The following is a 144,179-nucleotide window of genomic DNA, read 5'->3' as shown; positions in this document are numbered from 1 at the left end:
ATGAGGATGTTTTATTGAGTATTTTTTTATAGAACATACTATAAAATGAAAACAATATTTCATGTTATTATCAAATAATATGGCATCCACAGTAAAATTACATTTAAAACACATTTGACTTTTTTATAAGTTTTATTACAACATTTTTGAAAAAAGATAAGGTATAGTAAAAAAATAATAATTAATATATATAAAAACTTTCCTTACCAATAAATAGGTTGTAAATATTCAGTTTAGCACATTAAAGAGATTATGTAAAGAAGTTACACAAAATAAGTATTCCTATTTAAAGTGGACGACGGTATTAAATAATTAAAATATTATGGTCTTTTCATCAATTGACCTATAGTTATGGTCCCTCTTACTAAATATCCAGGAAAAATTTAATATGATTAGCCAAAATTCACTTTTTATTCCTTAAGACCTACAGATCAATTTAGAAAATAAGTCTGGTAGCAGTGAGCAAAGCTTCTAGCTTTACAAAGAGTACCAGTAACTCAAGCAAGATGGTGAAGTATTGATGTGTTTTGTCCCGCAACTGTCATGTGACTATCATAAATTTACCCATTCTTTCTGTAAGCAACTAATTATCACTTATTATTTTTACTATATCCAATCTTTTCAAGAAAAGTTAAAGTAAAACTTGTAAAAAAGTCAAATGTGTTTTAATTCTACTTTTACTTTGGATGTCATATTCTTTGATAATAACAGGACATTTTCTTTGATAACATGACATATTCTTTGATGATAACATGACATAGTCTTTGATGATAACATAACATAGTCTTTGATGATAACATGATATATTCTTTGATAATGACATGACAAATTCTTTGATGATAACATGCCACATTCTTTGATAACAGCATGACATATTCTTTGATAATTACATGACATATTCTTTGATAAGAACATGACATATTCTTAACACTTTGTACAAGTATCTATGATAAAATACTCAACAAAAACATCACCATCAGAAATTGAAAACATCATAACAATTTCCAGCACATAACTGATAAAATATTATGGTGTATAATGACACATCATAAATTTAATTTATTTTTGGTATATTTTCCTATCAGAATGGAATTAATCAATAGATGTGATTTATTTTCAATTTCCTAATTGAAAGACTCTTTTTTTTCTAAAAATTTAAGCCCTTGCTCGAGGGTATTTGGTAAATTAATCTCAGTGACCAGTCAAAAGAAAGAAGCATGGTGATCTGTGTCATTACTGTCATTTTCAAAGTATACAAAGTAATAGTTTGTCATTTCCTTATGAAGTTAATTTGTCCAGTAATAAGATTAATAGCTGTATGTGTACCCCAAAAAAAATGTAGCCCAACAATGATAACAAAATATCCAAGTAAAATGAGTCTATACATAATGATGTGTTACACTTGACCTTTAGCAAAACTTAAACATAATTCTCTATCCCTCTTGTCTCCCCAGCCACCATTAGGTTTGGGGTCACGTAATTTGAACTTTGATTGTCCTCCCACTGACAGAACATTAGGAAATAAATGCTGTTTATTTGAATGTAACTGAGTTTCTATCTGTTTCTTTTTATTGTCTGGCTGACAATTCTTCCCTTTGTGATGCACACCACTGTAAAAAAAAAGTTAAATAAAACAAAAATAAAACAAAACAATAATAAACCTTGTCAGCGATACTCATTATTTAAAGAATCTGTTATAGATTGAAGATATTTGAATTTCTGTTTAATTTGTTCACAACTTGTTTATACTGGGTGATTAAGTGTCTGTCTTGATGGTGATAGTAAGTTGACCTTTAGATGTCCTTTTGTGATAACCACAACATACCCATACAATAAAATAACCACAAATAATTGTTTTATTTCTATCCAATATGTTCCTTTTAGATCAAATCATATAATCACATAAAATATTTAGCATGATATGGATTTCTTGATTCACTAAAGGATATATGGTGGTCAGTATGGGGTCATTTCTTTTACCCTTTAGTTGTCATACTGAGCTTATTCCATCTTTTCTCTTCATTTGATATTTATTGTTGACTAGAGCTTTTCAAACATGTTTAAACAATAACAATCCGATAAATATATATTGACATAAATTGTTCAGTTATCAAAATAATTTAAAACAAAATAATAACATTTGATCAATAATAAGCCAGTTATAATTACCATTCCCCGATATGAAAGACTCTGGTTGCCTTCATCTTCATAACTTTGACTTTATCTGGGATACACTTCATACTTAAATGTTGTAATGTCCAATCCCAGTTGTAATCGTCAAAGTTACAAAACTCCTGAAAAATAATCAACAATTCAACACCATATATATATATATAAATCTTTTAAACAGAAGTAAAATCAACACTCTGAGTTGTCTGTGATTGTGTAACAGTTAAAGTTACAATCAATCACAATGTCTAAGCTAATAAATTAAAGGGGCATAAGCGACTTAGCTATATTTTTCCATGTAATTTTGAATATTTCATTATACTAAACTATAAATGAAATATTAAAAAATGTTATCATTAGGAATTTCTGCAGTGGACATATTTAGGTAATGACTAAACCATTCATTCAAGGTTTGAGCATTATCCTACAAATTATTTGACGAAGATTCAAATTGTTACTACACCAACTTCATGTCAAACTTAAACCATCAAATTGAGGTCACGATTTCATGTTGAAATATAAACTGGATTGTTTATATTGTAATGTCTTTTAGGGTGACGTTGCCATTCTGATAATATATTTTTAATAAACAAACTTAAAACTGAAACTCAACCAAGAAATCTATTCATGCAACCTCAAAATTTTATTTATGAACACTTAATATAGATATTACAAAATACGGAATTTTTGGACTGCCAATGATTTGAAAGTAAATGCAAGAAAAAAGGGAATTATCAAACATACAAAATTCAGAAAATTGCACGCTGGATAGTTTAAAACCAATCTGTACATTCATTTTACTGTTCAAATCACATTAGTCTGAAGAATTTCAGCTGTTCCTTAGTGTTAAGCACAAAATGAGTCAGTCTTGAAAAGAGGAAAATCCTTTAACTGATGGAATAGTTTAGGAGATGGCTTGAAACCCTTACTATTCCCAAATATTCATGACTGAATCATGATCAAATCATCTCCATCAATATTGTGTCACCTCTAGTGAAGGTCTAACATTAGAAGTGCTCTACATAAAACTGCCTTATACCTACATTGTAACCTGAATAAACTGACAAACATAAAAGACTTTTCCACAAATGGAAACTGTATTTGCCCTGTTGACAGACCGAGGATACACCCTGTATATCCTGCTGACAAATCCAAGTAGGGTATAAATATATCATCTTCTCCTAAAATCTTTTTTATATGTTGAATGACTTACTGAAGTACATTTTTTAATATCCTTCCACAGATCTCTATTAAATGCCATCCCCATATTATGTCTTGATGATATCCAATGCCCCAGTTCAACCTACAAAAGGAATGATATCAATTACATTTCTTTGTAGTCCATTATTTCAAGTTTCATTCTTCTGATTGGAGACAATGTTTTGCTAATTTGGCAGTGTACAATGAATTTTCTTTACATATGGTCCTGTAAAAACAATGTAACTTAAGTAGGGGCAAAATAATACTCTTTACTATTAAAAACGTTCTCTTCATTTTCTGGTCTAAATATCAGATTAAAATCATATATTACTGGACTATTGTCTAGGTAGAATTTCTAACATATCTAACCAGTTAGTATTTGTCATTCTCATTAAATTTTGTGTTTCATCATTTCTTTTGTTCTGTTTGCCAAATATTGTATATGCAGGGTGCCTGAGTTAGTAAATTAAGTTATCATTATTGTGTAATATCTCACAGATTTTTTAAATGAGAAAGCTGGCTTAAACCGTCATGTGTATTGCTCAACTATAAATATATAAATTAGTAAAGCAAAAACTCAAAAATACACACAAGCTGGCAACTGGCTAGTCTTTTTAATGAAAAACAATGAAAAAAATTCATTGAATTACAATATTTAGGCAGTTATTATGAACTCAATATTTCTTGACTTCCTCTAGACGTCTTTTGTGGTCATTTGTGTATGGTGGCGATCTAATTGATGTCTATACCCCAAACATCTTTATTCATATGTATTTGTTTTTAAAATTTTCACGTATGCAATTATAATCCCTTTTTTCCTTTCCTACTTGTATTGAAAGTTTGGGTCTTCTGTTGAGATCTGGGATATTGTGTGTGTGTGTGTTCACCATTTAAATATGTTCATGTAAATCTTACCTTTCCAGAATTTATTGAATAACTTTGTGTTTTGTCGTAGTTTCCTGCAGTAAGCATTCTACAGTCTTTACAATCTCTGAAACAGTAAACAACAATACATAAGCTACAGAGCATAATTAGATATTTGGAGTTGGTCAAAAATTATTAACATATGACGTTTCTTTAAATTTCATTTTTTCTTCAACCCTCAATTGTAAGTAATTCTTTTGAGTGTGTTATGTGATGTTGTTTACATTCATTTAGAAAGCACTATAGTAAAAACTGTCTATCAAAATATAACTTGCCACAAAAAAAGCACCTTAAAAGTTGCCTGTAACCAACTACAGTAAGAGATTCCTAATTATGCAAATCATATATTGTATTAACATACATTGTAGCATATATATATACAAAACACTGGACAGAAAGCAAACAACAAACATTTAATGTTTTACTAAACAAACAACAATATGGCAGAGTAACAATACCATTTTTAGTTCAAAATATACATGTTTACATTGTTAAATTAAAGGCAGGATAAAACAACATGAATAAGGGGACTATCAGAAATGATTAGAACTATATGGAAACATTAGATGTACTGTGTCAGACATTTCTTAATCATTTCAAAGTTATATAATCAGTCTTTTTTCATTGGTAAATGTCATGGCAACCAAAAAGTTTATACATGTATAAACCCATTTCATTATGTTATGGATATGATATTGCCTACAGAGGCTAAATAATTTTGTTAATAAGTGTTAATGAAATATTTTGTGTTGATTTCATTTCATTACTATACATGACAGGACAGTCACTTAATACATAAAGATAAGGAAACACAAATCAGAGAGCACCTTCTCATGTTTATCTAATTGTATTTTTTTTTGTAATAGTTGCATGACCCTCTCACTATCATCAACTATTAACTGATTAAAAGTTTAACCCTAAAATTATTCTACAAGCAAATAAATAGTACCTTACTATGATAAGCACATACCCCAACACTTTATACTGTGGACTCATTTATTTTTGCATTTTCTTGGAAATTTGATTTCGTCCTTTAGCCAAAGTCTCCATCGTGTTTATTGAACATTTGTAATTCATTGAACATTTAAATTCCTGGTTCCGCTTACCAACGAATTTCACAAAATTTGGTATCCAACAAATAATAATGAATCCACAGTAAGCTAGAAGATGTGTAGGAAAGACACAGATCCAAGTGTGAAATATAACTCAAGTCAACCATGAAATGGTAACCCATCTGCTGAGGAACATGACTTTAAGAATTATATAATGGCCAGTGTTTTGTGAAACAGTATTTCGCTAAATATAAGAGATGTAAAGCATGGAAATATCACTAATCTTGCTACAATATTTAATTGATAACCTTTAACAAGGAGTTTTTTCTCAATAAAAAAATTGTAAGGAGTTCTACAGAACCCTGTGTCTCGCCTGCTATTGCTGCTGTCAGAGTTAAAGTGTAATGCTGACTTAAAAAGTGAGTCCATTTATCAGCAATATACAGAATTTAAAACTTTTTCTTTAGATGCTATTTCTTGGTCTTGAAGATTAGCTTCTGTCCATGTCTCATAACAATCCATGAAAGTTTACAAATGTATCATGTCAAAAAAATTCAATCTATCAGAAAAATACCAAAAAAGGAAAAAAAAAGTTTGCTTCAGACATTATCTCTAAATCTTATAAAAGCTGCCAAAGTTTCATAATATTCATAAAATTCTATGCAGGTTTGACAAAGTAATTGATGTGTAACAAACTTTAACACCAGACTGTATCTACTTGTTAACTGTAAAAAAAAACACAGTAACTAAGTCCATTTATCAGTAAAATATGGAAAAATAAAAATAAAAAAATATTTTCAAAATTTTGCTCTGGATACTGGTTTTTGGTCATTATCAAGCTTCTGTCCAAATTTTATAAAATTCCATAAAGGTTTGACAAAGTTATTGTTGACTTAAAAAACTTTAACCACAGACTGAACATAAATGTTGTCATAGCCTTGACGACAATAGTTTATCTGGATAGTATCTTAATTTAGAAGCTCTATAAACATCACCAGAAACTTCAGGATGTGATATCACATTTCTTATAAGATTTCTATAGGTTCAGCTAAACTTACACAAAATCTTTGTATCTTTGAAAGAATTTAGTAAAGGTTTTCAGTAATTCGAGGTATAAAGGAAAACCCTGACTAAATAATTCATCAGTCATATATAGATAATCTTAATGGAAATCTAAAAGTCACGAGAATAGCAAACCACACTGTAAGAAGGGGGCAACAAAAAAAAGATCAAGAAAAGGACAATAATTCCGGTTAATATTAGCTTTGTTCGAAGTCAGTTCCTTGAGGTAAATTTTCCCATTACAATGTATAACTAGACATTTCATTAATACTTCTATTACTGTAATTTCTTAATTTTTTTTGAAATGTAATTTGCAAATATTTACAAGATCATTCTTTTTTCAACTCAAATAAGCTTAAACATTACACAAGGTTTAAATCTCAAAGTGTTAAAAATAGTGATGTTAATATTTTTCCAGGATAATATCATTATTACTTTTATTGCGAAGGAAATAAAACCTTTCCCAAGATTCTGTTGGTTTTAACCTGACCATTTCATATTTTGCAAATTGAACTGTCCCATTGAAAAAATACAATAGCTTTTGTTCTTTGTGGAATTCATTGAATGGGAACTTTAAATTTCTCCTTGAAAAACCAATCATCCATTGATTAATTTGACTACAAAAAAAAAATTAACGGAGAATGTGTCCCCATGGACACAGATGATTCCCCCGCTTGCATACAACATTATAAAGGGACATAACTCAAGAACGATAAAAGTGACGCTACCCAATTTGTACTTGATCTGAGTTTTAAGGTAATAAGTATTGTGTATAGGTTTCATAATGTTTGGTTGGGGCAAACTTAAGTTACAGTACGGAAACTAAACATTTTGCAATTTTTCGATTTATAAAGGGGCATACAACTCGATAATGATTAAAGTGACGCTACCAAAATCCAACTGGATCTTAGTTTTGTGGTAAAGAGCATTGTGTATAAGTTTCATAACATTTGGTTGAGGCAACTTAAGTTAAAGAACGGAAACTAAAAATTTTGCATTTTTTATCATTTATAATGGGGCATAACTCGAGAATGGTTAAAGTGACCCCACCAAAATTCAAACTTGATCTTTATTTTGTGGTAATAAGCATTGTGTATATGTTTCATAAAATTTGGTTGAGGCAAACTTAAGTTAGAGAACATGAACTAAAAATTTATGAAGGGGAATAACTCTAGAACGGTTAGAGTGGCGATATCCAAATTCAATCTTGATCTGTTTTTTGTGGTAATAAGCATTGCGTATAAGTTTCATAACATTTGGTTGAGGTAAACTTAAGTTAGAGAACGGAAACCAAAAATTTTGACATTTTTCCATTTATAAAGGGGAATAACTCTAGAACGGTTAGAGTGATGCTACCAAAATTCAAACTTGATCTGTATTTGGCGGTAAAAAGCATTGTATTTAAGTTTCATAACATTTGGTTGAGGCAAACTTAAGTTAGAGAACAGAAACTAAAAATTTTGCATTTTTTATCATTTATAAAGGGGCATAACTCGAGAATGGTTAGAGTAACCACACCAAAATTCAAACTTGATCTGTGTTTTGTGGTAATAAGCATTGTGAATAAGTTTTATAACATTTCGTTGAGGCAAACTTAAGTTAGAGAACAGAAACTAAAAATTTTGTAATTTTTCCATTTATAAAGGGGCATAATTCTAGAACGGTTAAAGTGACCCTACCAAAATTCAAACTTGATCTGTGTTTTGTGGTAATAAGCATTGTGAATAAGTTTTATAACATTTTCGTTGAGGCAAACTTAAGTTAGAGAACAGAAACTAAACATTTTGTAATTTTTCCATTTATAAAGGGGCATAACTCTAGAACAGTTAAAGTGATGCCACCAAAATTCAAACTTGATCTGTGTTTTGTGGTAATTAGCATTGTGTATAAGTTTCATTACATTTGGTTGAGGCAAACTCAAGTTAGAGAACAGAAGCCAATTTTGGGACGTACGGACGTACGAACGTACAGACAGACAAGGGTAAAACTTAATGACCCCTCAGCTATGGTGGGGGCATAATAAACTCCCAGAGATGAAAACAAATGTACCAATACTGTATTTATTCAATGGGACAGTTCCCTTTGCAACTGATTCTGGGGAAAAGTTTAATTTCCTTCGCAATAAAATAATAAATAATAATATATAGGCTAAAACATTAAATCTGTGTTTTTACCTCAACTTGATAACAACAGTGATGTTAGTTAGAAAAACAAGTGGACAGAAGTCTTATTGTTAGAAATTAAGTGCATAAGAGAAAATCTTACTGAGATTTAATTCTGACCATACTGATATGCCATTAGAGAAATCAGCGTTTTACATGTACATTTATATAACATATCTCTCTTACTGATTCATGAATATTTATTATAAAGGACAGACTGCAACTCTTTTCACCAAAAAAAAATCTAAGGATTAAAATTGACAGTAAGTTATAGGAAATGTTGACGACTTCAGAATATACTTGAGTTTAAGATTTATTGTGAAAATAGCTGCTGAATCTTAATAGGTAAGAAATAAGAAAATAAGGGTTTTGTCAGAATAACACAAATATTAAGCAATAGTATACAAGTCAGAAGATAGTCAAGGAGTTTTAAAGTTATTTTTATAAGACAGCTATAGAAGTGAAAACAATATTGCTGAGAAAATTATTTTTTTTAAATATGAATTTGTACAATCAAATACTCACTTATCTCTGTAACATTAATGGAAAACAATAATTCATTATTTTTATGGAACGTTTGTAGTGTCTAAGAAATGACAATATCACATGTACCACTGTAACCTGTTCAAATATTTCAGTTTAAAAGCAATTATTCTATATGGGTTGGTGACCCACTTATATATAACAGTACTAAGGAGTGTGTTTTAGCATTACACTATATGTTAGTTAACTAAAGATATATCATTCTGTATTTTTTTTTCAAAGTCTTCATCAAAAGAACAAAATATATCAAAAAGCTATTTTGTTTATTTTTTTTTTTTTTTAAGAATTGCAATCTTGTATCATTTATTTCAGGGCTGCCAAGTCTCACGCATTTAGCGTGAGACTCACGCATTTTCATGCTTATTTGGCGGCATTTTCCTTTGATCTATTGTTTTTTCTCTTTGATCTTTACGATTTTGGCCAAATCTCACGCATTTGCATTATTAAAAGTTGGAAGAACTGATATTTGTTATTTTATTGAAGGTGTAGGGATGTGGATTTTATCTTTATCATGAAACTGTTCAGAAAAGAATAGAAAATAGCAAGTTAATGTGACTGTTCCAAGTCAACATGGTGTACAGGCTTGTCAGTAGTTTTCTCACTTTAATCACCAGCCCTGTAGTCAGCACTTCAATGTTGACATGAATTATCATTGATATGGTCATAATTATAAATTTACTGTTTACAAAACTTTTTTAGAAACATTAAGGATTTTTCTATCCCAGGAATAGATTACCTTAGCTTATTTGGCAAAACCTTTCAGAATTTTTGTTCCTCAATGCTCTTCAACTTTGTACTTTATTTTGCTTTTTTTTTAAATTTTTGATTCAAGTGTTACTGATGAGTCTTTTGTAGATGAAACGCGAGTCTGGCCTACAAAATTTTAATCCTGGTATCTAAGATGAATTTATTTAAATTCATAGATTATCTATGGTTTTTAAAACGAGATGGAGTTTATTGGCAACAATCTGATTTAAAAGGCAATAATCTTAAAATGAGATGTAGATGAGAAACGTTTAGAAGTTGAAAGACCCAATAGATAATCTGTTTATTGCTATTTTCCTATGCAAAGTCAATGATGTTGACTTATGAGTAGCTTGAAATGGCAATAAATTTTTGTGTATCAATTTATAGAATTCAAATCTTTAGTTGCTTTTTAAAGTCAGCATCTTTAGAAGTTTTGCTTAATGCTTACTATTTAGAGTGACCTACTGCTTTGGTATAGGCCATTTTGGTGATTTCTTGGTTTTGTTGGATTAAGTTTCCATGTGCTGTAGGATGACTTTCTCACTAATATATACCCTATATCTCTTTTTTCCCATTCAGATTCTACAATATAATCCAGATTTTATTCTTACTTTTTCTTTAAATGATTCATCATCTGTAATATAGTTATAACGTCTGGCGCTACATAATAATCTTCCTCCAACAATAACACCAGACCTGTGTAATTCTTCATCACGGTCAGCTGGTCAAACACGTGGAATAACTGCAAAAATAATTATATCATTGTAAACACATACATATTATCAAGCCTCTATAGATTTCTATTGAGCTATGTTCATATGGAACAACTGAGCATACAAAGTATTATTATGTCTGAAATTAAACTTCTAAGTCATTTGGTATCTGGCGGAGAGTTATCTCATTGGCAATCATACCACATCATCTTATTTTTATACAGATTACTCATTTCAAGTGGTTTGTCAATTACAGGCAGGTAGAAATCTGAATATGTTCTGAATCTATTAATCATCATTCATATTAATATTTCATGTTTTCTGGTACTTTAGTTTGTTTATTTATAAAAAGTATGCCCGTCTTTTTGCATCCTCTCTAAGGCCTATTCTTAACCCTTGCTGTATCCTATCTATAACCAAACCTTAACTCAGTTTGCCATAATCACACTGTTGATATATTAACTACCCTTAACATGCAAAGTGAAATCTAAGTGAAGAATATTGGTATAAGGTCAGGTTAGCATCGAATATCTTGACTTACACATAGAAATTGACAGAGTTGTTTTAGAACTAATTCTTTCCATCTATCTTAAGGCTAAGAATGAGGAATACCTTTGAAAATTTTGAATAGATTCTTTAGGTCTAACAGGACCGACAGAAATTTTACAAGCCCTTGCTGACGTGCCTGTCACCAAGACTCAGACTGTTGAAGATTGCAAGGTAACTTCTAGATATCTATTGACTATTTTATGACATTGAGTTTCTGTCTTACTGACATATATTCCCCATCTCTCTTTATAAATACAAAGTGTTTTTATTATTTCTGTTTCATTGTTAAGATCACAAACTCACACAATCAATAAAATTTTGAGCAATTTAATATAACTGATTGATTTTTTAAAACCTTACATGAAAAGCTGTTATATTACATCTTTTACTGCTTGACTTACGGTACAAGAAGTTTGCATTGATTTAAAAATAACATCTTGAACTATTAAACTGTATAAATGTATCTGTTTTTTTTTTTATCTATTGATATTCTATCAGTATTTGTATGTATAACTGAGATATATCAACTAAAAAATGTCATTAAGTTCATCTCATTTTAAATGAATTTTATAATATCAAATTTGACAGTTGTTAAAAAAAGTGTCCGTCTAGAAAGGCATATGGCCTCTTTCTGGTCTCCCCTCTGCCCCTTATTAGTTTTCTGAAGGAAAATAAATACTTTTAAATGCCAAATAAATCACTTCAATTACTGGAGAAAGCTTTTTATAACCCTCAAATATCATTAATCTAGTGAAAATTAATGTTTTCAACTAATTCAATTTCTGGTATATAGACATGATCAAGTTGAATCTTTTCAGACAAGAAAATGCACTTATTTCCTAGCTAGAACACTGAAACAGATAACTTTGATTATGATATAATATAATTCATAGTCAATATTTGATCAAAATAAAAAGGTATTTTTTTAATCTGATGCTAACAGACATAACAAACATTACAATACCCAAACAAATTAAGATAATTCTGTAGACTTAAACAAGCACACATTTTACTAAGACATAACACCTCTCTTGCAAAAACACTCCAACACTATTCAACCAACTGAACTTCACAACCAATTTCTTCATTAGAATCTCCTTAGATTGCTATTATTCATCTAAATGTTACAAAAAGTCAACAATGTTACAAGTTGAAGAATTCACAGAAAATTCAGGACAGTCCTATTCATATTTAATGATAATTGCTGTGTTTTGAGGTAAAATACGTTACCAAAATCCAAAATTAATATTGACTATAACCATGATAGACAAACCATCTAGAACATATGATGGTTTTTTTTGGCAGTAAAATTGAGAATGGAAATGGGGAATGTGTCAAAGAGACAACAACCCGACCATAGAACAGACAACAGCAGAAGGTCACCAACAGGTCTTCAATGCAGCGAGAAATTCCAGCACCCGGAGGCGTCCTTCAGCTGGCCCCTAAACAAATATATATACTAGTTCAGTGATAATGAACGCCATACTAAACTCCAAATTGTACACAAGAAACTAAAATTAAAAATAATACAAGACTAACAAAGGCTAGAGGCTCCTGACTTGGGACAGGCGCAAAAATGCGGCGGGGTTAAACATGTTTATGAGATCTCAACCCTCCCCCTATACCTCTAGCCAATGTAGAAAAGTAAACGCATAACAATACGCACATTAAAATTCAGTTCAAGAGAAGTCCGAGTCTGATGTCAGAAGATGTAACCAAAGAAAATAAACAAAATGACAATAATACATCAATAACAACAGACTACTAGCAGTTAACTGACATGCCAGCTCCAGACTTCAATTAAACTGATTGAAAGATTATGTCTTCCTCATAAGAATATCAGGCACAATCCTTCCCGTTAGGGGTTTAGTATCATACCATCATAACATATATGAGAAGAACATAACCCGTGTCATGCCAACAACTGGTTTTTAAATAAATGTGTTTAGTGCCGATGCAAAGACCCTATAAGTGAATCAATATTAACGCCAAAATATGCAATCTTTAATGACCTGACAACAGTATCGTAACTATATCCCTTCTTAATAAGTCTATTTAAAGGTTTTGTTATCTTCAGAGGTGAATACTGACATTTTTGTGCTTTATAAAGAATATTTCCATAAAAAATTGGATGTGAAATACCTGAACGTATAAGAAGTCTGCATGTTGAGCTATATTTACGAATGATGTCCTTATACCGATGATAAAATTTAGTAAATGTTTTGACTAGTTTGTGATATCGAATACCCTGGTGTAATAATTTTTCAGTAATACATAAATTTCTCTCGTTAAAATCTAAAACATTGTTACATACATGAGCGAATCGTACAAGTTGAGATATATAAACACCGTAAGATGGTGACAAGGGAACGTCACCATCTAAAAATGGATAATTAACGATAGGAAATGAAAAATCATCTCTTTTATCATATATTTTAGTATTAAGCTTTCCATTAATGATATAGATATCAAGATCGAGGAAAGGGCAGTGGTCATTGTTAGTATTAGCTTTATTTAAAGTAAGTTCAACAGGATAAATTTCTTTAGTATACATACTGAAGTCGTCATTATTGAGAGCCAAAATATCATCCAAATATCTAAAAGTATTATTAAATTTGTGTATGAACTAAGAACTAACTTTCTAGAACCAATGATGTTTTGCTTGGCAGTGTATGAACTATGAACTAATCATGTTTTGCTTGGCAGTGTATGAACTATGTACTTACTTTCAGGAAACCAATGATGTTTTGCTTAGCAGTGTATGAACTATGAACTTACTTTCCAGAACCAATAATGTTTTGCTTGGCAGTGTATGAACTATGAACTTACTTTCCAGACCCAATAATGTTTTGCTTGGCAGTGTATGAACTATGAACTTACTTTCCAGAACCAATGATGTTTTGCTTGGTAGTGTATGAACTATGAATTACTTTACAGAACCAATGATGTTTTGCTTGGCAGTGTATGAACTATGAACTTACTTTCCAGAACCAATGGTGTTTTGTTTGGCAGTATTTGGCTTCTCTGTAATGACCATACTTGTCTGGATGGTTTGCATTGTTACATTTTATTTTTAAAGCTCTAAAATAAAATAGCAAATATCATTACCGTAATAAGCTATAAACTTAAACATTTATATATATATCAATTAACAAACAAGGATAATTCTAACAAACGAACATTGTTCACTCCAAATAATAATCATGGTCTATATAAAAGGCTTCATGTAAACGACAGCATTAACAAGAACTGTTTTAGTACTGTTTTACTTATCATAGTCACAATCCTTTCCACTTTGCCTTCTCTATGACATCACTGAATACAATTTTAAACTGAGCAATAGAACTGGTGCCTCTAGTACTATACTAGTGGAGTAAGAACTGCATTATAAGTAACCCTATCAAGCACCAAAATTCACCCTTAGTTTGTCATGTTTGTGTGAGGTCATGTCTTTCAATCGTTTCTGTTATGAGTTTTGTGGACATTTGGTTTTTTTATTATGCCATGGCGTTATTTGTTTCTTTGACTGGTAGTTTTACTTCCACCCTTGGTATCTTGAACTTCTTTATGGTACAAAATGTTTTTAAAACTGCAGTTGCTCAGGACATTAATAAAACATAATGTATCAAGGGTATTAAGATCTAAAAACGTTTGTTATGCCAAACGCTAATGTTCCACAAATTACATTTTAAATTATATACAAACACTTAATATCTACTTATTAGACATTTGTATAGAACTTTCAGTGTAAATTATATGTAACACACCTACCCAGATGTTAATGTATTAGTTGCTTTGCTTTTCTTAGGTCAATGACTACTAATATTAAAATAAAGCTTCATGTGCACCAAGTAATAAGTTTTCTAAGTGATATCTTACTGATCTTTTTTGACATTACGGGGACAATCATTGGGGTGTTCACCAGGGAACTCTTTGGGATGAAGTTGAGCTGAGACAGGGAAAAAAATCTGCATTACCTGAAAAAAAAAAACTAATTGTTTCATTCCAGTTCACAAACTTAAATGTTACACAAACTGTTGACATAATCATTGTATCATACAAGATAAATATTATACATTGTGGACATTTGTCTGCAACACTATAAGTATTAACTAGTATTAGCCTTAGAAAAACATCTTGACACTTGTACTGAATAAAATATAAACCAGGACCCCTACATACATATATATATATAGCTTCTGGATACAGACATGTATTAATAAGGATATTTTAAACTAAATCCATATATTTACATCTGATAATAATCAACTATATTCCACATCAAGTATTATCCATTAAAATGACAGGATTTCAGTACAAAATCTATGATTTTTATCCGGAAATCTCTGTAAAAGTATAAGATTTCCTGTTGTATTAATTTTCCCTGTTAATTATCATGTCACCTACACAGGCATATAAAAAATCATTTAATGATGGCATTCTCAAACTGCAGTAGTATTACACTTCACATAAACTACATTATAAAATCACTAAATATTAAATCACAATATTAAATCAAACTGTGAAATAATAAAAACCAGCAAATCTGCTGTTTCTGCAGTCATGACAGTAATACAAAAAAAGTCATGAAAATGAAAAAAAAATTCTGATCATGATCTTTTTCATTTTAATATACTGGGTATTTAAGCTAAATTGACCACTGCATACAATTTTTTTCAATATTAAATTAGTGAGAATATAAAGTTAATGACTAAATCTATTATGTATTTCATTTTCTATTGAATACATGTACATGTATGCATAACATACTAGCTACTGGACATAATCCAACCAACAATTAATCACTGTATATCTTTATTTAATTACTAATCTTACTATAGGTTGCACTTTGTAAATAGTAATACAGCTGTTTCACAAGCCACACCTCTTTTGGGGAGATATATAATATTCATAGATATTTTGTTTTGTTTACATATTGTTTCCCAGATATGATCTCTATGTTTCATCTCATAGAGACATAACTTTGGAATGTTACCAGTATAAAAACACATGGTAGTGGCAAAAATTGAATTCTGAGGAAAACCCAAAGTGAAGGTAGGGGTAGTACAGAATTTTAGTATAGGTTTAAACTCTTAGAAGTTCGGGACATATAAATGTTGAAAATTACTGCACAGCCCTATGTTTTATATGAAAATAGTAGTGCATATCAACTTTCCATTCTAGGATATAATTTTTTACGAAACTTCATAGTAAAAGTGACACAGTTTTAGCCGCAAAGGGAGTTCCTATGGGAAATTGCATTGTCTATATTTACACAAGTACAACCTATATTGGGTGAAAAAAGAGAACATATAGAATTTCAACAAATCTGGTTTATCTCAGAGATTTTAATGAAATTAACTCAAATATAAAGTTTTATAAATATTTCATGAAGATTCAGAAGATCCTAGGCCTTAATTATGATGACTCAGCATAAATTCACAGTTTACAGTACATGTAGTATACATAGTTTACTTAAAGCCCTGAATGCAAAATAAATTCATAATATATGCATATTTGTAATTTAAATTGTTTAGAAGTGCTTTATATTTACTCTTCGCAGTCATTGAAACTCATAGATCCTCGATGAATTATTGAATATTGTTGTTGGGATGTTTTTGTCCTGTCTATAACCCAAAAGTAAGCTGTAACACCTGAATGTGCTTTTTTGTGACAGCGGCATAAAAAATACAAGCTAGAAATACAAAAATACCTCAATAAAAATAAATAACTGATAAAAGCTCTATCTTTTCCTTGTTTAAGACTTTAAGAATTAATTCCACAAAATATTAAAAAAAGATTCAATTGAACAAACAATCTTATATATTATTTCTACCTTTTGATAGACTATAAAGAAGATTAAATACATGGTTTATAACTTCCCTATCAGAGCCTTTTTACAGTGAACTAGACTATTTTTCAAGATTTTTTGGGGTATGAAAGGGTATTATACACAAATGCATACTACACACACACAGGAATACGGTAGTATTTTGGATTTCTTATTATTCTAAAACAAAATCCAATAACTTGAAGGAATCATAAGAGAAAGTACCTGAAACAAAAAGGAAAATTTGGACATCTGGGTGCAGTTCAGAACAAAACAATTTGTAATTTACAATGCTCAAGTATCAAAATAACCCAGACTTCTACTAAAAACAATTAAATATTCCATTTACCTACTTTAATCTTACACTGCTGTCAATTATTTCAAATAATTTTGAATTATTAACGAACACTGTAATGACTATCATTTCAATCTAATAATAATACTTGTATCATACATTTTCATTTCCTAATTATTTATTAATTATCAATAATTTTCAAATCCATTTACAATCATTTTATAAACACATGTGCATTGCAATTTGCTTCAGGACATAAACATCATAACCAATGATGCCATTGTACAATGTTGTAACATGCTTATAACTCTCAAGACATGCAAGATCTGATCCCCATAAATCAAATAAAACTTTTCTGGAACACATACAGTTATAAACTGCTTCGCCAAATGCAGCTGGATACGACTGCAGAGGTCCAACCCTGAACAGTTGGGGCAAAAATGGACACAATATTCAAGCTTGATACAGGTCTGAATTTGGATTGTAATTATTGCGAACCCAATGAAAGTTTTCCACAGTGCCATCTCTATCTTGACCAGGTATTTAAACTTTTGCAAGTTCACCTGTCCTATTGAATGAATACAATAGCTATTTTTCTCTGTGTAGTTTATTCACTGGGACCTTTAAATTTCTTCTAAGAGAAATCTATCATTCATTGATTAAATTACCTGTGTAAAAAAAAATTCTTATATATAGACAAAAATACTTTTTTTATACTCATTAATTGCGTGTGCTGATGTATTTATTCAATATTTATAATATATTTTCATTCAGTTTAATATTAAAATTGATTCAATCATAAAAAGTTGATTTCTAACAAAAGTTTTATCAATGTTCCTATTGAAATTTGATTTTTTTTTGTTTAGTTATAGAATACATTTAAGAAGATCTTAATTTGAAACATCATTATTTTCAAGTTCTTATTCATGTCAAACAAATTTTTTTTTAAAAGGAACAATGTTGAAAGTTTTGTCAGAAATCAAATTTTTATGATTGAATCAATGTTTATATTAAACTGAATGAAAATATATTAATAATATTGAATAACTACATCATCACACGCAGTTAATGAGTATAAAAACAGTATTTTTGTCTATATATAAGAAATTTTTTTTACTCAGGTAATTTAATCAATGAATGATAGATTTCTCTTAGAAGAAATTTAAAGGTCCCAGAGAATAAACTACACAGAGAACAATAGCTATTGTATCTATTCAATAGGACAGGTGAACTTGCAAAAGTTTAAATACCTGGTCAAGATAGAGATGGCACTGTGGAAAACTTTCATTGGGTTCGCAATAAATATTTGACACATTATACATGTAGGTGTAAGACACAGAATAAATGTAGTCAAAGAACTTGAAATTGGTCATATGATTTGAATTTATATTCAATTGAAGATTTCTTGCTGTTGTGCAATACACTGTGCTGTTGCGCAATAATTGGTAAATCTGTTTTCAGACTATATACAAAGAATTAGCAAAATAAATTGTGACCCCCAATTTTTCTTTGGAAAATTGACAATTTCTTAAATCTTGAGGGAAAAAAAATGATATTTGAAGAAAATTTCTTTTTAATTTCTTAAATCTTAAGGAAAAAAATTGCCCTACCCCAAAAAAATTTTTTTTAACCCCCCTCCACCCCCCTTTCAAAAAAAAGTAACTTTTGAAGAAATTTTCTTTTTGTAAAATGTGGTAATATTTAAGAGAAATCCATATGGTTAACCACAAGTAATTGTCTTAAAACTAGAAAAATGCTTGTTTTAGACCCTTTTTGACCCCTAATTCCTGAACGGTTTGGGCAATTACCCCCAAAATGAATCCTAACCTTCTACTTATGGTATTGAACCTTGTGGTACAATTTCAGAGCAATCAAAATACTTATACACAAGTTATTGTCCTGAAACTAGAAAAATGCTGACGATGACATGATAGCAATATATGACCCCAAATTTTTTTTGTGGTCGTATAAAAACATTGGACCAAGTTTCCTTATAATGTACATCTTAACCTTATTGATGAGTCCAAACAGATTTTCCTGTGAGTCCAGGACTGGCCTCAGTGAGAACCCCGTAAAAATACAAGTTGTGTGCAGCACATTCACTTGTCTTTTGTTGAAGACTGTAAGTTTATCTCAACTTGCTCAAGATGTCTTTTGGTTGTTGTTTTTTGTGTTGGGGCTTAGCTGTCTTATTTGGAAATACCCTTTATCTCCTTTTACTTATAAAACCTCTACTGGTATTTTGAAGCAAAGCAGAACGTAATTATATCTAAGGATGTACTTTGGACAAATTTAAGTCAATTGGAACAAATCCATATAAAATACAACTTGTATCTTTTTTTTACACTATTATATACATGAACATGTACTCAGTATATACATGATATATATAATAGTGTAATAAGAAAATATAAGTCATATTTCCTATAATTATACCTGTAATTTAACATGTTTAATATATCAAACATATTCGATTACAATACCAGTAAATAATTTCTAAACAATATGAATTGGATTAAAAATTAGTCACTTGCTATTGATTACATTTATCTTACAGATTGATAATGTTGGTGAGTCAATTATTTGTAGAAAACACTGTAGAAGACAATATGACTACACCATCAGGAAACAATTGTATTCAAAACAGGGTAATCAATAGTGATTCTTCAAGATGAGTAACCCCAAAGGTTACTTGGGTTTGAAATATGGTCACTTTGGTCTTCTTCAGATGACAATTTATTAAACCTTTGCTAATGTGGGGATCTGTTTGGTTGTGCTGAATTTATATTTTTGCAGCCAGGCCCAGTCAGAATGGGCTGTTAAATCTGATGCCATAGCCTCAGTTAAACAATTTGTCTATCACCTGAGTCTGAGTTAACCAGTTTTCCTCTAATCAGTCTGAGAAAGACAATTTATCTTGTATTGTAACAAAAATGTCTATAACACCACATTATAACCTGAATAAGAGTTAAATATGAGGTACACCAATTTTATAAAGTTGAATAGTTGTGGTCATTGATCATTTATTTCATGTCATGCCTGTATGTCATGTATATTTACAAACTATTTTACTTTGATATAGCTTTAAAAGTACATGAAATACTTATTACACATAAATGCATCATGTTTTAGTTTAAAGTAGGTTCAATTTAACCAAATATTTTTACTACATCTTAAAAATAAAAAGGAAAAATAGTTTAAATTGTCTCTGAGAATTTAAATATTACTTAAGGTTTACAGTTGATTACATCGAATAAGAACATTAATAAGAGCATTGTGTAACAAAAGCCTAAAGCTATAAACACTTGTAATTATATATGTGTAAATCATCTGTAAGAACTAAAAGATTTCAAGTCATAAAAAACATATTAACATATATATGCTTTAAAAATTCAGTTATTTTTTAACTGAAATTGAAATCAAATTAACTTCTCCGTGTACAAACATTACAAATAATCTAACAGGTCTTAAAAAATTGAAAACAACACGTTTAATAATTTCATGCGTCCGAAGCGCTTTTCTGGATTTACCTTCATCAGGAATGCTCAATGCCAAACATTTGAAATCCGAGGGATGTATAAGTACCGAAACAGTTGAAGAGCTATATGACAAAAATACCTAAAACAAATAGCCAAATTCATCTAAGGTCAACTTTGGCTGAGGGAGTTGAAACCTTAGTTTCTTTATAATTTCAAAATTTATAAACGGACAATTTTAGAAAAGTTTGTTATAAATCATGTCAGTACCGAAGTACTGACTACTGAGATGATGAAACCCTCGGGGACTGATAGTCCACCAGCAGAGGTATCGACCCAGTGATGTAAAAAATTGATAACAACACGTTTAATAATTTCATGCCTCCGAAGCACTTTTCTGGATTTACCTTCATCAGGAATGCTCAATGCCAAACATTTGTAATCCGAGGGATGTATAAGTACCGAAACAGTTGAAGAGCTATATGACAAAAATACCTTAAACTTAAAGTGTCCTTCTGTGAAAAATTAGAAATGAGATCTTAATAAATATAGAGTAACCAAATATATATTCCTCAATACCTGACATTTTCAATAAGCAAATTGTTATAAATTATGATATTAACTTTTTAATTTCATTGACAGTCATGACAGTATATTTTTCACTTTCGTCAGAAGTTTCTCAATCTGAAAACTTCCAACAAAAGACAAACTAAGTTAGCAGAAGGTTAATATGGCATAGTTCTGTTAATTCCCAATCAATAATTTCACACATCTTTGGGAAGTTCTGTTTAAAATGGTGTGAAAACTTCTACTTTATATTGCACGATCCCAGGATAATAAAGATTTATTGCTGTCGACATTTAATGCAGCAACAATGAAGTTAGTTGCCTTTAAAATTAGATTTCTTTGGCATTAATCCTCTTTACAGCTATCCCCTTTTAAAGCTTAAGAGAAAAAGTTATCTCTAACTGTCACAATACATCTAACACCAATGTGGTGGCATCAATATCTTTTAATTGGATTTTGTCATCTCAGTCAAGTGAGTGACACTACCCTGCTGTAAGATGTATGGATTTGTTTCTTTACAAAAATTTAATTCTGTCGTTTGCTGTGTGATCCAGGTTAAGTACAAATGTTCAGATGTATATCCTACATGTGTACTACTCTTGCTTTTCTATCTTTGTTTTATTTGTGTTTATTCTTTAATGCCACTTGAAGACCCAAAACTGGATTTAATAATAATTTGTATTTGTATGTGTTTGTAGGACAGTGTTTCATTCAGATTTCAAAATGTGTGAGGTGCTTCAGCAGTAAAAAGGACAGATAGCTGTGTTTAACGATGTTTGCTACTTTTTAATTTGTGTCACTCTAGTTCTATCCATTTAGTGCCCATAAGAATTTTACCTGATAACCCCTACTTTTCTTTCCATAATTTTATCACATTATAGTTTAAAAAGCCATTTATTGAAAATCTTGTAAAATCCTTGTTATTTTTTCATAGTTTTTGAAAGAAAAAAGGTGCCAATGTTAAGTGTATGAAAAGTCTATCCCACTAAATTTTCAATTGATTATATCTCAAAAACAAGGACATGGACCTGTCATTATTTTCTACTTTTTAAGTTCCGCTATTTATATACTATCAATTTAATTTATAACAGTCTTTTAAAAAGCTTGTTATTTTGAAACTGAGGAGTAAACATCCTGTAGTCAAATGAAAGGTGTACTATTGCCTAGTTATCATTTTCAGTAGTAAATACTTTTCTTTGGCAATCCAGCAATGACAATTTTATTTAAGGAGTCCTGTTAAAAATTTTTTTTAAAAAGGTGTCATATCATTCAATTCAATAAAATATTCATCTCCAGTACTTAAAAGGCATTTTTTTTTAATTGTAAGAGAACAATTGTTTTTAAAGGAAATTAACTGGGGAATAACTCCACAATATTCTTTTAATAAAATGCTTCGCTGGGCGCAGCTTGATACGACCGCAGAGGTCGAACCCTGAACAGTTGGGGCAAGTATGGACACAACATTCAAGCTTGATACAGCTCTGAATTTGGATTGTGATTAAATATTTGACACAGCATAGGTTCTGACACAGAAAGAATGTGGTCTAAGAACTTCAATTTTTTTAATTTACCTATTATGGTCCAATGTCCAAAATCAAAATACATGGTTAGATTCAGCATATCAAAGAACCCCATATATTCAATTTTTGTTGAAATCAAACAAAGTTTAATTTTGGACCCCAACTTGAACAAACTTGAAAACTGGGCCCATAATCAAAAATCTAAACACATGTTTAGATTCAGCATATCAAAGTACCCCAAGAATTCAATTTTTGTTAAAATCAAACTAAGTTTAATTTTGGACCCTTTGGACCTTAATGTAGACCAATTTAAAAAACGGGACCCAAAATTAAAAATCTAAAAACACGGTTAGATTTGGCATATCAAAGAACCCCAATAATTTAATTTTTGATGAAATCAAACAAAGTTTAATTTTGGACCCTTTTGACCTCAATATGAACCAATTTGATAGCGGGCCCACAAAATAAAAAATCTAAATACATGGTAAGATTCAGCATATCAAAGAACCCCATATATTCAATTTTTGTTGAAATCAAACAAAGTTTAATTTTGGACCCCAATTTGGACCAACTTGAAAACTGGGCCAAAAATCTAAAATCTAAATACATGTTTAGATTCAGCATATCAAAGAACCCATATATTCAATTTTTGTTGAAATCAAACCAAGTTTAATTTTGGACCCCAAATTGGACCAACTTGAAAACTGGTCCCATAATAAAAAATCTAAACACATGTTTGGATTCAGCATATCAAAGAACCCCAAAAATTCAATTTTTGTTAAAATCAAACTAAGTTTAATTTTGGACCCTTTGGACCTTAATGTAGACCAATTTAAAAAACGGGACCCAAAATTAAAAATCTAAAAACACGGTTAGATTTGGCATAATAAAGAACCCCAATAATTAAATTTTTGATGAAATCAAACAAAGTTTAATTTTGGACCCTTTTGACCTCAATATGAACCAATTTGATAGCGGGCCCAAAAATAAAAAATCTAAATACATGGTAAGATTCAGCATATCAAAGAACCCCATATATTCAATTTTTGTTGAAATCAAACAAAGTTTAATTTTGGACCCCAATTTGGACCAACTTGAAAACTGGGCAAAAAATCTAAAATCTAAATACATGTTTAGATTCAGCATATCAAAGAACCCCATATATTAAATTTTTGTTGAAATCAAACAAAGTTTAATTTTGGACCCCAACTTGGACCAACTTGAAAACTGGGCCCATAATCAAAAATCTAAACACATGTTTAGATTCAGCATATCAAAGAACCCCAAGAATTCAATTTTTGTTAAAATCAAACTAAGTTTAATTTTGGACCCTTTGGACCTTAATGTAGACCAATTTAAAAACGGGAGCCAAAATTAAAAATCTAAATACACGGTTAGATTTGGCATATCAAAGAACCCCAATAATTCAATTTTTGATGAAATCAAACAAAGTTTAATTTTGGACCCTTTTGACCTCAATATGAACCAATTTGATAGCGGGTCCACAAATAAAAAATCTAAATACATGGTTAGATTCAGCATATCAAAGAACCCCAAGAATTCAATTTTTGATGAAATCAAACAAAGTTTAATTTTGGACCCTTTTGACCTCAATGTGGACAAAGTTGATAACGGGGCCCAAAAATCAAAAATCTAAATACATGGTTAGATTCAGCATATCAAAGAACCCCATATATTCAATTTTTGTTGAAATCAAACAAAGTTTAGTTTTGGACCCCGATTTGGACCAACTTGAAAACTGGGCCCATAATCAAAAATCTAAATACATGTTTAGATTCAGCATATCAAAGTACCCTAAAAATTCAATTTTTGTTAAAATCAAACTAAGTTTAATTTTGGACCCTTTTGACCTTAATGTAGACCAATTTGAAAACGGAACCAAAAATTAAGAATCTAAATACACGGTTAGATTCGGCATATCAAAGAACCCCAATAATTCAATTTTTGATGAAATCAAACAAAGTTAAATTTTGGACCCTTTGGACCTCAATGTGGACCAATTTAAAAACGGGGCCCAAAATCCAAAAACTTAATACACGGTTAGATTCAGCATATTAAAGAACCCCAAGAATTCAAGAATAAAACCCCATTGAAATTGATCAAGAAATAAGCAATTTATACGAAGTATCTTCTTTTGCACAATACTGTGCAATTGAATATTTCTTGCTATTGTGCAATACTGTACAATTGACAATTTCTTGCTATTGCGCAATATTGTGCTATTGGATATTTCTTGCTATTGCGCAATACTGTGCAATTGAAGATTTCTTGCTATTGCGCAATACTGTGCAATTGAAGATTTCTTGCAATTGTGCAATACTGTGCAATTGAAAATTTCTTGCTATTGCACAATACTTATTATATAATAATTTACACATCCTGTTTGGTGTGTATCTCCTACCATATCATTATTATTTGCTTTTAAATATAAATCAGAAATAACCAACTTAAAATGGAAAATTTTAAAAGAAAAAAAAAAGGAAAAAAAGAAAAAAAAAGAAAAAAAAAAAATTCCCCCCCCAAATTTTTTGAACCCCCTTATGATTCATCAACCCCAAACTCAATCCCAGCCTTCCCTTTGTGGTATGGTACCTTGCAGTACAATTTCAGAGAGATCCATACACTTGAACACAAGTTATTGTCTGGAAACTAGAAAAATGCTTATTTTTGGCCCCTTTTTGGCCCCCAATTCCTAAACGTTTCGGGCAATTACCCCCAAACTCAATTCCAGCTTTCCCTTTGTGATATGGAACCTTGTAGTACAATTTCAGAAATATCCAAACACTTACACACAAGTTATTGTCATGAAACTAGAAATATGCTTGTTTTTTGCCCCTTTTTTGGCCCCTAATTCCTAAAATTTTGAGGCAATTACCCCCAAAATCAATTACAGCCTTCCCTTTGTGATATGGAACCTTGTGGTACAATGTCAGAGAGATCCAGACACTTACACACAAGTTATTGTCTGGAAGTTACAAAAATGCTTATTTTTGGCCCCTTTTTGGCCCCCAATTCCTTAACTGTTGGTACCATAACCCCCAAAATCAATCCCCACCTTCCTTTCGTGGTATTGAACCTTATGGTAAAATTTCATGGAGATCCATTCACTTAAACTAAAGTTAGAGTGCGAAAACCAATGTGTCTTCGGACGACGCCGGACGACGACGACGACGACGACGACGACAACGACGACGACGACGACGACGCCAACGTCATACCAATATACGACCAAAAAATTTTCAATTTTTGCGGTCGTATAAAAACATAATTTTTCGCCACCTTTTTCTAATTTACATTTTTGTGATGCATTATTAATTGTGAAGAACTGTATATATATTCTTACATGATTTATAAAACACAAGGTTCAATAGACAAATCGCCTGGCCAAAATGCCATTATTCATCCATTCATTCTATATATGAGGTCAAGAATCAAGTAAATATTTCACTTCTATTATGCAATCATCATTGAATTATCTATCCCATACAATCAACCTATGATGGCAACACAGGGTAACCAATACTTACAGGACAAAAGTCAATGGTTTCTACGATGGAATTCAGCTGCTCGGAAAAAACATCATGACTGAATATAAGTAACGTCTTCTCAATTCCTTTGACTTTCCTTAAAGAGTCTAGTAAAATTTTTAAATAGTTTGCTCTATCATGTACTTGTACAACTATTACAACACTTTCTGGTCCTAAGCTCAGGCCATATTTTTGAAGATTGTGAACGTATTGTTCAGCATTTCGACGGTCAATTTCTAATTTTATTTGAGTTAAGTTGTGCTCAGGTATATTGTGTCGTGAAACAAACGTTTGATTGTACTGATTTGGTAGTATTAATACTTCTACTTTTGAACTGTTCTCAGGACCATCTGAATCCTGCAGCTGAGATCGGTCTGTTTGGACATGAGCTTTTAAATTGTTACTATGACGCAACTTATACAATAAAGTTCGATCATACGCATCGGAATTGTGAGGTTCAAAGTTCATCAACACATGAAGATTTAGAAACACAAACAATATTAAAACTATCATAAACAGAGATCTTATAAGTCGCACAGGACGAAATCTCATGTCTAAAGGTGATGTTAATGTTGGCATTACGTCAAGATTTGATATGTGTATATGCAAAATATCACAGCGACCTCTATACTGATGTCTTTATCTCCAAACTGATATCTCCACACATATATCTCCAAACAGATATCTCCACACAGATATCTCTATATCACAGATTTATTTAATATTTCAACATCCCCTGATGCTAAGGAAAATTATCACAGTTAATTTTCTGGGACTGTCTTTGATACATCACGTCATCGTAATGTCTTAAAAGTTAACGATTAAAACTATCATCTTATCTGCAAGTGATATTTATCCCACATGATACTAAAGCTGCTGCCATCTCTTTTTTAACTTTCATTGCCAACAATTATCTATAATAGAACAAAATCAATTATTTACACTTAAATATACATATATATATATACATGGTATATATATCAATTCAACACTTTATAAAATGGTTTATATATCATTCACTAAGAATATGATATACCATGGCCAGAAAGTATTAATGTCTATAAACCATTAGGAATATCAATTGTTCATTAATAATTTATCTCACATATATACACATGAAAGTATAAGTATTTATTAGGTACAAAACTGTAACATACATGTACTGTATAAAACATATGTTTTTAATATTCTGTAATTAACAAACTGTAAAAGACAACATTGCAACAGCCAACTTGAACTGAATAATAGATATATGTAATTAAAGATTTATATATTTAGTTAAAAGATTTAACCTTATGTTTTTACTATATGCTGAATTCAAATGAAGATTTCTATGTCTTAAGATATTGCCCTTGGACATGGTGTATTAGGGTCTTAAGGTGCATTATCTTTGTCAGAAAAAAAATTATTACAAACATGCACCGAGTCAAGACCACTTGTATTTAACTTAGGCCTAAAAAGTAAAATTACATTTAATTTACATAAGTGGCTTTGTGGATTTGCAAAATTAGCCAAGTCTTTCTAAACAATAAAATTGTTTATATACATGTACTGTATACTGTGTACATCATGTATAGTGGACAAACAGATAGCTAGAAATGTCAGGATTTATTGCAACCCAATGAATGAGTGATAGATTTCTCTTAGAAGAAATTTAAAGGTCCTAGAGAATAATATACACAGAGAACAATAGCTATTGTATTTATTCAATAGGACAGGTGAACTTACAAAAGTTTAAATACCTTGACCAGATAGAGATGGCACTGTGGAAAACTTTCATTGGGTTTGCAATAAATGATCATGAGGCACAATTGGTTTGCATGTGGAATCACATATTTGGACTTGCAGGATTTTTAGCAGATGAAGATTTAAGCAAATAAAACCATAGAATTTTCATGAGGATCTTTTAATTTGCAGATGATGATTTAAGCACATAATTTTCAGTTGCTCATTCAAATTTAACCTATAGTTTGCAGTTAGGAATTTGATTGTCTTACTACACAGAAATGTATATTATTATGATTTCATCAAAGATTATGAGGAAATTGTGTGAATTATTGTATTATTATGACTGTGTAAACAAACACAGGATTTTTTTGTTTGATTCTAACTTACTCATATAGGGGAAATAATTCAGATTATTTAATTCTTTAAAGGAATGTATAGGAAATTTACCTATATTGTTTTGTAGCAAGAAAACAAGTACAATGACCCCAATTTTTCATGAAATTTTCTGAAAGAACATCATTATATATATATACATGTAAGAACAGCATCTTCTCATATCTAAATTTTCAAATACTATCATTAACTTTTCTTTCTATTAACACAAAAGTGGCTTTTCCAAATATAATTCTTCCACAATCTTCCAATTTTGCAGAACCTGTTGCTTAAAAAAGCTCTTTGACCCATACTTTTTAATATATTTTTTAAAATAGAATATGACATTAGCAATTATTGAAAAATTTTATCGATTTTAATTTAAACCCCTCACCTACATCACAGCTAAATTAATTTCTGAATATTTTTGAATCATGCAATAGTTGTTGCCTGAAAGTTTGTTAATAGCAGATATAATCAAAATAATCAGAAAAACTGGGTAGAAGCAGGTTCTACTCACAAGGGTGCTTAACAACCTCGACTACCAATGATGGTTCACAAGATAGGAAAAAGTGGTTGTTGTTGGTTTTTTCAGTGACAGCCATAGTCTATGAAAATTTTATACAATAGTATACATTTATTTCCCATGCCTGAGGGAGATATGAAGATTTGTTCACCCAAGAATATTCATATTTCATGAGGGCTCTGCCTGAGGGAAATATGATTTTTCGAGGGTGAGCAAATCTTCATATCTCCCGAAGCAAAGGGAAATGAATGTTTTATTTCACTGCCTATGTTTTGTTTACTATCAATACATTAATTATTATTTTGCATATTTTTTTTTTCTTATCCGCTTGTTTTTATAAGTTAAACTTAACATGACATACACATTGATAAACAGTACGGATCAAAAGTTCATTATTAGTCTTTTTGTTTTATCATCTGAAATAAATTTGAACATGATAATGATTTTTGCTATCACTATCTTAAGGATGTATTCTTCTGACGTTTCAGTCTCGTTGAAATCTCGTTCTGGAATTATTTCCAAAACATGTGATACAAGCGGAAAATATCAATAAAATTTTAAAATGTTATAATTAAACTTAACTCTGTGAAAACATTGTGTATTTACAATGAGTAGTTTTTGAGTAATCAATTTTTCAAATTTTACAACCAATCAAGTCAGTCTTTTTAGCCAAAATTTTGAGAAAATGAGTGAGGGGTACAAAAAATGATTTTACCAGAATCATGTACATTCCATATCATTGTTTTCTTTTCAAATTTCTTAGATATGTATTTTTTCAATCATTTATAACAAAAAAGTTGAAATAATATGCATTTTGTTCTTAAAATTGAGAAAAATCACAAATTTACAAAATTGACAGCATGGTAAATTTGACACAAAAAAGCATCAAAATATGATAAAACTTTCTTATATTAACACTTACCTATAGTTTTTTCAGTTAAATTTATTCAGATTGGTCCACTTCATCTTTATTGAAAGTATGAAAAAAAGTTAAATTGTGGAACTGTGAATTTTTTCACGATAACAGCCCAAAAATAGGTAAAAATTGATGAAAAATGGAAAAATCATCAAAAATTGGGTACTTTCAAACGGCCGTAGCAAAAAAAGAAGTGCACCACCATAAGATTTTTTCTTCACCAATTATTTTTTTACAGTCATATAGACCCAAAAATCAGGTTAAGAAAAAAAGTTTAAATCTAGAAATTTTTGGCTCCTCAGAGGTGTACATCTTTAAGAAGAATAAGAAGTCCAAAATGTTATGTAGTACATTAACCGGTGTAACGTCGCACGACGTTATCCCGACATTTCAGAGGGGAATATGATTGTCAGAAGGGAATATGAAGATTTGTTCAATGACACGTGGGATAGTCTCATCCAATCAAATATTGATTAAACTATCAATATGTATAAACAGTGGAATAACATCAGTTGATTTGAATAAGTAAAAAATATCAATTCTTGGTAGGGAAATGCAGACCTCCCTGAAAGTTTGTTTACATTTTGTACTCTTACTTGATTACAAATGCAGGACTATATTACATAGCATTAGGATGGTTATCAAGTCATCTTACAGTCATTATTATACATCTACTAAACGCTTTATCAGGTATTTGATATGACTGCATAATATATGAAACTTTTAATAACTTTAACACAAAGTATGACCTCCCATGTTAGGTTTGTGGTATGTGGTTTCATTTTGAAACATTCATTAAAACAAAACCACCACAAATAATTACTGTCACAATTTTTTAAGCACAAGATCAAAATGTATAAATCTGTTATTAAACATGATGGTCATGCATGTACTTGTATTCTCAGTTGCATCTCAAATTCAGGTATATTTTTGTTCATTTTCTGTAAGATCTGAATTAATTCATAACACCAAGTGGTCTAATTTTGATTTTTCAATTTGTAGAACCTACTCAAATATATTTTTGTAAAGTTTGCCCCCTTGACCTGGCACTTGGCTCCATTATTGTTAGATAAATTTTAAAAACAATATGACATACCCATATTACAACACTTTATACTTTCTCTATTTCCATTATATATATATATATATATCTTAATCCTGACAATTTGAGCAGTAACCTCCAGCACTGAAAAATCACCTGTTCTAACAGAGACTAACACCCACTACTGTAAACAATGTCATTTATTCCTTAAAGAACAATTGTCATTATGTATTTTATTAGGTGTCAATCAGAATAAGCTAGTAATTCACAGGTAACGGGACATTACAATGTAATCTTTTGTCATTTTACTACAGATTTATAATGTAGGTCTATTAAATTCTCATAACTTTCACCTGATCAATTCTTCTTGTCTATTTATATCTGAAAGTAACATACAGATGTATGTACATTAATTATTATTTCAAATTAATTCTTTCAGTCCATCATTTCACCAGATGTAACATTTGTTACTAAATAGTTACCAAACTAATTATTTGGAAGTCATTTATAACTTTATCTTTAATATGTTTGTCAAAATTTACAATTAAAACAATTTCTGTTAGGTTGCTTTCTCATTGGCATAAATACTGTAAATACAGAAATTATTGAGAGGTTTTTATTAATGTTAATCATGCGCCTGGCTTGGTATCGCAATAAGAAATCACATTCTGATATCTCGTAACATTTATCTTTTTGCAGATTTTCCTTGAATTGCAATAATTAATCTCACTTTTTTGTCAATTCTTCAAAAATTGCAATAATAGACATGTTTAGATCTAGACTGCATATGTATTCTAATCATGAAATTTAATTAAGTATAATAAAATGCTCCGCTGAGCGCAGCTTGATACGACCACAGTGGTCGAACCCTGAACAGTTGGGGCAAGTATGGACACAACATTCAAGCGTGATACAGCTCTGAATTTGGATTGTGATTAAATATTTGACACAGCATAGGTTTCTGACACAGAATGAATGTGGTCTAAGAACTTAAAAAATTTTAATTTACCTATTCAAACCATATCATTATTATTTGCTTTTATATATAAATCAGAAATAACCAATTTAAAATGGAAAAATTTAAAGAAAAAAAAAAGGAAAAAAAGGGAAAAAAAATCACCCCCCCAAATTTTTGAACCCCCTTATGATTCATCCCCCAAACTCAATAACAGCCTTCCCTTTGTGGTATGGTACCTTGCAGTACAATTTCAGAGAGATCCATACACTTGAACACAGGTTATTGTCTGGAAACTAGAAAAATGCTTGTTTTTTGGCCCCTTTTTGGCCCCAAATTCCTAAACGTTTATAGGCAATTACCCCCATACTCAAACCCAGCTTTCCCTTTGTGATATGGAACCTTGTAGTACAATTTCATAAAGATCCATACACTTACACACAAGTTATTGTCATGAAACTAGAAAAAATGCTTGTTTTTTGCCCCTTTTTTAGCCCCTAATTCCTAAAATTTTGAGGCAATTACCCCCAAAATCAATCCCAGCCTTCCTTAGAGGTATGGTACCTTGCAGTACAGTTTCAGAGAGATCCATACACTTGAACACAAGTTATTGTCTGGAAAGTAGAAAATGCTTATTTTTGGCCCCTTTTTGCTAAACGTTTTGAGCAATTTCCCCCCAAACTCAATTCCAGCTTTCCCTTTGTGATATGGAACCTTGTAGTACAATTTCAGAAAGATCCATACACTTACACACAAGTTATTGTCACGAAACTAGAAAAATGCTTGTTTTTTGCCCCTTTTTTAGCCCCCTAATTCCTAAAATTTTGAGGCAATTACCCCCAAAATCAATCCCAGCATTCCCTTTGTGATATGGAACCTTGTGGTACAATGTCAGAGAGATCCATACACTAACACACAAGTTATGTCTGGAAGTTACAAAAATGCTTATTTTTGGCCCCTTTTAGGCCCCTAATTCCTTAACTGTTGGTACCATATCCCCCAAAATCAATCCCAACCTTCCTTTTGTGGTATTGAACCTTATGGTAAAATTTCATAGAGATCCATTCACTTAACCTAAAGTTAGAATGCGAAAACCAATGTGTCTTCGGACGACGATGATGACGCCAACGTCATACCAATATACGACCACAAAATTTTTTTGCGGTCGTATAAAAATAAGGAGATGTGGTATGATTGCCAGTGAGACAACTATAATCCACCAAAGTTCAAGTGAAGTGAATGTAAGCAATTATAGGCAACCATACAGCCTTTAACAATGAAAAAAAAAACATACTGTACAGTCAGCTATGAAAGGCCCTGACATGAAAAATATGTCATTAATGGGGTATATGCACAGATGACCAAAGAAAAGAATGGCAATTTCACTACAAACGAAAAAATTAAAAGAAGCTTATACATTGCTTTTTACCAGTTAGCACAAAACACTGTGAATAATAAAAATAAGGCAAAACAAGAGGCTGTCAGAGACAGCAAACTAGATTTCCATGCTGAGGTCGAACCCTGAACAGTTGAGCAAGTATGGACACAACATTTAAGCTTAATACAGCTCTGAATTTGGATTGTGAATATTTGATACAGCATAGGTTTGTGACACAAAATAAATGTGGTCAAAAAATAGAAAAATTTGAAATTGGACATTTTCCTATTATGGTCCAATATCCAAAATCTATGTACATTGCTAGAACCAGCATATCAAAGAATCCAGAGAATTCAATTTTTGATGAAATACTTCTTCGTTAAACCATTTCTGTTCAAAGGGAAATAACTCACTTTATTTCCATGAACCAATAATGTAAATCTAAAATTAAATATGATTTAACTATAGTTCTCTAAAATTAGATATGATGTAATTAGATATGATGTTATATTTATTTTCAAATCATAATCTAATATAATTAATAGTTTTCAAATAAATCTGTCACTACAATTATAATTGGGTGATTGACAATAACCAGATGGTATTTTCTTGATAAAAGGTGAAAATCATTTAAAAACATTTAGCATGCTTAGTGTAATCAAACTTTATATATATAGTTAATAGTTCCCAATGATTTTTTCTTTCATTTGTAACAAACTAATATAGATCTGCAACTTACCTATTAAATTCTACAACTTTATCTACACAATGTAATGTAATGAAATATATCCTTTGATAAAAATAGATTATTATCTAATGAATTTGCAAATCTGGAACCCCAAACAGGATCAAGTAAAAATTTAAATTAACACACACAACAAATATAGCATTTAGAAAATTAGTTAATATAGAATAACAAACAGACCTACCACAAAATTCTTCAACTAATTTACCAAAGAAAAGAAAAAAAAATCCAAAATGTCATTTATCATTAATACAATGTCTTTTAAAAAATTTTAAAAAATGAGTTGTTTCCCTTCGTACAGGGCTATAACTGACTGAAGAGAAATGCTAAAATCATGAAAATTGAACTTGACCTTCATTTAGTCACAGGAAACAACATGTCTAAATTTGAAAAAAAAATTTCAAAGCGTTTTCATTGTAAATGAATGCACACTGTTTGGCAGCCAATCGCCGGCACATCGCCAAATCAATGACCAATTATTACTTCGAAAATCTGGTTAAAAATATGTGAAATAAAAATTGCAAACTCCAGCATGAAAACATTCCTTTAACACCCGCTTAAATAATTAAAGGTCTTAGAGTCTCATTTATCATGATTATGAATTACTCATATTTCACTGTTTCAGCATCAAACACAATATGTGCTGTGTGCAAAACGTATATATATGGAAAACGATTGATTTGTAGATGTTTTTATATCGTGTTAATTTTAAGTCTTTTGAAATCGCATAAAAATATTACAAGTTTTTACTTTTTTGTCTTTATGAATTAAAATTATTTCCCATAAAATATTTACTCTGTAATATTGATTTTTATAACCATATTTTACTATTCAAAGAAATCTCAACTATAAATAAAGGCACACATTTAAAGCTTATTTTCCTTATGCTTGTAGTTTAAAGGTTTAAAATTGAGAATGGAAATGGGGAATATGTCAAAGAGACAACAACCCGGCCAAAGCAGACAACAGCTGAAGGCCACCAATGACTCTTCAACGCAGCGAGAAAATCCCGCACCCCGAGGTGGTCCTCAGCTGGCCACTAAATGAAAATGTGTACAAGTTCAGTGAAAATGGACGTCATACTAAACTCCAAAACATATAAATGAACTAAAATTAAAAAACATACAAGACTAACAAAGGCCAGAGTCTCCTGACTTGGGACAGGTGCAAAAATAAGTTATATAGCTAACTGTGTAACCCTCTTAAAATAAAGTGTTGTTGTTGTTGTTGTTTAAAAGAAGTCTGAGTCCGATGTCAGAATAGGTAACAAAAGACACTAAGCAAAATGACAATGATACATAAATTAACAAAGGACTACTAGCAGTTAACTGACATGCCAGCTCCAGACCTCAATTAAACTGATTGAAAGATTATGTCTTCATCATTTGAAAATCAAGTACAATCCCTCCCGTTAGGGGTTTAGTATCATACCATCATAAAATATATGAGAAGAACATAACCCGTATCATGCCAACAACTGGTTTTAGAATAAATGTGTTTAGTTGGCTTGAAAATGGAATTGATTGCAGATAAGCTAAATTATCTATCGCAAAGGATCATAAGATACAGTCACAGAAATAATTATTTGATAAGTACGTCTAAACAAGTGACAATTCTACAACAGATCCATCCATTGGATCACAAGTGAAGGTGATACACGGCTGAAAACACATATTATATTCATTATTACTCTAAATACGCTGGACACAGGTAGGCGGTGTTGTCTCGATATCCCAATTAGCATGAGTTCGAATTCCTGGCGAGGGAAGACAGTGTTGTGCTGATATTTAGAGTCATTATGAATATAATAATGGTTTTATCAGTGTATCACCTTCACTGGTGATCCAATGGTTGGATCTGTTGTAGAGTTGTCACTTGTTTAGACGTACTTATATATATATATAATTTGTCTCAAATTTAGCCCAACAATTTTAGATCTTCAAATTTGCGTTAGCAAATTTTTGTTCTTCCCTCAGCGGGATTTGTACCCTTGCTTCTGTGACATCATGGCATTACCACCTGCACCATGTCCAGCCCCCCTGACCACTCAACCACCTAGGTTACATAAAAATATAGCTTTTGGTGGTCGATGTTATGCCTTTCCTCATTGGCTTTATCTAGGGTTGTAACACGGTACATGATGTTTAGTGTGGCAACAGTACTTAAATATAAGATGGTTATATACGAAGGTGATATTATAAAATTGTATTGACAAATATTTCGGCTTAACAAATAGCCTTCCTCAGTGTTAAAATTTATAACATCATCTTCGTATATCACCATCTTATATTAGTACCATTGTGCAAATCTTTAGACTTTTATATATATATATATATATATGTGCATTTTTTGTTGCACTGTTCTGCCATCAGATTTGAAGACAGAACATTACCAATGGTTATAAATTCTATCAATGGAATGAAGGTCAAATACTCTGAATATGAATATGAAGATAACATAAACATTTTCAATATTGACCAAATCATAATAAATCAAAATCATCATTATTGAGACAGCTGTTTTCAAGTCTTTCATGTTATAAAACTACAAAGATATTAAATTAACCATTAATATTAAAAAAAAAATAATGAGTTCTTAGTCTCAATTTGGAATAGAAAAAGGATAATTTTCAAAATTTCAAGAAGATTTATTCATGATCAGTAAAAGGAGATGAAAGAATATATGTTTATCATTATAAGACAAAGCCAAATGACACAACAAATAAAAAGACGAGTAATAGAAAAAGCCAAATGACACAACGAATCAAAAGATGAGTAATAGAAAAAGCCAAATGACACAACGAATCAAAAGATGAGTAATAGAAAAAGCCAAATGACACAACGAATCAAAAGACGAGTAATAGAAAAAGCCAAATGACACAACGAATCAAAAGACGAGTAATAGAAAAAGCCAAATGACACAACGAATCAAAAGTTGAGTAATAGAATAAGCCAAATGACACAACGAATCAAAAGATGAGTAATAGAAAAAGCCAAATGACACAACAAATAAAAAGACGAGTAATCATGGTAATAGACAAAGCCAAATGACACAACAAATAAAAAGATGAGTAAAAGACAAGCCAAATGACACATAAAAATCAAAAGATGAGTAAAAGACAAAGCCAAATGACACAACGAATCAAAAGATGAGTAATAGACAAAGCCAAATGACACAACAAATAAAAAGACAAGTAATAGAAAAAGCCAAATGACACAAAAAAATCTAAAAGACAGCTACAAAATGATGCCCTTCAGCTTTCTGTTTTAATTTTAATATTTGTTGAAGTCTTATTTAATAACTTTCACAATTGTGAAAAATGAAAAACTTTAATAGAAATAGCTTGATATAAATGACCACTGGTTGTCATGGACTAGGTCAAATAATATATATATATACAATACCTAATGTACAATGATAGTCTGTACAACCCTTATAAATTAGAATCAAGTTTAGAATGTTTATGACAATTGTATGAGTAAAAATTAAAAAAATATTTATCTTACGTTGGCACACCATTATATTATCATTTAAATCCTTTACTTACCTAAGATCAATGAACACAAAATTCAATGTCTGAATTGCTATCCCAATGTAGCTTATTAACTATTCTAGTTCAATGAAATTCATGTTTATAATTAGATAGATATGACAAGTTTGGAGTTAATAATCTTCAAGTTAATTTTCATTTAGTTTTATCTACAAAACATGAACCAAGGTTATTATAACATGGACATACAGATTACATGATCTGCGTTGCCTAAGTTATGAAATTAATATACCATTTTGTAAACCCCACTAGACTTGATACCATTTGTCCTACATATGAACTAGAGACTCCTACTCCAACCACCTTTCAAACTCACCCCTTAATTGCTTGGTGACAAAGGAGCAGGAGCAAAAACTCCTTAATTTTTAATTTGGTCTAAATATGTGTGCAATTAAAACAGTACCATAAAAGTTCTTACATTTGTCTTAACTATAGCAAGATATGTAAGGTGTATAAAAAAAAATTGCACACTGAACCATAGCAAAAAAACATGACTAAAATTTTTTTTGTAAAATTTCTCAATTTATCTTGTTTTACATACACTTTTAAGTACATTTTGGATTGGAAAAGGGCATGAGTACAAATACCAAAAAACAACCTGATTAAAATGCAGTTCCTGTACGTGTCCACACTTCACTTACAAGCAAAACTTGGACACAGGATCTGTTTTTAATCAGATTAAACCCAAAAACAACTTTGATTGGGTTGTTGTCTCTTTGACACATTCCCCATTTCCATTCTCAATTTTATTATATTTGGTGAGATAATGTAAAAAGCTATATATATCTATATATACAGTTAATTCAAAGCTTTTCTTAAATTATTGTATTGGTTCTTGAAGACTGGGTGCAACTCTTAAGAAAATACAAAGTAGTTACATTTTTTATCTGAAAACCTCCTTTTTGTCAAAACTTATTTAATTTAATTCTAAACTGTACCCATTTAATCTTAAAACGTCTGATGTTAACATTTGACACTGGAAATGCCTTTATGACATCATGATGTTTAGCTGCAAAAGACAAGAAGTAGGTAGCTCTGCTACCCATCACTAGGTAAACTCAATTTGTGACAGTTAAATCTATGTAATACATTGTACTTCTTGTCCAATCTTAAAATACTATTAGTTATCTTGGTGAAATCAGGGGTGTACAGAATTTTACACCGTTGTTGAAAATTCATACACCCTGATGCGCAGCCGAATGGGTGTATGAATTTTTAACAACGATGTAAAATTCCGTACACCCCTGATTACACCAAGATAACGAATTTATTTCTTATGAACAGTTCCTTTACTCATTTTTAAACAGGGATGTAAAATTGAAAAATGCTAAAGAAAAATTTCCAGTGTAACATTTTTTCAACTTTGATGTTGCTGCATATTGTCAAATACTTTTTTTCTTTATTTTTGGGAAATTAATTCAGAAAAAAATTTTGTTCTTTTGAATTTTCGGGAAAACAAAATATTTTTTAATTTTTTTTTTTTTAAATAAAATTTTTGTCCTCAAATTTATTTATTTTTTTTTTTTTTGAAATTTTATTTATTTTTATTATTTTTTGACATTTTTTTTTTCTCTTTATTTTGGCAAATTTTTTATTTTCTTATTTTTGGCAAAATTTTATTTATCCCGGGGTGAACAAGGGTTGGGTGTTATTTACACCGGGGTAATTAACCAATAAGATTGCAGTATTTTTGCTGCATAAGAAATAAATTACAGTTATCTCCTAAATTAAATGCGTAGCTATTAGCTTATTTGTACATGTATAGTTTCAGAGCAGAAAATTAGTGTGATTTTCCAAAACGTTTCAATGGCACTAATGCCACCTGATCAACATTACAAAAAATGTAAGTGATAAAAAAATCAACAGCATCCTCTATGTCTGGTATAAGATGTCAGACTTTTATTAGGGGTCACAATCTATTGACTCAAGGCAATTTAATCTTCCTACCTGCTGGGTTAATTAACAAGTTGTCATGCAGGTGTGAAATTCACTACCACAGGTTGACAGTTATGCTTTATATTTGTAGTATATATACCTGCAAAGTTACTTTACAGCACAGTGTGACTTAAGAGTAAATTTGCATAAAGTAGATCATTAACACACAAACTGACAAACATATGCATCTTTATTTTACAGGTGACATTTGGATAAGAAAAATCAGTAAAATAGAAATTTAATGAAAACAATAAAAGTTAAATAATTATATTATATGTATTTAGGATGAAAGGCCTGAGGGTAATGCTAATAAGAAAAACATCATAAATTAAAAGTAAAAGTACAAGTGCATAAAATTAAAACACAGGACAAGAGTAGAAGGGGAATTTAACTGCATGGTTTAAATTTGATTTTGTTTAAAGTATTTATATTTATGTACGGCAGGCGTATGAATTTGCGAGTATAGAAGGCGGGCTAATTGTAATAACAATAGAGTAAGTAGTTCCATCAGTAATTAAAGTCGCGCGTGCACGAGAAAAGTTATCGACAAGGGCGGAGACCATCTAACGAGTAAAACATATTTGTGTATAGGAAGATTAATCTTCAGTATAACAGTTCGTGCATTATATATGTAGTATTCATATTTTGATTATGCGCTTATTTTTTGGAGATTGTATGTTATTTGAATGAACTGATGCCATTTGTGGTGCATACTATTGAAGACATTTGTCTTCTTGTGTTTTATGTGTATAATAAATTTTGAAGATGGTCACCGCACCTGACAGTCTCTATAATGGTCTTAGTCTTTATTAATACAGAAATAATTTCAATGCAAATATTTGAGACATACTTGTTTACTTTTTTCATGGTTGGTATTGGGGTGTCATGAGAAAATTGGAAGTCAAGAGTACATAAATGATTTATTTTTCAGTTGAAGAGAGTGAATTAAGAAAATAATTTTGTTTACCAATTTGAAATACATGTACAATGTACTTCACTTTTTACATGGATTTTTATACTCATTTCTATATCAGCATGATCAGAGGCCTGAGGCTTCTTAAATAAGGAAAATAAACATGCTGGGCCTTTAATAGCTGACAATATGTATATATTTTGAGTTTTTCTCATTGTTGAAGGCTGCACGGATGCCAAGGCTATAATTGTTCATATCCACTTCATTTGAACTTTGGTGGATAGTTGTCTCCTTGGCAATCATACATGTACATTTTGTAACCATGGTAACACATCTCCTTAATTTTTTATGTAAATACAAGAAAATGAAAAAAATGCCCTGATTTTATTTTGTGTACGTTTTACATACATATATATGCATTTGTCCATGCAGAATCTTCATAATTCCTTTTTTTCCCACTTAATCAATTAAGTCGTCAAGATCAGGTACACTCTGTCAGTGTCAAACAGAAATGCGCAACTTACATTCTATACCCCAAATACAGCTGACTTACTACTTTAAACAAAAGACTATATCACTGAAAATTTGGGTACAGGGAATTATATTTCCACTGGTATTGTTCTTGACAGTGATGTTCTTTTTTTTCAACAACTTGCCTCATACTGAAAATCATCATCAAGTTATATATAAATGTGTAAAACCAAGTAAAAACATTGTTACATGCCGTACATCACAATGATTATTGTAATGATTTGATGGCTCTGGTCCTGCCCGGAATAAAATGTACATGATTTATATAAGATAAAGAAATATATATATATGTACATCATGAACATGTAGCTCTATAACTATATGAACATTTAATATTTCATTTCAATATAAAAATTAGTTTTTTGTTACAAATCATAGTAAATTGTTTTCTGTTTATAAATTTTATGTCATGTTACCCATCAAGGGCCTTTAATTGGAACAACAAATATTTAAAAGTTGCAGGGCCAAATAAAAAGGTCAACTGTACTCATTGAAGAAAACAAATCTGTGTCAGCCTTATCTTAAAACCAGGTGTGATCTCAGCCCATCTCAGGTGCTCTGAAAGGGTATGTAGCACCTGCTCCACAGGTGGCACTCATTGTATAGCTCGTGTAAGTGCAAACCCGGTGATAATTCTAATTCAATATATCAAAACCTAGGAAAAGTGATTGTGGTTATGACAATTGGATCATATCAGTCATCATCCTTGAAACAGATATTCCATAGCGGTCAACTGGTGATGAGGGGTTCGTGGTCTAGTGGTTTAGACCGATGGCTACAGTGCTGAAGGTCCTGGGTTTGATTCTGACTCAGGGCGTGGAAATTTCAGTACATCAGAAGGGTGATTTTCACTCTCCCACACACTTCTCTGGCACCCAGACCAGAGATCAAACTAGAATGGGTACTTTCGGGGCCTCGGTTGGTCAAAGTTGGCCCCTACTTTAACCTGGAAATCAATCTGCTGATATCTCCTTGGATTGTCTGTTCCTGCTGAGTGTCCCGGTGGTTCTCTTCAAGTACTAAGGCTTCCTCCACCATAATAACAGACTTCCCGGTGTCCTAGCACTCCCTTTGTGTTGGGGTGGGGATCGTCCTTGTAAATATTGATGTAAATACGTTATTGACACATCTCCATTAATCCCAATAGGGACAGTGTTCCAGCTTGAATCTCAGGGCAGAAGGGTGCTAGTTGTCTGAAAGGGCACTTTAGCGTTATAACCCAGATTTCAAGGGCAATGTTGGACAGTGTATTAAATTACCTTGAATATTGCAAGGCTCAGCTGGAGAACATTAGTTGTATTTAAACCATATTCAGAAATTAATGTTTTCTTGATGTTGGTTCCAGTAAGAATTTTTTTCCATCAAATTATTATACCATGAAGCAAAGCATATCATTTTGATGTTAATCTAAACAAACTTGTACATTTGGTATGGAAAATAATCATCAGAAATTTCAATGTTTTATAACTTATACCAAAATAAACAAGTAGTTTTGAAAGATGGAGTTATACATGCAAAATTGAATGTTGAATGTAATTAAATTACCTACTTTTAAATTACTTGTTCAAACATATAGTATATATGTTATTGAGAGTTATTTATTATCATTTGAATTGTTACAAAAAATTATTTTTAAGTGCACACCAAAGTGCTCCTCAGTAAGGAGTTTTATAAATATAACAGGTGAGACAGGAGATAATCATATTTTATATTGATGCAATTATATATTGCAGAAGGTATAAACAGTTACTTTTTTCTCCATCATTGTTAAAAATAACTTTGTTGAGTGCTCCTATGTCAGGAGGATTATAAAATACAAGAAGTATTAAAAACAGGAAGTGAATCTTGTTATGTTCAAAGTACAAATTTCTTTGATTCCTCTTTAAATTTCATACTCATGGTTATGAAACAAAACATTTTTTACCAATAAAGTAAAAACTATGTATGCCTTTAAAATTGTTTAAGATTTTATTTTTTGTGTTATGCCTACTGAGATAAATTTTTTCAGGTGTACATGCTGTACATAAACATTACAAATGGACAACATGTGGACATTTCATTCTGTATTAAATATCTAGTATTTGTTCAATTATCTTAAATCCACTAATTAGCAGTAAACAATCATTAACAAAGGTGATAAAACTGCCAAAGCACTAGGTATTTAACTTAATCCCATTGTCAGTTAATTAGTGTTACACAATCAGGTAACAATTTTACCGGAAACGCCGGTAGGCATGAAATTTTTTTGAAAAGGCAGAGGGGTGCATTCTTTTACTTTGGAGGGCAGAAGGGCGGGGGTTAGGGCACCAAGGGCGGGCCGCCCTTCTATTTAGGGCAGGCGGGAACACTGAGGGAGTATACACTGATTCCATTTTACCCTCACAGCTCTTGAGGGGTGCTCAGAATAACGGAGGTACATGTATCTACAAAATGTACCAGTAAATCCATATGATGGCGTACGTCTGTTTAATTTTTGAAGAGATGATTTCAACTTCACCACTTGGAATTATTGTTTTTATCTATTTCATGTAAGCAGTAACCTTTTAGCATGGTCAGAAATGCACAAAGAAAAGACCAAAAGTTGCCAGAAGACATGAAACAAGTCTAACATCAATGAAAAATTATAGCCTTCCAGACAACAGGTCGTGACAGGAGCTCGATTTGTTGGGTCAGATGAGGATTTGCTATTAATGACGGTGGTTTTCCCATATAAAATACCAGTTGTGTAGGATAGCCACCGCCACTTACAGTAAAACATTATCTGACTCACTAAACGAGCCCCTGACTCCTGAGTTCTAGTTTATTCCGATCTGATAGATCATGGTTAGTCGGAAACAGAAGCATGCCAAAGGCATCTGAATGGTGCAAAGATGAAACTGATGATTTTTTAAACCGACAACATATCAAGTGAGTGTATCATACTTACAGCCCCCGTCTACGTTCTTTACAAAGCCACAACATTTTTTGTCAATTTTAGCATGAAACCGGATGTCAATATCACGTGACTGCTAGTTTGGGTGACACTAAAGACCTGAACGGAATAATAACAAATAATAAATCTGTTAAGCTCACCTGACCAAAAGGGTCAAGTAAGCTTTTCTCATCACTTGGCGTCGTCGTTAACTTTTACAAAAATCTTCTCCTCTGAAACCACTGGGCCAAATTAAACCAAACTTGGCCTAAGGGAGCTACCATTTGATTTTTATAGGAGGGGGGGGGTGCCTAGGATGACAATTTATGTAAAAAAAAAAGTCAGGATAAACTAAAAAAAAAAGGCAGGACCGAATAGAGTGAAAAATAAAAAGGCAGGACCGAATAGAGGGAAAAATAAAAAGGCAGGACAAAATTTTTCATCCTAGCCCCCCCCCCCCCCCCCCCCCCCCATAAAAATCAAATGGTAGCTCCCTAAATCATCCTTATAAACGTATTTACACTTTTGGTATTTAACTATATTTTGCCTCCGAATGACCTTAGATCTACTCCGAATCACCTTTTGACGTCAGACAACAATCACTTTTTAATGTTTTGAATTATGATGTCAAAGTTTACGGGAACCTGTGTGACTTTACGTAATGGCGGACAAATGTGCATACAAGTGTAAATACGTCTATAGTATCCAGTTTAAAAAATGTATCTGATGACCCCGCCCACCAACCAAGATGGCCGCCATGGCTAAAAATAGAACATAGGGTTAAAAATGCAGTTTTTGGCTTTTATCTCTGAAACTAAAGCATTAAGAGCAAATCTGACATGGGGTAAAAATGGTCATCAGGTCAAGATCTATGTGCTCTGAAATTTTCAGACGAATCAGACAACCTGTTGTTGGGTTGCTGCCCCTAAATTTGTAATTTTAAGGAAATTTTGCAGTTTTTGGTTATTATCTTGAATATTAAAATAGATAGAGATAAACTGTAAAACAGCAAAAATGTTCAGAAAAATAAGATCTACAAATAAGTCAACGTGACTAATATTGTCTTTTGACCCCTTAAGGAGTAATTGCCCTTTTAAGTAAATTTTTCACAATTTTTTTGTAATTTTTTGTAATCTTTTAGGGAGCTACCATTTGATTATTATGGGGGGGGGGGGGGGGGGGTGGCTAGGATGAAAAATTGTGTTCTGCATTTTTTTTAGTTGTAATCTCGGTCCTGCCTTTTTATTTTTCACTTTATTCGGTCCTGCCTTTTTTTATTAGTTTATCCTGACTTTTTATACATAATTTGTCATCCTGCTTTTTTTTTGCCAAGTTGCTTATCCTGCCTTTTTTTTTTAACTCAAAACTTCTGTCCAGCCTTTTTTCAAATTTCATCCCCCCCTTCCCCCCCCCCCCCCCCCTAAAATCAAATGATAGCTCCATTACAAAATTCTTCTCCTGAAATTACTGGGCCAAGTTAAACCATACTTGGCCTAAATCATCCTTAGGGTAGCTAGTTTTAAAAATGTATCCGATGACCGCGCCCACCTACCAAGATGGCCGCCATGCCTAAAAATTGAACATAGAAGTAAAATGCATTTTTTTGGTTTATATCTCTGAAACTAAAGCATTAAGAGCAAATCTAACGTGGTTAAAATGTTCATCAGGTCAAAATGACCAAAATTGTCAATTGACCCCTTAAGGAGTTATTGCCCTTTAAAGTCAATTTTTCACTATTTTTCGTAAATTTACAAAAATCTTCTCCTCTTAATCTACTTGGCCAAATGGAATTAAACTAAGCCACAATTATTATTAGAGTATTTTGATTGAAAAATGTATCCGATGACCCTGCCATACCGTGAACCAACACGGTCCCCATTGGTAAAAATAGAACATAGGGGTTTACTATAGAAGTTTATGGGGAAATGAAAAAATGTATCCGATGACCCTGCCATACAACCAACATGGTCCCTATTGGTAAAAATAGAACATAGGGGTTTACTATAGAAGTTTATGGGGAAAATGTAAAAAAAAAAACAATTTCAAATGGTCACAACTTGAAAACTAATTTTAAATAATGATAAGGGGTCTTCAGTCACAATTGTAAGACTACAATGGGATGACTTGATCTTTTTTCCAGATTTCATTATCTATTCAAATGTCAAAAACAGGAAATAAAACTGCTCAGAAATAAATATATACCAGAATTTTATACTGCAAATCCAACGGAGTACAAATTAAAACAGCTTCTAACATTTTGTCATGTAGAACTTTACAAAAACTTAGCAATATTTTTAAAAATACTTACACGATACTTATGATTTATATTTGTCTTTTTTGAGTTGAATGTCATGGTAACTTGTAAATTGACATTTTGCTGTATTTTACCATGCATGCATGCATTATTATGTTTAGTGTAAATGTATTGAGTATAAAAATGTGTATACGTGTATATATGATGTCCTCTTGTACACCTATGTGTCTGAGGTTTAATAATAAAGTATTGTCTATTGTCTATTGGAAAAATAGAAAATATTCTATTCAATTTTTCCGGCTCTAGGTAAGTGAAAGCTAAGTTTAAAACAATTTTGTTTACACATATTCAATTAAAAAAAACTGACTATGATTTCAAAAGCAAATTTAATTCAAACATTTTTGATTTGATTGATTTTGTTATATTGTATAATGTGTTATCAAATTTATGATGCAAAGAGATTTTTAACTTTTATTTTTTTATAACATACAGTTAGAAAATCTAAGATTTTATTCTTATGCAAATATGTAGCATTAAACTGTGATTTTAGACATTAATTTCAACTACATATGTTATGATATGATTTCATTACAACAGATGGATGCTCAATATTTTTATTTCCATTTCTTGTTATAAATTCTTATTTTCTTTTTGACTGATATATGTTTTTAAACGATTATATGTATCTCAAACATTGTTATCTGTTTTCTTATTTAACTACCGGTATATCAGTAATTATTTGATTCTTTTATGTTGACAGTGCACATTCTCGTAGTACTTTTCCGTGAAAGTAAATATCTTTCTTTACAAAGAACCGGCAAAATACAAATTAACTATATTGTCGATGCTTGTAAAATAGCCATTTCTATAGAAATATGCTATTTTGCCGGCTAAGGTATTTTAATCAGAACCGGCAAAATAGAATATTTCTATAGAAATGGCTATTTTACAAGCATCGACAATATAGTTAATTTGTATTTTGCCGGTTCTTTGTAAAGAAAGATATTTACTTTCACGGAAAAGTACTACGAGAATGTGCACTGTCAACATAAAAGAATCAAATAATTACTGATATACCGGTAGTTAAATAAGAAAACAGATAACAATATTTGAGATACATATAATCGTTTAAAAACATATATCAGTCAAAAAGAAAATAAGTTATATATTGATCCTTGCCGGCAAAATAGCCACTGCCTTTTTGTACACACTTTTTAAAGCCAGTCAAAATTTCAAAAAGTTAACATGGATGGATTTTTTTATTTGTGCTACTGAATGCAATACATCGGTTACCTATAACTATCTGATACACCCCTTCACTCGCAATTAAAGATTGATAGACTATATCTAGTTAGTATAATAGTCCAAGGTACAGAAGACCGTTATTTAAACTATATGAAACCGAGGAGTAAAATGTCAATGGTGAGAAACCGAACAAAAATAAAACTATTGAAAAAATCGGAAAAATGTACTCACTCTCCAAGTAAGAATGTAAACAAATTATAGTAGTCTCAGTACGAACTGACCAACTTTTGATTTTATCTGTCAAATTATTTCTATGTATTATGTAAGAATTATAATTGTATTTTGTTAAATGGTTATTCTATAATCCCGTTTCTATTATGAAATTGTAAACAGGCAAAATTAATATCTTAATTTAAGTATGCCAGTTTTCTGAAAATGCGAGTTAGATAGTCTAACTGACAACATCCGCTATACTTGTAAAATAACATGTATTATATTACATTCTGATATTGTGTCTTATTCTACCAGTGGAGTTAGAGCAACTGTTCTGAGGCAATGTCTAAGTGATCGTCTATCGTTGACATCTCCTTTCTCTGCCACCGGTCAGGGTGTATCTCGTCTGTTCTGAGGCAATGTCTAAGTGATCGTCTATCGTTGACATCGATTTTCTCTGCCACCGGTCGGGGTGCATCTCGTAATTATCATCGTCATTCCAGTAATCTGATAATGAGACTAAAATAAACTGTGCCATTCATGCCGGAGACCTTCTTTCATTATTTTATCAAATATACACCCTAAAATCAAAATTATTTTCTGTATAAGGTTTGGGGTTTGTTAAATGTTTCTCTCGCTCTATTTTCAACCATGGAATTGAATTCTTCATGTTCTAGTATATAGTATAAGGCAGGGGCGATCAAAGTCTAGAATATTTGAAAGAGGGGCGTAGAAAAAAATTATCGCAGAGTGGAGCGAGGCGAAAATTTTTTTGGACCTTTTTTTTGCTAAGAAACATAAAATAACTGTGATATGCACTAATGTAACGGTTCCTGACTTGGAGCATGTATATTTTATAGTTAAAGTGTCAGGGTTTGACATTTTTTATGACTAATTCTCTCTATTACAATTGTCTGTTGTATATGGTTGGATGGATCTTAACAGCAGTAGACCAATAACGAGAAATTCCAAATTCTAGGGTATAAGGCGTTACTTAACATTTCAATAGTCCCCGGCCAGGATTTTATGAACGGGAGACGTAATTACGGTTGCCCTGGTAGAGGGTCCATGGGGAAGCACAGAAGCTCCTAGATTTCAACAATTTAGCATCAAATTATGAAGTAGCCAGACTGATAAATATCTCTCTATTTTAAATTAAGTTCTGGTTTCGTTGAACGACACACATGATACAAGACAAACAAACACTGAAGTATAAAGTTCTTTCGTTCTAAATATTGTAGGCTTTAATACGGAATACATGATTGAATATTAAAAATTGACGTCATTGTACTACAGTACTAAATTAAAGCAATCATATCACTCTAGTTCCGATAGGTGGTATATGGTGCATAAATAAATATGGTGCTTGAACTTCATGGCAAAATATAGGTCAATGTCACTTAGTTACTCACTAATAGATAGTGAAACAATATGATACTACCAAAGGCTATCCAGATGGGAAGTAAAAAAATGCTATACCAAATATACATGTTACTACAAATGTAGTATAAATGTACCTTAACGCAAAACATAAAATGAACACAGAAATACTGACGGACTCTCATTTTCAATGAATGGTTAGACTAGAGTGGATTCATTAGAACCATTTTACGCGGATTTCTCATAGCGTAATCGTCAATTATTTTTATCATAATCGAGTGTGATGTCTCTGTGAACATAAAGAAGAAGCAGAGACGAACATCCTTCATGGTAAATTTTACGGATCACCCATCGGATGGAGGAATCAGTATAAAAAGAAATCAGGGTATGTGTTTAATTAATGAATATGATAAATTGCCATATTCAATACAATATTAGAAGATTACGATAGTTTTTTGTTTGTTTTTTTTTAAAAGGGGGGGGGGGGGTTCGCCCATTACGCCGGCCCTCACCTGGACCCGCCCCTGGTAAGGTTATCTTCCTTTTAAGACGGATGTGTCGCTTTACATATTCCTGTCGAATTTTGCCCTACCCGTTTGAAAGGTATAAGTTCCAGAAAATAGTCTTATTTGTATTCTCAGTCTTTAGCTTTTAAAATATTTTTTGAAAAGTCTCCTCCATATTTGATGCGGATTCCCAATCGGCCTTGTCTTGATATTTATAAATGATTTTCATTGTACACATGTTTTATATTTGTCCTTATATCCATGCAAATTTCTTTCCAATATTTTCGTAGCATTTTTACAGTAGTTTTTCATTTTCCAAAGCTTGAGAGAGTGATAATTATTCCAGAGCTTTTGGAAGTCCATATTTAGTTACTAGTCCAATGTTTAGCCGTTCAAAATTCGGAAAATATGGTAGATATAGAAACTAGGCCGGTACACCAACTTATAAAAGTTTAAGGAAATATGACCCTATAGAAAGTCAGTTGAGAATGACATCGACGATCCAACGAAAGAGTCAAATACTTTAACGCTGGGGAAAGGGTAGCATATGTATGGAACTACTAATTTGGGTCCGGCACGAAGAACATTTGAAAGTAATAAGTATTTCACAAAAAAAAATCTTACCCATATAGCTGAAACATATATAAACTTTTAAAACATGTAAAATATTTGGGTAGTTTGGTCTCATTCTTATTAGATTGATACATTTTCTCCGACAAAACTCCAGATGTAATGGCAGTGTTTTAAAGTTGCAAACCGAGTTTACAAAGCCGCCTCAATTCAAGGATGGGATCAATGGCCGAGTCAACGAGATCGAATAGGTCTTGAATGTTTTAAATGGTTGTGTGCAGGTCTTCAGGAGTACACAACCCACAGCCATCATATAACATCGTATAAATAAAACATGTCGCAACATAAGAGAGGATATCCTCTGAAATACTTGTACGGTTTCAAAGCCTAGGGACTCGGTTGGTGAATACATTCATGTTTTAATCATTATAATTTGTATTTTTTTTTTCGTATTCCCTGTCCATTTGTGCTGAACTATTACGTTGGCACAAAGAGTTGTATGTTTACTATCAATGTGCAGTATACTATCCATGTCCGTATACCGCGGAAAACAGCTATTATTTTTTCAATATACGGACTTGTTGTCAACGTTAACAATTCAATAAAAATGGACAGGAACCCATTATTTTACCGATTGTATCATATTCCCGAGTGTATCCTATTCCCGATCGTAACCTATGTCCGATTGTGTCCTATTCCCGATTGTATCCTATTCCCGATTTATCCTATTCCCGATTGTGTCCTATTCTCGATTGTATCCTATTCCCGATTGTATATCCTATCAATTCCCAATTGTGTCCTATTCCCGATTGTGTCATGAATTTGCATGGCGCGTGATGCATAGCAGGAGGAACTTACCCTGTCGACACATCCGGTCTCTCTCCTTTTGGTGTTCATGCGACTCCCTCATTTTGTCTCTTCTGCGACTTCTGCCTCAGAAAGCGAGACATAGGGATGTAGAGATCCGGCGGTGTCGGCGGCAGCGTTAACTAATTATTCAAAGATTAATATTTCAGAAGGTAGAAGACTTGGATGCCTCATATATGCTTTGTATATATAGATGCCTTATGTTCATGATACATTTTTTCGTCTGTCATATTGTCCATTGTCCTTGCCCTCATTTTCATGGTTCAGTGACTACTTGAGAAAAAAGTGTGTATCTCTTATTACGAATAATAGGATAACTATATTTGGTATGTGCGTACCTTGCAAGGTCCTCATGCCTGTCAGACAGTTTCACTTGACCTCGACCTCATTAAATTCGTGGATCAGTCAACAAGGTTAAATTTTCGTGGTCAAGTCCATATCTCAGATACTAGAAGCAATAGGCTTACTATATTTGGTGTATGGAATGATTGTATGGTGTACATGTCAAACTGGCAGCTGTCATCTGACCTTGACCTCATTTTCATTGTTCATTGCTCAATGTTAAGGTTTTTGGTTTTGGTCTGTTTTTCAAGTAATACTGAGACTACTATAACACATAGTTATAGTAGTCTCAGAGTAATATAAGCAATAGGTCGACTATATTTGGTGTATGGAATGATGTAAGGTGTACATGTCTGTCTAGATGGTATCATCAGACCTTGACCACATTTTCATGGTTCATTTGTCAATATTACGTTTTTGTGTTTTGGTCTGTTTTTCAAATACTTAGAGCAATAGGTCAACTATATTTTGTGTTTGGAATAATTGTAATGTGTACATGTCTGTCTGGCAGGTTTCATCTGACCATGACCTCATTTTCATGGCTCATTGGTCAATGTTACATTTTTTGTGTTTTAGTCTGTTTTTCAATTACCATAAGCATTAGGTCAACTATATTTGGTGTATGGAACAATTGTAAGGTATACATGTTTGTCTGACAGTTTTCATCTGACATTGATCTTTTAAAATATTAGTTTATTGGTACTTGTAGTAAATCCTTGGTGTGAGTGTCTCTTCTTTTAAAATCTATTTACGAGACTTGAACATTGCGGTAATTTACTATCGCCATAATTTAGGATTTTTTTTATTTCAAACCGAAATTCTTAAGAAAATTCCATTTTTTTTTTATATAAAGCCAATCTTGGAATATTCCGATGAACTATTATGGATTATTTCTACGGTCATTTTAATTCATGAAATAGAAAGTGTCTAATTAAAAGGAGTACGGATTGTGACTGGAGGGACACGATTAATATGATCAATTAATACACTATATAAGTATACTTCAATCTATATCTACTGTAACAAGAACACCATTATACTCGAACTATTTTCTTTCCACAACAATGAAATTCTAGAACTCCTAGACTGTTGCATTACAGTCAAGTTCATCCCTCAGTCTCGCCTTCAAAAATTATTTTAAAAGGAATCATACAAGTCAACTAGGCCTATATTTTTGTTATTGTGGTTCCCTTCCCAATCTGGTCAAATATCAAGTTCATGCAAAAATAATAATAAACTAGCGTTCTTAACAAACGTCTCTATTACAGAAAATTGAAACAATCCATAAACTGCGTTTTGGGAAAAATTGAAAGTACTCAAACGCAAAAGATTCAATGTATCTCGTCAAAGAAACATAGAAAGCCTAGGTCTTTTAATCAGAATTTCCACAAAATTTTACTTTTTGGCTCCGATTAATTATCAGTAGATTAAAACAAATAAAACTATTTAAAAGCTGTCCAATCTTTATTATGAGTTGCAATCGACTAACATCTACAATCTAATACCTCTTCACTCCTCCCTTCAAAAGAATATTTTCCATTTCTATAATATCACTGTTATTTTACTTATCACATTTCTTCTTCCCCATGAACTAACACTGTATGTATATGGATAGACATAACATCCGATAATGATCTTTATTTAGTTTACTGTATCCATTGTACATATATTTTGCCCTTACTTATTCGTCTGTGTATCAGCATGTAACATAGTTTTGCAATTTTTTACTGCTTTTACCCTAATCCCATTTTTTTAAAATTTCTTCCAACTTGATTATACTAGTATTCATACACATATACTATATATATCATGTACTGTGTTACAACTCTAGATTTTACTAACGAGGAATGGTAACACTAGGCCACCAAAAGCTGAATCTTTCAATGAGTCTAGTCTAGGTGGCCGAGTGGTCTAGAGCGCTGGACACAGTGCAGGCGGTGTTGTCACGATATCCCAATAACATGAGTTCGAACCCGGCAAGGGAAGAACAAAAATTACATTGGTGTGCTGATATAATATTTAGAGTAATTATGAATATAATATGTGTTTTCAGCCGTGTATAATATGGCTAATCTGCAATCAATTCCACCTTAATGCCTAATATATTATGTACTGTGTTACAACTTTAGATTCTACTGACGAGGAAAGGCAACACTAAGCCACCGAAAGCTGAATTTTTAGTTCAGTCTAGGTGGCCGAGCGGTCCCAAGCGCTGGACACAGTGCAGGTGGTGTCTCAATATCACAATAGCAAGAGTTCGAATCCCGTCCTTTCAACAAACAGTTTTGATTCGAGCACCACTGCATATTTAGTGGACTAAAAGCGCCTCTGTTGTACCTATTTATATATATATATTTATACGCATGATATCTTTGATGAGTGTTCATCTCTTTTAGAGTTCTCTATGGCTATATACGATATCTTATAAACTTTATGTGGTGTTCGAATCAAAATTTGAAGTTCCTGGAAGATTTGAAAAAAAAATTGTTAAATGAGGAGGAAATGTTCTATATATATTTAAAAATTATAAGGCATATTTTATATTGTTTGATAATTTTTTCATCTAATCTGATTTGCCATAAATTTTGTATAATCACAAATCCTTTTTTTTTTTTTTTTTCATATTCTATCAATCAAATAATTCTATTCCTATGTTATGTTGTTTCTATTACTCTCGTGTATCCCCACCCCCCACCCCGTGAGCCCTTTCATTTGGAATAATGTACTCGTCTTCTTATATATACAAAAGAGAGGCCAATAATTCCAAATGGATATTCAAACAACAGTCGAAAACAAACTAATAACGCCATGGCAAAAACATAAAACGACCAAAAGACAAAAAAAGTGCACAAAAAATAACCACCGAAAACTAAATACTGAGCAAAACGAACCCCATCAAAAACCGGGGGTAATCATTGGTGCTCCAGAAGGGCAAGCAGATTCTGCATTTAACACCGTCGTGTAGCTCATGTTAGTACAAACACGGTGATAAGTATTATTCGGTAGATCACATTCGAGAAAAAGTGGAAGGGATTGTGGTAACGACAATTAGAACATATCAGTCGTCATTTGTGAAACAGATAATATTCCAAAACGGTCAACCAATTTGTGATGGAGTCCGAAAAATTTTGAAGGGATGATTTCAACTAAACCACTTGGAACTCTTGGTTAAATAGATTCCTTAAATAGCAGCAACCCTTCATCAAGGAAATGATAAGATATGCAAGCTCTTGAATATCGTATCAACTGCTGGAATGTTGGCTACATAGAAATGGAAAGTTTACGATTAATTGGGAGGCTGAAATCATCTATTTTGTCCTAAAGTTTTGTTTTAATTGACCCTTGTCAATTTCTAGATGCAGGTCAATATATGAGACATACTTTATTGTCTCTATTGTATCCTTTATTTCAAGTTCGATGCAATAGATGCCTTCAACATAGTCACCAATTGCAAACTTTAAATTATTTATTTAAAGGATATCATTTATATAGCGGAACATGAAGTTAAAGGATAATGCTAGATATTTTTCATTCTTCCTATGAATCTGCTATATATATATGAAGTCATCCGCATATGAATAAAGGAAAAAAATCGACAAGAAGAGGAGCACAGTTGCTTCCCATAAAGATGCCGATTATTTGTTGAAATTACGTCATCCAAACGTAACACATTTGTTGTCAATCAAGATAACAAACATCTTGATAATGTCAGTTTCTGAGAATTTTCTGTTTGAATCAGAGTGATATTTTTACAAAGTACGATGTATCCCTCCCTAGACAAGATACTAGTATTTACGTTGAAAATTCTTTTTATGAAACTAAGAAGGGCCAATTCTTTCAGTCAATTTGTCTTTTAGTTTGGAATGGGGAAACCTGTTTAAAGGGTAGAAAAGTCAAATGTTTTGAGATCTTTTAATACTATTGCAGGAGGAAAGAGACTTAGAAAGTATGTTTTCTAACAGAACTTTAGAATTTTTAAGTATCCACATCTGATTCACGCCGCACCACGAGTGGGTAGTTTCACTATAACTTTGAAGCTCGGCTTTGATTGCTGATAAATTTGATGTAAATAATTTATGAAGAGGTTTCGTGGAGCACTTGGAAGTTCCAGCAATATAACGTTATATGTAAGGACACAACATTATGTAATTTTGATATCTAATACAGAGAAGGAAGATCCAGTTCTTCATCTTTGGTTGAATCTTCAAAAAGGAACATAGAGCAGACCTATGATTATTCATGATTTTCTCTTTGATGAGTGTCAATGGGGCTTAATCTGCAGGGACAACAACATATTTGTTATAGAGGTTGAACATGTGTTAAGCAAAATTTGGGTCTTTTAAGATCGATGTAGCATGTGTATTCATATATACTCATTCAGTGTTTAAATTATAATTTGTACTAACGTCCTCATAGCCATGACCCATTCGGAAAGAGTATAGATCTACGTCTTCTTTTTTCACGTTAAAAGATCGCTAAGAGTTGCTTGACTGCCATTTACTGTAACTTGGCCTTAAGTTGCATGAAAAATATACATACAGAACCCCCCCAAAAAAAAAGATTGATATGAGTCAATATATCTGGACAACCCCTTCTTTATTTTTATCTGTTTGCTTAAAATACTGAAAAAGATATATATTCAACTTATTTACCATGGGTGCCGATTTAACCAGGTGCCGATTTGACTAGGTGTCGATATGACTATACCGGGTGCCGATTTGACTATGCTGGATGCCGATTTGACCAGGTGCCGATTTAACCAGGTGCCGATTTGACTAGAATTTTCTCTGTGCTAGTCCAAGGGGAATCCTTTTGAAGAAGCGTGTCAGTAATACTTTTTTACTTTTTAAAATTTTGATTTGAAACTACAACATTTAACTAATTAAAGAACACCAAAGTAACATTGTTGAACTTCAAATCAGAGATAAAGTTCTACAACTCATTGTAAAAAATAAAGTAACGTTTGGCCTTTGACCTGAGTACTACCACAGGCCGGCCTAATATTAAGGTAAATAGGGAAAAAATTCAGAGACAAACGCCTAATCATAGTAGTCTCAGAATAAGTTAATGTGAAAATAAATCTTTTGGAATTTGAATATCAGATTATTGAAATAAAAGAAATTTCAATCTCAAAATAATTTTAGATTTAAAAACGTAACAAAGAGACGTGATGTAAAATTTCAAAACTAAAATGCGGAAACTGTCTTTCATCGTCCGTATTTGTCTTCAATTTAGTATATTGGTTTCCTGTTTACATTTGTCACATTTGACACTTGCCACCTGTCCATTGCCAACTCCATATTCAATGGGTAATTGTGAAACCCCACGGAACGAAGATTCGAAATGAATAATGTTTTTGACGCATTTCTCCGTCAGTCTTCTTAATGTCTCCATTCCTGTCTTCTTCTTCACGTAAATCCCTCAAACATTGCCATTGCCGGCATTGGCTCAAGCTTACTGTGTTCACTTAACAGAACAGTTTTGAATTAACATATTCAAAGTTAGAATGTGAATAAGTCCTCCGTCAGAAAAAGTTACACTTAAACACTCATAAGTTCGACAAGATACATGTACATATTGAATTAATCCATGGCCAGAATTCCTGAAGTTAAAATGTAGTTTTATTAAAAGAAAATGTGAAATATCTCAAATATATGAGGGTAGGAATGCCCTTTATTGTCAAGTGTCAAACTTCCTTTTTGACTACCGCTAGTGTCAAATGAGCATTATTTTTTAACATCGTTCTTCAAATCTCAGTTTGTAGCTACAGTTAGTGTCAAATGGCTTGAAATGTTTATCATTAACAGACAAATATTTTATGGTCATTTGTCATGTGGGTATCCCATTCATACCATTCCTACCCTCAGATTTATTCATAATTATCAATAAAAGCTGTATTACACCATATTAAATTGAGTTTTTGGATAATAACTATAGGTTCTTTCTAACTTTTTGGGAATTCTCAGGAAGTGGTTGTAGTACCTGTTGTACCCTCCCTTTTGTGATTCTGTGTCCAGAATGATTTTTTGATTTTGCCACCCTCAAAATGACCCTCTACTTTAAATGTTAACAGACTTGCCAACTATCCCGATTTATGGGGGATATCCCCCATGAGAGGTTTTGACCTGAATTTTAGAATTCTATATTATATAAACTGAACACCTCAAAACAGGCATTCAAATGAGTTAAAAGGGTATTTAAGTACATACATACTCATTGAAACAATATAGTAGTAGATTAAAAACACTTATGACAATATAAGAGGTGCATTAGGTCCTCATGCGCTTAAAATCCCCCATGGAGATTTCGAAAAGTTGGCAGGTATGAGATGGCATATTTTTTGTATTAAATTTTGTAACAAAATGGACATACATATGTATGACTACCTTGAAAGGTAAGGTATTTTCAAAAATTTGAACAAATTACATGTCATGTATGTAAGGCAAATTATATGTATTCTTTTCAATTCTTACCTGCTTCATGTGTACAGAATGTTGATGTAAGCATAAAATACACCTGTTTGAAGTGAGGTAGTTGGCAAACATTTTCAAAAATAGACTTATTAGGGCTTGATAAGGGATTGTGAGGGCAGACAAAGCAGAAAATCGCTCCAGACACAGAATCCCAAAAGGGATTAATATTGGTAAAAATTGAAAGCAATGTCAAGCTGAAGGTTCATCATAAACTTTTGTCAACTATAACTGTATTTACACCATTAATTCTACTCTGACATGTCTGAGTACAGAAAAACCTGTGCACCTGGAAAAATTTAATGATATGGCATGGATCGATATAAAATAAAATTTAAAACCATTTTACATCTTTAAGTTTCAAAATTATAAAGATTTAACTGGATTCTGGCATTTCTGCTATTATTTTTTTTATTATTCCTGCATAAGTTGTACATAAATTTACAAACCAAATTTGTAAAGAAGAAACATCAGTTAAATTACTAATGTTAAAAATTGGTAAATTTAATTTCTTATAATTATTAGTATTTTTTTTATACTGTACCTATAGCAATCTACAGGGACCTTGCTGGGCTTCAAATTACGATTATATTTCCCAGGTGACAAAATATGGCTGCTGGAGATATATCTGGCATCAACCTTTTCCAATTTCAGAATTTCATTTCTTGACTGTAATGGTAATGAAATCGATATCTGGCATTTATAGGTAAATTTGTCATATGCTAGCACTTGCCTAAAATCTACGGCACAGGTAAACAGATTAACAAAGGGTGAAAGTGTTTTTCATGCATGTTCAGGACGAAAACAAATTAACAATAAATACAATAGGTAGGTCCTGTAACAGAGGCCATCCAGGATGAAGGTCAGGAAATTTAAGCTAATAAAATTGAGAATGGAAATGGGGAATGTGTTAAAGAGACAACAACCCAACCATAGAGCAGACAACAGCTGAAGGCCACCAATGGGTCTTCAATGCAGTGAGAAACTCCCGCACCCGGAGGCGTCCTTCAGCTGGCCCCTAAACAAATATGTATACTAGTTCAGTGATAATGGACGCCATACTAAACTCCAAATTATACAAAAGAAACTAAAATTAAAATTAAGACTGCCACTGGAAAATGAGGGTATCTGACATAGATATTAAGGGACAGAAATTTTGCCTTGCCACAGGCCACCTACGGACCCCTCAAAGAGTTGTTACAAGGGCTCTTAAAGTCGGTGAGTGTGGCACACTCTCTACACGAGGCATTAGATTGAATGTCCCCATTTTGACTGGTTGTGGCTGCGTTCTTGTATATCCCTTGCAGCAAAACGTACACCCCTGGCACTTTGGCAAGGGCTTTACTGCTGGTCGAAAGGAGACCTGTAGTGACCATATTTCTTTTCCCTTGGGGTGGTGATGACTATAAGTTTACATTAAAAGTTATTTACCGCTACATTGACAACAACACTTAAGTAAACTGCATAAGTGTTGTTGTCAATGTAGCGGTATTTGATTTTTTATCTGACAACCCTGCATACCATCTGGTATCCACTTAAGGGAACTCTACCAGGACAAAACATAGGAGGCGTTGGTTCAGCAGCTCTTTATTTATATTAAAAGTTATTGTGCTAATTAACAAGAATTTGTAAATTAATAAAAGCTTGTTCTTATTTAAGCCTCTAAGGTCATATTGTTTGTCAAACATGTAATTGTTGTATAAACAAGACCACTTTCTCTCTAAAAGGTGACAAATTATCAATTGGAATTGAAAAATTGAACATACCAGTAGTAGGTATTTTTAGCGACCTTGACTACCCATGAGAGTCTCACACAGTCGGTATAATCATAGACACAGAAGTGCACTTTTATTATTAAAAGATAATAAACACTGAAGCAATTTCATGTACTCCCCATTGTGTTTGACCCTGTAATTTCAGATTTCGAATATAAACTGCATATTTTTCTTTGACAAACTGGCTATGAAAATAACAGAAATTCATTGTACTGTTGACAAGAAAGAATGGTTAATAGTGAAAACTTAGTAGCCATAGAATAACCGGGCTATGCATGATTACACAACAAATCATTTGAAATTAAACTGTATCACAGTTTCAATTTGGGTAGAGGAAATCAAGACTCCAGCTGGCTCTTAAGATGGCTTCAAGTTTTCCAAACTGGGGACAAAAAATGGCAGTTAGCGATTTTTCTGCCTCCAACTATTATGAAACCAGAGCAGCCTTTGCAATCTTCTTGTTCATGTAGGAGAAGAACGATTTAGAACTTGACATATTATATATACACCTGTCTATTCTTGAGGACTTTTTGACCTCTTGATGTCTTTTGGTTATTTTTGTTGTTTGGTTGATGTCTTTTCACACATACCTCACACCTCCATTTATTGATACAGGTCCAAACATTTATTTACTGAATTATATAACACTGTATCTTGTAACCATGGTAACTTTCAAAAACATTTTTTTCATTTTCAATATGGAAACAAATGAACATGGAAGATGTCACCACACAAGTAAAAGTTGTTGTCTAAAAATTATGAGGATAAAATTATTTTTTTTTAATGATTGAAATATCTATCTAAAATGATTTTCTTATAGCTATTGTTATTATGTGATGTTATAATTTGTATAAAATAAAAGATGCTGTTTACAAAATTCTAGGTGTACCAGGATGTTATATGAAATTCACAGACAGAACACTGTACATCCATGAAACAGCAACCCAACAACACAGAAAAAAAGACATCTAAATGTCTACTTTAATAAAAAAAAAAGAAACCTCTGTTTGTCTAACATTCAAGGAAAGTCATAATCATGATAATAGCAAGATATATAATATATATATATATATATATATGAGGTATTACTTTTCTGGTGGTGGAATTAGCCAAATTAACAATATGAAGATCATTATCTTCTGACCAGGATATAACTGTTTCCAATTTTTTTTCAAGAAATATTGATATTTTTGTCGACATATGTAACCTGTATTTGAGGTAGAAATGAAACTGTTTGATCATGTTGATATATTTCAGGAAGACATTTGATTGTAATAATAATTGACCTATAAATCATAGTACAGTTACTATTTTCAATGTCATATGAATGTTGTATTATATACATGGTATATTTTCAGACAAGAAGATATGAAAAAAATATTCTGTATGGAATGGCACAAGAAGAAGATGGGAAAAGAAAGTTTATATTATTGTTGCGATCACCAACTGAAGGAGGCATAGACCAATATCATAAGGTAGACATTTTTTTCATTATTAATTAATTTGTGTTCTGTAGTAAACCCTTTATTGTTTCTTACTCTCAGATAGAATTCAAAAGTGGAATTCATACAACTGTTTGGTATCTCAAATAGAATCATGTGAAAATACGACCATACTGTGGGATTCCAATTATTTTTTACTATTTTCAGATATAAAAGTAAGGAGATGTGGTATGAATCCCAATGCGACAACTATCCACCAGAGGCCAAAGTGTGTGGATGTGAACAACTATAGGTCACCAAACAGCCTTCAACAATGAGCAAAACACATACTGCATAGTAAGCTAAAAAAGACCCAGGCTTTACAAAATATTTCAACATAATTAGATTTCATTTGACCATGAACTTGTTAAAGAACTTTAATATGATTTTAGATTTAATTACGCATAACTTAACATATATATTTCTATCCAGGTATAAACATGTATGGTCCTACATACTATCAAAACCTATTTTTATTCTGTTACCAAAGTTTCAGTTTTCAAGTGCCCTCTGTGGTTTGCCAGAAAAACATTGTCATTATAATTGGACATTTGTTTTCTGAAGTCTTTTTAAACAATATCATCATGATCATTGAGTCTTCCAAAGTTTGACTAAGGTTAAGAAAAAAGGTGAATAGGACTTTTATATTCAGTAGAAAGACATTCCTTAATGGGCTCCAGTTTAGCTGTGTGTGAGTGGAAAACATTCACCTGCTCAGAAAGAGGAAGTTAAATGAAGTGCTCTATGTCTAGAGAATGCAATTCTTTTTTGTCATTCTAAGAATTCTTGCAACAGCTCTTTGATGAGTATGAAAGTCAACTCTTGCATGATAAGATGTCCTCCCTTTTCCAAAAATCTTTTATCATTTGCATTCCTTTATTTCCTTCCCTTCATACAAGTTAAACAAGCTTTGTAAAATTGACTATTTTACATATTATTTGAATTGTTCTTGTACTGTATATAATTATATTTTCAATGCACAAAATAATAATTTTCTTAAAGGTTATCAATTTACTTTATTGATAATCTTATTTTCAATAGTTTGATACATAACTATACAAATGTATATATATATATTGCTATCCAGTAAACACTAACATCCCTTAATCATCTTTATACCTTTTTTTTTGTTACATATATTGTGCAAAGTGATGTTTTTCCAGACTGCTTATGACATCTATTCATCTAGGAGTATTGCTTTTTTTTTGGTCTTGAAAACATGGCTATTTGAACTTATTTCATAAGTTGAAATTGTGCTTTGAACTAATTTTTTTGTAACTATCTGTATCTTGTTGTTGAGCTATGTAACAATCTGATGAGTCAAGTCCTTTTCAACTGACTTTTACATTTTGTTCTATTGTTGTTCTGTTACACCACTCAGTGTTCTCTTCAATAGCTTTAAATAACACCATGGAATTTGAAATGGCACTGTTTCCCTTAAAATTATAGCATGAAATTTATAGTACATTCTAATTATTATGAAATCTATATTCAAATAAACACAATGCTGCATTGAAGACCCATTGGTGGCCTTCGACTGTTGTCTGCTCTATGGTCGGGTTGTTGTCTCTTTGACACATTCCCCATTTCCATTCTCAATTTTAATTTTACAATGGTAAAAAATATATTGCCATGGTACCATGAGCTACTTATACCCCATTATATTTATAAAAATAGAGAATAATTATTTAATTACATGTATTTCTTTTTGTGCTTCTCTGCTTTTCACCTAGAATTTAGAACTAAGAGAACCGACTGGTTGGCTTATATTCAGTATAACTTGCCCTTCAGACTACACATTAAAAATCCAACTCCTTGTCCAAGTCAAAGTACATATTTTCACATGCCTTAATTGGTCTTAAATATCCAATGTATGTAATAAATGCTTCTTGATGTTAAAAACCCATCATTACCAAGTTATCTAGGGGAGACAATTTGAGATGTCTCCCATAGGTATTTTAGCTAAATAAGATATTTATGATAATTTCATGCATGTATGGCTTTTGTTAAGTTTAACTTTAAGGTCTAGATAATTTATATCCCTGTGGTACTGTGGTTAATTGTTGGATAACTGACTATTATGAATATAAGGAGTTATGGATTGATGTACAATGTATGTCATTGAGCGACACAAAAATACCAATAAAAAGAAAAGACATCAAGACATCTTATGTATGTTCTTCAACAACAGACAAGTGTATACATGTACATGTATGTTCTTCAACAACAGACAAGTGTATACTTGTACATGTATGACAAACTCTAAATCTCAACTTGTCTAGAAAAGTTATGAATGAATAAAAAAAAATCTCTTCAAAGATATCAGGCTTACAACAGAGACCCCAAAAGATCTACCACTAACAACAAATTACCTAAATAATAAAAAAGAACCAATTGAAGGCCGTACAGTGACCTATAGCTGTTAACTTCTATGTCATTTGGGTCTCTGGTGGAGAGTTGTCTCATTGGCAATTATACCACATCTTTTTGTTTTTATATACAAGACAAACTGTGGTGGTATAATCTGCAGTCTTATGTCCTTTTAAAGTATCATAGCATCTTATAACACATTGTCTAGTTCTTACCCTATTTATATTTTTCCTGACTGATTGATTTTTTTTTATAATCAATGTGTGGTTCATTTGTTTACAATTCTTTATTGGTCTCAATATTTGAATCATAAATATTTAAATGCTCTGCAAGCCATTGCCTTTTAAATATTAAGATTTAATTGACTCGAGCTGAGAAATGCCATATCGCTATGATGCAGCAGTAGAATCTATATTTATAAGAGTATTTTTTTGAGTGTTTAATAAGAGATAAACTGCCAACAGTATTATAAAATGTAATGTTTACCTTGATTTACAGACATTAGAAAGTGAAGAATATAACCCTGTAAGTGTTCCAGTTCTGAAGTTTAACTTTATCAACATTGATGAATATACTGACAGACTGTCAAACTATACCAGTTACCATTCCATAGTGTTTACAAGCCAACAAGCTGTTAAAGCCACACAGGAAGTCATCCAGTCATGGAATGGTTTGTTTGATTAAAAAAAATCAAGAACATTAGATTCAGTTATTACTGCGGATACCAAATGTTTGTGGATTAAAACATTTCCAATAATACTTTGATAATGTGGTTTTAAGAATTTCTGTATACAAACCTGCAGGAAATTTGTCTAATGATGAATGCTTGAATCAGTGATTAATTTTTACCATGAAATCCATCATAGTACCCCATAAGTAATAAAATTGAATCCACTGTATGTTTTATTAAGAGAATGTAAAAAAGATAGAAGAGGAGCTTGAAAATAGAGGCTGACATATATGCATACAGAACAATGCTTCTGTTTACATTTATAGTATCCATATAATCTTTATCTTAACCGCTTGTCAACCAATATGGCCGACATAGCTAAAATAGAACATAGGAGGTAAAATGCAAGTTTTGTCTTTTTTCTTGAAAATGCTATAGATACATGTCTCTAGAAAATCACACGAGCAAAATTCATCAGAATGTTAACTCTACCTCCTGTCTATTTACATCAAAACTGTCAGACAAGATCTACAAATAAGTCAACTTGGCCGAAAACGCCAGATGAACCCTTATAAGAGTAATTCCCTTAATGACAGTTTTTGGAAAATGACGCTATCAGCGGCATGTTTCCGATACCATTGACCAGAACTTACGGAAGTCGATTATTGCCTCCGCCTACCGCACCATGTTTCATATTTACTATTTTACATACTAACTGGAATCTGCTTGTATTACGCTACACTCGAACAAAGAGTTGTAGTCGGACGGGAACCAGTTTACATACTTTATTTTATTTACCAAAAAGATATCTTGACCTGTCCATATGTTTTTTGTTATTAAATGGTATTTGGAGCTATCCCTTTGTTATATTTTTCATATTTATTCGAGCTTTCACTTTTATGCACATGTCTTACAATCGTAAACAATTGGTGTGTATACATGATAAATAGATCCGTTCTGTTGTGGTGTTGGACTTTTTACCCTCCAATGATCAGCAATCGCTAGACAAAATAGTTCTCCTAAATAATGTCAGCCTTTCATGCCATTTCAACTTTACAATCATTAAAAAAAGTGAAAATCGGAATCATTTTGATATCCATTGGATAGAAACTGGTCTCTATCCAGATTTACGAAGATTTTAAAAATCGGAAATGAGTAATACGGTTATACCCACGCGGTGCGTATGAATCTTTGTTTACAAAACAGGATTTCAGAACATCTCTAGTTTTTAGATCGTAAGTCACGATAAACTCAAACTGAAAGTAAACAGTTGTTTGTAAGACGCAGGTTTACTCACCATAAACAAGCTGAAACGTTTAGTATGGCATATATTTTAGGTTAAAGACGGTCCCATTCATTTAAAAAGCATTTTGAAAGTAGACGATGGGATTATTTCAGGTTTGGGGAACGAGTAAATTATCACAAAGTTCATTTCTTGACGACCTCATAATTTCATCATGTCGATGGTACAAATCGATTTTTACTGTTTACTGTCGCTTCTCATGTTTTGTATTTAAAAGGTTGTTTATTTTTAAACCTGAACCAGGCATATGCATTCTGTAATTGTGCAAATCTTCGTTCTTTGATCAATTGGCTTATGGATAGTTGTATCAATTTCAACTCTTACATTATTTTTTTTTAAAATATATTTGCATTACACATGCAATGGCAGTACCTTTCCAATTACTATTTATGTGTTGTGTCTAAATTAAAGTTGTAACACTTTATAGTGACTGGAAAGGGTAGAAAAATTCATCAGATGAGAAAAGGCTGTAGATACTTCAAACGGCACTGAATCATTAGATATTGCATCTTATAAAAAGAAACTGAGATTTGGATAGTTCCACTTCAAGGTAAAAATGTTTATCTCTTGTGAAATGAAATAAAAAAAATATTGTAACACTGTAGTTAATTAATAAAGATACTATTACGTGTATTTCTGTATCGGCCTTATTATTGGTTCTCGGCCAGCAGTCAAACGGCACCGAATCATTAGATATTGCATCTTATAAAAGGAAACTGAGATGTGGATAGTTCCACTTCAAGGTAAAAATGTTTATCTCTTGTGAAATGAAATAAAAAAAATATTGTAACACTGTAGTTAATTAATAAAGATACTATTACGTGTATTTCTGTATTGGCCTTATTATTGGTCCTCGGCCAGCAGTATTTGCCTTCCGCTTCGCCTCAGACCAATACACCCAAGACATGGACCAATAACAAGGCCAATACAGAAATACTTACACAATGATATTATAGAATGACAGTATGGTTCAATAACGGGAATCAGCCCCTCAACTACTTTTTACATAAATATTAACTTCTGGCTTCAACGCTTTGTTTGTCTTGTCTGGAGATCTTGCTGTAGTTCCAGTTCAGCAAGCATTTTAGAGACGTATCCCGTCCATCCTCTTTTGACTTCTAATCTCTGGTGATAGATTTTGCCGCTTGACATTGTATCCTTTCAAGCTTGTTTTTTTTTGTTACCGTGTAGGGGTCCCATACTATGGCTCCATATTAAATTATAAGATCCATTCCTAAAGATCTAGATCATTGTTCTAATCTGACACAAATTTCAATAACTGGAATGCTACCCAAGTTGAATATATGGTGACCCACGAGAACAGCATTATCACTATTGAAATTGTGTTTAATACCATGATTGTTCAATGTCATTAACTTAAATGGAGACAGACATTTGACTTGAAAGACATGAAAGGTGGTGTGGGAGTGCAAAATCAAAAACTAACTGACTGATATATGGTTAAAGAATGAATATCAGTTACATGGGTCAACCTTGGCAAGGGCAGAGTTGTTATAAAATAACAATATGGCAGAGAAGTGGTTTCAAGTTTCATATTAAGCGACCTGACTAACATGAAATAAAAAATCGAAGGAGTATCCCTATTTGTCTAATCTTCAAGGTGAAATAAAACTAGTAAAACAATATTATACTATTGTCTAAATATACAGAAATATAATTTGCTTCAAGTAACAGAAATAACTAGGTCACTAGTAACTTATTTAATGAGTATGTGGGGTATAAGAGCTTGGTAACAACAGGCTCTTCATAATCATTTGGTTTGAAAAGGATACTAGTAGTCTATATTCTTGATTTAGAAAAATGTAATTGCAAGAAAAAAATCACATTACTTAGAATACTTTAGATCATTCAGGTAGTCTTTATTTATATGTACAAAAGAACAGCCAGTAGTCATTGGATATTGTAGATCATTCAAATAGTCTTGACCTTTTTATTAGTACAAAAGAACAGCCAGTAGTCATTGGATATTGTAGATCATTCCGGTAGTCTTGACCTATTTATTTATACAAAAAAACAGCCAGTAGTAATTGGATACTGTAGATCATTCAGGTAGTCTTGACCTATTCATTTGTACTGAAAAAACAGACACATACACGAATATCAATTATATGCTTACGAGACATGTTGCAATGTTAAACTTATTACGACATGTGAAAATCAAGACTTGCATAAAAAATATCTCAATATTAGAGACAGTGGCGTCATTTTTCCTCAGAGCTTTCAGCTCTTTGATTACTAGTTTCTATGTCATGTGGTCTCTTGTGGAGAGTTATCTCATTGGCAATCATACCACATCTTCTTATTTTTATAAGATATGCAAATATGTCAGCATAAATGAAATTGTCAGTTGCCTTCTTATATGATTTATTGCCCTTACATTATGGTTGTTTACCCTTTTTGTGTTTTGGGGAAAAAAACTATAGAAGATAGAGAGAAACTGTAAACAGAAAGAAAAGATCAGCAAAACAAGATAAAAAAAATCCATTTCATTCTTGAATTATATCCTATTCTACAATGTTGGAGATACAGGTATGTCCACATCCATTTCTTCAGAAGCAATATCATATTTGGTTGAAAGTGACAATCATGTACTTTACATATGAAAATCACATTTTTATGATTTCCCATACTCATGCTTCAGGGTTTTTGATGATAAAAAGAATATTTCTAGAAATTTTATTTCCCAGTTTATTTGTCAGATACTATTTGACCGACACTCATAAAACATATTGAAAAGAATGCATCTAGGAGAGTATACATTGTACATGTCCCTAGTACAATATATTTTATGAGGATATTAATTTCCAAGATTGTAAAACTTACTGAATTTTCAGCATCATACTGGATGAAGGAAACCAATTTTGTTAACTCTAACAAATGTCAACCAAGAGCTTGCAAGCTTCAAACAAAATGTTTGTCTGATAAACATTTAGTTGTTCACTTCTATTTTTGTAACTTGAATTTTAAATCATGAATAACAAGTCAAGATGACCTCAAACTTTCATTAAATAAAAACAGTTTGGTCAATTAAGCCTTGCAGCAGTGAAAATCCCTACCTGCAATATGCCAATTTTGGAGTTTATTTCCTGTTGTTTTTTTTTTTTTGGCTTACATTTTGAAAATTGATATAGGTAATGAAAAGCTATTAAGAGAACAAATCTGCAATAAAGATTAACAAATAACTTTAAATGATTAAAATACCACTTTCTTGAAGTTATTGCCCTTGAAAAGTTTTGTTTTTATCTCATGGAAAATAGTAAATGTATACTAAAGTTTTAATAGTTTGTACATATTTTTTTTATTTTTGGCTTTGTCATTCCAGAGTTTATGGAACTTTGACCCTTAGATTTTAGGCAATTTTTCACAAATCTCCCAATAACTTTAGTATTCCTGAATTGATTTCCTCCAAACTTTACATTATTGTTGGGATTGATGAAAGGAAGCTCCCTTATGATTTATTTAATTTTCTGGTATGTTGCTCCAGAGTAATGGAACTTTGATTGTTAGATTTTAGAAATTTTTTCACATAGTGAGTCTGTGTACTATAACTTGAGTTTGCTTGGATTGATTAAATGGAAACATTAAATTATTGTTGGAAATGGTGGCATAATTTTTATGCCCCCGCCGTAGCGAAGGGGGCATTAAGTTTTACCCTTGTCTGTCTGTACGTCCGTACGTCCCAAATTGGTTTCCGTTCTCTAACTTTAGTTTGCCTCAACCAAATGTTATGAAACTTATGCACAATGCTAATTACCACAATACACAGATCAAGTTTGAATTTGTTGGCGTCACTTTTACCGTTCTAGAGTTATGCCCCTTTACAAATTTCAAAATTGCCGAAATATTTGTTTCTGTTCTCTAACTTTAGTTTGCCTCAACCAAATGTTATGAAACTTATGCACAATGCGAATTACCACAAAACATAGATAAAGATTGAATTTTGGTGGCGTCACTTCTACTGTTCTAGAGTTATGCCCCTTTAAAAATGGAAAAATTGCTGAATTTTTCGTTTCTGTTCTCTAATTTAAGTTTACATCAACTAAATGTTATGAAACTTATAAACAATGCTTATTACCACAAAACTCAGATCAAGTTCAAATTTGGGTAGTGTCACTTTTACAGTTCTTAAGTTATGGCCCTTTATAACGTTATATGCAAGCGGGGGCATCATCTGTGTCCCATGGACACATTCCCCATTTATTTTTTAAAAGAGCCATTTTATTTGCAAATATCCAATTTTTTTCTAGCAATAAATTCAATATCCAAAATAAGGGCTTATCATGAGCTCTTGATGCATCTGTTTATTTTGTAAGTGCTCTCACAATTCAATTCTTGCCAGATTTCTTTATGAAAGTTGGAATATAAGTTCAGATCAATTACTTTCAAAGGAATTACGATTCTTGGATATATAGATAATATGGAAAATTGCATTGTATGGTCACTCAACCTTACATTTCTTGCAAGAATTTAAACGAAATTTGTAACAACGGTTAGTAACAACGTCTTTGGCAGTTTCATGCCTCTTGGAAATAAGAATTATATGGAAAATTGCATTGTATGGGATCACATATAAAATAAGAAGATCTGATATGATTGCCAATGCCTACATTTCTTGTCAGATGTTTATAAAACTAACAAAAGAATTTTCTTATTTTAATGCTGAAATTTATCTAAAGGAACTTACATTAAATAAATCTTATACAGACAGCAATAATTGTCCTTTCCTAGATTTGGATATTTAGTTTCACATGGGAAACTCTATACAAAAATTGTCAACAAAAGAGACTAATTGATCCTTTGAAAAAACTTATTCTTAAAGGACATTAATTTAACACAGTAGTAAAATCTTAAAATATTGTTTTTATTGGTACTTACATTGATTTTGTTTTTGAAAAATTAAAACATAACTAAATATATATTGCTATAAATACACAGTTATGAGAACTGCAGGTGATACTTCATCCTGTCGATACATGTACTGTATTTAAATTTTGGCATTGCACAAGTTCATGTGTTTCTCAGACTGTTTATGAGGTCTTTACACTAAATCCGTTGGATGTGTACTGATTGAAACTTTATTCTGGGAGAACGTGATTAATTTATTAGATGTAATTGGCTTTCAACTAGCTTTCAGTAACTGCTAGTACTCTTATATACTGTGGATTCATTTTTGTTTGCTGGGTACCAATTTTCGTGGGTTTCATGGATAGAGGCAAACTAAGAATTTAAATATTCAACAAAGTATGAATGTTCTATTGTCTAGAGTTGAAACTTTGAAATTAAGTATCCACAAAAATGCAAATTTTCTTCAATCCATGAAAATTGGTATCCACAAAAATACATGAATTCACTGAAGGTGCATTGTGTCTATTGTTTTTATGTTAGTTGTTTTTGTGCACTTTTCCAATCTTTTGAATTATGCCAATTGCAACTGATTTTTACAGTTTATTCTTATGTTGTGCTGTAACACCACTGTTCCAGGTTAGGGGGAAGGTTTAGCGCTCACAAACATGTTGAACCTCACTACTTTTTTTATGTGCCTGTCCAATGTCAAGAGCTCGTTGTTCAGTGGTTGTTGTTGTTTCATGTCTGTCATATTGTTTTTTCGTTTTTCATAAATTGTTTGTTATAAATCAGGCCTTAAGTTTTGTCGTTTGAATTGTTTCACATTTTTCAAATGCCAGGGCCTTTTATAGGTAACTTTACGGTATGGCTTTTTTTTCATTGTCGAAGGCCATGTGGTGGTCTATAATTTCATATATCCATTTATTTGAACTCTGGGGGATAGTTGTCTCATTGGCAATCATACCACATCTCCTTATTTTTATATCCTAAGTTTAGTTCAGCAGCAATTTATGTCTAAGATGAGTTTGAAAATCAGTGACAATCAATTATTTTTACAGGTGTCATGTCCTTTGGACATGTAAATTCTATTGGAAATCATATTGTATCCACTCTCATCAGAATTCTAAGAAATTTATTAAAAAGGTTGATATCAACAAGTTAAGGTCATGGATAAACAGTGCTAATCAAATATTTGTACAGGAGTTATGTCCCTTGTAAATTGAAAACTGCGTTGTAAGTGATCTCACTTGATATTAATGAAGAAAGTTAAAATAAAACACAAAAAATATGTATATTTGAGGCCAAGGACAAATAAAACATGTGCTTTGGAAGAGGACATTGGAAAACTTTTATTCTTGTGGCAGTTATATCATATAGCCCTCCATCCGGTTAAACCAAATGTGCTGACCTGCCTATTGCATTTTTTTACCCTACAGAACAATGTTCTGTAAGGTATAATGTTTTTTGACTTGTTCATCAGTCAGTCAGTCAGTCAGTCCATTCGTCAGTCCTGTTCTTGTCATCGCAACTCCTCTAAAACCACACAACAGAATTTCATGAAACTTTGTAGATAATAAGGACATACTATGTAGATGTGCATATTGTCAGGAAATTATAATTCAATTATTTTTTCCATGAGTTATGCCCCTTTGAACTTAGAATCATGGCCTAAATATACTACTGCAACAGTTTGTCATTAAAACTTCTCTGAAACCACACAACAGAATTTCATTAAACTTTGTAGACAGTTAGGGCATACTATGTATATTTGCATATCAATAGGAAATTATGATTCAATTTTTTTTCTAGCAGTAATGCCCCTTTGAACTTAAAATTTCTGCTTAAATATACTACTGCAACATTTTGTCATCGCAGCTCCTGAAATTACACAACAGAATTTCATGAAACTTTGTAGATAATAAGGACATACTATGCAGATGTGCATATCATCAGGAAATATTGATTCAACTTTTTATGCCGTAGCAAAGGGGCATTAAATTTTACCCTTGTCCGTCTGTACGTCCATCCGTCCCAAAGTTGGTTTTCGTTCTCTAACTTTAGTGTGCCTCTACCAAATGTTAAAACTTATACACAATGCTTATTACCACAAAACACAGTTGGAGTTTTAATTTTGGTGGCGTCACGTTAACCGTTATAGAGTTATGCCCCTTTATAAATGGAAAAATTGCTGAATTTTTTGTTTCTGTTCTCTAACTTAAGTTTGCCTCAACCAAATGTTATGAAACTTATACACAATACTTATTACCACAAAACTCAGATCAAGTAAAAATTTTGGTAGTGTCACTTTTACCGTTCTTCAGTTATGTCCCTTTATAACTTTATATGATATGCAAGCAGGGGCATCATCTGTGTCCCATGGACACATTCCCCATTTATTTATAGAAGTTATGCCCCTTTGAACTTAGAATTATAGCCTAAATATACCACTGTAACATTTTGTCATCACAACTCCTCTGAAACCAGACAACAGAATTTCATAAAACTTTGTAGATAGTTAGGGCATATTATGTTGATTTGCATATTGACAGGAAATTATGATTCAATTTGTTTCTAGGAGTTATCCCCCTTTGAACTTAAAATTTCTGTTAAACACAGTTATATACTACTGCAACAGTTTGTCATCGCAACTCCTCTGAAACCAAACAACAGAATTTCCTGAAACTTTGTAGATAATAAGGACATAATATACAGATGTGCATGTCCACAAGAAAATATTATCAGTTGGCTTTTGTAGGAGTAATGAGCCTTTGAACTTAGGGATCTAGTGAGATTTTGTTGCCTGTGACAATATTTTGGGTGTGGTGTATGTGAGCTTGCTCACAAAGGTTCTTTAATTGTTACATTAATTTGTCTACTCCTGAATATGCATGAAATATTTCCCACTTGAAATTCAGCAAACAATAATCAATAACTCATTCTTTATAAGTTTTCAAAATGATGCATATCAAGTTATAGCCACTACATTATTACAAATCTAGAGTGTTTGGCATCATATGTGTCAAACACACAAAAATTTCAGATGTAGATTGATTGAATAACATGATAAACCACAAATCAGTGCTGGCCATGCAGCTAGTTCATAGTAGGGAATGAAGGATTTAGTTAGTTACCTTTTGCATACAAAAAATAATACATAGATAAGTTAAGTTTAGTATATTTTTGTATGTTAAAGGTGATAAAAGTACTTGTTTACATGTATTTCATTGAAAAAAAATCAGTAAATTTTATGAAAAATTCACACCATATTGACTTAATCTTCAAGTAGATAAAGTACGGAAATTTTTGCCAAAAGTTTTGTTACATTTATTCAGTACTTAAGCACTGGAGAATCCAGATATAGGTTGGTTGTTCACCAAATAAAAACTGGCAGCTATTATATAGCAAGAATGGTGAAAGTGCCATTAAACCCAACCCTTAATCAATCAGAATAGAAAATTATGTAGAGTTACAATAAATGGACAACTATAGTAAAGTGCATGGAGGCCGGAGATAAGTATTTGTCACCTTTTATTCTTCAGTATATATTATTTTGACTTGAAAAGTTGGAATTTTCTGTTTATATCTACTTAATTAAATGGTAGATAATTATCATGCCTGTTCACATTAAACAATAAACAGCTGCGCCATGAGCGCATGATACGCCCGTCGTCTTGTGTGTGAATTTTTATGCAATAAGCATAAATAGTTTCTGACATACGGTGTGACATGCGAAAACCCCCTTTTTTTTTTTACAAAAAACTCAATATCTATAAAATAAAATTTTGAATCAAAACCAAAAAGTATACAGATCTTTAGATTAATATAACTAAGAAGTGTGTAAAATTTTAAGCAATAATCATAAATCATTTTTGAGATACGGCGCGACATGTGAAAACACCCCTTTTAAAAAAAAAAATCAATATCTCAAAAATAAAATTTTGAATCAAAACCAAAAAGTATACAGATCTTTAGATTAATATAACTAAGAAGTGTGTAAAATTTTAAGCAATAATCATAAATCATTTTTGAGATATGGCGCGACATGTGAAAAACCCCTCCCCCTTTTTTTACAAAATACTCAATAACTCAAAAATAAAATTTTGAATCAAAACCAAAAAGTATACAGATCTTAAGGTTAATATAACTAAGAAGTGTGTAAAGTTTTAAGCAATAATCATAAACTGTTTTTGAGATACGGCGCGACATGTGAAAAACCCCTCCCCCTTTTTAACAAAATACTCAATTACTCAAAAATAAAATTTTGAATCATCACCAAAAAGTATACAGATCTTAAGATTAATATAACTAAGAAGTGTGTAAAGTTTTAAGCAATAATCATAAATTGTTTTTGAGATACGGCGCGACATGTGAAAAAAAACACACACCTGTTTTAGTTACTAAGTCCCATAACTCAAAAAGTTTTAATCTTATTTTCACCAAAAAGTATACAGATCGTTTGACCATCATAAGAAACAACTATGTTAAGTTTCATGAAATTTGGATAAGTCATTCTCAAGTTACGGTGCGACATGTTTACGCCGGACAGACAGACGGACAGACAGACAGACGGACGCCGGACATTTGTATAACATAATACGTCCCGTCAAAAATTTGACGGGCGTATAAAAATGAAAAAGACAAATTTATAATCAGATAAATAAAATTCAACTGCATTTTCTACATCTGTTTTGTAACTATCAAAACATAAATGCATTTAAAATATTTTTTTACAAAAATGTATTATTTTATGAAATGAATAACAAAAACTGTAGGTGACAAAGACTTGTGTCTCTGCATGTACTGTAATTTACATCAACTTGGCTTTAACCTGTTATCAACTAAAACCGTTTAAAAATAAATGTAAACCAGATGTTATAACTTGGTTGTACAGGTTCCTATTCAGTGCCCACTTCATGAATCTTATGGGTAAATGAAGGGTAACTCTGTTCACTAATCAGTTTGAAAAAAATATGAAAACACCATCTACATTAAAGTTATAATGATAGAAACATCAGACTCAAGTTAGTAAACATATAATTTTTTACGGTTTATATAAATGTCTATATAGAAAGTTTTAACATCCTGATATGGTCACATTATAAATCTTATTTTTTCTGCCATCTGGTGTAAAACATCCTATGTAGAGTTGTCCTGTTGGAGAGAATGCAAGAGACATTGGGGACATTATGTTTATGTCACTTGTTTTATAATATGTCATCAATATGCCAGAATTGTTCAGGATATGAAGTGTACTAATACCTGTATCAGCTACAATAACATTGTCTCTAGGTGTTGTCACTATGCCTGTTGGATAGAATTGTCTGTCCTTGTTTATCTCTGTATCTCCTGTATAGATATTGATTATATCACCATCCTGTCCTAACACTACTACTCTGCCTCTGTCATCACTTACTCTATCCACCACATGAATATTCCCATGAATGGTTCTGGTTATACTCCTGGGAAAGGTAAATATAGGTTGTTTATGTTGATCATGTTCATACACTCTCTCATGAACTCCATTCTGATTCATCAGTATTACAGCTCTTCTTCCTTTACCACCACCTCCTACTAGAACTTTATTGTCACTGGTGGTATAGATTGCTGTAGGACCTAATGGTGACATATTATATACTGAGTCTGTTAGTGTACTTGTATTACTACTGATTTGTTTTAGTCTTGATTCCCCTGTACACAGAAGTAGATTATTTGATTGAGTAACAGCCATACCATAGACCTTGGTATTAAAGCTGGATAGTATGTTCAGTTTGGTTCCTTCAGGTTTTACTCTCTGTAATACTTTATCTCTGTAATTATATATCCACAGTGAATCATCATCACAATAAGACACACTAGATACTGCAGATAATTCAGTCTGATATTGTTTATTTATATTTAGTTCTACAACAGTCGGTTGTCCCACATCTTTGGTGTTTACTACCTGATGATCCTTGGCATTTTGGAAATTTGGATGCACTTTTTCTTTACAATGATTGCACAATAATTTACTACAGTCAATACACTTCCACTTTATTGGTCGGTCAGTTTCACATATTCCACATTTAGCTGGGGCTTGACTTCTTATAACAGACTGAGAGAATGCCATTATAGATTAATGATATATTTTCTTCCTGGTGTGTACCTATAAATAATACTACTTTGATAAGTTATATGATCATATATAATGTTTTAGATCATGCACAGCCCTCATGTGTTTTAAACACCTTAGTAGATATGATTTGATTAAACATTTAAATTTTATTCATTCAATGGATATAAACCTACCAATGACCTAAACAATGATTACTATTGATTTTGATTTCAGATATTTTCGTTTGTCTTTATTAGTGGAAACTTTTTTATGGCTGAAATGTTGTACATTATCAATTATATGATTTCAGCAATCATGGTTAGTCAATGTCCTTAAATATTTTGTTTTGTATTTATGATGGTTGTTTAAACATTTAGATTATATTCCTACTATAGATAAATAACTAAACCATATAACGAGCCTACCTGTGTCCCTAACCATTGATTCTATTTTTGTGGATTTTAATCATTTTGCTGTAATTTAAAATTCAAGTTAACCTGTAGTGAAAAAAAACTTCCTGGGATAAATTGTGCTGTAACTAACCTTTATATCTTTCTTAATTGTGTGAACAAGTCATCATCTTCTGCATATTGTATTTTGTTTTAATATATTTCATGTATTTAGCAATAATTATAATTTTTCATTTTCTTATATTTTACAAATTGTGATTTCATACACAAAAAGTTGCATGTTATGATAATTGTATATACCTTAGTATTCGGTTTACTGAATGATTTAAATACATGTACCACAATGCCTTTCCATACGATTTCAGCTCATATATTTGTATGTATATGTATATTAATTACTTCTTGGGTTTTTTTCAGAAGGCAAGCAATCAGAGCTAGTCAAAAGTCTTACTTGTTATGTAGTTGGAAAGGCAACAGCAAAGACAGGTACTGAAGTTTTATGCTATAAATGTGTTCGTCTCATATTCTAGATACAGGAAATTGTATTAAAAATATTTATTCCATTTTCAAATATTATGCCATGACAGACTATGTATCTGGTGCAGCAAAATTACTACCCCTAAAGTTATATTGAACAATATTTCTCATTTGGGTTTTAAAATGGGTGCATGCTTGTCTAAAATTTTTCATGAGTTATGGCTGTGAATACTATTATAGATAAAAAGAAACTGTAGACAAGTAAATTGATCAGCTATACAAGATCTACAAAAATACCAATGTTATTGAAACTATTTATGAATAAAACATACCAAAGACTTCTAGGAATTATTGAACATAAATGGAGAATTTTTACCATTTCAGCAAAAGTGCAGATAGAATATGACACCTGAGAATAATGCATATTAGTGAAAAGTTAAACTTAAAGTATATTAGTTGCATCAGTCTTTATATATTTAACTGATTCTGTCTTTTATTATGAAAATTTTGATAAATTGAAATTAACTCTAAACAAGACAAAAAGGATCACAATACAATATTTACAGAATTGCACATTTACAAATTGAACTGAAATATATTTTTTACTCTATATTGGAGTTAATGCCCTTTAAAGATGACTTTGTCCAATTTTACCATTTTTGCCTATCATCCTGAAAACTATAACGGATATACAGAAACTTAAAAGAGCAAACTTATTAGATGTACAAGATCTACTGTCAGAAGAACTATTTGAAAAAGTGATTTTGAAATCACTTGTAACTTGTTTGAATAATGTTTTGTTCAGAATTATTGCAAATATGAGTTATCTTTCTTTATTTCCAGTTTGAAATTCCTCAAATGAGTAGTTCATTTAGTGTACTAAAAGAAGTGAATTCATATTGTGTTACCTTTTCTCCAAGATTATAACTATAACTTTACTGATATAAATAAAATTAAACTTGATAAAAAAAGCTTAAGTATAAAAAAATACGGAACTGTAAGGCAAATTGAAAAAAGAGGAAGTCCATAAAAACTGACAAAATCAAACTCCATCAATCAACTGAATAAGTGAAAAAAACTACTGCCATATTCCTGAATTGGTACAGGCATTTTCCAAAGAATATGGTGGGTTAAACCTGGCTTTTTAGGTTGCTAAACCTCCCACTTGTATAACAGTTGTTTATAGTTCTGTTATATTAACAAAATTGGGTGAGCCATCCAAACAGACATAAGAGGTTAATGTGACAGTAATTGGGATCCAGCAGCCAAAACGGTGTAAACATACATCACAGACATACAACACAACTGACTCAAAAATTCAAGCAAACATAAAAATTAATCTAACAAAGGCGCCAACAATAAAGGTGAAAATTTTACAATGATGTCAACGAAAAAAGTTTTTGTTGTTGATTGTACTTACCGCATATAGTATACACTTTCTTGATAAAGTAAAAATTAAGTAAATATAAATCCAAGACCAAACAATATAGAAACAACACTGTAAAAACCCTTTGTGTCTGAATCATTTACTGTTAACTATAAGTAAATACTTGCTTGAGAAGTATATGGTCATTTTTTGCTAAAAAAATAATTCTTTCAGGGGTATTTTTTCAGCTGACTCCATTGTATTCAACCACCGAGAACACTTAAAATTTTGGCAGAGTTTTGTTTTTTAATTGCATAATCTCAAAGCTGAAATACAGAAGTTTTTAGGCAAAATAATGCTTCTGTTGGGCAAATTTTGATTATCTTGTGTGCTGAAAAAGTAGTGCAACATGTGCACACTGTTTGTTTTTATTGAATAAACCAAGACCTGATTATTCCTTCACAACAGGTATTTTTGGTAATCTTAACTTTACCATTATTGCAAATTTATGTTGCCATTACAATTTTGCAGACAACAGCCTCCTCACACATTTTTACGCACAAACGGCCATTATGACACACAGTAGTCAATACAGATACTCTACCATGTCTACCAGTAGTATAAATGAAAGTGATAATGATATTGGGAATGAATTACTTTCTGTGCATATGTTGCTTGAAATCAATGTTTATCTTTCTATATTGGCTTCATTGTGAGGAATATGCATGTAGAAACACATTTGTCTGATCTGATCTCAAACACCTTTACTATATAAAGACTCTATTTATCCCCAAACAAACAGATTAAAGTGCCCAACCTGTAATCAGCTGATGGCGGAAATGACAACGGTGAAAGGAAATTTTAAGATTTTTCATTTGGAAATTTTTCACTTATTTTTTTTTTTTTGTGTTTTGTTTATGATAAAATCAAAAGTTGATTATAAACTATTGCATATTACTTTTGAATTTGTGAATAAAATTGATATTTTATCTTAATAATTTCATTTCCAGGTGTAAAACCCTCATTGTTTCACCAATGAAAATTGTTTTATTTCAAGTCTGGTTCAATTCACTTTTAAATTTCAATATCATTCAATTTGTCATAGAAACAGAAATTTCATTAAACCATACTATTCTACATCAAGTAATAAGAAAGTACCTTAAAGGCATATTTTTTAAATTTTTCCCTCCCAGGTAAGTGACTTATTCCAAATTTCAGTTGTTTGTTGAAGAATGGAAACAATCCTGATTTTCAATAATTATTAGCAATTAAGTTTGCATTATTTACTTTTAATATTTTATCAAATAACTTTTTTTGGATTAAGAGTGCACAAAGCACTAATCAAATACTTCTAGTCATGTAAGCTATGTTTCAGCTACCTTTTATTCCAGTTTTTGTTAGCTCAAATCACACAACAGTATACTTTAAATCATATCCATGCCGATATCAAGCAATTTATTAAGATATTCAATTAATGAAATGATGTGTGTAATTATTTGGTCACTTGTCAAGAAAATCAAGTTTTACCAAAAATTACAGAAATTGCAGAAAATAGTAGAAGGTGCATGAATCTCTCTGTTCTGCCCACAAATAATGGACAAAGGGAAATAAATCAATTCAATATATTAGCCTGAACATTTCTTTGCTTTCAAACTGCAATACAATGATTGATTAATTTAAAGTTCACATTGCATAATTGACTATTTTCTTATGGTTGACTTTTGACTCTGGAATATATAATTTTTCGACAGGTTACCTAATCTGTGGTAGGATATTCTGGTACTTGGTCAAGTAAGAACAACTTAAAGAAATAAAAATCAAGCTCATAATATGTGCTATTTGGGGAAAATATTTAAATGTTTCCCTATGATTATGTTGTGTATAGAAAAAAAAACCCAGATAATTTTTCCCCAATTGCAACGATTGTAAGCTTGATTTTACTACTTTTAGTTGCCTTTACTTGACCACATACCAGAATCTCCCACCACAGATGAGGTAACCTGTCAAAAAGTTATATACTCCGGAGTCAAAAATTGGTAATATGAAAATGGACTATTATATTTTTAAAGGCAGTGCTTTAATGCCTTTCTAGTTGCCGGGTTAATCCTTCCTTCCGCGATATCCAACTTATCTACGTGGGGGGTCATTAGACTCCAAGTAGATCCGGAAATGTTGAATTCTCTCCTCTTCTTATTGCGATATAAAATGTTTTTTGTTTCATTTCATTTACATTGGGAAATAGAGAAACGATCATTGTGTTTTGTTAGTTTTAAAAACTTTTGATATATTAGTATTTTGCATTATAAGCAGTCAACCGATTGACAAACTAGAATTATTTGAATTCCGTGTGGAAAGAGCTCGGGTTAATTTCGAGTGTTATCTGCAATCTAGATGTTTATAAATCATTTCAGTCGTTGATATAATAATTAAAGGTCGACTGAACATGAATTATATTATACAATTTAAAGCGCATTTCTGTTTAAGCACGTGAACCCGTCTAACGTTATTTTCGCAGTTATATAAAGTAGCAAATTATCGTTCCTGAATAGGTGGCGCCGTGGTAGCGGATCCTGTTCCTCTTCTTCCGGTTTCTGCACTGTGCAACTATTTCAGTTATAATTTTAATTAACGATGCCAAATACTTGTTGTTGTGTACCTGGATGTCATTTAAGAGGAGGACATGCATTTCCAAATGACTTAAAAAGAAGGAAAAGTTGGATCAACGCCATGGCCCATACGCAGATTGGACGAGAACACGATGATATCGTGGAGTCCATCTCAATCAGCTGTTGTTTGCAAGGCACGTTTTACTGAAAAAGACTACGTGCAGGAAATTATTCATGGTAAAACTCTATTTTCTTTGTGAAATATATAGTTATATATGTAATCGCCATGCGAATAAACCAAAGTCTGTTTACAACCGCAATTATCGTTTTAGAATAAAAGGGGGTGGGTAATTCAAGACGTCATAATTTTTTGGATTACGATTCAATGTGATCTGTTTGAGATTTTTTGGTGATTGCTACAATTATAATGATTTCTTACAAGAGGTATATCATACTGAGAATTATTTTAGCAGTAATTATGCTAATGTAGTAATGACAGGAATGCATAAGCTATGCCTCATAGACTTTCTTGAAAAATATCAATGACAATGTTAACAGGAACAAAACAATGACATGCTCTCATCTATATTATAGTTATTTAGGTACAAACAATGTACGTTTGTTGCATAAGTCTCTCATGTTTGTCCTTTGGATTTACATAACATACATTGAATCAGGCAAACATAGTTTTATCCAGATTGTAATGAATAAATCTAGTTAATATTTCGCCAGGTAGTACAAAGTATACATTGCTAATCAAATGGAAGTTCATTTAATTATAAAAAAACTAATGTTTTATAACCTTTTTCAGGGCGCAAACCCACCATACAGAGACTTAAGTCTACTGCAATTCCCAGCCTATTTTCCTGGACCAAGCAAGAGACTGAATCGTCCGCAAAAAGAAAAATCAGGGCAGTTTCCTGTGAAAACAAAAGAACTAAACTTGATGAATATTGTAGTAGAAATCTAGAGGAAAGTTTTGATTGTAAAGTTGGTTTTCCTGAAGAAGTCATTCATACTGCAGAAAGGATTTATGACTGTCCACCACCAACTGCCGAGCTAATGTTGAGCTTCACAGATGGAATTACGCAAACACCATCAATGTCTATGTTTTCAGCAGAGAATTTTGAAATGAAGACACGTGACACAGCCATGCATTTTTATACCGGTTTAGAGTTTTGTTTTGACCACACTTGGTCCAGCAGCACATTGTTTGAGATACATATATTTCAAATTGATAGGGTGTCAGTTGAAAATCAGTTTTTTTATGACTTTGATGAAATTGAGGCATCATACAACCAACTTTGAACTGTCTAGATTCTAGATTGAATCTAGTGTTAAGAATATTGTGTATACATGGATTGTTTTTATGTCTAAACAGTGGTGTGAGGCTAACACTTGGCCATCTAGTGGTTTAGTCAGGTATTTTTCACCATCCAACTTCAAATTAAAGTTTCCTACGACTTGGATTATTATTGACAGCACAGATTATCCCGTGATATAACCTAAAGCTCCTAGAGCTCAGGCAACCTTTTCATCAAATAAAAACAGAAACACTGAAAATTCTTGAATGTTCGACACCTGGTGATTTAGTCAACTATGTCTCTAGCTATGTCACATAGAGCAAATTATTGGACTTGGCAAAACATACAAAATTCTAATAAATCCTATGAATGGAACTGAAACAAAACTTTCATCTGAAATAACATTTAGTTGTTTTATGTTGTGTAATTTTAGAACTTGTATTGTGCCAAAGGATGCATAAATAAAAGTGACGCAATGAATTTTGTTCTGATATATATATATTTACAATTACATGCACATGTAAATTGTAATGCATATAAAAATAAGGAGATGTGGTATGATATTCAGTGAATTTATCAAACTAAAGTGCATAAGAAATGGGTTTAAGCAGTTACAGGTGTTACTGTCACCGTACTATCTCCAACAATGAGAAAAACTTGTCCCGTGTAAAAAAATTCAGAGATCTTACAACTAAGTTTTGTTGTCTCACCTTGACTTTGGTGAATTTTTTATATCTGTTGATGTAAATATAAAAAAGAAGATGTGGTATGATTGCCAATGAGACAACTCTCCACACATGCACAAGAGACCAAATGACACAGAAATTAACAGCTATAGGTCACAGTACGGCCTTCAACAATGAGCAAAGCCCATACCGCACAGTCAGCTATAAAAGGCCCAGAAATGACAATGTAAAACAATTCAAACAAGAAAACTAACGGCCTATTTTATGTAAAAAAATGAACAAATATGCAACACATAAACAAACGACAACCACTGAATTACACTTTTGTAGGCTGCTGACTTGGGACAGGCACATACATGTACATACAGAATGTGGCGGGCTTAAACATGTTAGCGGGATCCCAACCCTCCCCCTCACCTGGGACAGTGGTGTAACAGTACAATATAAGAAAGAACTATAAAAATCAGTTGAAAGAGGCTAAACTCATCAGATGGATAAATACAAATACAAGTGGACGTGGTCAGGTAGTTGTACATCCAAACAACAAAAAGACACTAAGTACAAATCTGAGAGTACTCGCAGTTACTGACAGCTAGTTCAAAGCCACTAACAACTGATAAAAAAATCTTGCATCTAAGACTAAATTATCAATCCGTAAGCTCCCTTTAGAATTTTATAAATTTTAGATTTTACATTTCTGAGTTAAGGGGTTTTATTCATTAAAAAAGGGGGGATTTTCCAGTTTTTCGACAACAACTCAAAAATGCTTTAAGCAGTTCACATGAAACTTTGGTGAATTATTTATAGCTATTGATGTAATCTCCCTATTGATTTTCATAAATTTCAAATATGACATTGAGAAGAAATTGAACTTTATTTGTTTATAGTCTGGCAACAGATTTATTAAGTATTGCACAACAGCAAGAAATCTTTAATTGAATATAAATTCAATTCATATAACCGATTTCAAGTTCATTGACTACATTTATTCAGAAACTATAATATGTCAAATATTTAATTACAATCCAAATTCAGACCTGTATCAAGCTTGAATATTGTGTCCACTTTTGCCCCAGCTGTTCAGGGTAGTACCTCTGCGGGTGTATCCAGCTGCGCTCAGCGAATCAGTTTATTTCTTAATTAGGAACTCCTTTTTATACGACCGCAAAAAAATTTTTGTGGTCGTATATTGGTATGACGTTGGCGTCGTCGTCGTCCGAAGACACATTAGTTTTCGCACTCTAACTTTAGTTTAAGTGAATGGATCTCAATGAAATTTTAAAATAAGGTTCAATACCACAAAGGGAAAGTGGGGATTGATTTTGGGGGTTATGGTACCAACAGTTAAGGAATTAGGGACCAAAAATAAGCATTTTTGTAACTTCCAGACATAACTTGTGTGTAAGTGTATGGATCTCTCTGACATTGTACCACAAGGTTCCATATCACAAAGGGAATGCTGGGATTGATTTTTGGGGGTAATTGCCTCCAAATTTTAGGAATTAGGGGCCAAAAAGGGGCAAAAAACAAGCATTTTTCTAGTTTCATGACAATAACTTGTGTGCAAGTCTATGGATCTCTCTGACATTGTACTGCAAGGTACCATATCACAAAGGGAATGCTGGGATTGAATTTGGGGGTAATTGCCTCCAAATTTTAGGAATTAGGGGCCAAAAAGGGGCAAAAAACAAGCATTTTTCTAGTTTCATGGCAATAACTTGTGTGTAAGTGTATGGATCTTTATGAAATTGTACTACAAGGTTCCATATCACAAAGGGAAAGCTGGAATTGAGTTTGGGGGTAATTGCCCAAAAAGTTTAGGAATAAGGGGCCAAAAATAAGCATTTTTCTAGTTTCCAGACAATAACTTGTGCTCAAGTGTATGGATCTCTCTGAAATTGTACTGCAAGGTACCATACCACAAAGGGAATGCTGGGATTGATTTTGGGGGTAATTGCCTCCAAATTTTAGGAATTAGGGGCAAAAAGGGGCAAAAAACAAGCATTTTTCTAGTTTCATGACAATAACTTGTGTGTAAGTCTATGGATCTCTCTGACATTGTATAACATGGTTCCATATCACAAAGGGAATGCTGGGATTGATTTTGGGGGTATTTGCCTCCAAATTTTAGGAATTAGGGGCCAAAAAGGGGCAAAAAACAAGCATTTTTCTAGTTTCATGGCAATAACTTGTGTGTAAGTGTATGGATCTTTATGAAATTGTACTAAAAGGTTCCATATCACAAAGGGAAAGCTGGGTTTGAGTTTGGGGGTAATTGCCCTAAACGTTTAGGAATTTGGGACCAAAAAGGGGCCAAAAAACAAGCATTTTTCTAGTTTCCAGACAATAACATGTGTTCAAGTGTATGGATCTTTCTGAAATTGTACTGCAAGGTACCATACCACAAAGGGAAGGCTGGGATTGAGTTTGGGGGTGATGAATCAAGGGGGTTCAAAAAATTTGGGGGGGGATTCTTTTTCCTTTTTTTTCTTTAAAATTTTAAATTGGTTATTTCTGATTTATATATAAAAGCAAATAATAATGATATGGTTTGAATAGGTAAATTAAATTTCTTTAAGTATCTTAGACCACTTTCATTCTGTGTCAGAAACCTATGCTGTGTCAAATATTTAATTACAATCCAAATTCAGTGCTGAATCAAGCTTGAATGTTGTGTTCATACTTGCCCCAACTGTTCAGGGTTCGACCTCTGCGGTCGTATCAAGCTGCACCCCAGCGGAGCATTTTATTTCATTCATAAATTACTTTATGCTTGGAAATATAATTTTGCTTGGAGTTGAAAGAGTTGACATGTTGCAATGTACATTTACTCTACATAGTTCTATGGTACCAAATCAAAAGTTTATATAAAGAAAGAAGTCAAAGGTTTCCCATCATAGTTTAGTTACATACATTTTTTTTGTACCTGAGGTCGTTGAATATAGATCATTATATAAATAAGGAGATGTGTTATGATTGCCAATGAAAAAACTAAGGATTTTCTTATCCAAGGAATAGATTACCTTAGCCGTATTTGGCACAACTTTTTGGAATTTTGGGTCCTCAATGCTCTTCAACTTTGTACTTGTTTGGCTTTGTTACTATTTTGATCTGAACGTCACTGATGAGTCTTATGTAGACGAAACACACGTCTGGCGTATTAAATTATAATCCTGGTACCTTTGATAACTAATTTGACTATAAACATAGATAAAAAAGGTACAAACTGGACATAATGCACTAGTTCATAAACAAGTGAGAACAATCGCCTTCATATAGTGCTCAGAATATGACATTCATAAAACTTATTCAATATCATTAGAGAACTCTAAATCTTAAATACTGAAAGCCACCTCTGATAAGTACACTGTACTATGCAAGATAATGATATAACTGGACTTAAAATACACACAACCTGTAATTAACTGCCTTTACAGCGCTTTCGTGCTTTGATTAATGAAAAGCAACTGTTTACTCCTTAGTATTCTAAAGCATTCTGATTATATTTCAGTCAGTAAAACAAATCTGAGAATGCGAATTAGATATAATAAAAGTTATCAATGTTAAGAGTTGTACCTTATGTTGTTTTATTTCAGCTAGACAGCTAGGATTCAGTCCTAATGGAGAAGATTCTGGTAATGCTGATAATCTTTGTGATTGTATACTGCTAGGTTTGTACAGTTTTAACACATAAGATCACCTTGTAGTATTTTATCAGTGGAAAAATTCATTAATGGTTTTTAGTAGTGTTAGATTACTGTTTCATTGGCTTATACACAACATTTTTTTTTAAACATATATGGAATGATTTTGACACAAATAAGTTATGACTTATTTATAAAATATTATACCAGTATATATTATTTAACAAAACTAAGGTTAAAATTAAGTAAATGATTGGTTGAAGATAAGAACTAACAGTGTTTATGTATCCATCCGTAATTTACAGCATGATAATTTCAGTTGACAGAGAGGGTTCTATGCAAAGCAAACATCATCACTTTGGCATATATCTTTTTTTCACTTTTTTAATTTCTTTGGTGCATTAAAGCAGGATTTTACAAGTTTTCTTTTCTAAAACATTAATTTTGAGTAAGATAAAAGAAACATGTAAATTTTGCTTATTTCAAAATTATGAATATTTGACTGGTTTGTCTAATTATGTTATGGATAACCGAAAAGAAGAATGACTGGATTTCCATAAATTTTTGTATTAAGGCTTCAATACAAAAATATATAAATGGAATGCTTTATCCGTAAAGCACATCCAATTTTATGATAAGGTAAAGTTAAGCCTTTTCACAATCAGGAAAATGTAATAAAACTTTATTTGCAAAAAAAAATCTGTTTATACAGTGTTCCAGCTAGGTCGTTTTCACAGGGTGGTCCGCCCGCCCTTTCCCGAGTGCCGCCCTGTGCCCTTTTTACAGTTTGCAGGGCGCCCTGCCTTTTTTGAAGATCGATTGGTATATTATTTGTTCGTATTGATATGATCAGCCAATTACGAAAATTTACCTGGCGACAAGATATATGACTTTGTTTACGACCCCAAGCTAATCAACGGTTACAACAGGTGTCATAATCTGTTGTTATAGGTAATCCGTTTATCGGATGGGTCATTTAATGATCATCAACATTAATTCATTCAAATAGAATCGGTCAGTCGGCATTTGTCTTTGAACTTGAAGAAATGTTCATACAACTTGGGCACAATTAGCAATGTTTACCGTAGTTTCATGGAGAAAACGTAATTGACAGAAAGTTGAAAACCATAATCATCTCGTTAAAAACATTGCTCTTATTGTTTCCGTGAAATAAATAGCAAATTAAGACGTATTTTTCATTGACTGCCTTCATTTTTTATACGAAAATAACAAAATCGGCCGCCATATTGTTGATCGTATTTACATCTTCTACATACTGTTTATTATCCTCCAAAGAAGAAGCACACCCAAATAAAGAAAGATAACTCAATCTTATTTTTTCCTAGCATTGAGTAACCTACTAAGATATTATAAAATATGTCTTCATACTTCTGGCTTTAGAATTTATATGTTTAGGTGTTTTGAGTTATGGGAACAGTTAGAGAGGGTCTTAGTAGCAGGGTTGGTAGGGTGCCTTGGTCATCTTTTTCTGTATTTTTTATTTTCAATCCAAATTTTCACTGTTCACTATATCCTAACATTGTGCATTTACAGCTGTTTTGTGCTGTATTGCCATTAAGCACAGAAAAGGTAGAAAGTTGAAACTTGTAAAGTGTGTCAGACCATAGAAACAGAATGAAGCAGGACATTTTTCAAAAAATACTGCATAAAAAGCTTAACTGTGCCAAGCAATGATTTAAAACTTGTGTCACAAGCTGCTTGATAAGTTTTCAGCCTAAAAAGTAGAAAGATAGTTTTTCTCTGGGCTAATGATGTTGTTCTTGTATATTTATAACCAGTGATTCAATGAACAAACAATGTTTGATTATAATCTTTATTAAAACATGCCCTTTTCATATTATCATATCACGCGTTAAATGCCCTTTTTCAGGATTGGCACCCTGCCCTTTTGAAATCCTAGCTGGAACACTGTTATAATAGTTATATTTTTTATTTCAGAAAGGGATAAATCAGAAGAGAGGCCAATTTTATTTCCATGTAGTAATATCAGAAAAGATACTATAATAGAAAGACTATGTTCTAAAGGTACCGAACACTATAAGTTTTATTATTTTCCTATAGAAGACTGATCTATTTAAGATTTTAATTGGTTTATTTATTTGTAAAAAATTTAATAAACAGTTTTAAAAAAAATTATATTCATGTAATGGTGTCATGGGAATAGAAATTGCTGTTGAACATTTCTAGAAATTGTTAATACCTCATAATAAATACATTTATCCATCTAATGTAGATGTGAAATACTGTTACCTTTTCTATTTCCTTTAAACACCTGAAAGAAATATGTGATGCTATCTTATGAAATTGTCCTTATGCAGTCTTTTCATCTATCTTCTATGTGACTTGTTATGTTTTAGGGGTGCCAGTAGAGGAATTAAATGTATATGAGACAGTACATAGAGATGACATTACAGATGAAATTAAAAGATTGGTTGATAAATATGTAAGTCTTGGTATGAATATGATAGGGTATAAATACTTTCTACTCCCAAGAGTAAGACTGCAAAAATAAGCAAGTTTTAAAGACAGAAAACATACAAAATCTTTCGAAAACAACAGGTATGTCTCAACAGAAGATCAAAAGATATCTAACTGTCAACATACATTCAGTATTTAAGGAAAGACTGTAATATTTTTTTCTGGCTATGAAAAAATAACATAAAAAATGAGATGCACTAAAAATAAATCACATAGCAGGTTATTTAAAAGTGTGCACCACATTTTTGAGGTTATTTCAAATAGACAGAAAAAATATTTCAGTTATTCCTTATAATTTAATTTTATTATAAAATTCAATTTTTAAGGAGTAAATCACGAAAAAACATTGATGACTTCACCGTCGTATGACAAAAATATGTATATGAGCTGATAGACAAAAAACTTTCAACCAATCAGAAGACGTGTTACATCTAAAATGAAATAATTTTCTAATGTTCCTAATGGGCTGAGTGTATGAACAGCTTGGCAAGTTATACTGTTTTATAATGTGGCTTTGTTTCTGAATGTAGTCAATAAGGTTGTTCTTTTTTATTTTGATGTAAAGCAGGTAAGACATATCTGATTGATCTGATTGTCAACAATATATGATATTTATAGATTATTACATGGCATTTTCCATATTGGCCCTGGTATCAGCCCTAGACTCCCATATCAAGCCAGAGGGCTTTAGCCCGAGGGCTTGATATGGGTCGTGGGCTGATACCACAGACCATATGGAAAATGACATGCAATAATCTATTTATCACATATTTTCAAGCAAGAGAAAAAAGATAGCATATACCAAATTATGTTTGATATTTTCAACAAAAATTCAAAGAAACATTTAACGAAAAAAATTTTAAAAATGTTTCACAGTGAGTTAACAAAGTTCGTATCCCAGTGAGTAAACAAAGTTTTGTGAAAAGTTTAACAAATAATTAACAATAAATATATTAATTCTCAGAAATGTAAATATTAAACGACTAAAAGTGTTACATTTCCAATTAATGCTGACGAAGAATACACCATATCACTACTATGATTTGGAAATATGTTCCGCTTGAACTTTCGATGTCATACAACAATCACTTTTCACTGTGGCGTCATATATTTTCTAAATTCTTTATGACGTCCAAATTTTACGGGAACTTTTGTGATTTCCACTGTTGATTTTTTACATTTTTTCTACTACAGCAGATTCATAAATTTCTAAATTTCTTTTCATTGTGTTCTCATTTTTCATTTCTTGTATGAATTTACATACATCGTCATTTGATCTGTGAGAAACCTCTCCTGATCGTCTAACTGCTTTGGATGACAACTTGTTTACAAATAGTTTTTGATTGACAGGTTACCGGAAGTTAAACTCGGGGGCTCGATATGGATTTCAAGGGCTGATATCGATATTGGCCCAGAGGGCTGATAACCAACCTTGACTTCCGGCTATTATTGGCCATGCAAAAACGTACATATCAGTACAAAATATGTGATAAAAGTTGTTATTATAAGTGGCCTTAATTTTTCAGTCTTAACTTGAATTCTTAAATGATGATAAAACTTTTGCTATTTCATATCAATATTAACAGGTCAACTTCTCTATTTTTATGCCCCTGCTGCTAGGCAAAGGTGGCATTAAGTGTTACCCTTGACTGTCTGTCCTTCTGCCCATCCTATTTTCGTTTCCACACTCCAAGTTAAGTTTTCCTCATTCAAGTTTTATGAAACTCCTACACAATGCTCAAAAGCAAAATTTGCAGACAGGGTTTGAATTTGGGCAGTGAGTCACCAACTAGTCTACAGTTATGCCTCTTTATAATTTGGAAAATTGCAAATTTGTTCGTTTCCACACTCTTGCTTAAGTTTGCCTCAACCAAATGTTATGAAACTTATACACAATGCTTATACCACCAAACTCAGATCAAGTTCGAATTTGGATGATGTCACTTTCACAGTTCTTGAGTTGTGACCCTTTATAAACGGAAAAATTGCAGGATTTACCATTTTCGCACTTTAACTTTACTTTGCCACTCAAACACAATGCTTATTACCACCAAAAGCAGATTAAGGTTGAATTTGGGTGACATCATTTACACTGTTACCCTTTATAACTGGACAAATTGCAGAATTTGCCATTTCCCCACTCTTGCTTTACTTTGCAACAACTAAATGTGATGAAACTTAGAATAAATTTCATTCCAGTGTGGACATGGACACCTGATATTTAAATGATATCGTGTCGGTCACTGGCTGTCGGCAACAAAGACCTCACGCAATTACAGTATGTCAGGGGCCTCTCAATGGGGATATACATAATTACTATCTTTACACATGTTCATTCATAAAATAATTTTTTTTGCATGAAAGTTTATAGGAATTTGTTTTGAATATATTAATATACTGACAGCAAAAAGTTTCTTTTGAAAGAATGAGTATATTCAATAGCCAAAATAAAAAAAAAAATGCTTTATTTGTAAACAAACACTAATACATGCATTGACGGGGGCATACGTATGCTAAATTATACATGTCCGTATAAGGAAATGTGCCCGACCTGTTAAATGCAGCTGTTCTGTTGATTTGATTTAGAATTGTACTTATTTTTTTTAATTTGTGTTTCAGTATCTATCCATGAATTAAATATGTTCAGAATACCTTTTATACTAGAGTATTTAAACGAGTGCACCCAGTTTAAAGGTTATTATAACACTATTACTGTTATCTTGACATAATAACCTGTACATTATCTCGTGTTACAGTTGACAAGTTTAGTCTTGTGCACATGATTTATTATTCCTAAACAGATGTATTGTGAACATATCATTAAATTCATGGATATATATTGAAACACAGAAACCGCAAAAGAAGTGAGTACACTTTCAAATTGTAGGGGGGCGACCATTCCTGATACAGTTAAAACAAGGGAGGGGTGGCTATGCAAGAGGCTTTTGAAATCACCAAGAATAAAATTGCAAATAAACGTTTATGCAGAATTGTCTCAAATATGTGTCAGCAAATAACCAAATTCATTGAAATAACCTGCTTAATTTGTAGTAAAAGAATATAGATCCCTTAACTTTTGTTATACGTGTTCAGGTATCGAAAATAAATATTGACCAATGTTTCCACAAAAGCTACTCTGAATCCAATCAACGTAAATTTTGCACACAAGACCGGATTCATATGCTTCTTGATATTTTCACGAGTTATTTTTTGTTAGAATGATATTTAAATGTTCACGAAAATCTGATCATTGGAGTCTTCAATGGGAATTCAAATTTGTTCCGTGCAAAAAATTATGCACCTCAGAGGACTCAAATAATTTTTTATGAAGGTCCGGGGTTCTTATTACCAACAAAAATAATCTTAGTATGAAAGTTGATTGTAGGTTACTCTACATCAACCTCGTACAAATAATTGTGTTTTATTTTTTAAGGAGCCACAGAACGTTTGTGCAAGAAAAAACGTAACTTTTTTTTTTCTCAATTACTTGGTGATATCACCTCTGAATATACTCATTCTGTCAAAAGAACTTTTTTGTTGTGAGTATATAAATATATAATAATAAATTGCTATAAACTTTCATGCAAAACTTTTATTTTACGAATGAACATGTGTAAAGATAGTAATTATGTTTATCCCCATTGAGAGGCCCCTGACATACTGTAATTGCGTGAAGTCTTTGTTGTCGACAGCCAGTGGTACACACGATAACATTTAATTACTATGTGTCCATGTCCACGCTGTTATGAATTTCATTCTATACACAATGCCTATTACCACCAAACACATATCAAGTTAGAATTTGGGTTGCATGACTTTCACCGTTCTGGCGTTATTGTCCCTTTATAAATAGAAAAATTTCTTAATTTGCTGTATATTTACAAGCAGGGGCATCTGTGTCCTATGGACACATTCTACTTTTATTTATATTACTTGTCCTCTGATACAACTGCACTTTTGTTTATCTGTAGGGTAAACCATTTGCAGTTGTATTCTTCAGTCCATCTGGAGTTCAGGCTTTAAAGAAGAATAATCTGTTAGAGATTTTAAGATCATCAAAGGTAAGCTTTTTAAAATAATTCATGAATCAAAGGATGATAAATTAGAGCAGCATCAAAAATAGTCAGTTTCAATGTGTAATTGTGTGAAGTATAAAGCTAGTTTCTATGGTAATTTTGCATGTTTTCAGTTTGTCAGAATATAAACAAAAGTTATTTCTGTGACAGTTTCTAATGAAGTTATACTCCTTTCCATGGATAATTGTTAAAATTGCAAATGTTGAACTGTATTTTGTTATGTTGGGGGCCATTTATAGTTATCTATGCAGTATGTGTTTTGCTCATACTGTTCAGGCATCCTATCTTGCTAACATCTACATCATTTGGTCTCTGGTAAATAGTTATCACATTGGAAATCATAGCACATCTCTTTATTTTATGATGATCTGTTAAAAGAGTTCTCTCAATGAGTTCTGATGGCCTGTGGGAAGATAAAGTTTTGTCACCAATGAAAACTTTGATTTCAGTCTGACAGACTAGAATGTCAGACTATGACAGAGTCTGTATAGTAATTAACCTACGAGATGTCACATTACTGTTTGGAAGATATTTCGATATAAATATATTTTAGTGATTTATAAGTTCCCATAGCTTTGTTAGTATCTAGATGTTTAAGTTTATTTGCTTTGTTTAAAGAGACCATACAACAAGGGTATTTCCCCCCAAAAAAATGATGATTCAAAGACTAGAGGAGAGTGTTTGATTGCCATAGTTTATAATTGGTAGAGAAACTTACATCATGGAATTTATCTTAAGCTTAAATTTCCAATAAGGCACACATTTGATCCAAAATTTAGGGCAATTTAATAGTTCATACAAAATCTTAAATTTGGTCTAATATGACTTGGATAATAGTTTTTAGGAAATGATATTTTTTTTACATTTGCTGAGTTACTATAGCAACAAAGCATGATTTTATTAGTAAAGAATGTAACATATCTTTATTTTCATTGTTTTGTATCAACTTTGACTATATTTTGGATTGAAAAAGTATGGGTGCATCAAATTTCATATTTATATATATATTTGGTTGAATTATGTAAATAACTAAGAAAGCTTCTCTAAAAAAATGTTGTCTTTTTGCTGCTGTCTCTGTTTTGCTGGGTGGGAAGTGGCATAAGATCATAATTTTCTTTATTTTCTTAAAATATGGGCATATTAGATATATTATAAATTATGTCTCATTTATTCATATTTCTTGCTTTTATGTATTTTGCTAAATCATGAGCAAATTTGAAGTATCTCCCCAAAACTCAATTTACCTAAATGCCTCTTTTCCTTTTATTTTTCATAATTTTATTCTTCATCAATTATAACTTTTTTACTTCGTTTTGGCATATGAACAATAATTTCTTGCAAAATGCTACAGCAGTTATTTGGAACTTTATTGAAGGCTATTCCCCTAGATTTTATTGATTGGCAGATGTATTGAAGCTCTACTTACAATAGGAAGTCTAATTAATAATATTGTAAAAAAATAAATACCCTTCAAAATCTTTAATCTTTTAAGAAAAACTAGTAATCATTTAAAAAAAGTATTGTTTTGTAATCTTAGATAAGTTATGATAAGTTATGAACCTGTTCTTCTGGTTTCTAAAAACCATTTACAGACATGTTTCATGCAAAAAAAGTTAGCATGTAAAGTTGGTTAAAATAACAAGTTGAAATGATATTTAAACAAAACCATGATTTGCAGATCTGAAACTGTTGTTTTAGTGATTTAATATTGTTTCATGTTAACCAATGTTTGATAGAAGCAGTAATTTTCAGTGATATAACAACTGGGTAACACCATTGCTTACAAACTGATATCTTTATCAAAATGGACAATTGGGGTTGTTAAATAAAATTGAATACTCTTAAGGGTATCACACAGTCATTAATGGAATAGAAAAAAAAACATATTTATGTTTGTAAGTCATGTTAATTGTAAAAAAGAAACACTAACTTGTGCATCTACAGTTTTTATACGCCCGTTTACGGGAAGTATTATGGTATACCGTTGACCGTCTGTCCGTCCGTCCATAGTCAACATGTCGGACATTAACTCAAAAACGCTTAAACCAATATGCATGAAACTTTGGTGAATTGTTTATATCTATTGACGTGATCTCCCTTTCGTTTTTTATAAATTTCAGATTTACCATTTCCAAGTTTTGGGGTTTTATTCATTAAAAAAGGGGGGATTTTCCAGTTTTCGGACAATAACTCATAAACAATTTCACCAATTTGCAAGAAACTTTGGTGAATTGTTTATTTCTATCGACATGAGCTCCCTTTTGATTTTTATAAATTTCAGACTATACGTTTCCGATTTATGGGGTTTTATTCATTACGGAAAGGGGGATTTTCCAGTTTTTCGGACAATAATTCAAAAATGCTTTATTAAACTTTGGTAAATTGTTTATATCTATTATTGTAAGCTCCCTTTTGATTTTTATAAATTTTCGAATTTACATTTCTGAGTTATAAGATTTTATTTGTTTATAGTCTGACAACAGATTTACTAAGTATTGCACAACAGCAAGAAATCTTTCATATAACCAATTTCAAGTTCTTTGACTACATTTATTCAGAAACCTATAATATATCAAATATTTGATTACAATCCAAATTCAGACCTGTATCAAGCTTGAATATTGTGTCCATTTTTGCCCCAACTGTTCAGGGTTGGACCTCTGCGGGCGTATCCAGCTGCGCTCAGTGAAGCAGTTTATTGGTGTATCTGTTCCTCTATGATAGAAAGATCTTTTATGGTATCCTTGGTATTTATTTTTTTATTATGCCCCCGCCTTAGCGGAGGGGGCATTAAGTTTTACCCTTGTCCGTCTGTACAGCCATACGTCCCAAAGTTGGTTTCCGTTCTCTTACTTTTGTTTGCCTCAACCAAATGTTATGAAACTTTTACACAATGCTTATTACCACAAAACACAGATCAAGTTTGAATTTTGGTGGCGTCACTTTAACCCTTCTAGAGTTATGCCCCTTTACAAATGGAAAAATTGCTGAATTTTTCGTTTACGTTCTCTAACTTTAGTTTGCCTCAACCAAATGTTATGAAACTTATACACAATGCTTATTACCACAAAATACAGATCAAGTTTGAATTTTGGTGGTGTCACTTCTATTGTTCTAGAGTTATGTCCCTTTACAAATGGAAAATTTGGTGAATTTTTCGTTTCCGTTCTCTAACTTAAGTTATCCTCAACCAAATTTTACAAAACTTATACACAATACTCATTACCACAAAACTCAGATCAAGTACAAATTTGGGTAACGTCACTTTTACTGTTCTTCAGTTATGTCCCTTTATAACGTTATATGATATGCAAGCGGGGCATCATCTGTGTCCCATGGACACATTCCCCATTTATTTACACAGACATGTGTTAAAAAAAAAATTATAATTACTGGTTGATAGTTGATATAAATACATATAATAAATTTCATCCCTTATAATTTTTTTAGAAGTTGGTATCAGAGAATCAAAAAAAATATTTTACATTGCCTAACATATTTGTCACTGAAAAATATTGAAATCCTACATTAAAAAAACTATATGTATGAACAACATGGATATTTTCTACATGGACAGTTTCATAATATTTCCAGATGCAAAACAACATGAAATGTGACATTTCTTGCAGAAAATAGCTGATTTCCCTTGTAGTCACTTTGGGATCATAGTTGCATGTTGTTTAAAAATTTAGTTTGAGTCTTGCCTTGACAGAGTAAAATATCAAAACATAGGTAATTATTCTGTTTCCGGCGGCAGCAGTGGCGTCAACAATGTATTAGTTTGTGATTAGGTCAGATATTCAGCATCCTCTGGTTTTATCTATGTAGTGCCATTGAACATTTTGGCCACTAACCCCTACTTTTCTTTTTATAATTTTATTGCATATAGTTCAAAAAGTTATTTTTGAAAATCTTGTTAAATCCTTGTTATTTTTTCATAGTTTTTGAGAGAAAAAAGGTGCCAATGTTAAATGTATGAAAAATCAAGAGAAAATCATTTCCCACAATTTTTCAGTGGCTTATATCTCGAAAAAACAAGGACAGGGACCCATCATTTTTTTCTGCTTTTTTAGTTCCGTTATTTATATAATATCAATTTATGACAGTCTTTTAAAAAGCTTTTTATTTTGAAACAGAGTAGCAAACATCCTTAACAGTTTATTTTAGTATATTTAAAAGCTATGTTCTTCTCATATATTTTATGATGGTATAATACTAAACCCCTAACAGGAGGGATTGTGCCTGATATTCATATGATGAAGACATAATCTTTCAATCATTTTAATTGAGGTCTGGAGCTGGCATGTCAGTAACTGCTAGTAGTCTGTTGTTATTTATGTATTATTGTCATTTTGTTTATTTTCTTTTGTTTCCTATTCTGACATCGGACTCGGACTTCTCTTAAACTGAGTTTTACTGTGCGTACTGTTGTACGTTTGTTTTTTTTCTACATTGGCTAGAGGTATAGGGGGAGGGTTGAGATCTCAAAAAACATGTTTAACCCTGCCGTATTTTTGTGCCTGTCCCAAGTCAGGAGCCTCTGGTCTTTGTTAGTCTTGTATCATTTTTGGAAAATGACGCTATCAGCGGCATGTTTCCGATACCATTGACCAGAACTAACGGAAGTTGATTATGCCTCCGCCTACCGCACTTGGTTTCATATTTACTATTTTACATACTAACTGGAATCTGCTTGTATTACGCTACACTCAAACAAAGTGTTGTAGTCGGACGGGAACCAGTTTACATACGTTATTTTATTTACCAAAAAGATATCTTGACCTGTCCATATGTTTTTTGTTATTTGGTATTTGGAGCTATCCCTTTGTTATATTTTTCATATTTATTCGAGCGAGCTTTCACTTTAATGCACATGTCTTACAATCGTACACAATCGGTATGTATACCTGATAAATAGGTCCGTTTTGTTATGGTGTTGGACTTTTTACCCTCCAATGATCAGCAATCGCTAGACAAAATAGTTCTAAATAATGTCAGCCTTTCATGCCATTTCAACTTTACAATCATTAAAAAAGTAATAATCGGAATCATTTTGATATCCATTGGATAGAAACTGGTCTTTACCCAGATTTACGAAGATTTTAATAATCGGAAATTAGTAATACGGTTATACCCACGCGGTGCGTATGAATCTTTGTTTTTTACACTGTTATTGTACTTAATATGATGAAAACTGCATATGCAATATAAGATGTCAACTCGGCCAATACAGATTTTTTTTCCGTATTGGCCGAGTTCTGATCCGACCAAAACAGGATTTCGGAACGTCTCTAGTTTTTAGATCGTAAGTCACGATAAACTCAAACTGAAAGTAAACAGTTGTTTGTACGACGCAGTTTTTATTTACTCACCATAAACAAGCTGAAACGTTCAGTATGGCATATATTTTAGGTTAAAGACGGTCCCATTCATTTGAAAAGCATCTTGAAAGTAGACGATGGAATTATTTCAGGTTTGGGGAACGAGTAAATTATCACAAAGTTCATTTCTTGACGACCTCATAATTTCATCATGTCGATGGTACAAATCGATTTTTATGCAGTTAAGCTGCATTATGCGAGCACCCTAGATTTGTGTCCTACCCAATAAATGCTAAAATACTTGCCATTGTTATTATCTAGCTGGCTACTATGTTATATATAACTAATTGAACACTTTTTTAATACTTTTAATTCTGGATTACAAAAAATATGACCAGAAAAACCTTAAATGATCGTCGAATCACCCAAAAGTTTTGAAGTTGCACATAGGAAGTAGTGCTCATTAGGAATCCTTATGTAGTTTATTATCGCCTGTGCTTTTGGCTAAGATGTCAAAGAACAATTGTATGAAATATTTAATCACCGAAAATCTCTAAAGACAAGTAGTTTAGATTTCCCAAATGGCAAAAGTCGTAGGAATATTGTTTGTCGTCAATACGTAGTACAACTACGTCAGTAGTCTATTATCATATAATAAGTTTAACTGTTCATGCTGTTGGCGGTAATTTCAAATTAGTAGACGAAATTTTCGTATCTTTTTAATTTGGAGGCAGGGGTTTAAACTAGCGGTGGTCCGAGGTCCGCGACCTTCCACTTTTGTAATAGGACTTTCGACTTGGTTACTAGCTACGCCCGACAGACCTTCCACTTGAAAGAAAATAAAAAATAACTTTGCAAACCTTTTCACCAAAGTCTCCAAATAAACGATCTCAAAACTTATTTTCATCATTATTATTTATGACAGCGATGTTCATTTTGTTCAACCGCTAGCTTTATACAGAAAGTCGCCGACAAATAATGTGTAAATTCGAGTAAAATCGTATCTGACTGACAAAAACAACATTGTAAACACAATGACAATGGATGCCGTGAAGACAATTATAATATCGGATCCACTCCGGAAGCGGATATGGGTAATTCCGGGTTTTGGCAATCAACTAACAAAAAAAAATCCAGGCAGGTGACAAAATACATCTATGCATGGTAAATGAATATAAACACTAGAATTGAAAACCAAAAGATATATGTAAAAGAAAGAAAAAGCAGAAAATATTTTATACAGAAACTCAAAATTACCTTTTGACAAATTTTAATGTCAAAATCCAATACAATATGACAGCTGGTCACAGTATATCTAACAATATATATGTTCCTGGTCACAGTATAAATTTTCTTTATCAGTGATAAATGTTGATAATGCATGTAAGATGCTTTTAAAGTGTAAACATATTACTGCAATTTTGAAGGGGTATAGTTTTCTAAATTTGGATGGTTATATGTCTCTGGTTAAAGTAGCTGGAAGTTTCTTACTTTATTTTCACAAATAATGCAACTACCGGTATATTGGGTACCTGAATGTAAGCAAATCATATGATATATAGGTGGCGTCCTTGTGGCCACTCTACCCCTCCTGTTTGATAACTTTGATACGGATGAGATCCCCACCTCTCAACCATATACATTCATGTATGGGATGGCTATATAACTAAAATGAAATTAAATATAGGGGAGTTCCTGGGGTCACCCACCCCCTCCTGTTTGGGAACTTTTGAAACGGTTGGGATCCCCACCCCTAAACCATATATATTCAAGTATGGGACAATATAACTTATCAAATGAAATATAGGGGGAGTCCATGGGGTCACCCACCCCTCCTGTTTGATAACATATAAATTATTTGCCTTAATAATTAATTCATTAGATAAACATAAATGTACAATATATGAATGTTAAATGTTGAAGCAACATTGCCACAGTTTTCATAATTACGTTTGCCTTGGTTTTTGGTTAACTGCCTCAGCGCTTACAGCGCTTTGATTACTGTTTACTTTGGCTTCTCATGTTTTGTAAACGGTCTTTTATTTTTAAACCCGAACCAGGCATATGCATTCTGTAATTGCGCAAATCTTCGTCAATTGGCTTATGGATAGTTGTATCAATTTCAACTCTTACATAATTTTTTTTAAAAATATATTTGCATTACACATGCAATGGCAGTACCTTTCCAATTACTATTTATGTGTTGTGTCTAAATTAAAGTTGTAACACTTTATAGTGACTGGAAAGGGTAGAAAAATTCATCAAATGAGAAAAGGCTGGAGATACATGGAAACGACACCAAATCATTAGATATTGCATCTTTATATAAAAAGAAACTGAGATTTGGATAGTTCCACTTCAAGGTAAAAATGTTTATCTCTTGTGAAATGAAATAAAAAAATATTGTAACACTGTAGTTAATTAATAAAGATACTATTCCATGTATTTCTGTATTGGCCTTATTGTTGGTCCTCGGCCAGCAGTTTTGGCCTTCGGCTTCGCCTCAGACCAATACACCAAGACATGGACCAATAACAAGGATAATACAGAAATACAGCAATAATATTATAGAATGACAGTATGGTTCAATAGCGGGAATCAGCCCCTCAACTACTTTTTACATTAATATTAACTTCTGGCTTCAACTCCTTGTTCGTCTTGTCTGGAGATCTTGTTGTAGTTCCAGTTAGGCAAGCATTTTAGAGACGTATCCCGTCCATCCTCTCTTGACTTGTAATTTCTGGTTATAGATTTTGCCGCTTGACGTTGTATCCTTTCAAGCTTGTTTTTTTTTTGTTACCGTGTAGGGGTCCCATACTATGGCTCCATATTAAATTGTAAGATCCATTCCTAAAGGTCTAGATCATTGTTCTAATCTGACACAAATTTCAATAACTGGAATGCTACCCAAGTTGAATATATGGTGACCTTCTAGAACAGCATTATCACTATTGAAATTGTGTTTAATACCATGATTGTTCAATGTCATTAACTTAAATAGAGACAGACATTTGACCTGAAAGGTGGTGTGGGAGTGCAAAATCAAAAACTAACTGACTATGATATATGGTTAAAGAATGAATATCAATTACATGGGTCAACATGGTCAAGGGCAGAGTTGTTATGAAATAACAATATGGCAGAGAAGTGGTTTCAAGTTTCATATAAAGCGACCTAACTGACATGAAATAAAAAATCAAAGGAGTATCCCTATTTGTCTAATCTTCAAGGTGAAATAAAACTAGTAAAACAATATTATACTATTGTCTAAATCTACAGAAATATAATTTGCTTCAAGTAACAGAAATAACTAGGTCACTAGTAACTTATTTAATGAGTATGTGGGGTATAAGAGCTTGATAACAACAGGCTCTTCATAATCATTTGGTTTGAAAAGGATAGTAGTAGTTTATATTCTTGATTTAGAAAAATGTAATTGCAAGACAAAAATCACATTACTTAGAATACTTAAGATCATTCAGGTAGTCTTTATTTATATGTACAAAAGAACAGCCAGTAGTCATTGAATATTGTAGATCATTCAAATAGTCTTGACCTATTTATTAGTACAAAAGAATAGCCAGTAGTCATTGGATATTGTTGATCATTCTGGTAGCCTTGACCTATTTATTTATAGAAAAAAACAGCCAGTAGTCATTGGATACTGTAGATCATTCAGGTAGTCTTGACCTATACATTTGTACTAAAAAAACAGCCAGTTGTCATCTTCACATAACACACACATATACAAATATCAATTATATGCTTACGAGACATGTTGGAATGTTAAACTAATTACGTTATGTGAAAATCAAGACTTGCATAAAAAATATCACAATATTAGAGACAGTGGCGTCATTTTTCCTCAGAGCTTTCAGCTCTTTGATTAATTTTAGTTTCTTGTGTATAATTTGGAGTTTAGTATGACGTCCATTATCACTGAACTAGTTACATATTTGTTTAGGGGCCAGCTGAAGGATGCCTCTAGGTGCGGGAGTTTCTCGCTGCATTGAAGACCCATTGGTGGCCTTCAGCTGTTGTCTGCTCTATGGTCGGGTTGTTGTTTCTTTGACACATTCCCCATTTCCATTCTCAGTTTTATGATCAAGTCATTCAAAAAACTTGAATATTGGAGCTGTTTTTCTCTGAATAAGTTTCTAATTAGTTTAACATGAATGTAGTCTTTAAATAACAGTAAAAAAACAGTTTTTTTTCCATCTTTGGCAATAGACATGAAATATGATTTATCCCTTATATAGATTTCAATTTTTTCTGTCAGATGAGAATAAAAAAAAGATTATGAAATTTCTGTGAAATAAAAACCAATTATTATGCTTGAACAAATATGGTTTGTATATGATTCTGAATAGAGTTGTTTCTCTTTCATTAGTTATGGCATGGAAGTATTATATTGATCTCTCATTTTACTTCCATGGTTATGGTTAGCTTATATTGTCTATGGTCAAAACTAAACTTATAACACAAATGTCTTTTACATTTTATGTATATGGATAATTAAAAAACATGTATTTAATTGTTATATAAATAACATTACCATAGACAAATGAAATAAGTTGAACAGTACCCATTATATATCTCGCAATATTGAGGAAGATTGCACCTTCCAAGAAATTATTTCATTGGTACAGAAAAGTTTGTCCTAATCCTTACAATAAATAAAAACAACATTTTATAAATTTCATGCATCCAAAGCACTTTTCTGGATATATCTTCATTGGGAACGCTCAAAGCTGAATATTTGAAAGCCAAGGATGTATAAGAACTGAAACAGTTGAAGATCTATATGACCAAAGAGGACATAGAAATAATAGCCAAATCCATCTAATGTCCACTTTGCCTAAACCTTAGTTTCTTAATGACTTACAAATTTATTAACAAACAATTTAATAAAGGTTTGTTATAAATCATGTAACTACTGAAGTACTGACTACTGAGCTGGTGATACCCTGGAAACTGATAATCCAAGTGTTATTTGATTTATATTTCTATGCACAAATATAAATCTTTCATCAGCTCAGTAGTCAGTACTTTAGTTCTGACATGATTTATAACAAACCTTTATTAAATTGTTTGTTTATAAATTTATAAATTATAAATTATCAATAATTACAAAATACTAATACGAACTTAAACTCAATAAGAGGTAAAGATTAGCACAGTTAAGGAGCTCCAAGGGGTTCTGTTTTTGATTATTTAGAAAATTGACTCTGTTTAACTTTTCTATCATTAGGCAACTGATATGAGAAGTAACCTAGTGACCATGCTTGCTGTGACTAGAAATTTGTTTTTTAAATAGGGCTTGCCAATATAGTTTTTTTTTTTGGAAAACTCTTTAAGACCCTTCTTGAGTTATGGTAAAGTACCGAGTGAGCAAATTTGTCTGTAATCAGAAGGATAGCTTTCTAATGCAATATTTGAATTTCAAAATATTGAGATACCAACTATGATATATAATTTCTGGAAGACTTTCAGATATTGACTTTTTAAAGTATCAAGCAACTTAATTTCTAATATATGTAGAGCATCCATATATGTATCTGTTACCTTGATATACATGGAATAATAAAAGATAACAGCCACCACAATGATGATTAGAAAACAAACATTTGGGAAAAAGTAAAATAACAAAAATACCGAACTCCAAGGAAAATTCAAATAGGAAAGTCCCTTATCAAATGGCAAAATCAAAAGCTCAAACACATCAAACGAATGGAAAACAACTGTCATATTCCTGACTTGGTATAGGGATTGAGACTTGGTTTATGCCTTTAGAAACAGAAACAACTACTATTTTAAATGAGGAGGATTATGTATTGCAAGCACAAACTAATTTCCCAAATCGCTTTAAGTTGAACAATTTCAATACAACTGTATTAGACAACAGTTGTTTACCGATGTTGAAAACTCGTAAATCAATTAGGAAGAGAAAAATCAAAGTAACGAACATAAACTAAATGGAATCACATGAACACCAAAGGAGCCACACCAGTCGCGTCGACTGAGTAAGCGTCTCCTGCTATGCATGCATCACCTGCCATGTGAAGTAAAACTATCTAATGTCACAATCTGGAATATGACACAATCGGTAAAATTATAGATCAGACGACTTTACTAGTATCTAAAGATCTAAGATCCCGAAAACATGTGGCAAGTGACTTGAGCCACTGACACATCGGTCACCCAATTCGTGTTGGTTACCCTTAAAGTATGTTGTGTCGAGGATTATGCCAGGCAGTTGGGTTAAACGTGAGAAAGAAAACGTAGATACTCTTTCCGAATGGATATAGGCTGTGAGGTCGTTGATACAAATCAGAATTAAAAAAATGAATGGCTCTATGAATACCCATGCTACATCAATCTTTTAAGACCCAAATATTGCAAAGCACCTGTCCAACGTCCATGACAAATATGTTATTGTCCCTGCAGATAAAGCCCCAAACAACATTGTTTTTGTGTGTAAATCACATTACATAAACTGCTTGATGAATGAATTAGGTATTGCCAATTCACTTGGAAACTTAACATATACCCCCACAACACTTACCATGGAGGAAAACCTGGATAATCATAGGTCTGTTCAATGTTCCTTTGGAATTTCAACCAAAGATGAAGAACTGGATCTTCCTTCACTGTATTGGATACCTAAAGTACATAAGTGTCCTTACAAACAACGTTATATTGCTGGGTCTTCCAAGTGCTCCAAGAAACCTCTTTCTTAATTATTAACATCAATGTTATCAGCAATCAAAGCAGGGCTTCAAAGTTATTGAGAAACTACCTATTCTAGAGGTGGCGTGAATCAGATGTGGTTACTAAAAAAATATCAAAGATCTTTAGAGTACATACAATCTAAGACTCTTTCATCTTGCAATAGTATTAAAACATATGATTTTTCTACACCTTACAAATGTATTCCCCATTCCAAACTGAAAGACAAATTGAAAGAGTTGCTTTGTTTCATATAAAAGAATGGCCAACATAGATACAAGTATCTTGTCTAAGGGATAAATCGACGTTGTAAAAAATAACTCCGATTCAAACCAAAAATTCTCTAAACTGACATTTTCAAGATGTTTGATTTCTTGATTGACAACATATTTGTTACGTTTGGAGGACGTGTTTTTCAAAAAACAATCCGCATTCCCATGGGAACCAACTGTGCTCCTCTTTTTGCCGACTTGTTCCTTTTTTCATATGAGGCTGACTTCATACAGGAACTTCTTACGAAGAAAGTATCCTTTAACTTCACTTTCCGCTAAATAGATGATGTTCTCTCACTAAATAATTCAAAATTTGGTGACTATGTTGAACGCATCTATCCCATCGAACTTGAGATAAAGGATACAACAGATAGTGTTATGTCTGCCTCATATCTTGACTTACATCTAGAAATTGACAATGAAGGTTGGTTGTAAACAAAACTTTTTGACGAAAGAGATGATTCCAGCTTCCCAATTGTGAACTTTCCATTTCTAAGTAGGAACATTCCAGCGGCTCATGTATACGGAGTATATATCTCCCAGTTGATACGATATTCCACGGCTTGTAAAGGAAGTTATTAAACTAAGAGTTCCAAGTGGTGAAGTTAAAATCATCCCTTCATAATTTTATCGACGCCAATACGAGTTGGTTGACCTTTATGAGAATGATATATAAAACAGAGGAGTGGTATAACTAGAAGTGCATGAAAATAATTGGAACAACTCTATAAGATCTACAGGACATCAGTTACTAAGGTCAAGACTTTGATGTTTAAAACCTTTTTTATGTTTTTATGTTTTTTCTGTCTGTGAATTGCACTTTTGAATAAAAGTTCTAATGTTCGCAGTGGTAGTGAATATTAGATTAACCCTATTGTGGTAATTAATGGAATACTTCCATGATCTAACTAAAATTTATATTGAGAGTGGGTTATGGGAGACCTTATATAACAAGGAGGTGTGGTGTAATTGCAAACTTGACAACTATCCACCTTAGTCCAAAGGACATGGATTTAGCCAACTATCGGTAATAGTACAGACTTTAACAATGAGCAAAACGAATACCGTAAAGTAAGTCATAGTAAGTTGACCTTAACGTCCTTTAACCTTTAATTTGTGTCTACAATAGTTCAATTTCTGTTTCCTGTAACTGTACATGAGTTTTATTTTTGAGCAATTGTCACCGGGAAAATATGGGTGACCTGTGGGATTGTGTAACAATAGCCTGACTGAATGGCCTCTTGTTACTGAAACTTTGTGATGCACCTGATCACACAACAAACAAGTACTCGTAATGGCAATGACAAACCTGGGTCTGAAACTTTAGTGCAAACTAACATTCGAGACTCTGGAACTCGCGATGAATAATTCAATAATTAAGCATGGAATACTTTTATTACGGATGGACTGTGTTCAGTGTAAAGTCCTGAGTCTAATCTTATTTGTCAAAATTATAAACAAGTATTTATACAAATTTAAATTGACAAGAATAAACATAACAAATAACAATTAATCTGAGTGATATTGTTCACTGTCTAAAGATTATACTATTTTTAGAACTTGGAAGAATAAATGTGAAGTAATAATCTGATTACGATAATTAAGAACATACAGTTATAAATTAGGTAAATTTTCACTAAATAGGTAACAGATTAAAACATGTCACTCAATGTCCAAACTTAGAATTTCAAATTACTAAGTAGCAATATAAACATTTTGATCAAAAGTTATGGATAAGAAATGAAAATAGAAACCAATATATGAAATAAATAATTAAACACAATGAATTTAAGTCCAAAATGTCGGAATTGTAAATTTTAGTAAAAGTCCAAAATAATATTAGAAGCGACTTTTAACTTGGTCACAAAATGATCCTTTGACGGATGCCTTACGTCTTTTATTTCATTGCACATTCCTGCGATCCCATGAAGTGTTTAGAATTAGAATTGTTTGTCAGTATAGGACAGGTCAATAATATTTTGATATATTTGGACGATATATACCAAATAGCCCTGTCCTTATTTACATGGACCAATCGTCAATGTATTGAACAAGGCCTCATTGGCGTAGCTTACGTTGAAGCAACCGAGGCAGCCGCCTCGGTAAAAAAAATCCTTTATAATCTTTTAAACGATTTCCACCTAATGCAGCAGACTAGCTACTAAACGCTAATATACTGACTTGTTTTGTCTTGTTGCCGCTATTGATTCATATACCCTTTGCGAATTCAAGACTTATGGAAACATTTCCCTCCTCTTCTTGGAAATCCCCTTACGGTTGTTTTTTGTAATCTAAATTTGTCGGAGTAAAATAAATCGACAACAGATTTATTTAGTCTTACCCCATTGCAAGCAAAATCAGTAGAATAGATGATGATCCAACTTACGAGTCTTCCCCGATCGAATCACTTTACTAGTACCATTACCCGATTCAATGGTAACTAAATTATTTAATTTTGTGTGAGAATAATTTCTAGTATATGAGGGTCTGGATGAGGTTTATAGAAAACAGAAAAATGCCCTGAACTTAATTTCAACTTAAAAGAATAGAGATTTAAAATGGTGCTTAAATATTAGAGAAAGGAAAATCAAATTATGGGCGAAAATCATGATTAGAAATTAATATTTGAAAATCCCATTCTTAGACTTCAAACCCTCATTTATAACCGCGACGTCTTAAATTGAAACATCGTTGTGTGTTGGCATTTTCCCCTACATGTAGAACTTCAAATACATAGAGTTTCATTGACTTTGGTAACAATCAAAATAAAATATGCATCAATCAACATGCACAGAAAATAATTTATATGTTGCGGTTCTCAAGTTTTATTCTCGCTATTTTAAATTTATAGTTTTCACTAGCAGGGAATTTAAAATATTTAAAAGAGTCACTTATTCCAGAGAAATATTTATTATATGTCTGTTAGTTAATACATAATGTCATTTTATATATATAAAAAATTCAACCAAATACTGTTTTCATTTATCATGAAGACTTCAGAATAACGTAAATGTTAGTACTTCGCCAGTTGTCATTTTCATCGTGAATGTAAAAAAGTTCAAAACCATTTAATAATTTGAAGACCTTCCAAGGAATACCAGGACGAAACACAACCAATACAAGTGCCGTGGTGCACTTTACATGTAGCATGTGTTTATCTCATAGTTTATCAAGAAATTGTGCTTTTCAATCCGTCCGTCGTTTTGGGATGATTATCTATAATTCGTTGATTCGTGACCCACGACCAAGCGAGTAAATGATCATCATAAAAATTATTTCAAATAAACCTTAATCGTTGCGTTTGTTTTTCTGTTTTGAAAATTCTGTACCGGTTTCTTCTGTCCATCGAACAAGGCCATAATTTCTTTTGATATGACGTTAAATCATATGTCACAGTGAGATACAGCCACCTATATTAGAGTGTACAACGGCTTGGAAATATATTGGGAAATTAGACTTTTGTGCTGGCTTTCAGCTACTGCTAGCAAGTCAGGAAACTGACTTGTCAGTCGTTGTCTTATGTGATATCTTCACGTGTTTTGTTGTTTTTATAACTTTGAGTTGACCGTAGATTAGATAGTATCGGTTTAAATCATACACAACTTTCTATAGACTCGGGACAATTTTGAACTTGACAGATCAATCTCCTGTATCCGTAAAAAAGTTTAAATCTGGGAAGTTCACTGAAAGGATTTGATTTGAAAAAGTGGTAAATGCTTTTGATTTATGTATTCATCTGAACATTGAAAATGATGCAGGTACCAGAAATCAACTAATAAATCGGTAGTATAACTTAGTGTAAGGCATATAAACATTATTATGATGAAATAAAATTAAACAACAACTATTATTTTTAATAGATTCTTCTTGTTCAAATTGTAAAAACCTCGATAGCGTTTGGGGGCGCAGCCCCCCCCCCCCCAGACCCCCTGCCTCGGTAAAAACAGAAAGCAAGCTACGCCACTGGGCCTGTACATAATATTTACGCTAAATACTGGTTTCTGTGCACACAACCCATATTTATTTCAAATTATTTCTTGAGATACAATTAAACAAGCATAATTGTGACACCCGAAACATAAAACTTTTAGCAACAAAAAACTCTTAGCCCTGAACCCTGAATTTTAAAAAAAGAAGGTACATTATTAGACAAATTTTCATGTCCAATTTATTGGAAATTCTGAAAGAATTATAAATCTATTAAATAATAACTTTCAGAAATTCTAGGGCTTAAAAACTTCTTGCATTTCATTTAAAACTGCAAAAATCGGCAAAATAGCCTTATTTTGTACACCTTGGTCTTACTATTTAGATAAAAGCGAAAGATGTACCCGAAAATATGTTATGGTACATTTAGTCTTATATGAACATGTTAATGTGAGTTTAATATCCTTTTTGTGTACTCAACCATCTTAACCATGATCTATGTGCACAATGTCCAATGTAGGTCAAATACGTCAATTTCAACATGTTTATGACGTCATAGATTTACAGTGGCTATTACATCCATGTATTGGAAATAGCTTTACTTGTTTTAATTTACATGGTCAAGATTGCTCTTACGTCTACAGCTTGTTTTGCGGTTTTGCGTAGCGTCTGAGTGCAGTTCGTGTAAAAAGAGCTCTTTCCCAATCATGCGCATCAATTTTTCTGTCTCCAATAGAAAAACGCCAATAAACTCATCGTAGATACCAGGATTAAAATTTTGTACGCCAGACGCGGGTTTCGTCCACGAAATACGCATCATTGACGCTTGAATTTAAAAATGCCAAATAAAGTAGCATGAAACAGCAAATAATATTGAAATACGTGAAATTGTTTGGGCAAAAATGTTTTCTGATTTATAAATTTCAAAAAATTACAGTTAGTCATTTTATTCGGTATTTTAAGTCTTGATTTCAATATTGATATGCGAATCTTGGTTAAGAACGTGTGCACTTATACTACATCACTTGTAAGAGGATAAGGAAAAGATGAAAATCATCTGGTAGCCTTTTAAGTTGTTTTACTAATGAATTATCTGATTCTTTTACGTTATTACATAATTTGTCAGAGATGATAATTTTTTTTTTGTATTTTTGTTTAGAATTTCAAGAACAAATTACGAAATTGTCCTCTGCGTCAGTTGGTGCAAAGAATCAGAATAATGCTTATACTACCATAGTATGTAAATATATCTTGAAATGTTAATACCCTGTTTTACATCACACAAGCTTTGATTTTTAGTAGTTTTGGTCTGTACTCCGGTTTTTGTCTGATTTGAAACAAGGTAATAATAGAATTAAAAACAAATTACTGCTAATCAGAATTCTGAACCTCCTGTTTGCATGCTATACCTTTCATCATTGTTTATTCATTTAATATTTAGTCGTAATAACTCACCTTTCTCTGAAAGGAGACAGACGAACAAAGAAAAAACGCTACAAAGACTTGGACGAACCCCACCAAAAACCATAGTTAACTCAAATTCTGTGAAAGGGAAAGCAGGACCTGTTCGTCCAGTGATACACGTCATGTTGCTCATGGAAAAGTAAAATATTTTGACAAGTTGTCTTTGGAGATTGGGGATATTAAAATCTATGGAAAGAGGACAGTATAGTGGCTTTGGCGAATGGAACATATCAATAAAGGTCTACAATCATGATGATGTCTGCATAACTGTCATAAATATGACCATTAAGGACACTTGGCTTAATATATTCCTTATAAGCAGCAATTGAGTAAGGAAATCGTAAGAGGACGCGCAAGTCATGTAATATTGTATCAGTGGGATAACTGGACATTATACTAGTTGAAGCTACATGTTAGCGCTATAAAACCAGGTTCAATCCACCATTTTCTACATCAGAAAATGCCTGTACCAAGTCAGGAATATGACAGTTGTTGTTCATTCGTTTGATGTGTTTGTGCTTTTGATTTTGCCATTTGACTTTGGCTTTGAGAGTTCCTGATGAAGGTTAATCCAGATAAGCATTTCGGACGTATACAATTTATAAAAGATTTTCATTTTTTTAGTCAACATCATCAAAATATCGGAAATTGACGTTAATTTACAATTCTTACTTCTTTCCAAAATGAATCCCAGCGTTTTGATTTACTGGACTCTGCTTTTTCTGTCTTTGTTTTGCTCGTTAGCAGATGTGTAGGGTCTGTATGTATGTGTCCTGCAACTTTTTGTTCTCATTCTTCACATATTATCGCGAATTATTCCACAAATATATGACTCTGTCCTTAGAGCGAGGGTGATGATCATCTATATTTTCCATATATTCATTTTTGGAATCAAGTACGAACTTTATCCTGGGAACCCGTGACAAGTGACACAAGTACATATTTTATCTGACACATTCTTTCGTAGATAGTTTTAAGATTTTATGACTATTTGACTTTGGTGCAGATATCAATATTAATTATAAGGCTATATTAAAATATTTAGTGATGATAATACATGTTTGAAGCACGTAACCTTTGTGTCGCATGTATTTATATCAGCTTTCCTCATAGATATATATGGATCGAAAATATTGTCAGAATATTTTGATACGTTTGAGATTTTAAATGTGAAATTACTTAATTTCATTATATATTTTTTTTGAGAAATAAAGGACTGCATGCTCAATGATAAACAATAAATGCTTATCACTGGTTGGAATGGTATATTTTATTAATAATTTTTCATTAAAATTGTTTTTGGTATGATGTATTTTTAGAAAATGAAATCTATTGACTATATAACGGACTATTTTTAGAAGATGTTTGATTTTTCCTATAAGGTTTTGTTTGGACTGGGAAGCAGACAATTACTGTACGTGTTATAACAATACAGATTATATGAGTCATTTTGAATATCTTTCTAATATTGGCATACATCAAGCAGACATGGCGACACATGTCTCCTGTAAATTGTAACATTGATTGATCAGCAAGTCTTTACCAAATTGTTTTCTGATATTTGGCATCTGCTTTTATTATTTTAAAATGTACTCAAGCACGAAAGCAAACTTGATGATATGCCCAAGACATAAAATAATAAAAGTCAATAAAAGAATTTGCTTAATCTTCAAATTAATGCATATATATTGACCGGTATCCATGATGTATTGAAGTAGCAATCACAAGTCTTTGATTTGGAATAATTTTAATGGGGTTTTAGTTCTTAGATGCTTATTTTTTTACCATTCATTAAAGTACTAGGTTGTGTTCGTATTTTAATTTCAAAATGAAATTATTTTCTTCCACTTAAAAGAAATCACATTTCTCTTCATTGGAAGTAGTTATGTGCTGTTTTGTATTTTCACATAACTTGTTACTGAATATTTTGTATGGTTTGTTCAGTCGTATTTCCTTTCCACAAATTTTAATCCGTATTATACAACGAAAAAATCCGGATATAATTTGGGCGATACGGCTGGCATAGCGGCGGGCAACTCCAGTGATTTTCGTGCAATAAATTGAGAACCTTTCAACCAATGGTTTTCAAATTTTGATATATTTTACTGATGACATAATTGATATCAAGTATGATATTGTCGATTTTCACTAATTTTTTCTGGAGTTATGTTCCTTAATTGATTTGAAAATGGCACGTTTTGTCGATTTCATGTGATAGCTTGATCCTATCGTTTTTTGTATCTCGTTTTCATTTCATAATGGAAGTCAATATAAAATAAGATTTGTTACATGTAAGATTACCAATGATACAACTATCCACCAAGGACAACATGACGGTAGATGTTCGTTTGGTTTCAGCAGTTAGATAGATCCTTTGATTGCTTTAACAAAGACAATAAATTTAAGAAAAATTAGGTTTTATGTCATTATGACAACCTCTTGTTCTAAAAATGTTTTCAATTTCAAAAACACTGCAGTGGTATTTAATGAAGGCATTAGTTTGTTTTACCGATGTTCCAAATCTTGTTGATCGACAAAGAAGAATCAAATAAAGGTGTCAAACAAGATCTGACGAAATCACAAGAGCTCCAAATGGAGCGATACTGGGTCTGTGAACAGGATAAGCATCTCCTGATATGCATGCATCACCCGCCATGCGAATGCTCACTTGTTTATAATTTCACTATCGGGAATAGGACAATTGGTAAAAATACAGATCAGACGACTATTTTGGTATCTAGAGAGCTAAGACCGCGAAAGCATGTCGTTATAGAGTTGAGACATAGACACATCGTATTGGTCAACCAATTCGTGAAGGTAACCGTACACCTTATATGACTTACGCGCTGCCGATTACAGTTGTTCTTCTTCCTAAATCTATTGGAGCAGTTTTTATGTAAGTAAATCACTCCTGTCAATGCAGTACGTATAATACAGACATATGGATATGTTGACGGTACCGTTTGTAAGTCCCTTTTTGGCAACAATTTGTTTTAAATTAAATGTTCTAGAGGATGACATTTTGAATTGATATTGGAGGAAACTATTAAGGATTTCTTTACTTTTGATTTCTTATGAAATTGAACTATACATATTGTAATGAACACGTTTCCCAGGATATCACGTACCAATAGGCGCCAACAATTATATGCTTTATAAAAATGTTTCAAATGTTAATGTCTTGGTGTAAACATACCATACTCTAACGGATTAAGATGAAACCTTTAGTTCTGTTTGTACTTAGAAAGGGTGAATATAACGCAATATTTGTTATTACTGTTATTGTAAAAGATTGCTACATTTTGTAAAAAATGAAAAAAAAAATCAAAACATAAACCTGCAACAAAGCGATGTTATTCTTGTGATGCTAATGCATGTTAAACAGTATTTTCATCACGTTTAGATTTAAGATTTTTTTCTCGGATTACTTATCGATACAGTATTCCCATCAACACAACGAAATTGCACCAGTAGATATTTTTGCTAAGCGCGATGTACTTTTGAAATACAATTTGAAATATTCCAATGTTGTTTCTCTTTTTATCACCAAAGTATGGTGATCTGCCAAGTCTAGAATAAAATGCTTTGATGAAAGTATGATACGTATTAGTGACAAGTTCCTCGGTTTTTACTGTATTGTTTATGGAATCTGTTCTCTTTGCTTTATGAAATTTACTGTCTGTTTACAGTTGATGAAGGACTCGTGACAGTATAAAAACCGCCTACGTCTTCACATATCTGGGTTCAGTTATTTAATATGTGTGACGAATAAATTGTATATGATTACATAATAAATGAGGGTTTTTTTTTCTTCATCTAAAACAAAATACCACAAGAATCATTTGCAAGTTATGCATTTTTGCAAATAAAATAGCATCTTACATACAATTAAATGGACAGAAAAGATTAAAAGACTGAACATACACATAGCACAAACGTGTAGTTTTATCGAGCCTGCGACATTTATGTCGCAAAAGCGAGACATGGCGATCCTAGATTTCGACGTCGGCGTCGGCGGCGTCAACATTTAGGTTCAGTCTGTGGCTAAATTGTTTTAGACATCAATAACTTTGTCAAACCTTCATGGAATTTTATGAAATTTGGACAAAATCTTTGTTAATGACCAAAATACAGTATCCAGAGAAAATTTTGAAAATATTTCTTTTCATTTTTCAGTATTTTACTGATAAATGGACTTAGTTTTTTTTACAGTTAGCAAGTAGATACAGTCTGTGGTTAAATTTTATTACACATCAATTACTTTGTCAAACCTTTATGCAATTGTATGAACCTTTGGCAGAAGTTTTTTTATGATTAAGAAATAATGTCTGAAGCAAACTTTTGAAATATCTTTTTTTTTTTCAGTATTTTTGATAGATGGACTTAGTTTTCGACAGTTTACATTTACAGGCAGTCTGGGATTGATTTTTTTTACATGGTATATTTGTAAACCTTCATGGATTGTTTTGAAACTTGGACAGACAATAATCTACAAGACCAAGAAAAAGCATGTAAAACAAAAGTTTGATTTTTTTTTAAATTCTGTATTATATTAATAAATGGACTTACTTTTTAGGTCAACATTACACTTTTACACTTGACAGCAGCAATCGTAGGCGGGATGAACCCACCCCAGCTGAAAAATGGTTATTTTCAGTTTATTTTTCGATTTTAATACGACCTCGAGAGTTGAACATTGACCAAACTGTGTTTCTTTGTCATTCAATTACTACCTTGTAGTTACAGCAGTCCATCCATACTGACTGGAAGTAAATGTGCCTTGATGGTCTTGCTGGGGTATTATTATTGGCAAGCCAGGTCTGCCTAAATGTCTAGATTTCTGACAAAACAGTGACCTAGATTTTACAGACCAGATTTTTTTTCCATATTATACCTTCTTGTATTCCTGTACCACCTGTGCATGTATTTAGGATAAAAGTCAATACCTACGACCCATACCATTGACATAGTGGCCATCAAGTGACTCTCACCCCACCTGATTTTGGCTACCTTTCTAATTTTTCGGATTTTGAACTCTTTAAGAAGGGCATTAAGGTTGTCATATTTTCATAAAAACACACCTGGGAAGAGTTAATTGCCATGAATTGCATGGTTGAACTCCCTGCTGTCAACACAGTTCTAAAAAAAGAATGGAGGGTCATACGTGCCATCAAAGAATGGCGGTTCCGATCACGACTACCGGCGGGATTGGGGTCGAAGATGTTAACACAAAGTCACATGATAACGTAAGATAATTAGGCTTAGTTCGGATCAACATTATGTATACCTTTCGTCATACATGTTTTGCCAGCATATTTGTTTGAATAAATCAAATTCATCAATAAATGATAAAAAAAAACGAAAAAAAACCACACACATCTCATTCATATATGTAATGTCGCATGGCCATACGTTTCAGCAGTATAAGGTACTCAACATAGAAAAGTGGCCGATCATTTTAAGTAAAAGTTTATTTAAATCATTTCACTTGCTTATTCGTCTGAGAATAAAAGGTAAATTCATAGAAAATGTCACGTGCTAATTTTTCAACATCCTTCTCTCGGAAATCGTCCAACTTAGTTAAAATGTATTTCATATGTACCATATGTTTACCTCTTTCATAGGAGAACCATCATGAAAGTAATGTTAAAGTAAATGTTCGTTAAATGCTAAATGCTGCTTGGGACGCTGTACATAATAATGATGATAAAATAAACAATCATATGTAATCAAGGAGTAAAATGAAGGTATCTTTTCAACTGTTATGATGACTTTTTTAGAGTCTTCGAAAACAACGGAAATATCAGGACACATTGATATCTTTTTGAAACTGAGGAAAAAGCTATACGACTTGTTTAACCTTAATGAATGCCCGATTTGATAGCCTACAAAGAACGAAAATATCGAATTACCTTTTATGCTTAGTTATGTTTTGAATTTACCAAATCTATCAATATCGTGGTTTACAAATATTTGAAATCAAATTCAAAGTTTGGCTGCTGAAAAAGCAATAAAATTTACTGTTCAATATCAACAAACTTTTCCGAAAATGACCCTACTAGTGGAATAAAGACGAGGGATTTTAACCATAAATTTCTCTTTTCGATGGATCGTCTTCAAGCCAATTGCGTGGCATAGGTTTTATTGTACAATGCATTCCAAGAGTTTATTTATAACTTAAGTAGAACTGAATAGTTTCTATGATGAAAAGTTTGAATTTGTGTTAATGGCTTGCCGAAAAATCATTGTATGAGCCAGTTTGAATATTATGATTATTGCGATATTGCTAATTTGAGTTATAAGTTTGTGTTGTAAGCGTATTTCAAACATGACTTTTTCCCCACTTGTTTTTTTTAACTTTATCATTCCTTACTGTAGATAAACATAAAGCAGCTCGCTTTCTTATTGAAGCGAAAAAAAGTTTTTGAAATGCTGTTTACTAACAACTCATTGCACCATGCAAGAAGGGATATTTCAATAATATGATTCTAATGTCTTATTCTGAACTACCCGCGCCGGTAAGTACTCGTCTGTTCCTTTTTTAAGAGATGGAAGTCGAATGTTTATGGGTTTTTTGTATGTTGTGCTGGCCAATATTTTTGGTAATTGCTTAAGTAATTTTTAAGTATGATCAGTGCTGAATTTACATCAGGTTTTTTTTTTGTTTGTTTCAAAGGTATCCTTAATTTGAAACATTTATCAGCCATTTTATACATTCTAACAATGTTTACTGAAGTTTACTGAAGTTGATGCAAATTTATTGTCCTATGTAACTTTTTCGTACGAAGTTTTTTTAAATGACATAAATTGGTTAAGATATGCCTGATGACACACATTCTGTACTTTGTATAGTTTGACAGACATACCAATTTTAGTTCTCAGTAGAACCATTCAGAAAATGTAACATTCCTCCTGTGAATATTACACTTATCCCGATTATTCTATTTGTTTTAAGGATTGGTGCAATTACCATTGTTACATAACAAGTACTTAGTACAACATGGTTTTATTGTAGTGTTAGCAATCTGTTATATTGTCTCAGTAATAGATCATTGTTTTAATTTCCTGTATTGTTGAATCGGGAATACAGTTTCACATTCTTAACAAGTGTTTGGTGCAAGACGAAGAGTTTATGTAATGATTTTATTTAAGAAAATGTTCACACGTGTACACTCGTTTTAATAGGTCATTGCTCTTGAAAATTTTGTTTCCTTAATATATCAACGGTTTACGTGAAGGTAAATCTTTGGATTTTTTTTGTATAACTTTGTTATGAGCTGTTTTCTGTATTTCATTTTAGCTAAACTAATCCGAAGCGTCAAGTGATTTTTTCATAAAACTTGGTGTTCGTCGTCGTCGCCAGTCATCGCCCATTAGATTTTACAAAAAACATCTCTGAAGCTACTTTGAAGATTGGAATCAGACTTTGCAACAATCATCATTGGTATCTAGGTTAAATAAAATGTCCGCTAATCTCGCTTGTCAACCAACATGGCCGACATTGCTAAAAAAAGAACATAGGGTTAAATGCAAACTGAGTTTTACTGTGCGTATTGCTGTGTGTTTGTTTATTCTATATTGGCTAGAGGTACAGGGGAAGGGCTGAGATATCACAATACATGGTTAACCTCGCCGCATTTTTTCGCCTGTCCAAAGTCAGGAATCTCTGGCCTTTGTTAGTCTTATTATTTTTTAATTTTGGTTCATTTATATGTTTCTGAGTTTAGTGTGACGTCCATTTTCTCTGAACCCGTATGCATTTTTGTTTAGGGGCCAGCTAAAGCCCGCCTCCGGGTGGCCTTTGAGCTGTTTTCTGCTCTTTTGGTCGAGTTATTGTCTTTTTTACACATTCCCCGTTTCCATTCTCAATTTTATTTGTCGATTATCTTAAAGATAATCTGACAGGGCCAGAAATGTAAGAATGTTGAAATCTACCAACTGTCTATTTACACCAAAACTCTTGAGTTTTTATTGCCCGAAAACTATAATAGATAGAGAGAGACTTTAAATAGCAAGAATGATTAACAAATCAAGTTCTAAAAATGTGTTGGTCAAAAACTCCTTATTGGAGTTATTGCCCTTAACGGACGGGTTTGCTTTCATCTTGAAAACTTTAATAGCTAAAGAAACATTATAGATAGCAAAAAAAAAAAGATCTGCAAAACAAGTTATAAAAAAGGGTTTATATGACCGAAATAGTCGCTTGACTTCTTCAAGGAGTTATTTCCCCTAAATGACGATTTTAATCATTTTTGTTCGGCATTTAGACAATACTATAGTAGATAAAGAATACATATGAACTGTGAAAATGATCAGCAAAACAAGATCTACAAATAAGTCAGCAATGCGGAAATTGTTTTATAGTTGTTATTGTCCTTAAATGATGAGTTTAACCATTTTTTTTTTTTTGCTCTTTTGACGAAAACTATAGAAAACTATCTACAAATAACATTGCCGAAATTGTCGGTTGTCTCCTTATAAGAGTTATTTTCCTTGTATGACGATTTTATTTTGTTTACCCTTTTTGTGTAATAGACAACAACTATACAAGATAAAGAGAAGTTGTAAACAGCAAAAATGATCACCAAGACAAGAGTTTAAAATAAGTCAACAACGCCGGAGTCCTATACTAATGGAAGATATTGAACTTCAATAGCAATTTTTTGTCTCGCCTTGACGGAGTCAAAAAGCGAGACATATGAGGAACCACTAGTTGTAGGTCAATGATATGTTGTATGCAGTTGAATTAGCATTGGCACATCTTATTTCCACGGAGATTGCTTGGCCCCGCCCCCTAAGTCATGGTCTATTGACTTTGAAACTTTTGCTTACTTTATATGTATTGATTTGTGATTATGTCAGTCAGGTTATGGGGAACCACTTGTGGTAGCTCAATTATATTAGGTATGCAGCTGTATTAGCATTGGCACATCTCATTTCCATGGAGATTGTTTGGCACTGTACCTTCAGTCGTGGTTCATTTACTTTGAACATTATGTATAACTTACATGTTAAATTATTGCTATTTTAATTTTAACATTTGCATTTTACTTTCAAATAAAATAAAAGGTGAGACATATCCTTGTGGTAACAGTTTATTTGTTTTGTGGGCAAAACTATAAAAGATGGAGAGCAACTGAAAACATAAAAAAAATATCAGCAATCTATTATGAAAAAAATGAGATCTTATTATAATGAAAAATATTTTTAGTCTTCAAAGTTGAAATTCATATGAATGCAGTTGAACGACACAGGCTCTTTAGAGGCTCTCGTTTGTTGCTTTTAAAAGTCATTGTGTTGTCCGTCCTTACGTTGTAGTATGTTTGTTGTTGTTGTCATTTGGTATCTTCTTTTTTTCAAAGCATCTGGGAACGCCTTCTCATGCTTATAGAAACTATAAGTTTATGGTTTTGATCCTAGCTCCTCACGTAATCAAGTATTTACACATCATTTGGGAGCGCCTTATAAAACTATAAGTGTATGGTTATAATCCTAGCTCCTCACGTAATCAAGTACTTAAACATCATTTGGGAGCACCTTATAGAAACTATAAGTTTATGGTTATAATCCTATCTCCTCAATTAATCAAGTACTTACACATCATTTGGGAGCACCTTATAGAAACTATAAGTGTATGGTTATAATCCTAGCTCCTCACGTAATCAAGTATTTACACATCATTTGGGAGCGCCTTATAGAAACTAAATTTATGGTTATAATCCTTGGGTTATAATCCTAGCTCCTCACGTAATCAAGTACTTACGCATCATTTGGGAGCGCCTTGTAGAAACTACTAGTTGATGGTTATAATCCTAGCTTCTCACGTAATCAAGTACTTACACATCATTTGGGAGTTCCTTATAGAAACTATAAGTTTATGGTTATAATCCTAGCTCCTCACGTAATCAATTATTTACACATCATTTGCTTAAAAATGTTTGGGTTACAAAGTTTCGGGTGAAAATTTTAATCCATAAATGCGCTGCGATCTCATATTTCTACTAGTGGGTTGATACAACTGTTCGTGGATTGCTAGTATCCGCCGTTACTGAGATAACATTATTGGTCACTATTTTCTAATTCTCCATGGATAAATTAAGAAATTGTATAAAGAGACTAGGATTCCAACCCCATCAGGTAAAGTTGACTGTTAATTGATTTGACAATTCTTGTAAGGTCTCTTTTGGTTATAAAGCTACTCATGTATTCATGTACTTATACATTCTTGGTTTACAAATGTTTTGGTTAGAGTACTCCTGATGAAGGTGCATCCAGAAAAGTGATTCGGACTCATGATATTCATAAAGTGGTTTTTTTTTTTGAATGACTAACAGGAAACATCATACTGTTATAAATGCATTAGATAACGTAAATATTATGAAACAGTATTTTACCGATGTTCAAATCTCGTAAATCTGTTTTAAATATATATAGTACCTGTGGAACCTCAAAAGAAGCTAGACCAGATCGACAGTGTTCGCGTATTGCGCAAGCATCATCTGTCATACGACTCCAAGCTCAGTCAAAATGTCTCGATAGGGAATAGTGCACAACATTTGGACCAAAGACCACAAAACAATTTCTCGTGAAATGAGAATCAAACACAGGCGTCGTATTAGGCGACCTATCCATGATGATGACTGTAACATGTGTTTAGTGTCGATTACAGTCGTTCTTCCTCGTAATCCTGCAGAAACAGTTTTGATGTAGTGATCATACCCCTGTTAAAAAGTGTGTATTATTTGAACATAAACGATGGGGCAGAGGGTTTGTAACTATGTGGTAGACGACAATGTTCTTCTTAGAAGCTATTTTGAAATTTTCCATCTACTTTGAGTTCAAGAATAGGATATAAAGAAGAACATCTTATCCCAGTAGCTCCCCTGGTGTAAATTTCACGGAGTATATGAGGTCCACATACTCGGTGAAATTTGTGGTAGAAACAGAGACAGTCAGTCTTCTTAAGATATCAACACGTAGCTAAACCATCATGTATACGACAAAACAAACCAAAGTTACCAGTCTTATATATCAGTTCGCAAGATTCGCATTTCTTATACAGAAACTCATCAAAGATACCAGTCTTACTCATCAGTACGAAAGATTCGCATTTCTTATACAGAAACTCCTCAAAGATACCAGTCTTACTCATCAGTACGCAAGATTCGCATTTCTTATACAGAAACTCATCAGTGGTATATTAATCAAAACAATTGACATCCTTAATTGACTAGGAAGTTGATGAGCAGCGAAAAGAACAAACATTCCAAAAAGTTATCCCACATCCATCAGACTACAGTCATCTATACCAGGTAGCAGAAAACTGAGCTGAAGACATCTAAACATCAGACAACACGTACTTAAGCTCACATACATATACGAATAAAAACAGTAAACAACACGTAATAATTTCCATTGACATTATGTTACTTTAGTCAACTATTTATCACTAAGACATGTATACAGGGAATAATTAAAACTACGAAATACTTTTACTCATGAAAACAACTATAATCACACAATTGTTAGCTCAAAGACGTGGACATATGAAAACAACTTGCATCAAGCAATTTAGCTGTTCAATTAATTTCATCTGTATTTGAAACTGGCTGGCTTTGGACAGAACCCTTACTTAGTGAAGAAGCACATTGATTCCCACAATAAATACACTAAATATGATATCATCAAAATACAAGACCTTTCGGTTGACAGCATATTTGTTGAGTTTGGTTGATTGATATTCAGCAGACAGTCTGTATTCCAATTGGTACTAATTTTGTACCCCTGCTTGTTGACTTGTTTTTTTGTTTTTGAAAGCAGATTTCATTCAAAACCTTCTCTCAGACAAAAAGAATCAGCAGCTCGCAAAGTTCTTTTATTTTATTTTCAGAAATATTGATGGTGTTCTGTCACTCTATAACCCACATTTCAAGGAGTGCTTACATCTCGTATATCATAGTGAACTTGAGATTAAAGATACTACCAAAAGTAAAAGGTCTGCTATATATCTTTATCTTTAATGCGATGTTGACACAGATGGACGACTTCAAACTAGAATCTATGACAAGCGTGATGATTTCCAATTGTCAACTTCTCATTTCTCATCAGTAACTTCCCCTCTGCTACATTGTATGGCGTTTACATATCTCAGTTAATATATTACGCTCGTGCATGTTCTCACTATTCGGACTTCATTGACAAGGGTGTGCTCCTTACCAAAAAAGACGGTTCCAACTGAGTTATGAGGAAGAACGACTGAAACCGACACGCAATACGTTTTAGGGTCAACATCACAATTTGGTTGACCGATACGATGTGTCGGTGTCTCAACTCAATAGCAACATGTTTTAGCGGTGTTAGATCTATAGATAACAGTATAGTCGTCAGATCTGTTATTTAACCAATTATTTCCTATTCCCGATTATGACATATTTTCTGAGTGAATTCGCTTAGCAGGAGACTCTTAACCAGTCGACGCATCCGATTTCGCACCTTTTTTTAAGGGGGGTTGGGGTTGTATGCAATTTCCTAGTTGTTATACGACCGCAAAATGTTTGCGGTCGTATGATGGTATTATGGCGTTGTCGGCGTCGTCGTCATCGTCCGAAGACATTTGGTTTTCAGACAATAACTTGAGTATAAGTGTATGGATCTCAATGAAGTTGTACCACAAGGTTTAATACCACAAAAGGAAGGTTGGGATTGATTTTATGGATTATTGTCTTAACAATAAGTGTATGGATCTCTATCAAATTGTACCACAAGAGTCCATACCCCAAAAGTAAGGTTGAGATTGATTTTGGTAGTTATAGGCCAAATCGTTTAGGAATTAGGGACCCAAAAAACAAGGATTTTCTGGTTTCCGGAAAGAACTTGAGTATAAGTGTATTGGTTTCTATAAAATTGTACCACAAGGTTCCATACCAAAAAAGAAAGGTTGGATTGATTTTGGGGGTAATTTCCATAACCGTTTAGTAATAAGGGGCCAAAAAGGAGCCAAAAACAATGCTTTTCTAATACTTTGTATAAATTGAATATTTCTTGACCAATTTCAATGGGGTTTATATCAAAGTCTTGAACTCTTTGAGTTCTTTGATATGCTGAATCTAACCGTGTTTTTTTGGATTTTGGGACCCGTTTTTAAATTGGTTCACATTGAGGTCGAAAGGGACGAACATTAAACTTAATTATACTTAACGTTAAAATGCCAGCTTTTGATTGGATACGAGGGAGAAAATTTACTCTATCCCATGGCTGAGCGGGAGACATTTTTTTTAATGTCACCCTCTCGCGCAGACCATTCAAAAATCGATAGTTTAAAGGACAATAAATTGAATTTACACCAATTAATTAAAGACAATGCTCAAGTATTACGTTTTGGCTCAAAACTTTTCTAAAGACTGTCAAAATAATGAAAATAAACCACCTTGCTTCACTTTTGTTGATTTTTCTAATATCTGTAACTTTGTTATGTACGTGACGTTACAGTTAAATACTTAAAATTTAAAATTCAACAGTAAAAGACGATAATTATAGGACATTCAGTATAATAAATTAAATAACACATAGCAGAGAGGGTGATAGAGCAGATTGGTACCCCTCGAAAAAAACATTGTCAACCTTGGTTTCGCCTCAGTTGATAATGTTTTCTCGGGGTAACAATCTACTCTATCACCCTCTCAGCAATGTGTTATTTATATATTGTTTGATTTCCCCAAAACATTAATACTTTGGGTTCTTTGATATGCTGAATCTAACCGTGTATTAAGATTTTTGTCTCGCCTGCGACTTTCGTCGCGGAAAGCGAGACATAAGGATTGCTTTTCCGGCGACGGCGTCAACAATTGTGTTAAGTTTTCTGCTTAAGTTAGTTTGATAGGAACTACTTGTGATCGATAATTGATAATTAATAAGAAGTTGCATTACTATCAGTATATATCACTTTGACAATTATTTTGAGGCCCTGCCCCCTAAGTCGTGGTCCAATGACTTTGAATTGATAAACAATTTTTAATATTAAGTTTTCTGCTTAAGTTAGTTTGATAGGAGCTACTTGTGATAGATCAATGATATTTTGTATAAAGTCGCATTACTATCAGTACATATCAGTTTGACGACTATTTTCAAGCCCTGGCCCCTAGGACATGGTCCAGTAACTGAATTAATAAGCATTTTTTTTCAATGTTAAGTTTTCTGCTTAAGTTAGTTTGATAGGATCTAGCTACTTGTGATAGATCAATGATATTGTGCATAAAGTTGCATTACTATCAGTACATATCAGTTTGACGACTATTTTGAGGTCCTGCCCCATAAGGACATGGTCCTGTGACTTTGAATTAATAAACAATTTTCAATGTTAAGTTTTCTGCTTAAGTTAGATTAATAGGAACTACTTACAATAGACAACGATATTTTCTATAAAGTTACATACAATTTTTTTTAAAGTTTTTAGACATTCATTCTGTCAAAAACCTATGCTGTGCCAAATATTTAATCACAATCCATATTCAGAGCTGTATCAAGCTTAAATGTTGTGTCCATACTTGCCCCAAGTGTTCAGGGTTCGACCTCTGCGGTCGTATCAAGCTGCGCCTTGGGAGCATTTTATTATTTGTTACCTTGATTTGTCTCTTCCAAGTACTGTCGCCTTTATTAGGCTATACTTTTGTCCGTTTGGTTTTTTAAGCTCTTTAATTTTTATACGACTGCAAAAATTTTTGTGGTCGTATATTGGTATCAGGTTGTCGTCGTCGTCGTCGTCGTCCGAAGACAGTTGGTTTCCGGACAATAACTTTAGTATAAGTAAATAGATATCTATGAAATTTAAACACAAGGTTTATAACCACAAAAGGAAGATCGGGATTGATTTTGGGGATTATGGTCCCAACAGTTTAGGAATTGGGGGCAAAAAAGGGGGCCCAAATAAGCATTTTTGTAGTTTCCAGACAATAACTTGTGTTTAAGTGTATGAATCTCTCTGAAATTATACCACAAAATTCCATACCACAAAGGGATGGTTAGGATTGACTTTGGGGGGATATGGCTCAAACCATTATGGGCAAAAAAGGGGGAATACAAGGGTTTCCTGGTTAATGGACAATTTTAAAGCAGTGTAAGGGAGGTAATCAAATCACATTTAATATACAATGTTGTGTATGTTTTGGATTACTTCCCTTACACTGCTTGTAAACTATGTATAAGAAATGCTGTATTGTCTTGATGTGATTAGCTGTCAATTTATTTTTAAATGTTACAGTAATTAATATTAATTTTAGCCTTGAATATGTATGTCATTTTCTATTTTAAGACTTTTATGATGTATTTTAATGGGTAATTATGGTTGCAAACTCCATTAGAAATTTGAATTGAGATTCTGACCTTATCTTGAGGGAAAGATTTTTTTTTAGAAAAAGGGAAAGGGGGGAATTGAAAAACAAAATTTGAGGGGGGGGGGATATGAAATTGTGGGGGGGGGACAATTTTTTCTCATTTCAAATTTCAGAAATTAAAAAGAAATTTTCTTCAAATATTTTTTTTGGCAAAAAAAAGATGGGAAGGGGGTGAGGGGTCAATACGCAACAGCATAGTGTATTGCACAAAAGCATAAATTGAATATAAATTCAAATCATATTACCAATTCTAAGTTCTTTGACTACAGTTATTCTGTGTCAGAAATCTATTTTGTGTCAGATATTTAATTACAATCCAAATTCAGACCTGTATGAAGCGCGAATATTGTGTCCATTTTTGTCCCAACTGTTCAGGGTTGGACCTCTGCGGTCGTATCCAGCTGCGCTCAGCGAAGCAATTTATTTAATAAGCTTTGGTTCTTCAAATATTTTGGTCTCGGATATTACTGAAGAGACATTTATTGTCGAAAAGCGCATCTGGTGCAGTAAGATTTTACCGTTAACATTTTTTACATCAAGGGTAATGCATGTGTGGCCTTCATATTTTATTATAAAAAAAAACTGTGTCGTTAATTCTAATACTTCAACTCATATTGCTACCTTAATATTAACGAAGATGTAAAATATGTTCTGCTGTTTAACTATTTTTGATAATGTTCAAAGGGGAACCATTTTTTCTCGGAAAGACAGAAGGACATTTTGGTTAGCTTAATGTAATTGTGTATGAGAGACAAAATAAATACAAAACTTGATTTAGTGTACGAAGCCTTGTATCAGGTTAGTTAACTTTTTCTGTCCAGACACTGACCAACCCATTAGCTGGTCTGTTTCATGTTTTCGTTAGACATTATTGGCAGACAGTCTGATAATTAGATCATTCACAGCATAAGATATATCAACGTACTAGAAACAAGGCAATTCAATTGTTACATTTCATATGTCTGTTTGGTGTTTCACCGATTCTCAAATACATCCCAAACTTCAATAAGCTCATTGCGGACAAAAAGCTGAATAAGTTAATAAAAGTACAAATAATGTATAGTGTCTGATATATTATGCAGTTGGGAAAAAGGAAACTTAATCTAACTTGAAATGAGTATATAAATTATGAAATTTTATAAATTTATAAATTTATCAATTACACTTCATTACACGTCGAGCGAAAAAAGGATACAATTTTCATCAGGGTTTCATATTTTTTTTGTTTCTGTGTTCCCGTCAATTGCTTATTTATTGTCATGCTTAACTTTTGGACAACGAAAATATTTGTAACGTCAATTGGGACGCACGAAATTTATAAAGTGTTATTTTCGTTTAAAGCATAAATGGATAATTTAAAATGAAAATTCTTTTATTTTTCTTTACTTAGTATAGTTCTATACGATCAAAATGATATGTCAAGGAAAAGGGAAAACAAACAAACTATGCTAATCGTGGGTTAAAACATCTTGTCGAGCTTACAAACCTTTTGTTGACGAGAACGGTTTCAAAATACTAGCAGACATGCAAAGTGGTGATGAATTCATTTGTTATTGGCAAAATACAAACAGGAATAAACTACAATAATTCGTTTAATGTGTGTATACCCCCCCCCCCTTTTTTTTTCTCTCTCCTTTCGCTTTTTGTCTATCTTGATCAAATATGTCGTTAAAGTACATATGTAAGCACACAATAAAAACATGCACAGTGCTAGGTTTTGATAAGGTTTTGTAGGAATTGCTTCATATCAATATAAATAGAAGTCCGTCAAGGTGTAATACCACCAAATCATAGTACGTCACATCCGGTTTTGTACGAAAATGGGTCGAAAAAAATATTACGTTGAATTTGTAGGAAGTTACCCCTGCATTTCATTGCCGAAAAAAATTCTGAACCATAAACATAAATCGTGTGTGTTTCAAAGCACTACTTTTTTAAGTCTCCCAAACGAAGTTTGGGAAGACTTATTGTTTTTGCTCAGTTCTTATTATTATTATTATTATTATTATTATTATTATTATATTCTTCTTCTTCTTCTTCTTCTTCTTCTTCTTCTTCTTCTTCTTCTTCTTCTTCTTCTTCTTCTTCTTCTTCCGCCGCTTTTAAATTTGAACTTGTCCGCACCCGTTCTCCAAAACCACTTGTCAGATTAACTTAGGGTTTCACAATATGTTAGACTAACATGTCTAGTGGTGCAATCAGGGTTTTGTTTTTGCAATGGGGTTTATAAAGGGGTACTTTGAGGGGCAAAAAGAAAGGAGGGTTTTACTATAGAACCCTATGGGATTTTATTTTTAAAAATTTTCAAATGATTATAAATTGAAAACCGTTTGTGATAGACACAATCTTTTTAATTGAAAATGTTCTAAATGATAAAGCACATTAAATGAAATACAGGGTTAGTCCCCAGGGGTCACCCCCACCCCCTGCCATTTAAGAAAGTTCTAATATCTTGTTAATGGTCGAGATCCCCACCCCTAAACCATATATATTCTGGTTTGTCATGCTAAGATGGTTTGAATGATATACAGGGTTAGTCCCTGGGGGTCATCCCGACCCCCTGCCATTTGAGAAAGTTCTAATATCTTGTAAATGGTCGAGATCCCCACCCCTCAACCATATATATTCTGGTTTGTCATGCTTAGATGGTTTGAATGATATACAGGGTTAGTCCCCAGGGGTCACCCCCACCCCCTCCCATTTAAGAAAGTTCTAATATCTTGTAAGTGGTCAAGATCCCCACCCCTAAACCATATATATTCTGGTTTGTCATGCTAAGATGGTTTGAATGATATACAAGGTTAGTCCCCAGGGGTCATCCCGACCCCCTGCCATTTGAGAAAGTTCTAATATCTTGTAAATGGTAGAGATCCCCACCCCTGAACCATGTATATTCTGGTTTGTCATGACAAAGCACATCAAATGAAATACAGGATTAGTCCCCAGGGGTCACCCCACCCCCTCCAATTTAAGAAAGTTCTAATATCTTCTAAATGGTCGAGATCCTCACCCCCTAAACCATATATATTCTGGTTTGTCATGCTAAGATGGTTTGAATGATATACAGGGTTAGTCCCCAGGGGTCATTCCCGACCCCCTGCCATTTGAGAAAGTTCTAATATCTTGTAAATGGTCGAGATCCCCACCCCTAAACAATATATATTCTGGTTTGTCATGATAAAGCACATCAAATGAAATACAGGGTTAGTCCCCAGGGGTCACCCCCACCCCCTCCCATTTAAGAAAGTTCTAATATCTTGTAAATGGTCAAGATCCCCAGCCCTAAATCATATATATTTTGGTTTGTCATGCTAAGATGGTTTGAATGATATACAGAGTTAGTCCCCAGGGGTCAGACCGACCCCCTGCCATTTGAGAAAGTTCTAATATCTTGTAAATGGTCGAGATCCCCACCCCTAAACCATATATATTCTGGTTTGTCATGATAAAGCACATCAAATGAAATACAGGGTTAGTCCCCAGAGGTCACCCCCACCCCCTGCTATTTAAGAAAGTTCTAATATCTTGTAAGTTGTCAAGATCCCCACCCCTAAACCATATATATTCTGATTTGTCATGCGAAGATGGTTTGAATGATATACAGGGTTAGTCCCCAGGGGTCACCCCCACCCCCTGCTCTTTATTTCAAAAGGTACTTTTAGAGGTGTACAGTGTGGAAAAATCTAAATGTTTGACATATTACGAAATTGTATTGATTGTGATTGAAGATTGTGGAGATTTTTAGGATTTTTCAAAAATAACACTTGATTGACACCATTGGTAAATGATAGTTCAAATCGTAGAAAGACGTTTTGTGATACATATAGACGGATCTGCTATATTTTATTCATTGTAGGGATGTTTATGAAGTCTAAAGAAGGGAGATTTTCATCGTCCGTTTTATGTTAAAACCATCTGACAGAAGGACAGATTTGGTGACTTTATAAAATTGATTCTTTCGTAAAGTTTATATGTCGATTCCCATAGCTGTGCTTTGGGTAGCTTTTTATTAACCAAATAATTATTTTTTGTATATAAAAATGATATTGTCTGAAGCTTTGACTGTTGGGACAACAACCCATTTGTCGCAAAAAAAGATGAAGCATTCATGACCATATGTTTCATGAAATGGTTAGGATTGTGTTCAATGTACATTGTACATCTAGTCTGCCAGTCTTTTGTTAGTTAAGGTCATACTCTGACTTGCTTATGTTTCTAATGTTATAACCACTTAATGATACGTATACTCGTGCGTGATATAAATCCATTTATTTGTATAATTCGTTTGATGACAATCATTTTCCTCTTGGTGAAAATAATATGAATACAATCTCATTTATAAAAAAATCGAAGTTGTGCAGCCTCTTTTCTCGAGTGGGTGTTACAAATGCTGTATCGGAAGCGCCAAATAAATAACCTTCAGTAAACCAACAAAATTTGCTTCGTTTTGTTTCTTACAGAGGTGTTTCCAGATGAAACATTCAAGCCAACTATAGCTTTGTGTTACGAAATAGGAAGTCGGTGTGGATTTGCTCCCAAGACACATGTTCTATTTCCCATCGATTGGGATATAACGAACATTTTTATTTGCGAGTAAAATAGGATTGTATTGCACTGAAACCATACAACACCTGGGGTTAGATTGTATTGCACTGAAATCACAAAAAAAACCTTGGTTTAGATTGTACTGTACTGAACCCATTTAATACCTGGGTTTAGATTGTACTGTACTGAACCCATATGGCACCTGGGTTTAGATTGTACTGCACTGAATTAATATAACACCTGAGTTTAGATTGTACTGTACTAAACCCAAATAACACCTAGGTTTAGATTGTACTGTACCGAACCCATATAACACCTGGGTTTATATTGAACTGTACTGAACCCATATAACAACTGGGTTTAGATTGTACTGTTCTGAAACCATACAACACCTTTGTTTAGATTGTACTGTACTGAACCCATATAACACCTGGGTTTAGATTGTACTGCACTGAACCCATATAACAACTGGGTTTAGATTGTACTTGTACTGAAACCATACAACACCTGGGTTTAGATTATACTGTACTGAACCCATACAACACCTGGGTTTAGATTGTACTGCACTGAACCCATACAACACCTGGGTTTAGATTGTATTAAAAACATTGCACTTACTAATGTTTAATAAACCCTTATAGAATCCAGTCCAAAAAGTAACCGTTAGTAGTATTATATAAAAAGGAAAGTTTGATGACTTTCCTTTTACAACTATTGACTCTCTGCATGACGCACATGGTATAGGTGAACACCATGTGTGTCATGCAGAGAGGTGTTACATTTGTGCACGTATTTTCTCGTTTAGTGTAAAAACAAAATTTATATTATAGGGTCAATATAACATTTTAAAACATGACTATAGCGTTAACCTTTCATACGTAGATAAGTTTCTAAGTAACCTCAGTTACTAAAGGTTAAAGGTCAACTATATGCTAGTAATAAAGTGAATCATTATAAGGTGTACATACCATATAAATAAGGGTCATGTAACGTTGACCTCCGTTTGACGGTACACTAAACAACCCTCCGATTGCGTACTTTGGTGTGTTTCCTAGTTACTGTTAGAAATAAGTTAATGTTATGATTTAAAACATTCATAGTGTATATGCGCGTATGACATGGATAGCATGATCTTGATTCCGTGTTCAAAGCTAACGATACGTTTTAGGTCAGTAAATCGGTTGTTTTAAGTAATAGGTCAACTATGTGTGATCATATTATTAATGATAATATAAGTATTATAAGGCGAACATGTCTGACCTTTACGTCTTTTTCATGGTTAATCGATCAGCCATTGACTTTTCCTACTAACGTCCCTTTCTCAATAGATTCATTGTTAGGCTTTACATGTACGAACTCGTCTAGATTTGACCTTTAAGACTCTTAACATATTCAGTCATAATCAGTTAAGCAGGATATTAAGAATGTCATAAAAATGTGCATAGAAGCTTAAAATGTTTGTTTATCCTATAATTAAATCGTGATTGTAGCAACTTTGCCTTAAATCATGAGCGCCATAGACTGACGAGCAATTTAGTACAACCATGTCAATTTATAAACCCGAATATAAGGAGCGATATAGAATGTCAAGATATTATTGCATAATTATACTGTCGTGGACATTGCAATCTGATGCTGATGATCATTGTTTATAGAAATTAATATGGCGATATTATGAATTGGAATGTCTAGACGATGTACTCAGTAAGATAAGAATAAATTTGCTAAGTATAATTGGAGTCGCGTCTTCAGACAAAAACAATCAAGAGGTTATAAAAGTTATGAAACGGAAAACTCAAAATATCGGAATATATAACATTACTTGGTTTCCATTTATAGTTATGGTATAATTAAGGCCTTGCATTTCAAATGTCTTATACTATTTTTGTCGAACACGACACGCAATTGAACTCTGATGATATGGTGCCTCTGTTGTAAGGGCCATCCCATTACTTCACTACTTGACCCTTTAAACAATAGCACTTGTATTTAGTATGTATTCCGTATACTAGGGACACATGTCGGATTACAAACGGTTCATAATCTAGACAAGCCGTGCCCGTACCTACACTTTGAAAAAATTACTTGCTCTGAATATAAAAGATAAGGAGATGTGGTATGATTGCTGATATGATTGCCAATGAGACAACTATTCACTCAAGTTGAAATGAAGTGGATGTAAGCAACTATAGGCAACCGTACGTCCTTCAACAGTGAGATAAACCCATACCGTATAGTCAGCTATGAAAAATATGAAACAATTCAATTGAGAAAACTAACGGCCTAATTTATAACAAAACACTTTACGAAAAACAAGTATGACAGACATGAACCGACGACAACCATGCACTGAACTACAGGCTCCTGACTTGGGACCGGCACATTAAGAATGTGGCGGGGTTAAAAATGTCTGTGATCGCTCAACCCTCCCCGTAACCTTGGACAGTGATACTGGGACAGTGATGTTACACCACAACATAAGAAACTATAAAAGACTGAACTCATCAGATCTATACACAGTTTGTTACTTGTTACCTTTGAGTGTGTCATATGATCTATACACAGTTTGTTACTTGTTACCTTTGAGTGTGTCATATGAGTGAGTAATAACGAAAAGTTAGATATTGCATAATATCAAAAAGTTAAAACAAAACAAACATACAAAGAAAATGACCAAAATGCGTGTTGAAGGGTGGTATATAAGTACAATCTCATGCACAATATACAATGTAGTATGTAATAAGGTATACATGTTCATTTTTGAAATGTAGTCTGTAATTACCACTAAACAATTAGTATATTGTATCTGGTAAGTAATAGTTGTACTTGATGTTTATCAACCGGTCTATAGCTATATGTCTATATCTTATATATGTATTAGGAACTCTTTCAAAAGTGTAAGTAATACAACACATTTATCGAATGAAAAGCATATTCTAATATTTTAAATCCATTTTTTGGTCCATCATCACGTAATACGGACTAAATGTAGATTTATAATTCATTTCTAGTACACATATATATAAGACCGTTGTGTGCTCTGTAAATATAACCCTTTCAGATCTCATTTTAATTTTTAATTAATAATGACAGGTAATTAACCCATTCTGGATTCTTTCTTATTCGGTTAGAATGTTAATCTTCCTACATCTGCCTAGCTTTCCGGAGCACCCGAGACCAGCCCCGTTTTTTTTTTTTTGGGGGGGGGGGGGGGGGGGGGGGGGGGTTCGTGTTGCTCAATCTTTAGTTTTCTATGTTGTGTTATGTGTACTGTTTGGTTTTTCGTCGTTTGTTTTCTTTTTATTGCCATGACATTTTCAGTTGAGTTTGAATATCACTTTCGCCTCTCTTTTTCTTCTTGATTATCGTTACAGAAAATGAACATAATGATTAGTAGGGTGAAGGTTGGTGGTGCCTATTGAAACGTTTAAACCCGCTGCATTTGTTTGCACCTGTCCTAAGTCAGGAACCTGATGTTCAGTGGTTGTCGTTTGTTGATGTGGTTCATAAGTGTTTCTTGTTTCTCGTTTTTTATATAGATTAGACCGTTGGTTTTCCTGTTTGAATGATTTTACACTAGTCATTTTTGGGACCCTTTATAGCTTGCTGTTCGGTGTGAGCCAAGGCTCCGTGTTGAAGGTTGTACTTTGACTTATAATGGTTTACTTTTACAAATTGTGACTTGGATGGAGAGTTGTCTCATTGGCACTCATACCACATCTTCTTATATCTATATAGTATACAAGGCTTATCTGTGACGCTCGAATCAAGACAGTCCAAATCAAATACTCAGTTGTACAGCATAAACACCGGGATGATACAGTCATTCGTGTGATCTAGCTCTTATTGCCCAGAGGACGCTATCGGCTTCAGTTGAATGTATCGCTATCAAAAGTGAAACAGTCACATGTTTATGAATTAGGGAAGTCTCGTATTCGGAAGATGTATCGTTGCGTGTACATCTTATCATGACTGTGCTTATATCAGAACATACAAGAAAATCGGTACACATGATATAGTATTTCACGCTTACTACATACATAGCGGTTGTACTACTAAGATCAAGTGCAAATATATCCAGATAAAATACATGCTATTTATTGAATTAGGATAAAATTATTCTATATAGCAATTTGCTTGATTGATTCTGCTTTCATGTGGTTAGATTTGTTTATTTATCTGAGGAGTTAAAACGAATTTCTATGTGAAAACGTAGTATCGTAGTGCCCTTGACCAATTTTTTCCCGCCGTTAATATCATTGATAGCTAGACGATCGTATATCAGGTAAATTGGTTCAACAAATTTTGCTGTTTGAATTGCAGCCAAATCAATGAAGATTCAATGTCTGGGAATATGTGTACAGCTATCTGCTGATATGTGGAATTAAGGTTATTGGCAACCAAACATACTAAAATGTAGTAGAATGGCTGATGATGAATTATTTCTAAATCTCTATCAACAGTTTATAAAAAAATACAAATACAAAAGTCCAAGGAAACACCTTAATATTTTGAAACGCGGTTCGATATAACTGCACCATATAATGCTTTAACTACGATATTTTGTTTAAGGACCTGACTTTCTATTGACTTTTAGCTTTAAAAAGGGATACATAAGGTAACACGTGGGCTATCGTTGTTATTTTCAGTTTCGGAGTATATTCATAATGAAGAGTAATGTAGTTCAGTAAATAAATGCAGGGGAAAAAACACAGCGAGAAAAGAAAGGATTATGGGTAGATATACGTCAGACAAAATTACTAGTACTTAGAAATACCTTTTATATCCAAGGAACAGTTGTTCTTCGTCTTGATAGATGTCTGAATGTCTTCTACGAGAAAAAAAAAAGAATTTCCTTATTCAGAACCATTTATCTTTACCATTTCGATGAAGGTGTATAAATGCTCTTTTTGTTGATTAATTACATTGCATATTAAATACAACCTTTAAAAATGTAAGTCTGTATGAATGTGAACTTTTTCTAAATATGAAACGATTAGTTTTCTAGAACGTTTTCACACATAAAAAAATAAAACGATTTTCTTTCAAAAGGCGTGTCTTATAGCTCCGCTTCGAAAACATTCTGTGAATAAAAGAACGGGCATCCGGATATCGTTTAGTAACACGTGAATCCAGATACCATACACTAGAACAGAAATCCAGATACCATAAACTAGAATGGGAATACCAGAAACTAAAACGTAAATCCAGATACATAAACCAGGACGTGAGTCCAAATACCAGAAACTAGAAACCAGCAACAAGAAAATAGGAGATGAATCTAGATACCATAAACTAGAACAGGAATCTAGATACCATTAATTAGAAGATAAATCCAGATACCATAATCTAGATACCATTAACTAGAAAATAAATCTAGATACCATAATATAGAACGTGAATCCAGATACATAAACCAGAACGCGAATCCAGATACCAGAAACTAGAACGTGAATCCAGATACATAAACCAGTACGTGAATCCAGATACCAGAAGCTACAACGTGAGTCCAGAAAGTAGAACGTGAATCCAAAAACCATACACTAAAATGAGTGTCCAGATATAATAAAATTTAACGGGAATCCAGATACCACAAACTAGAACTAGAATACAGATACTATAAAATATATGTATACTGAAAAATTAAGTTAATTTCCAGAATAAAAACCTTATTCTGTCTGTAGTTTTATTGTAGAATTATGTCAATTGTTTATACAATGATCGTCATAGAACCGTGATAAATTTTACTATGTGCTAAACAATTACTTCGGAGTAATTATAAGAAATTCCCATGAAACATGCGTACACGTAGTCGAAATTAAACGTCCCTCTGTTAGTCCGTTCTTTTATCATTCCGAAATCCAACAGCTGTCTGGAAACTTATTCGTCATACCTGTAGATATTGAACTGAATTTCGGTTGTAATAAATGTTATAGAATAAAGTTAACCTTTAATTTTCATGGGCGACATCTTTTACGGAATTATGACCCTTCGAGTGTGTGTGGGGGGGGGGGGGGGGGGTCTAAGGAGGTTGAAAAGACTCCAATATTTGTGTAAACAATTTCTCATTTTGTAGATATTCTGTACTCAACAAGAAATAAATGTCTAGCTAGAGATCAAAATAAGAAGAAATTTGTGGTGAAAAGATTTTATGTACAAATGTATGTTCTTACAGTGTGGTTGTCTACCCATCGACAGTACTCTGTTGAATTTGTAAACAAATAGGCGAGACATAATTTTGTGTCAACAGTTTGATCTTTTCACTCGTTTTCAATTTTAAAACTTGTTTTTCACCGTGTTTTGTCCAAACAGTTATAAAAATACAACTATTCAAGCTGGAAAATATATATAAAAAAAATTTATATCACGAAATTACTCTTTTAGTCCGCACTTTCCTATGAAAAAAGTCCTTTACGAACCCAAACTATATTCCACTTGCAGTAAATATATATTTAGCTTAATCGAAAAATTGTATTTTTATTGGGTGTGTTCTTGTTTCATCTGTAATTTAAATTGTTATAGACAAGTTGCATATACCAAAGTCGTGAAAAAAAAGTTGAAACACAAAATGAGATAATCTGTTATCAGAAAAGCGCTGCCAGGATTATCCCAAGATTCCATCTTTTGCAAAGAAAAAAATATATAATGTTGAAGAGTAAAAACCATAAAACAGATGAATTTTACGTGAAATGTACTTGGGTATGAAATGAAGCCAATATGTTGTTGGTTTTTTTAACATTGTTATTTGATGATTGCCTTCCATTAGATTAAAATGAACAACAGTTATCTGGTGTAATGCGCCCTAAATTCTTAATGATATTTTTCTTTAAACACTTAATTAACAAAATTATTACATTTTATAAAAGTTGTTAACAATAACCTTGTAAAATGTTCTACCGACACGTCTATACAATGAAAACAAAACCCAAAAATCTATAAGTCTGTCACATCTTGACATCCATGTCAATAAATATTACAAATGAATCTTGTGGTCTGCTACATGTACAACATCTAGGTAATAATTCCAAAAAATAATGTCTTTTTTTGCGATGCTGTATTGTTTGTGCTCTTGTATCTTTTTACAATTACTAAGTTTATGAGGGAAACATAGAAAGCTGGCGATAAAACTAACGAACGAACATGTCAAAAGCAGGCATATGGTAACACATTTCATATCAGGGCAATTTTCAAATAATATGCAAATTTTAAAACTAAAATTTACATATATCGAAAGAAGAAGTGCATTTTTTCCTGAAATGCTTTCACTCACATGGTTAAAATACTGAAGTTATAAAAAAAAAACATCTGTTTTATGGTTTTTAAAACTAAAATTTACAGCTTCATGCATGTGCGTTCTGGTTCTAACAGCATTGTGTCGTATTTTCGAACAAGTAACCAAATTAAAAGTATAAAGATTGCTCAAAACTTCCTTTTTTTTATAAATTTTGGCGAATTATGAATAAATATTCAAAAAATAGATACAAAGAACAATTGAAACGAAAACCATTATCTAATTGCAGTAGATGCATGTTTTTTCTCTCTTCCTTTCCAATGTTTATTAATGATGCTCTTCAATGTAAAGTTTTATAAAGCATATAAAATGTGCTATATTAGAATCTATCGTCAACAACATTGCATACATCTGAAAAGTACTTCTTGATTAATGGATGTAGAACTATTATAAAATATTTAATGTATAAATGGAGACTTTACAATATTCAGATTCCAGATGGTTTTGATAACTCCAGTATTTAAACCATGTGAGTGAAAGAATTTCAGGAAAAAAATGCTATATTTATTTACCAGATGACAATATTCATTGTTACACAGTATTGTTTATACATTTCAGATGATAGCTCTCGGACCCTCTACACATGCAGAACTTGATAAAGAGTCAATGCAAGTTTTTGGAACTGCGGAAAAACCAGATCCTCAATCTTTGCTTGCGGTCCTCAGAAGATAAAGTGTTTTATTTATATTAAATTTTTATGTTTTCAAGTTGTCTTTAATGATTTATTTAATGTATGAGATTAAAGAGTAATGAATAAGTTAGGTCAGAATTATTGACCATCCCCACTTGTCACTCAGTTTTAGAACGAAGGATGTAAGCACTCATAGTTCTATATTTAAGCAGGATCTGTTTACCCTCCCGGAGCACCTGAGTTCTAGCCCGTTTTTTTTTTTTTTTTGTAGAGTTCGTGTTGCTCAGTCTTGAGTTTTCTATGTAATGTTTGTTATTGTTATTCGTTCTTTCGTCGTTTATATTTTGGCCATGGTACTGTCCGTTTTATTGGACTTATGATTATTGAAGCCCCTTGGTATATTCCCTACATTTACAAGTTAACCGTTTAGTTTCTTTCTTAGTGATTGACACAAAGAACATTTCTCTGTTTTTTTTAAATTTTGAAGCGTTAAAATAAACTGGGAAAGTATTGTTTAAAATAAAAAAAAAATCTCCATCCGTTTGATATTGTTTCATTGCCTAAAAAATGGTTTTAATGACATGAATTTTACAAATTATACAAGCATGTTTGTACTACATTGTAATAAGTATAATGTTGGAAATGCGACAGCAACCCAACGAAACAAGAAAATCTTAAAGGCATTCAGAGGTGAGCATACGATCTTCAACCCTCCTCCTAACCTGTGACATTGATGTTACAAGGCTCCGTGTTGAAGGCCGTACTTTGTCAAATTGATCTATAATTGTTTACTTTTCACACATTGTGACTTGGATGGAGAGTTGTCTCATTGGCACTCATACCACATCTTCTTATTTCTATTTACAGCAGTTAAAAATGGCTTTACTCATCAGATCGATACAAAGCAGAAAAACATCTAACAAAAGCACAGACCGGACGTGGCAGGGTATTTATACATCCCTAACAACAAAAAGGACACAAAGTACATATCTGAGAGTACTTGCAGTTACTGACAGCTAAATCAAAGCCAATAACAACTAATAAAATAAATCATGTATCTAAGACTGTCATATTTATTTTTCGTAAATTTTTTATTTTTTATAAACTAGGCCGTGATTTTTCTCAGTTGAATTGTTTCATATTTTTCATGTCGGAGCATTTTATAGTCTACTATACGGTATGGGTTTTTCTCATCGTTGTAGGCCATACGGTTGCCTATCGTTGTTTACATCCACTTCATTTGAACTTTGATGGATAGTTATTTCATTGGCAATCATACCACATCTCCTTATTTTTACTATGATAGTTCAACGCCATTGGATCTGATTATTTGATAATACCATACTGACAAGTTGCCTCATAATAATATAAGTCCGTCTGTCATGGTTTTCTAGCTAGCTAAAACGCCAAATTGTATAACAGTTTTTTTAATATTCTGTAATATTGCCTAATTGGGTAACCAAACCAAACAGACATAATTAGTTAACGTGACCATAACTGGGATCCAGTAAACACAAAACTGTGTAAATATACATCACAGACATTCTATACAACACAACTGAATTAAACAACGTTCAAACACACTCAAAAAATTAATCAAACAAAGACGCAAACAAAAAAAAAGTTTTTGTAGTTGATAATGCTGTCAGTATAGTAAAGCAAAATGGCATAATATTATACACCTTCTGGATAAAAAACAAAAGAAGTAAAATATAAATACAAGGGTATGTGTCCGAATCGCATCTCTGGTCCCACTCGCATCAGGAACGCCAAAAGCCAAAAACACGAAATCTATAACGCAAGAATAAACTGAATCATTTGTGAAGTAAACACTGAATGTTTATCTATTAGGTCTTGGTACTTTCCAAAGAACTTTTCAAGAAAAAGGACGTGATGTTCTTTCACAGAACCCTGGCTCATTAGTTAGTCCATACGCGAATGAAGATGATTAATTGCTGCTAAGGTGAGGAAAATTTATAAATTCAAAATTGAAATCATCTCGTTTGTCACAAACTCAGATATTGAGATGACCGCTGCAGCCAAATTCGGGTATACATTGTATATGTCTAAAAATGAGGCTGTGGATGCTGTATATGATGTGTCTGTAATCTCTATTTCAGAACTATTACTGGTACCCAATCAGAAAAGTTTGTATTGTTACTGGACCAAACATCTTTGAAATACCTGATGTAAAGTTAAATGATAAAGCTTCGTTGATCTATTACCCCTACGAAAACAAAAAACGTATATATTAAGATACTTCTAGGGAAGACCACCAGACCCCCTCTCGCTTCACTTACTCGTAAAGATATTTACTATTCGATAATTTACGCTCTTGGAGGTCTTATTATCTTGGATGCTTACTTAGCATTGTCTCTGAAATGAAAACAGGTCAAAATATGTGTCTATATGTATAAATATATAGGTTTGAACGTTGTTTTCAATTTAGACTTATTTATATTTTTTTCGTTTGGGCTTGTATTATATTTGCCTTCGGGTTTATATGATCCGTTCATCCTATTTCGACTCTTCAAAATTCAAGAGTCTATCCTAAATTGAGGTAAATTATATGGCCTTCCAAATACCGTTTCGATTCCTAACATCACTGAAGAGACATTAATTGGCGAAATCCGGATATGGTGTACAAATTTTTGCACCTTATGTTTGCGTAATACCATCTTTTCCGCAAGTTTATTGTTTTCTGTTTGGTATTAAATTAATAATAAAGATTAATTTTGTTACATATTGTGATCCGTTTATTTGGCAATCGTCAATGGTAGTCAGCAGGATTTAAGAACATCCGTTGTTCGACCTGTTAGCCAAATGCTTTTTGTTTAAATATACTTTTTCACTTTTTTGGTCATTTGGAACATGCTGTTTGTGCTGTATAAAAACCCTTCTACCAAGAAATTTGTTTTGCATGCACACGTATAAAAATTGCGGTTTTTATCCAACGCAATCCTAGGTTTGAACGTTATTTTCAATTTAGACTTATGTATACATATATATATATATATATATATCATCCCCCCAAAAAGCATTAATTGACGTTCTTTGTAAGTAATTACACGCTTTAACCATTTACAAGTATATCATTTAGTAAAGGAAATGGTGTTTTCTGATGATCCCTAAGCCTGGACACGTCTGGTCTTTCACGATCAAAATAATGCGTTGCCTGATCTTCATGATCAATTTTGATTAAAAATCGACAAAAAATTATTCTCTTTTAATAAATAATTTGAACTTTTTCAAGTTATAACATACTTTGATTTTACTGGACTATCTGACACACTAAAGATTGAGTTTAAATATATCATGATATATTGAAATGTGACCATTATAAATACAAAACGTTATTTTTCTTAATGATTCTTATAGGATCGTGTGTCGCCTTTTGTGTTTCTTAAAAAGTACTGAATTTTTTCTTAAACGTAGTGCACAGTATTATTAAGGAAGTTGAATAATTTTGACTGACATATTTTTCATCTGATTTGTTGCACCTTTTGAAAAAACAGCAGATTTTTTTTACAGATTTTGAAGTAGAATTACACTTAATTGCATGCACGCTCCGATCGCAATGCTTGACCACCGTTAGTCATTCTTTCACGATCATTTTTCTCGATATACCGAATGACACCCGTGCTATAGTTCAGTGGTTGTGATTGGTTCATGTCTGTTATATTTGTTTTTCGTAAATTGTCTTGCTATAAATTAGGCCGTTAGTTTCCGCAATTGAATTGTTTCATATTTTTTAATGTTGGGACCTTTTATAGCCGACTATACGGTATGGGTTTTTCTCATTGTTGAAGGCTGTACGGTTGCCTATAATTGCTTACATTCCACTTCATTTGAACTTTGGAGGATAGTTGTCTCATTGGCAATTATACCACATCTCCTCATTATTATAAAGCACTAAAAAACTAATCATTGGTATCTTGTACAGTAGATGGATTTTGGTTATTTGTGTCGTTGGGTTGCCGTATTCTTACGCATATTTAAGGGTTATGCCTGTTTAGATTTAAAAGAACTTGTTTTTTCACAACGAAATATGGGGGGGGGGGATTTATTACAGCATCGAGGACAAATTAACTGGCTCCTAAACTGATTCAAAGTCTAAACAAACAAATGTATATTTCATCAAAATTTGTACTGCTGATCAAATCAAACAAGGAAATTTTGTTTTTGAACTCATCGTTGTACTTTTAATAGAAATTCGGTTTGGCAGAATAATTTAACTAATTGTACTTTAAATTTGATTTTTGAAAAGTAATTCCAAGCTATTACGCATCGTAAATTTTAAGTAAATGATGTAATTTTCAAGCATTGGTTCCAGAATAATGGAATCTATCAATATTTTTGGTTTGAGCGACATGCAAAATAAACGAGGCAGCATATTGCATGTCTACATTCCTCCTGGAAATTCCATGTCAGTCGCAAATATCGTCTAGGATATATAGATTATAATAACTTGTCAAATTTTTATACAAATATGGTCAATTTATTCTCTATTACTCACCAATCAATAAGACAGACAATTTGGAAATACTTCCAGTCTGTCTTGACCTTTAAAGTTAGACCCATTGAATCTGCTAGCATGACAATTGAATAGATATGTTCAAATAATAATTGTTACATTATACAAAATCTGTTGGATCTTAAAAGATGCATTAAAAGGTCTTACTTCATCCAATGGCATGATATATCAGATTTGGGACACAGCGACATAAGCGCAGAATTGAAAAAAAAATCCTACGAACGAGATGTAATTTGTCTCTTAAGACCAATAAATAATTTCCTTGCATAATCTGTGATTGTTTGTAGGATATATATATGATTTATGAAAGTTCTTCAGACTCCGCGGTCATTGATTTATTATGTAGTTGTAAATATGAATATATCATCAAGAAAAACAAAAAGCGATTTGTTTGATGTATACAGACCATTCGACTACAAGAGAAATAGAAACAGATTTATCATGTATAATTTTGATCAAATCCCCAGGAATGAACTAAGAAATCATTAGAATCAAGCTCGTAATGATGTTGAACGAATTAAATTTTATTTGTTGAATTGAAAGTAATCTATCTGAAGTGGCTTTTTTCTATTTAATTTGGCAAATGATTTGGTACAATTTTGATAGTAGTAATTTGTAACAGTGCAGACATTTACAAGGAAAACACTGAAAGATTCAAGGAGACAAATTTAACTGCATATGCATGATTTATGTGATTAGAATTACTATACTCATGCTTTAGGTTCAATGCGCTTTTCTTAATGTTA

The 144,179-nt window shown here is 32.3% G+C and overlaps 3 protein-coding genes across 9 annotated transcripts in view; 2 read left to right on the top strand and 1 right to left on the bottom strand.

The window, feature by feature from the left end:
* The window catches only part of LOC127735910 (alpha-1,6-mannosyl-glycoprotein 2-beta-N-acetylglucosaminyltransferase-like), a 50,040-nt gene extending 6,097 nt beyond the window's left edge, over positions 1–43,943 (bottom strand). The window contains exons 1-9 of one of the 2 annotated variants that reach the window (XM_052246348.1): positions 43,875–43,943; positions 26,358–27,271; positions 15,001–15,098; positions 14,103–14,202; positions 10,471–10,601; positions 4,285–4,360; positions 3,383–3,472; positions 2,170–2,294; positions 1–1,610 (exon numbers count right to left, since the gene is read on the bottom strand). The exon at positions 1–1,610 is cut by the window's left edge and continues 6,097 nt beyond it. In XM_052246348.1, coding sequence (XP_052102308.1) covers positions 1,397–1,610; positions 2,170–2,294; positions 3,383–3,472; positions 4,285–4,360; positions 10,471–10,601; positions 14,103–14,202; positions 15,001–15,098; positions 26,358–26,936 — 1,413 coding nt within the window. In that variant the 5' untranslated portion in view covers positions 26,937–27,271; positions 43,875–43,943 and the 3' untranslated portion in view covers positions 1–1,396. Of the gene's footprint in view, positions 1,611–2,169; positions 2,295–3,382; positions 3,473–4,284; positions 4,361–10,470; positions 10,602–13,899; positions 13,908–14,102; positions 14,203–15,000; positions 15,099–26,357; positions 27,272–43,874 lie in introns of those variants that run through there. The other variant, XM_052246349.1, reaches the window with a different exon arrangement.
* A 12,538-nt stretch (positions 43,944–56,481) lies between these two features.
* LOC127735908 (uroporphyrinogen-III synthase-like) lies at positions 56,482–139,956 on the top strand. Of its 6 annotated transcripts, none has more exons than XM_052246342.1 (10): positions 56,482–56,545; positions 60,840–60,956; positions 63,831–64,002; positions 77,090–77,158; positions 86,708–86,782; positions 88,715–88,801; positions 89,134–89,219; positions 93,226–93,315; positions 138,827–138,941; positions 139,767–139,848. In XM_052246342.1, exons 2-9 carry the CDS (start codon positions 60,873–60,875, stop codon positions 138,938–138,940), a joined length of 777 nt encoding a protein of 258 aa, XP_052102302.1. In that variant the 5' UTR covers positions 56,482–56,545; positions 60,840–60,872; the 3' UTR covers position 138,941; positions 139,767–139,848. The 6 variants fall into 6 exon arrangements, with proteins under 6 accessions (XP_052102302.1, XP_052102303.1, XP_052102300.1 ...); XM_052246343.1 differs by lacking the exon at positions 139,767–139,848 and adding an exon at positions 110,739–110,815 and having other exon boundaries at positions 138,827–138,975; XM_052246340.1 differs by lacking the exon at positions 138,827–138,941 and having other exon boundaries at positions 139,767–139,956.
* Positions 80,577–82,905, top strand: LOC127735909 (uncharacterized). The gene is made up of 2 exons (XM_052246347.1): positions 80,577–81,358; positions 81,933–82,905. The coding sequence occupies exons 1-2, from the start codon at positions 81,274–81,276 to the stop codon at positions 82,427–82,429; spliced, it is 582 nt and encodes a 193-aa protein (XP_052102307.1). The 5' UTR covers positions 80,577–81,273; the 3' UTR covers positions 82,430–82,905.
* Positions 139,957–144,179: the final 4,223 nt, after the last annotated feature.

This window comes from Mytilus californianus, unplaced genomic scaffold (assembly GCF_021869535.1).
Source record: "Mytilus californianus isolate M0D057914Y unplaced genomic scaffold, xbMytCali1.0.p SCAF_3, whole genome shotgun sequence".
Classification (NCBI taxonomy): Eukaryota; Metazoa; Mollusca; class Bivalvia; order Mytilida; family Mytilidae; genus Mytilus; species Mytilus californianus.
This window is presented reverse-complemented; position numbering and strand designations above follow the sequence as displayed.

Coding starts and splice junctions, on each gene's coding strand:
- LOC127735909 (XM_052246347.1), top strand. CDS start 81,274: ATGATATCGTGGAGTCCATCTCAATCAGCTGTTGTTTGCAAGGCACGT. Junction 81,359..81,932: donor CGTGCAGGAAATTATTCATG/GTAAAACTCTAT, acceptor AACCTTTTTCAG/GGCGCAAACCCACCATACAG.
- LOC127735908 (XM_052246340.1), top strand. CDS start 60,873: ATGGCACAAGAAGAAGATGGGAAAAGAAAGTTTATATTATTGTTGCGA. Junction 60,957..63,830: donor GCATAGACCAATATCATAAG/GTAGACATTTTT, acceptor CTTGATTTACAG/ACATTAGAAAGTGAAGAATA. Junction 88,802..89,133: donor AGAAAGACTATGTTCTAAAG/GTACCGAACACT, acceptor GTTATGTTTTAG/GGGTGCCAGTAGAGGAATTA.